The sequence below is a fragment of the Ascaphus truei genome, chromosome 2 (assembly GCF_040206685.1).
Source record: "Ascaphus truei isolate aAscTru1 chromosome 2, aAscTru1.hap1, whole genome shotgun sequence".
Taxonomy (NCBI): Eukaryota; Metazoa; Chordata; class Amphibia; order Anura; family Ascaphidae; genus Ascaphus; species Ascaphus truei.
In genome coordinates, this window is record NC_134484.1 from 123,526,339 (window position 1) to 123,659,346 (window position 133,008).

Here is a 133,008-nt window from a genome sequence, read left to right on the forward strand (position 1 = left end):
ACTATCGCAACTGGACTAACACGGCTATTTTCTGCTTTATTCATATAATATATATATATATATATATATATATATATATATATATATATATATATATATATATATATATATATATATATATATATATATATATGACACAAAAAGAACACCTGCCTAGACAGGTGAAAGAACCCCTTTTGAACAAGCACTCATACGGTGATAGGTACAGATAGATTAAAAAGTGAACCTTTATTAGTGGATATCCACTAATAAAGGTTCACTTTTTAATCTATCTGTACCTATCACCGTATGAGTGCTTGTTCAAAAGGGGTTCTTTCACCTGTCTAGGCAGGTGTTCTTTTTGTGTTCTATGACTCTCTCACCCCTGGCACCTAATCATTGACAGAAGCTAGAGCTCACAACCCTTCCCCCTCTCACTCCCTATTATTATATATATATATATGGTAATAAAGAACCATAGGCACTCCGTCTGAATAGAAAAATTGGGTGCAAATCCTGTACAAATAAATAGGCAATACGATACCGCACGTGAACGAATATCAGAGGCAGCACTCCAAATAAAAATCAAAAATCCTGTATTATTCAACAAAACATCATATCCAACGTTTCGGTCCTCAAACGGGACCTTTGTCAAGGTGATGATTAACAGAGTGAACTAAGAACACATATAAATACCCCCAGAAACCCCAAAATCAACAGGTGCAGCATATAAATTGATTAAAACAAAAATCACATCCATAATGTTAAACCCCTGTGTCCTGTCAGTGTATCAGCCTTCTCTGCAGCTCCTGTTTACTTCCTGATATATAAAACGCATGTGCTGCACATACACCAGTAAATGGTTAATTAGCAGTGCTGCTAGTCTAAGAAACAAGTCAAACAACACTACACATCTAAAGACTACATATATGAAATGACAATGGTCTCTAGCTATAAGGAGCAAGCAGGACACACCAACTAATGAAATAAATAACTATATCAAATTAATGAATATGCAGCACTTAAAATTAAAACACCCAATATCAAAGTGAGAAAACATACTAAGGGCCTCATGCAGAGAGCAGCGCTATTTAAAATTGGAGAGGGGAATAAAAAGTAGCTTTAATGGAGAGTTTTTTTCTCCATATGCAGAAAGGTCCGAAAACTGCATTTAGAATCCTGTCTGCATATGGAGAGTTTCAACCGGCGATATGCGCGCTGTTGAAACTTGTGGAAAAAAAATCGCGTTTTTTTTTTTTCCTCCCCCACCGGCCGCCGAGCTCCAGCTTCTTGCCAAATTTTTTTGGAGAAGCAAAATGTTGAAAATCACGCCATTTTTTTGCCGCGAACAGCCGCTAGATGGCGATCGCGCCTCTCTGAATACGGCAGTTTTCAACACTGGAGAGATTTAGGTTCTCTCCAGCCGCGCGGCGAAATTTGCAAATAAAAAAAAAAAAAGGCGCTTCTTTCAAAACTATCCATTACCTGCCTTTCTAAAGGCAGATTTCGGCAAAAAATGCCGCTTTTCCTCTTAGCGCTGCTCTCTGCAAAAACACCATGAAAAAGAAGAGATACTATGAAAAGACTACAAAAACATAGCAAACCCAAGGGAATCATTCATTCCCCTGGGTTGCATTGTATTGAGAAGAACAATCCAGCGACTTTCCCGTTTAAGGAGCTCTTTTTCTAAGTCCCAGAGATATCTTGTCAAAAGCAAAAGCTAGCATACAAGTACTATCTGAGGCGTGACACTGGAAAAAGTGTCGGGCCACAGATGTAATTTTCTTACAAGCATCCAAATCCCGCTGGGCTGTTCGAATATTCCTTGTCTGTTCTAGGATCCTGAACCGAAGTTCGCGGGTGGTCATGCCAATATATTTGAATTGGCAGGGACAGGTTAAACAATTAGTGTGTCTTGCTGCTTTAATAAAATCTTGTTCGTTTTCTGCCGCAATAGAGCATTCAGGTCTTTTTTCTACACTCTATTTTGTTTATTTTGGTAGTATATTTTAGAGTGCTATTTTAGGGGATTGTCTTTGTTTCTTTCTATTGTGTGTGTCATATATTTGTACCTTTCCCCCAGCACCATCAGGTTACCCTTATTATTTTACTACTAACTTTCTTGGTTTATATATTTTTTATACCCAATCTGTTAGTGTTATTTGGGGTCTGATTAAACTACTCATTTATAGTGTTGAGCAACATTTCTTTTTGTGTGTGTGATATATATATAAATGTCAAAAAGAGTGCTACTGAGCATTGTAAATGTATACAACAAAAGACAGGGGTGCCCAATGCTACATCCAATTGACAAAACATATATGGTAATAAGTATAAAGTTTAAATACTTCACTAATAATAATATTTTCTTGGTTATTTAGTTAAACCCTTTGGCCAAAGTGTCATATGCCTGCATACCAACGTCAACGTATAACCAAATTTTGCAGGTCCTAACACTAAAATGTGAACCTTTCCTTTTACCTCTGTATGAGGGGAAGCAATGCAAACACAAGTGGATTACTGTAACGAGTGCTCACCACAAACAGGACGGGACCGCGAGGCTGAGGTGGGGATGTTGGAATATACCGACCTCCAACCGCGAGACCGCGTCCGAAGTGCAGAGTAAGGTCGTGTAGCTGGGTCAGGATAGGAGAGATCAGTATGAAAGAAATAAAAAGAATAACCATATCACAAGTACCATTGGTGTCAGTGTTTTGCATACCAAGAAAATATGTTATCTATCAATCTCTTTATATATTATTTTTATTTTGTTCCTCCCTTTTATTTCACATTTTATATTTTTATTCTCCCTAGTTGCTTGTTTTTGTGTTTGTCTCTGTTTGTTTGTCTTTTCTCCTATATTTTGTGTGTGTTGGTTTTTTTTCTTTCTTTGTGTTTGTCTACTTTGGCTATATTTCTATTTATTGCGTCTACTCTGTCTTTCTCTAGTATTACATTAAGGGGTTAATTGTATTTTTGTCTACATGCTCTAGTACTAATGCCTCCCTTCTCTCCACCTTTACTTTGCTGGGATACACTCCTCTTGATGTTAGTGACGTCACCCGCCCACCTTACTTAATCAGCTGATTGGGGACCATCAGACACGCCCCTGACGATGCCGTTCCTGGCGAAACGCTGTGTTGGGTGTTTTTGCTCACCGTCTTCCACACTACCTCCTTCTCCAGACCTTAACATTGTGACAGCAGTGTGTGGCAGCAAGTATCCGCATCAGTGCCTTTATTACGGGACATTGTGTTTGTGCTATCTGGAGTCAGTACCGCTTCTTTTTCTGTTCAGGGTAACAGGACTCTCTGGGACTCTGCAGCTGTTACCTCCCTTCCCCGGCTGGGCTCAGCTTACACCTCTGTGTTTGCTGGTTTAGAGGAGTGATATTTATATCACGTTATACAGTATTTTTACAGTATCTTTACCATTGCGGTACCATACATTTGCTGTGTTTCATGGCCCTAAGGGATCATTTATATCCTGCTTAGAGTGCTTATTGCATTGGGTTCTCTTACCATACCTCCAGTCCTAGCACATTTAAATTCACACATACTCTATGCTACACTTGCTTTGGCATGATGGTTGTTTATTTCAATGAGATACATCTGTGATCTTTACTGATTCTTTGTTGCTCCTATCATTGTTTTTGCTTGCTATTGCATCTTTGTATATTTATACATCAGTTTATACAGGGATGTTGCCATACTAGCAAGGTTTATGGATACACTTTCCTAATTTTGGTTAAGTACACATTACTAATTATCCATTTTCCACGCATTATTAGTACTGTAAGACTGGTCTATTTTGGTAGCATTTTTAGTGTTTTAGGACTCCTTAGAGATATCCTTATATATATATATATATATATATATTATTGTTTCTCTACATATGAATTATCCATAGGAGTTTCTACTAGTAATTGTTTGCTATCTATGCACTTAGGTATCACTTTAGCATTCGGTAGACGGTTCACTATGTTTTTAGTGTTTTATTGTAGTCTGTTTGTCTTCATTTGGCTGTTTGTTTAATAAAATTACAATTTTGTACTCATACTTGTGTGCCCCATTTTTGGAGTCCTGTTCGGCCTTGATCTATGGGACCTACAACTTTTTCTCTCTTGTTTACAGACACCAAGTTGGCATGTTCTGTAAATACATGTATGTGTAGGGAGTTTCTTATTCCTGGTCTGCAAGGCCAAATATATTTTTCCTAAACTCAATCATGGGGAGTTCAAGTTTGGCAATTACTGCAACTTCTAAAAATGGTTATAATAAAGCACACTGAACCTAAACTGTAATACACAACTGAAGCACTTATCAGTGGAAAACGCTGAGGTTTGGAAGTGAAAATATAAAAAGGTTGATTTCCGGGATCGAGTGCAGCGCGCGGCGATCCTCCCCTCGGCAGCATTAGGAGCTGTACAGGCTGCGGACGGCATTGTGAGCTGTGCTTGAAACCTTATATTTATGTAAGTGTGATTTTAACGTTGTTCTTGTGTCATTAAAACCCCAAACGATATCACACTAGTATTATTCCATTATCTTCCCCATCTCTCCAAACCCATCCCCCCCCCCCGCACACGCATACATCTGTGGGAGCGTTGGAGTGTATCATCTCTACTGCCATCATCGCTGAGTGAGGGAGACTCCTGCAGACCAGACCACGTGGGATCCGTGAGACGATCTGAGGAGCAGGGACGTGTGGCACAGATTCTCTCAACTGTACTTTGCGAGCCCTTATCCTGTAAGTAGGATTTCAGGGTTCTAGATAGGGGGCAATTGATGAAACATACCACGCTATTGGCGTGCCCTGCTGTTTTTTTTCTGTGATTTCAGAGACAGCAGCACATCATTTAAAGACAACACCCCTGTCTGGCCAACAACTATCAAGACCATCAATCTGACCTAGGAAGCCTGTACTAAAGACTGCCTAGTTGGTTCACGGTATTTGGGTTCATTGGACTATTTTCACAGAGCCTGGAACGATTAATTTGTATGTTTATTTATAAAAAGGTTTGTATTTGATTACACAAAAAAGATATTTTGCTCAAAGTTTTGAGTGCACATTTCACATAACAATGTTTATCATTCGATGGCTTTTAAATGTACTGTACTCCGTTCACAAAACGTTGCCCATGAAATTTTATTTTTGTGTACTATAATATATAATATTAATATTACTGAAAAGTTATATGAGGGGGATAAGCTACATTCTTATGCTGGTAACTACAATATTGTTACGCCGATGCTCGCCACAAACCGGGACCGGACCGCGGGGCTGAGGTGGGGTTATATAATCACCGACCTTAGTCCGCGCAGACTGATCAGGAGTGCGCAGTTCGTAGTCGTACATCGCAGGGTCAGGATTGGAGAAGGCAGCATCGTCGTTATTGAAGCCAAAGTCGGGGTAGGAGAAGACAGGACAATCGATGGCCGAAGCAGGGTCAGGATAGAAGACATCCGGGTGATCGTAGTCGTAGCAAGGAATCGGCAACAAGCAGACAGGAGTTCCCCGCTTCAGCTTAGGAGCGTGAGCGGCCTCTGCGCGAGGAGCGGGCTCTGCCCATGACGCCGGTCTCAGCAGGGGGAGACAGCAGGCTGGCTGAAGTACACCGCAGGGCAGCGTCGGGGAAACCAACGCTTCAGCGCAGAAGTCCAAGACAGGCCACTGCATGGAGATAGCAGCAGGCCGCAGGAAATTAAGGGTAACCACTGCTAGGAGAAAATGCAGCAGGTACCAGTGCTGGCTAACCACACTTCAGCACAGGAGACAGGAACAGACCTCTGGATACTCAGGAACTAGGAAGGTAGAACACTAGGAGAGAGGCCTGGATGGTTTGTGGCAGAGATGGTAACGTCCAAGGTAGGAGTTATGCTCGGCACTGGTTCAGTGCCAACGCCCAGGATATAAAGGGCGAAGATCCAATCACAGGAGGAGGGTGTGTGAGTATTCCTCCAATGATGGAGCACAGGGCAGAAGCTGCAATGAGAGGCAGCACATGTGCCATAGATTGCCAGAGGAAGCTTGCAACTGCATAGGTCTGCAAGGCTATAGTCAAAGCCAGTAGTGGATTCCTTACAGTACCCCCCCCCCCCCTTCAGGTGAGACCTCCGGACGAACAGAGTCATTCACAGATTTGGGGGACATGGAGTTGTTCCTAAACCTCCTTAGGCGAGAGGTGGCGTTGAAAGCCCACAGTTTGTTGGGATTCTTTACAGTACCCCCACCACTGGGTGAGAAGCATGGGTGGACAGGACCATTCATAGGTCTGGGAGACATTGAGTTGTTCCTGAAGTGTCTCCGGCGAGAATTAGGTCCACAATCCAGGTGTAAATTGGCGAGTGCCATAAAAGACAGCGGTGGCACTGCAGTTCTTGGTACATGGGCAATGGGCCTGAGGGCTCCGGAATGGGGACATCAGAAGGGCAGTAGCCAGGTGTCCGGTGCATAGTAATAGTCCAAGAGTACGGGACACAGGACACAGATTGTCAGACAAAAATGGCAGAGGGATCTTCAGAGAAGGCAATGTATTTGGTGAAATCAGCACGGAGGAAGTTGCGAGAGTCTTTAGCTTCCAAGGAATTCCGGGTGGTGGTTAGCGAGGGAATGGGGCGGGAGGGTTCACTGCACACTATTGAAGCGGTACTTTTTATACAACGCAGGGTTGCTATCCCAAGCAATTTGAGAGAGTCTGTTGCAGTGTGTATGCAATTCTTGGTCGTGGTACTGGCAGTTGAAGGGTCCGCCTCCCTTGGTCTGTGATCTTTAGAAAGAATCAAATACAAAGTTATGGCCTTGGCGAAGGGCATAGTAAGCATTAAGGAGACGGTAGGGGACAGCATGTCCATACCCATAGTGGACCCATAGAGAACAGGGACAGACGCTTCAGGTAAAGCGACGAGAACCAGTAAGGGTGTCTTCGTTTTAGAGAAATGCCAAATGCCATCCAGAAAGGGCACTTTAGGCACCGCATAGAGACCTGCGAGTAAGGAGTCTGTTTGAAAGGTGAGAAAACAGATTTTATCCAAAAAAACAAGCAGGCGGTTAAGCGGTGCATCAGCCTTAGGAAAAAAAATCTTGGGGTTAAAGCTGGGTACCTCCAACACAGAGAAAGAAGACAGAGAACTAGAGCTTGGCTTAGGAGTGGGGGTCCCAGGTACCCAGGTCTCGCATGATACTGTGGGAGAAGCAATGCAAAATCTTACTGTTTTAAACATAGGGTTCTTAACATCGGTAGCTCCAGGCACCTTCTTCAGAGGTAACCCTAGTTTCGCGACAGGACAGTCAATAGCAAGTATCCCAAGTATTGTGGAAGACACAGGGAAATATAAGTCCATCTTAAAGACGGGATTTTTTGAGAAAAGGGACACAGCGGGTATTACTGAAAGTTCCAAATGCGATACCCCTGAGTTCGTGGTAGTAGACATACAGTCAGTAGTGGATACCCCGAATACTGTGACCGAATCAGCGTGAAACAGTATTAAAGGAGTGGGCATCCCAGACTTAAAGTCATTTTTAATCATCCCGGAGGCTGTGGCATGATCCGTGAAAGAAACTGGGGTAGACTCTCCAATAGAAACAAGGGACATCTTGCTTGTCACTGAAGTGGGTGATTGAGAACCAGCAGGAACTGAACTAGCTACTGTAATGAAATCAGATAACATTGCGCTTGTTTCAGAATTGGATCCCTGAGAATCCCTAGTGAGGGCATCAGACTCCATGGGAAACTCAGTGACAGGGGTCTTGGAACCAATTAAAGGAATTGCAGGTATCACAGACTTAATAGGAGAAATACCTTGCAAAACAGAAATTTTAGTAAAGGTGATAGGCATCTCACAGACTACCGCAGAGGTGGAGAGCAGACCGCCAGGCTCTACCTCAGGAGCCAGAGAGAAGCCAAGGGATGACTCAAAGCATAGTAAGGGATCAGGGACAGATAAGCTGATCTCTGAAGTGATAGCCTGAGGGACCGTAGAAGGGGAGCTAATAGCTGTCACCGATTCCGAGGAGACAGACTTAGAGTCAAGGACAGGAAAAAGCAACACACAGAGACAGAGGATGAAAAGCATAGGGAACAGGCATAACAGATAGGACAAACAGAAGTAAGCTAGGGAAGGTTGTTTTTACAACAGAAGATTTGGCAGCGGCAGAGCTTAACTCAGTGGCCGCTGGAGAACTTTTAACTACAGTGAGAAGGGACTGCAGGTTTACAAAATTAGGGATAAAGGGAGTTTCAAACTTGAAAACCTGATCCTTCAAAAAGGAGGGCCCTGACTGTAATTGTACTAAGGGAGCAACAGCAGATACGCTGATCTCAGAAGGGGTCACTTGGAAAGGGACATAATATGTACTGTTCGCTTTAAACCCTAGGATTTGAGAAGAGGAGAACACAGACAGTGCAAGGGGGGCAACCACAACTGTGCTGGTCTCTGAAGTGGGTATTTGGGAAAGAGTGTCTGGGACATCAGAAACGACAACAGATTCCACAAAAAGGGGTCTATGCTCAGAAGCAGGGATTTCAGCTCTCTGAGTGACAGACGGGGTCAGCAAAATACCTAGGAGTAGGGATTCTGCGAACAGGCTTAGGGAAAGAAACGGTTCCAGAATACTTTTAACTGGAGCCAGTATTATTGCCGAAAGTTCAGGGGGCATAGCCCCGAGAATTTTAGCCGAGTCAGGGGACATAAGGGGTTCATCCTCTGAAGCTAAGGAGGTGTCCTTGACTGACGGACTACAGGGATTTACCAAGGGAGGTTCATAGGGCTGACCTGCAGGGGTTAACATAGGAAAAACCTCAAGGGTTAAGTTACTCTGTACCTGAGAATCAGAGAAATAGAAACTAGTCTCCGAGAGTGGGGTCATAGGGGGTTCAGCTTCTTGCCCTAGGGACCTAACATTAGACTGCGGAATACTAGGGTTAGCAGTGGGGACCTCACGGAGAAGACTAGCAGGGGTTAAAATAGAAAAAACATCGGGAACAGAGCTTAGAAATTTTGGTTTAGAAAGAAAGGGCAAACAGGATTCATTCTCTGGTGCTAGGGAAGACACACTGACCTGGGGGATGCAGGGATTTACAGTGGGGGACTCATAGGCCTGACTAGCAAGGGTTAAGACCGGAATAACCTCAGGGACAGAACCCAGGATTAGGGAGCGTGGCAGCTTCTTCCTTAGCGGGCAGCGACAGGGAGATGGTTTGACCATTCTTAGGAGAGGGAGGTACCCCCACAGGTTTAGCAACAGGACTGGCAGCATAGGGGATCTGCCAAGCAGCAGCGTAGCTGGTAAGGAGGGGATCCTGTTCTTTTATGCAAATGTCAAGTGTTAAGGAAAGTATATGGAGTGTATCTTGAGACTGAGCCAACATGAGGAGGGCGCCCTGTTGTACTAGATGAATATCCAGTGATAAGGCCAGGGCATAGAGTGCCTCTTGGGCGTCGGCCAGTTCCATAGGGTACACGTTATCCCAGGTTAAAGGGGAATCAGGGGAACGAACACAAGCGGCTAGAGACTGTTTTAAGTTCTGGATGCAGTAAGCCTTAATAAAGAGATCACAACGGCATTGTCTTTGAAAAGGGGTTAAACCTTCATACGTAAACAGTTCTTCAATCAATCAGGGGTAGTATTTCACACAGATACTGGCCTTCAGAGTGGGACTGGTACGCAGGCCGGGACATAACTCTAGTTGGAAAATTGCCAACCACGGCGCGGTCCGATTTTGATGGCCCGAGCATACTGTTACGCCGATGCTCGCCACAAACCGGAACCGGACCGCGGGGCTGAGGTGGGGTTATATAATCACCGACCTTAGTCCGCGCAGACTGATCCGGAGTACGCAATTCGTAGTCGTACATCGCAGGGTCAGGATTGGAGAAGGCAGCATCGTCGTTATTGAAGCCAAAGTCGGGGTAGGAGAAGACAGGACAATCGATGGCCGAAGCAGGGTCAGGATAGAAGACATCCGGGTGGTCGTAGTCGTAGCAAGGAATCGGCAACAGGCAGACAGGAGTTCCCCGCTTCAGCTTAGGAGCGTGAGCGCGGGAGTGGCCTCTGCGCGAGGAGCGGGCTCGGCCCATGACGCTGGTCTCAGCAGGGGGAGACAGCAGGCTGGCCGAAGTACACCACAGGGCAGTGTCGGGGAAACCAACGCTTCAGCGCAGAAGTCCAAGGCAGGCCACTGCATGGAGATAGCAGCAGGCCGCAGGAAATTAAGGGTACCCACTGCTAGGAGAAAATGCAGCAGGTACCAGTGCTGGCTAACCACGCTTCAGCACAGGAGACAGGAACAGACCTCTGGATACTCAGGAACTAGGAAGGTTAGAACACTAGGAGAGAGGCCTGGATGGTTTGTGGCAGAGACGGTAACGTCCAAGGTAGGAGTTATGCTCGGCACTGGTTCAGTGCCAACGCCCAGGATATAAAGGGCGGAGATCCAATCACAGGAGGAGGGTGTGTGAGCATTCCTCCAATGATGGAGCACAGGGCAGAAGCTGCAATGAGAGGCAGCACCTGTGCCATAGATTGCCAGAGGAAGCTTGCAACTGCATAGGTCTGCAAGGCTATTGTCAAAGCCAGTAGTGGATTCCTTACAAATATATATTAAAAATATGATGTAAGATTTGATAAACTGAAATGCTTACTTATGAAGTACAGGTGGTCCTCGCTGTCCGACATTTCACTTTACGACGGATGGCATATCCGACGCTTTACAATGCAACCCGTTTCCGACGCCTGAATGCATTATCTGACGCTCACCGCCACTGATTAACATGGGACTTACTTTACAACGGTTTCACTATCCAACGCTACTTCCAGAACGGATTCCTTTGGATAACCGAGGAGCGCCTGTATTCTGTGTTTTTACTGATGTAAGGGCAATGACACGTAGGGGAAATCAAAGATTGTTTATGCAACTCTTGCTATTTTCTCCATCAATTCTATTTCTCGGTTGTTCAAGCAGCAATACTACTTTCCAACTTTTTTTCTTATTATTTTTATATGTAATGCATGTGGCCATGTATAATTTTACATTCTTACCTAAACTGGCAATTATGTTGGTGCTCGTGATATAAATCTGGAAAAATCCTGATTGTGTGCCTAACATAATCCCTGCTTCAGCAGCTACAATGTATCATTTTAGTACAAAGGTAACATTATCTATTGTTACAGTTTGCAGCTCAAACTGCCTAGAACATTTGCAACAAATGATCAAAAACAGAAAAGTGTTGCAAATATCTTGCACTGCTTGGGAGGTGGGCTAAAACCTGCTATAGTAATCAAAGGATGCTTTAAAACTCATTAAAAATGGCATTGAGTTGAATAATAATTTTGAAAAAAAAACAGTCACTATTATCTAATACTACAGAACTGATTTAGAAAAAAAACATATAAGAGTTCACATGTTTTACTGCTTTAGCCTCTAAACATAAACCAGCAGCATCTGATACAAGAAGTTTAGATAACAAGTTTAATAGATTTGGTGACGGCAAACTAATGCAGAAGCAGATACTAAGCATAGGGTCGCCGAGATCTGGTAAAATTGCCCTGGGCCCAGTGGCTGTGGGGGGCCCAGCTGGCCAGTGCTGCCAACATCTGCATCTAGCTGCTGGATCCCTGCTCTCCCCCCAGCAGCGGGCCCCTCTCCCCCCTGCAGCGGCCATCTCCTGCACAGCCCCGCCCCAAGATCAGGACCTCCCTCCAGGTGTGTGTGTGTTTTTTGGAGCCCTGGAGTGGGGGGTTTGGGGGTTGGGGGAGAGGGGGTGTTATTGTGTGTGTATTTCGAGGTTCTGAGAGGGGGGTTATTATGGGTGGGGGGAGGGTTTATTATGTGTGTATTATGGGTGGGGGGAGGGATTATTATGGGTGTATTGTGTGTATTATGGGTCGGGGGGAGGGGTTATTATGTGTATGGGGGGAGAGGGAGGTGGGTGGAGAGGGAAGTGGGGGCGTGAAGGAGGGAAAGAGAGATAGGTGGGGGGGTTAAGGAGAGATGGGGGTGTGAGGGAGGGAGGGAGATGGGGGAGGGAGGGAGATGGGGGTGGGAGGGAGGGAGATGGGGGTGGGAGGGAGGGAGATGGGGGTGGGAGGGAGGGAGATGGGGGTGGGAGGGAGGGAGATGGGGGTGGGAGGGAGGGAGGGAGATGGGGGTGGGAGGGAGGGAGATGGGGGAGGGAGGGAGGGAGATGGGGGTGGGAGGGAGGGAGATGGGGGTGGGAGGGAGGGAGATGTGGGAGGGAGGGAGATGGGGGAGGGAGGGATGGGGGTGGGAGGGAGGGAGATGGGGGAGGGAGGGATGGGGGTGGGGGGGAGATGGGGGTGGGGGGGAGATGGGGGTGGGAGGGTGGGAGATGGGGGTGTGAGGGAGGGAGGGAGATGGGGTGGGAGGGTGTGAGGGAGGGAGGGAGATGGGGTGGGAGGGTGTGAGGGAGGGAGGGAGATGGGGGTGTGAGGGAGGGAGATGGGGGTGTGAGGGAGGGAGATGGGGGTGTGAGGGAGGGAGATGGGGGTGTGAGGGAGGGAGATGGGGGTGTGAGGGAGGGAGATGGGGGTGGGGGGAGAGGGAAGTGGGGGCGTGAAGGAGGGAAAGAGAGATAGGTGGGGGGGTTAAGGAGAGATGGGGGTGTGAGGGAGGGAGGGAGATGGGGGAGGGAGGGAGATGGGGGTGGGAGGGAGGGAGATGGGGGTGGGAGGGAGGGAGATGTGGGAGGGAGGGAGGGAGATGGGGGAGGGAGGGAGGGATGGGGGTGGGAGGGAGGGAGGGATGGGGGTGGGGGGGAGATGGGGGTGGGAGGGAGGGAGATGGGGGTGTGAGGGAGGGAGGGAGATGGGGTGGGAGGGTGTGAGGGAGGGAGGGAGATGGGGTGGGAGGGTGTGAGGGAGGGAGGGAGATGGGGGTGTGAGGGAGGGAGATGGGGGTGTGAGGGAGGGAGATGGGGGTGTGAGGGAGATGGGGGTGTGAGGGAGGGAGGCAGATGAGGGTGTGAGGGAGGGAGATGGGGGTGTGAGGGAGGGAGATGGGGGTGTGAGGGAGGGAGATGGGGGTGTGAAGGAGATGGGGGTGTGAGGGAGGGAGGGAGATGGGGATGTGAGGGAGGGAGGGAGATGGGGGTGTGAGGGAGGGAGGGAGATGGGGTGTGAGGGAGATGGGGGTGTGAGGGAGGGAGATGGGGGTGTGAGGGAGGGAGATGGGGGTGTGAGGGAGGGAGGGATATGGGGGTGTGAGGGAGGGAGCGATATGGGGGTGTGAGGGAGGGAGGGAGATGGGGGTGTGAGGGAGGGAGATGGGGGTGTGAGGGAGGGAGGGAGATGGGGGTGTGAGGGAGGGAGATGGGGGTGTGAGGGAGGGAGATGGGGGTGTGAGGGAGGGAGGGAGATGGGGGTGTGAGGGAGGGAGGGATTGAGATGGGGGTGTGAGGGAGGGGGGGGTGTGAGGGAGGGAGGGGTGTGAGGGAGGGGTGTGAGGGAGGGAGGGGTGTGAGGGAGGGGTGTGAGGGAGGGAGGGGTGTGAGGGAGGGGTGGGGGATGTGTGCAGCCCTGACTATGCAAGACAATATTTGGGGCGGGATTCCTTTTTGTCTTTTAAACAAGGGGAGTTCTTTTTTGGAACTGGTCCAGCGGTAACTCCCATAGGGGAAAGAGCACATACAGTATTGTGAGCTTTTTTCTATTGTTTTTTTGGTCGTCTGTCCCTTTCAGTAATGCAGAGCAAAATGAAAACATCCGACCATCTTTATGCATTGGACTCTAGACATTTCAGGCTCCCAATCATATAAGTATAGTTATAATATATTGTTGGCAATTGTATGGTACACTATTGTTCTATTTTCAGTCCTAGGCAACCAGCAAGCAATGGTAGGTAGGTATTCTCTGTAAACGACATCGCTTCATCTTCTACAAGGTAGGGAGCGATGCGTTGTAGAGGCCAGCGGCAGGATGTTCAATACGTCCTCTAGTCTAGTGTTTCCACGCTTCGGAATTGTGGTCCTGCCATTGGGTTCTTGGCTAATTTTCCAGTTCCGTCCCCACTAGAACCAACACTCCCCATTTTTCATCCGGGCTTGTGATCGGCATTGGCTGGGTTAAGCAAAGCAATGCATCCCTGGCAGCAAAGGAGTCACTTCTCAAATTATTCTGGGTACACAATGCACACAGCACACTTACCACTTTTAGCATCTTTTCCTAAAAAATAATAATACAATACATGCTATTGTAGTCCTATTTTATACTCCGTAATGTCTTCGCACTTTAAACAGTAGCTGCGTTATTCTCATGGTTTCTATTGGTGGAGGTATAACTCCCACACATACAAGGCTCTCCCTCACTGAACCCACAGCCTCTCTTCCCCCAGGCTAGTGGGCGGAGCGCTCGCTGCAGGTGCAGGGAAGTCACGTGGTGTCCGCCTTGTGGATACACACAGAGCCTGGGAGCGGGGCACACAGAGCCTGGGAGAGGGGCGCACAGAGCCTGGGAGAGGGGCACACCGGCTCCTGTTACCGCCGGCTGGTTAGTTTTAAGATGATGGATATGGCGGGCGGGCCTGAAGATCCGGAGCTGCGGGAGGCTCAGAGAGAGTACCTCGACTTCTTGGATGATGATGTGAGCGCCTCTCCTATCTTGTAGTACAGAGCCTGGTTGTGCCCGGGGAAGTGTTGTCCTGTTGCTGATACATACGTCCCATTACCCATGTGTAGTATGTGGCTTCTGTAGAGACAGCCGGCACTGCAGCCCGGCGCTGTGTGAGCCGGGATATTTCCTGGGTATCATAGTGCTTTCCATTTTATTTCCACCATCCCAATGGGGTTGGTAAATGGCTGCAGAGTATGAGTATATTTTGTATATGCATCTATCGTTAATTTAGAGTTTATTAATGTAATGCAAACTCACCTAATAGATATTGATGGATATCCTCTGCCGTGCGAGCGGGCAACTTAACGCCAAGCAACACGGAGACCTGGGTGGGTTTGAGGAGTATAGTCTCTGTCTGTCTCGCTCAACCCAGCATTTTCCTTTCAGCAAGATCAAGGCGTCTACCATGGCAAAGTGAGGGACATGATTGCTGCTAATCAGCACCGGCTGATTGTCAACCTGAATGAACTGCGGAGGAAGACAGACAGGAGATCCAACGTGTGAGTGTGTGTGTGCAGGGTGTGTGTGTGCAGGGGGTGAGTGTGTGTGTGCGCAGGGGGTGAGTGTGTGTGCATGGGGTGAGTGCGTGTGCGCGTGCAGCAGTGGCAAACCCCAGGGCAGTCTCTGTCCTTTCTAAAAGTAACCCGAAGAGGTTTGCTGCAATAATAAAAAATGGTTTATTCACCAGGTTCAGTATGGCTTGCTTTTTTTTTTTAATTCCTTCAAGCGCTGTTGACTCCCTTTCCCTTAATTTGCATTCAGCTATAATCACTAGCAGGGAGATGGCTCAGTCCATGACACTCATTTTTTTTTTTTTTTTAAATGTATGTGGATTGTAAGTCAATCAGTCCCTGTTGTAGGTCTCTAAGCAAGAAATATGCGGAATCCCTTGTGGTGTCAGAGTATGTATTGCTGTAAAATGACCATCTATATTTTTCTAATCGGATATCCCTAACTAAAATAAATAAATTAGCAAGTGGTCTTATAGTTTGCAACAAAAAAAAATACCCTTCCACTTATCTCAACAAATAATGTACAATTTAGCACTGTGATTGGCTTCTAAAAATGATCTGGAAAGCAAATTAGTAACCAACTTTCATCCCAAGTAAGGGGAGATTTTTCTTTGTAGTGTGGGGTGGAAAAGCAAAATGATGCTTTTCATAGGGTTTCTCCACCATTTTGCATGTCAACTTTGGGCTAACTCACAACCTGATGACAGTGTTAGATTTCAACTTGAAAGGTTTAAGAACAGCTATTGAAAAATACTTGCAGGTATTTATTTTATTTAAACCAGTCCTACAGCTTTAATACCATTTGGAGTGAGGTCCTTAGGGGAGACGTCACTTTTAGAATTGGACTTGGGTTATTTCTTTATGATGCCTTATTTTTTTTTTACTGAACCAAGAGTTCTAACGAAACACCTTGTTGCTCTATAAACTGGTATTGGCACTTGCTTTGAGCTATAAACCTGAGGATTATTTCAATGTTGTTTTTCAATTTTGGCAGGTGTAATAGTAGCAGTGTTGTAGTAACGAGTTAATAATTTGGTTTTATTCATTTCAGATTGCTAAATGATGCCTTTGGAGAAGTTATTGCTTTTCAAAGAGCTTTGAAAGAGTTGGTCGCTTCTATTGATTCAACATACGCTAAACAGTTTGACGAGTTCAGCGTTGGATTTGAAGGCAGTTTTGGAACAAAGCATGTCTCGCCCCGCACTCTCACGTCTCAATTCCTGGGCAGTTTGGTTTGTGTGGAAGGAATAGTAACAAAGTGTAAATATTGCTAATTTACTTCTGGTATTTGGGTATATAAAGTGCATTGAACATCTGTTGCATAATGGATGTTTCAAGAAACTAAACACATTCCTTCTTTCCTAATGCATACTTATTTATACCCATTTCATAGTAATTAACTGGTTTTGCTGACCAACTCTTGATGTGATATTACAATAAGTTTGAATGAATAATACAAATATGCTCTACATGCAGTTAGACACCACTACTTTATTTCTCTCTTTTCAAATTGGGGGAATGGGGCTCACTGCTTCAGCCACACATAAAATTCCCCTGTGACTGATGCAAGTCCTTATGTACAACAGAAACCTAGAATTTGACTACAGAGGTCACTTGGTCCACCCTGTCTGCCAATGTTCCTGTTTCAAAACCTCAGCTCCTGTTTGATCTTTTGCTTGCTTTTGTATGTACAGTAGGATAGCCTTGTCTATACGAAGCCTTTTTTAATTCCCATTTCCCCATTGCATTGTTGCATTGCTTTCCTACATTTAAGTCGGCTGAAATAACTTCTGGGCCCCTTTCATTTATAGTACTGTAGCTGACATTCAAATGCATTCTTTCTCTCTACATCCCTAAGCCTGTAAAAAACAAAAACAAATGGTAAATGAAGCCTCTCCCCAACGAATTGGGCTGCATCAGCTCCTACAAGGCTCCCTGCTCTCCTCACAGCACTTGTATTAACCTACCCCCTTGACTGGTAGGACATCTCATCACACTGTTTTGTTGTTTTTCTGGTAAATCTTGGTACATGATGCCCCAGGCTTCCTTATGCCTGGGAAAAGGAGCAGTGAGAATCTTCAGGTAGGCAGGAGGGCCTCATTTCTGCTGAATACCACCATGCAGGGGCATCATTTTAGCACAATGGCTAGTACCATGGTTAAGCCCACAGCTGATTGTTTCTCACTGGCCAACATCTATTGTAGTGGCATTTGGGGACTTAATAAAAAATCATCTCCTTTGCCTAAGGTTCCCTGTGCCAAAATTTACCAGAGAAGCTTCAAAATCCCTGAGAGCTGTTGACTGGTAGGACAAAACTAACAGGAGGAGAGCAGAGAGACTTGTAGGGGCTGATGGAGCCCAATTAGTTCACGCTTTATTGTCCTACCTCCAACGGGGTGAGGCTTAATTCCCCATTCATTTTACTGGCAAGGAGGGGCTAGAAGACATGGAATAATCATAAATTGGTAAGTATAATTCCACTTTCCCCTTCTAGACCACCAATAATGCCACTAATAAAGATATGAAAGCACTGGTCCTGGTATAGATCCCTGAGGTAAACCACTGGCCACCTTCCCCTCTGAATATATTTTATTTACTGTACCAGAACTGTTGACTATCCCTCAACCAATGTCTTATCTATTCAACCACTTTACAATCCATACAATCCACTTTACAATCCAATCCAAACTTCACACAGCTTATATACTTTAATATTCAGTATTATTCTTTAGTGGAATCCATACTGACTGCAAACATGCCTAGTAAATATAGAAAACTTCACATCATTGTAAAATAAACGGAGTCAATGCGGTGCATCTAAAAAATGACTTATGATATAATATCATGAGTTCATAAATATGACCTCCTTAAATGTTGATTGTAGTATCAGTTCTATAAACACAGGGGAATCTAGTGCCTAGTGTAGCCAATGGCAATCACACAAATAGCCTGAAAGGCACAAAAAGCATCTCCCCAGAGTGATAGATAACCATCCAATAGGTAATATATAAAGGATATGAACAAAACTTGAGAAACTCACTTTGTGGATCTCAGTTGCCGCTTGTCTGTCCTTGGTCTTCTTCTGGTGAGGTTGAGTAGTATGCAAAATCTGCCTGGTAGAGTAGCAGCAGGAACAAATAGACGGAATTGGCAGAGCACTGCAAGATAATAAATGAGATCCAGAGGGTGCTCACATGTAAAAAATCTTTATTGGATCATGTTAGACCCCAACATGGTAAAAGAACGCACCTACGTGTTTCGTGCAAAAAAGCCATTTATCAAGGTGTGATAAAGGGCCTTTTTTTGCCCGAAACGCGTAAGTGCATTCTTTTACTATGTTGGGGTCTATCATGATCCAATAAAGATGTATTTTTTACATGTGAGCACCCTATGGATCTCATTTATTATTCTGCAGTGCTCTGCCAAATTTGTATATTTATTTTACAATTAAACCTATGCACCACAGTGTAAACCACAATACAAAGGCATATCTTTGCAGCAGTAGCTTTAATTCTTGTTCCTAAATGATTTGTAAATTGTTGTGGTTGATCATTGGCTTTCATGTTTCTTTATTGAAAAGAGACGTGTTGTAGTCACAGATTTTGACTAAAACTAGTTTTCCCACTAGGCCAAGGTAAACACAACACAGTTCCTAAACAATTACTCGAAATATGTTATTTTCAACCACCTACAGTATACAATAATGAATGTTTATATTGGGCAAATGAGTGTCTTATGGTTAAAATGGAGGATGGCTATGGTTTTCAGATGGTGTATCTGCTGGTTCTTGTTACCAGGTTCCTTGGTGAGACCAAAAGTTTTACGCAGTGTCCATTATTGCCCAGCAACTAAGAAAACCATTGAAAGAAAATATACTGACCTTACAACACTGGAAGCATTTCCATCAAGTGCTGTATATCCCACAAAGGTAAATAATTTTGTATTTTTCAGGGTCAGTTTCTATTAAGCTTTCTCGCTCATCCCCATGACTGTGCACAGCAATGGTAATTTGGCCTCTCCTACTTAAGAGTAGGGCCATCCTTCCAACATTTTAAAATGATTTTGTGACCCTAGAACTTCAGTTATTTTTGGTCCTACCTGCTCCTCCCTCTGATACCTCTCAGGTGGGCTCTTTCAGGGCCACTTACTTGGCTGCCTCACCAGGGTCTGCCCTGGAGACATAATGCTTGAAGCTGCTAGCTGGGGTAGCGCTGCTGCATTTAAGGTCTGCAGCCATCTGCGGACTGTGGTAATCCCATATGGGCACAGTGTCTATCATGCAAGCTACCAATGGAGATTAAGGTCTTGCTATGCCAGATTCGCATTGCGGGTCCATCCCCTTTGGGGGTTGGGTGGATGTACCCTGATGAAGGTTGATGGCACCGAAATGTTGGATCTCTGTGACTGTCATTAAATGACCATTTTGCATTAAGTCTTTTGCACAGCTCTCTCCTTTTTGCAGCTTGTGCCCTGACCTAGGTCTCCTACCTGTTGCGCTCTTGTTTATTTCTATCTGTGTCCCCTAACATTAAGTGCATCCCATGTTGCATCTGTCCACTGTTCCTCCCTCTGTATTTGGTTGGGTGGACATGACATCAGTCTATTACAGCTCTAGAATCAAGACACCTCTGATCAATTATATTTTAAAGCAGAGCACCTCAGTTCATTTTCAGATGGTAGGAACATTAGTCCTTGTGTCCGCCTGCTGCTGTAGTATAATAATAATATGTTCTTGTATAGCGCTGCTAGTTATACGTAGCGCTTTACAGAGACATTTTGCAGGCACAGGTCCCTGCCCCGTGGAGCTTACAATCTATGTTTTTTTTGTTTTTTTTTTGTGTGCCTGAGGCACAGGGAGATAAAGTGACTTGCCCAAGGTCACAAGGAGCCGACACTGGGAATTGAACCAGGCTCTGCTTCCAACTCTGTGCCAGTCAGTGTCTTTTACTCACTGAGCCACTCCCTCTCCCTTAAGCTGTATTACTGTATGTTAACTCCAGGGGTTCCCCTGATTATAAAGACAGCTGGTGTCTGACGCTATAACTTCTAAGTTGGTATTCAAAGATTGGGGAGCTCAGATTTCGCAACATATGTGGAGAAAAAAATAAAAACACAATATAGTGTAATACGTTCCCAATTTATAATGGGCTGTTAGAAAACCTCTGAAGTGAACCTCTGAAGTGAGGACTCACATTCTTCCAGATATAAACAGGCACTTCCAAAAACTGTGGCAGTAATTCCAGGGGTTGACTAGGATCCTAATAAGTCCTGGTATAGGACTTAGGTGAGTGGAGGGGTCTTGCTTCTCATGCAGTAATAAATGTGGTGATCTCAATGTAAAGAGAAAATGGACATTGTGTGATCCAAATAGGTAGTGAAGTTTATGTAAAAGCGCTTTAAAAATGCACACTTACAGTTAGATAAAAGTTGACATATAATCATAACATGTATGTGAAGCTAAAGCAAAGACATCAGAGGGAGTAGAAATGGACCTTCACTGGTGCTGATCCGTCCCTGACTCCAGTGGGAACTCGCGCTGCAGCGTGACATTTCGACCACCGCCGCCTCCCCCCAGCCCTACCAATTTGTGTGCTCAGCATGCCTCTCTGCGGCGAGTGCTCACTAGGACATAACAGGCACCAGAGAAAATTAAAGGGGGCTTTGTTCCCCGCTGTCCTGCTTGAGAGGACATGCAGGACAGTTCAGACAGCACACCAGTGCCTGCTGTAAAGGAACTGCACTAAGCATTTGATCGCAGAATTAAGGAAGCAGTCGATCCAGTTTCCATTTATATCAATATCTGGCCAGTAATGAGTCAGGCCATGCCTTCAAATATATAAAAAATGAGCAGTGATGCAAGTGATATTTAGTTATATTTTTTACTCCCCTCAAGAAATCCAAGGGAAAGCTTAGAGGTCAGATCAGACCATCTCGCCACAGTAACATATCCAAGAAATAACGTGAGATCAGGAAGTCCTGTCATTGGTTTTCCCCTCTATTCAAGTGGGCAGAAAAATATCTGAAAGACCTCAGAGTGGTGCATACTGTATGCCGGGAAACCTAAATTCACAGGCAGACTTTCTAAATTGGCAAACTGTGTCCCCAAGGGAATAGTCCCTGTCGGACATCTTTCTCAAGTTAGTTAAGAAATGTGTTGATCCCAGATCGACTTACTGGCTTCAGCCATAATCTGGAAGTGGACAGCATTCTGTGTCCCCCAGAAGCCTCTTTATATAGATGTCCTCTCATACAGATGGGAGTTCTGCCTAGCCAAATCATTTTCTCTAATACCTATGCTACTCGGAAAGATAAGACCGGACAAGGCAGAAGTAGTGACTGTCATTCTACATGTAGATTTATTTATTTTTGCCCACGCAGAACATGGTTTCCCCCTACTTGTCAATATGCTTCAGGATCAACTGTGGAAGTTACCAGTGGCCTATGACAAGGGCCAATATTTATTCCCAAACCAGAGTTTGGCTTGGAGGTTTAGTGGGGCCTACAACACGAGGCTTATCCAAGAAAATTATATACATGTTAATGCAAACAAGAAGGGCCTCTACTTCTAAAGTACAGTATATCCAAGGATATGGCAATGTTTTCATCATTTTTGCAATCTCTTTAATATTGATTACTTAAATCTATAGCATACATATTTTTGGAACTCTTACAAAGAGGTTTTTACCTGGGACTCTGTACCAGTTCATGAAAAGTGCAAGTCTCGGCACTATCTGCCTTACTGAGCAAACTGTTGGCTACCCTAGATCTGATGGCACGCTTTTTTTCAGGCCATGTATCAAAGACAAGTCTGGGTACCACTTTCCCATGGGATCTACCTCTGGTTTTAAATGCACTTATTAATGCTCCATTCAAACCACTCCAGCAGGCTTTGCTTACAAAATCCGTCCTGAAAGACAGTGCTATTGGTGCCAGTCACGGCAGCTAGAAGAATTTGCTAGCTACAAGAACTGTCAATTAAAGTAGTCCTTTAGGTATATCCTTTAGTGGTATATCGGGCGATTCTGCATTTTGCCAATTTCCTAGGAGTTGTTGCGCAGAAGGCCTTTTCAGACAACTCTACCACTGTGGCAGGGTGGTACAAGAAGCTTACAAGCTATGAAGTTAAAAACTCTGTTAAGGACAGAGAAGTGTATACCTAGTTTAAAAGCAATTCATATTGCTGAAAAATTAAATCTCTGCAAACTTAAATTGCCATCAAGTCCATCCTGGTGAATGTTTTCTAAAGAAGGAAATCTTTGATCAGTTGGTGAACAAATGGGGTTTGTCTTATGACAATAAGCAGCTAAACAAAACTACTGGACCAGTGTTTTACTCCAAACTCAGACAAGGGGACCTACTTTGATGCCATGTCAATCCCATAAAATTTTCATCATGTTTTTTATTTCCTCTGCCGCTGATTCATTATCCTGAGCAGAATCACCATGGGGAAAGTGGAGGCTATCATAACTCTTTTTTTTTTTTGGCTGAGAAGATCCTTTTTTGCAGGCCTAGTCAAAATGTCGATACTCTTTGGCAGCTTCCCATTCTTCCAGATCTCATTTTTCAAGACCCAATTGGACATCCCAATGTGACTGCTGACTTTTTGGCCTGGAGAGAGGGGCAGCAGCTAGATTTTTCACAAAGTTATTGAAATCTTCTTACGCACCAGAGAACAATAAACATCAAGAATCTACTACAGAGTAAGGTAAGCCTTTCTTAAATGGTGCTAGTCACCCAAAGGCGGCTGGGACATTTAGGCCCAGACTATGTTCTTTGGTTCTGGCTTGGAATTGAAATGTAGTGCTGGCAGCATTAATGTTCTTTTTGTCTGTTTTTATTTATCAGTTAAATGGATAGCTTTAGAAGTTAATTTTTTCTGATGGCCATTTCTTCAGCTAGAAGAATTAGTGAGCGTTACCCTGTAGAGCTCCATGTTTTAAGGATACAGGAGGACAAAATTGTCATGCCACATTCTGTCCCAATCCAACGTGAGAAAAATAGCTTCACTGTCTGGATGTTGTTGGAACATTTTGTCTCATTCTGTTATCCACTCTGAGCTATTGAGTATCAGAAAGCTTGTTTACTCCTTCATGGGAAGTAGAGATAATGCTGCCTAGGTATTTTTGATGGTGAGATGGATTACATTTTGTATCAAAGAAGCTTAAAAGGTAAAACTATTGGAGTGTACATTAAAGATAAAAGCACATTCCACAAGAGCCATGGCCACTCTGTAGGCAAACAGAGCACATGCCTTGTCTAAAGATGTATGCAAGGCAGCAACATGGACCTCACAAAATACATTTGTTAGACAACATAAAATGGATATTCTTTTCCTCCATTTTGAAGCTTAATTCGGGAGAAAAGTACTACATGCCGGATGGCTAACAGCCTAGTTAGAGGGACTGCTTGTGGGCACTGCTACATAGTTACATAGTAGATGAGGTTGAAAAAAGACGTACGTCCATCAAGTTCAACCTATGCTAAATTTAAACAACAGATACTTTATCCTATATCTATACTTACTTATTGACCCAGAGGAAGGCAAACAAAAAACCCCATTAAGGGGAAAAATTAATTCCTTCCTGACTCCAAGAATTGGCAATCGGATTAATCCCTGGATCAACATGCTTCCCATGTATACTTATTTTGTATATCCCTGTATACCTTTCCCATCTAAAAAGATGTCCAATCTTTTTTTGAACAAATCTATTGTATCTGCCATCACAGTCTCCAAGGGTAATGAATTCCACATTTTAACTGCCCTTACTGTAAAGAACCCTTTCCTTTGTTGCTGGTGAAATTTCCTTTCCTCCAACCTTAAGGGATGGCCCCGAGTCCTTTGTACTGCTCGTGGGATGAATAGTTCTTTTGAAAGTTCCTTGTAATGTCCCTGAATATATTTGCATATAGTTATCATATCCTCTCTTAGACGCCTCTTTTCTAATGTAAATAAATCTAATTTAGCTAGCCTCTCCTCATAAGTTAGAATGTCCATCCCCTTTATTAATTTGGTGGCTCTTCTCTGCACTCTAGTTCCATAATGTCTTTTCTTAGGATTGGTGCCCAAAATTGTACTCCATATTCAAGGTGTGGTCTCACTAATGCTTTGTAAAGGGGCATAATTATGTTTACTTCCCTTCCATCCATTGCCCGTTTGATGCAAGATAAGATCTTGTTTGCCTTTGCAGCTACTGCATGACATTGGGCACTATTGCTAAGCCTGCTGTCTACAAGCACTCCTAAATTCTTCTCCATCAAGGATTCCCCCAATATATCTCCATTTAATTTGTAAGTCGCCTTTTTATTCTTGCATCCCAAATGCATAACCTTACATTTATCTGTATTAAACCTCATTTGCCATTTACCTGCCCACGTTTCCAGTCTCTCCAAGTCCTTCTGAAGAGAAATTACATCCTGCTCTGATTCTATTACCTTACACAATTTAGTATCATCAGCAAAGATGGAGACTTTGCTCTCGATCCCAACCTCAAGGTCATTAATAAACAAGTTAAAAAGCAGGGGTCCCAGTACCGATTCTTGAGGTACTCCACTCACGACTTTAGCCCAACCTCAAAAAGTTCCATTTATGACAACCCTCTGTCTGTCCTTTAACCAGTTTTCAATCCAGATGCATATATTATTACTGAGTCCAATTTTCTTTATTTTGTACACCAACCTCTTGTGTGAAACCGTATCATGGGCAAAGATGGAGCAAAGCAAATGTCCTTGCTGTTGTCTGGCTGAGAACCTCCATGACTGGTGATTATCCCGTCCTAAAGAAAATAAGGGAAACCAGAGACTGTTTGTTTTTGCTCTGTGGTTCTGTTGTGGGCTTGTATGTAGCTTGGCTAGACTTATAACTGATGTGCTATGGTCACAATATTGTTTAAAGGATACAGGTAATGGGTTTGTTACCAGGGGGGAGGATAGGCTTCAGCCACAGATAAATTCCAAGATGCATTGTTTTTAAGCAAAAACCTATCTTGCTTTATCCATTGTATCTCAAAAGCTTACACAAATAAAAGCATTTAGTTAACCACAGAATAGTACCGTCTATTCGTTTTTGATTATTAAGGTTTGCTAACACTGCTATGTATTTATTAGTATTTCCCCACTTTTGGTAAATAAATATATGTATTTTTATTTATTTTGTTAAATGTAATTTTTTCAGGATGAGGAAAACAACCCACTAGAAACAGAATTTGGACTATGCACTTACAAGGATCATCAAACTGTGAGCATCCAAGAAATGCCTGAAAAGGCCCCTGCTGGACAACTTCCTCGCTCTGTTGATATCATTGCAGATGACGACTTGGTGGACAACTGTAAACCTGGAGATAGGGTACAGATTATAGGAATATACCGCTGTCTTCCGTCCAAACATGGAGGATTCACTTCTGGCACGTTCAGGTATTAGATGAGAATTGTTGACTTTCACCAAATAAATTTTAATGTCTCATGCTTTAATTAGCATTCTTTTAATTGCACCTCATGCTTGTTTTGTGCAAAGTTGTAATGGTGCTACTTTCTATTTAAATCATACCTGAATAGTGTGTATGTACAGTAGCAAGTCTGTGAGAAAGCAATGCAAAGGTTGTGCATATACATGGAAGTAAAAGAAATTCGTGTTGCTGAATGTTGTACCCAAGAGGCCTTCAAAGAAGAAGCCGCAGCATTGGCTGCTTTTGATCATGGCGCATAAGGTCAAGGTTTGTCATCACATCTTTGCTTTGATTTCCTATACAAATAGGAAACAGAACGTGTGTGTGTGTGTGTCCCATTACTGTCCCCATTTACACTGTTACAAGTATATGTATTGGAGTACATCCACGTGGGAGATTATCTGAAGGAGCGGGTGGAAAGGAACATCACCTGAGAACAGTGGGAGGGAAGATCTGGAAGAGGGTGTGTGGCTTCTTGGTAATTTTTATATTTTAATATAAAATATTTTATTTTGCCTATAATAAACCACTTGGAACATGACATTAGCTGGCCACAAATGCCCATATGGGTTAAAAGGCCCTCTGCTTCACCTCAGGCCTTCAACTCTTCCACCTTGGGCAGTAATGGCTAGATAATGCCCTGCCCTAGTGTTGCCTACTATTAAATATTGCCTCCCTTCCAACCTCACATACTAATCCAAGGTTATATAACCTGCAGCAAATGTGTAATTCTCATTTCCATTTACTACAAATGGAGAATTTTTTTCTTTTCCATCTATTTGGATAACTAAAAAGTAAGGATTAGTCAGAATCCTAAATCTTTCGTTGCATTTCATTTGGAAAGAATTGAGCATCCTAGCAATATTTCAGTTCTAAACTATCCTAATTGGTGACATAGCAAAGCTTGCATATCTGATTTTGTTTTTTATCGCCTGCAATTAAACGCGTTCTCTCTGCACATATTTTCTGACCTCATTGCATACAAGATCATATACTGTAGGCTATTTACCACTCTTTGTTTGCAAGTTCTTAACTAAAACAAGTAATGCTAGAAATTAATAATCGGATGGGTAGCTAATCCTGTATCTGAAATATCAGATGTTTGAGTACATTGTGCAGTACTCCCTTTGCTTTAAGATAATTTTGTTAAGGTTACTGATTTATTTGTAGAATTTGACATTAATGTGCTTCGATACAACACTGTATATGTATGTGTGTGTATCGAAGCACATTAATGCCAAATTTTGCAAATATATCAGTAACCTTAACAAAATTATCTTAATGCAAAGGGAGTACTGCACAATGTACTCAAACATATATATATATATATATATATATATATATATATATATATATATATATATATATATATATATAATTTTTTTTTTTTTAAAACAAGCGTTTAAAAGCTTTACTACTGTTAGATAGGGATTCCGGCTTTCAGTTTTTTTTTTATTTTTTTGGCAACATCTGTTTTATTTAAAAATATATATATTTTCCTATTCCCATGTCAGTGGGCACCATAGGGTTCGATCCATCCTTAGCTTGGGTAGGACAGGAAATGAATTCTGCAGGTAGTACCATAAAAGGCCCCTGCTCCTACCTGCTGGTAGTCTTTTTCCTGTCCTACAGCTAGGAGTAGTTTATTTTGCAAAGGACTCGCTAGACTGCAGCTAGTGCAGTTAATCCAGGTTATTGTCGTCCTCTCTCCTCCAGCAGCTCCAACATATAAGAACTGTGGGGGGGAGGGGGGATGCTGTTCAAGCATGCTGCGACTGGGCAGACCGTGGCTGTATCGGAGCTGATGCGGGGGGACATGGCCTTTTTTTGTTTTGCATGGTGTCCCACATGGTTGAATAGCGCATGCCCGTCTTGCTCACGCTCCCCACACACAGGCACGGCGGTGCAGAAATGCCTTCAACGCTCTGATCAAACTGACGATATGTCAGAGAGGAGACAGAACGATGGCCTCAGAAAAATTAAAACACTGCAGCACGCAACGCTGTGTAGAAAGGAAGACAAATCGGCTGGAAGGATTGCAGAAATCAGCATGGAGGTTGCTGCAAGCAAAAGGTCACTTAGTCCTTAGTTTAGAGGAGAAATCGAAAGAGGGTTAATTATGAAGGACTAAATGCATGTTTTTGTCACGATAGTTTCAATGTGATAGTCAGAAGAGGGAACTTCGACAATGGCAATGGAGGTTCTCTATCAGAAAATAAATTTGCTAAATTGTGTGCAGCATGTGCTAAACCTGCATTAGAAGTTAAAACTCTGTGGAAATTGTCTAAAAGCAGCAGCAGCAGGGGATCCAAATGAAATAGTTTTTGTCATGGATGAAAGATACTGTAACTCAGTGAGTCAGAAGTACAACAAATACTGTAACTAAACTAACACAAGATCAACATCTCGTTTGGATAAACTGAAGGCGTTCTCGCCAGACTAATCAGAGGTACAATATCTGTATTTCTCAGTAGCAGAATACGGAAAATCCTCAGAGCAAGAGATTCAGACAGAAGAATCTGAATTCAATCTATAATCTCTAAAGCAATGAGGGAAATATTGGAATTGGAGGCTGTAGAAGATGTCAGAGCATCTGTCAGGAATCTAAAGCAAGACTAGGTTTTTTTCCGATCCATGAAGTAATTAAGAATATGGTTAATCCTTCCCATAACCTTCCTGGTAGGCCTAACCACCCACCCTAGGACAACTACCCCCTTCACCCACCACCGATACTCCCAATAAACCAGGTACTCTGGCTTATCCCCTTCATTAGTGGCTGACCACTAAGGTAATAAAGCTGCTTTTATTTTGATAAAACAGTATTGAAGCAGGCGGTCTCCGGAGCTGAACCGCATTAATTTCAGCCTCTGGGAACACCAGCTTCCTGAGTTACAGGCCAGTTATGAGGTGCCAGTATCTCCATACATTGACGCAGGAAATTGTAAACATGGAGATACCGGCGCCCCATAACAGGGCCTTTAGTAGCTTAACTGCATTCATTAGCAGGAGATCTCTGCAGCTTAACTGCATTAATTTCAGACCAGGGGACCCCCTGCTTCCCGGGTTACAGGCCCTGTTATGATTTCAATACTGATAAAATAAAAGCCCTGCGATCGCCTGTTAGTGGAGCGCAGATAGTGACTGACTGATTCAGTCTGTCTTGCTGCACATCTTGCAGATGTGCAACCCGGTAGCATTCAGACGCAGGGATCCTCGCTGTGTTAATCCCGATGGGCCATTAAGTCTCCTTACTGGGACTCCGCGAGCACAGATGAAGAAAACAGTGTCACAGCAGATTTAGGGGTGAGTAGCACGACCAACCACAATACTGCATTTGTACAAGCAGAATGGGCTCAGCCTGAAAGAAAACTAGTGATTCCCAAGAAATTCAACAAAATGTGTCCTTTTGGACAAAAGGAGGTGAAATTCTGGTTGTTTAACCAAAAATTAAAGCAAGAATATCTAGTTACAAGGAATACCTCCCAACCAGTTGATGACGCAGCATCATTCATGGATGTGATGGATAGCGTTCTGAAGAAATCTTATCTGGCAGCAGGTGCAGCGTGCAAACCTGCGATTTCAACCACGTCGGTATCGAGCTATGTGCATATGAATCTCTACTATTGAAGAAGTAGAGAAAGGAGTCAAGCAAGTGTCCATTCTAAAAGCTTTATCAGATATAAAGTGAGCAGTTGACTACATTGCTGACGCTTAACAAGATGCAGTGAAATTAGCAGCCAGATCAATGCCATGTTCTGTAACTGCAACACAAGCTTTGGGGCTCACAGTTGATGGCAGCTTCAGCATCTAAGAACAGTTTATGTAATTTACCTCAAAGGATAATTCCTTTTTGGGGAGAAGCTGGATTCCATTATATCCAAAGCATCAGAAGGGAAAGGTAGATTTTTTCCCCCCCCCCTAATATGGATCAAACAGCACAGATTGTTTCATCTCCTCCTCAGAGAACACAATATAGAGAAGCAAGGTCATACCATCCAGAAAAGACAATTTTTGAAACCACTTCTTGGAAAGGTGGCCACAACTGTGTTTCCAACACACCCCATCCCCCGTGGCTCCAGACCTGCATTCACTAGAGGGAAGTTTGCATGAAGGTCAACGAGTCCAGTGGTCTCCAGTTAGAGGAAGATTAATGCAATTTAGGGCTGCTTGCACTTGATCAATAGACGACGGGTTGGGTACTTCAGATTCTTTCCTATGGATACCACCTGGAGTTTGAGATTTTCAAGAAAAGACGTGTTGACATCAAGATGTCCTCTGACAAAAGAGACTAGGGGAATCAGTCATTCTGAAAGACTTGTTGTAAGAAAAGGTAATAAGAAGGGTGCTTCAAGATTAGCGAAAAAATACATTTATTCCAGAATTTTGTGGTTAAAAAAAAAAACATCGGGAGGATTCAAAGCCGTTCTAGATCTAAGAACTGGATACCGACTTGCAAATAAAGTTCAAAATGATTTTCCGAAACACCATTATTCAGGAAGTAAAACCTTACATTTGGATGATATCAATAGACCTCAAAGACACGTACTTGCATACTCCAGTAGTGAAGGGACAACAAAAGTTCCTCAGATTCTCGGTAAATCAGGAACATTACCAATATACATCTCTTCCATTTGGCCTCGCAACATCGCCGAGAAACATTCACAAAGGTGTTTGCACCATTGATAGCGGAATTAAGGAACATGGGAATAGAAATATACCTTGGACAACCTACTTGTAAAATCGCAAAAGGAAAGCGTTATTTTATTACAAGACAGATGGGTAGTAATTTCCTTCCTACGTCGTCATGGCTGGATTGTAAACAAAAACAAGACCCAACTAATTACAACATAATCATTCAAATTCCTGGGAATAGAATTTCATATGGCACAAGGAGAAGTTGGTTTGCCTCAGACCCCAAGACATCCAGACAAGCACTCAGGACGGCAAGCTTCACTTCCGCAGCAGATTGGATGAAACTCTTGGAAAAATTCACATCAACACTAAATGTGTTAAATTGGGCAGGGCCTCATTTGAGGCCTCTACAATGAAATTTCTTCCAACAATGAACGGAAATCCAAAAGGTGTGTGTGTGTGTGTGTGTGTGTGTGTGTGTACCCACACAAAGGACTAACGAAGATGGTGGGAGAATGCCCAACATCTGTTTATAAGGACATACGCTACATAAAGTGCATTGGTTACTGAACACCACAGACGCCAGCGGCGCAGATGAGATCTGGTGGTGAATGGTACTTGGTCAGCAAAAGATCAGCATTTACCAGCAAATCTTCTAGAGCTCAAGGCAGTTGAGAAAGCACTAGAAGCATTCCTAAGAGAGACTGTGGAAATATACAAATAATATCCGAAAACCACACAGTGGTAAAGTATATAGCTAAACAAGGAGGAACAGTGCAGGAGACTGATGAAATTAACATCAGATATCCGGTCATGGGCAGAAGGTTATGTCACATATATGACAGCCATACATATATCTGGGCCACAACACATGACAGGTTGTCAGTCGCAACAATATTCACCCTGGAGAATGGGCCTTAGACAGCCAAATATTTCATGAAATGGTGAAGCGTTGGGTAGACCTGATGGCCACATCACAATTGGACTGTTGATTTAATTCCTGTACGTTGCAGGCAGATGACCTCAAATTCAAATGGCGGTTCAAACTGGCATCTCTTTCCTCCAATCCCTCTTATTGCCGTAACTCCTATGTACGCAGACTCACCAGGAAGTGGTTGAAGATTAAAAAAACTTTATTCGGCTACATAAAACAGATACCTTGACAGACAAACTAGGGACCTCCTCCTACCACGCGTTTCGAGCAAGACTGCTCTTAAGGAGATATGCGTTTGATCTGGTTATATCCCCACATATGTAGAACAGGGAAGAAAAAACGAAGCACCAAGTCCAGCTGTAGAATAGCAATAACACCAACAGGGATACGTACCAAAAATAAGCTATTTAATAGGATCCAGGCAAAGTAACAAACACACCTACGCGTTTCGGACCTCTACAGTCCTTTATCAAGGTGAATTTCACCTTGATAAAGGACTGTAGAGGTCCGAAACGCGTAGGTGTGTTTGTTACTTTGCCTGGATCCTATTAAATAGCTTATTTTTGGTACGTATCCCTGTTGGTGTTATTGCTATTCTACAGCTGGACTTGGTGCTTCGTTTTTTCTTCCCTGTTCTACATTCTGAGTACTGTCTACGGATGCACATTCAACCCTGGACATTGGAACCCAACTGGACTTGCTGCTGATGGTGGATGAAGATTCCCAAGTGAGTTCGTTCCATATTGCCCTTATCACAATATATTATAGTCTTAGGATGTTTCTACTACCGGTCACCTGCTGGTGTCATTGACATTTCCTTACTACATGGTCTGTGGGTTTGTCATTACCGGGCTACATTCCTAGAGACAATATATATATATATATATATTCATTCAAGGGTTGTTTTCCTGTTATATACTTATCTGGCTTAAGTATTGTCTTGAGAGCACCACACACATTTTTTTCAATTATATCCCCACATACTCCGTTTTTGTTATGTTCAGAGCAGATACAGCTCACCGTGTATGAATTTCCTTGAGCTACAGATGGCTCATACTCAGTAGACTCGTGGCATTTACTGAATGTATGAGTGTTGAACTTCGAGGTCTTGTGAAACATTCAAACCCTTGACAACTGGCGGGAGAATTTCAAAGGGGAGCGCGGGCGGTTAGTGGCCCCGCTCTCTTCCCCACGGCATTTAAATTAAATGCCGGGGGAGGCCTGAGGCCTCTAACTTACTTACATGCTGCCAGCTGGCTCTTCAGTGACTTGTCGCCATGGCAATGCGTGTCAAATGATGTCACATGACCCGCGACGTCATTTGACAGTGACTGGAGGGGGGGGGGGCACGAACGCTGCGGCTACAGGGCAGGGTGGCGCAGCTCGAAGTTTGCGCACCCCTGGTCTCCTACATAATTTGGCTTTGTTTCAGGGACTAGTGTGAAAACTAACACCATTTCTTCTCACCAGCCTCTGTGACATTGGTAGAATTTCTGTAAGAAGGATTTAATAGAGGACACGTCTGAGTTCATAAAGCGCAATTATCTGCAAAGAAAGAAATCTAGCAGCTGAAAGGCTCCACATTCGTTTCTTGCAAGCAGTCAAAAGATTAAGACCGCAAATCGGCATTAGAGTTCCATCATGGGATTTCTAGTTCTTGATACCCTGACGTGCATTCTTTTGAGCCTGTACATAAAATATCTCTGAAACTATGGGCATGGAAGATGGCGTTCCTCATAGCCATCATGTCAGCAAGGAGAGGGGGAGAGTTACGAACACTATCTTCCAAGGAACAGTTCCTTATAATTCACCAGGATATGGCAAACATGCGCAAAGTTTACTAATTTTTTTTTTGCCTAAAGTGATTATCCCTATTTCACATTAACCAAAAAATTGAAATTCCCTCATTCTGCACAAAACTGGGAATTAAGCAGTATTACACAATTTCTATGTGGTGAGGCGTTTCAAAATCTATTTCGAGGTATCAAAGTTGGATAGCCTTTTTATCTTCACAGAAGGACGGAGGACTGAGCAAGCGGCGTCAAAGGCAACAATTTCCCAATGGAACATGTCATGCATAGGAGAAAATCCACCTTTACGTCTAAATGCTCATTCAACAAGGGCCATGGCCACATTGTGAGCATTTTAAGACACTAACTGAAACGCTTGCGCTCACCACGAACAAGGCGGGACCCCAGTACTGAGGTGGGAAAGTATAGAACTGCACAACCACAGCAGCGGAGGCACGTCTGGAGAGTGGATAGTCAAGATTGCCGGGTCTGGGTTGGAGTGGGTTAGTCGCTATACTTGCGAAGGTCGTGGGTAGGTGCCAGGAATAGTCAGTCCCTAGTGCCATGGTCAAGGGTTGGAGCCAGGAGAGCAGTAGATAGTCCGTTTGCCGTGGTCAGGAATGGAGAAGGTCGGATGGTCTGAGGCAAGCCGGAGTCGATAATCCAGAGCGGGGTCCAAAGTCTAGCCGGGTCGGTACACAGGGAGGCAAGCGACAACAGGTTATGTAAAGCACAAGGCAGAGACAAAGGCGTGGGAACACAAGGCTACCAATAATTATGCTCAGCCAAAGAGGAAATGACAGAGCTGAGCATATATGGAAACAGCTGAGCATACATTTAATGAGAGAAGGGGGTGGAGCGGAGGAGCGGCCTCTGTGGAGGCAGGGATAGGCTGTGAGAAGCAGGAGATAGGTGAGGGCGATATTAGCGTTGACGTGCAACGGGGGCGGAGCCAAGCTCCATAGGAACTGGAAGCGCTGCGTGGGCGCGCTTGCTCGGTAAGGTGCGTGGGAGGCTGTACAGCAGGAGGCGTGGAGGACGCGCTCTTGGGTCACTTGCAGCGGGATGCTGTGCAGCAGGAGGTAAGGAGGGAACATGCTGCAAGGGACATGTTCCCCGATTCCTTACACTGGCATCACCTGCACAAATCTGCAAGGCAGCCGTATGGTAATCATTTAACACATTTATGAAATTATAGACTAGACATTTAGGCCTCGGCTAACACAAGCTTTGGTCGCAAAGTACTTCAGTTTGTAGTAACAAAATAAATGAGGTGAAACTGATATTGGTGTTTTGTTTATTATTGCCCTACCTTATTGTATTGCTTGTCCCAACAGTACTCACTGCCATGGAACAGGAAAAAGAGAAAATGTATCCAATTTACTGTAATTTTCTTTTCCTGGAACCATATGGCAGTGGGCACATTGTTACCCACTCTATGTTTTTAATATATCGATAGGAGGGGCCTTTTTATGTTGTATGCAGAGTTCAATTTCCTGTCCTACTCCAGCTAAGGATGGACTTAACCCTACGGTGCCCATTGCCATGGTTTCAGAAAAGAAAATGACGGTAAGTTGGATACATTTTCTCTTTGCATATGCAAAAGAATCGATGTTTAAATATATAAAATAGCAAAACGGTGTAAAATAGCAAAAATTGTTTTGGCATTTTTTGCCACACCACAAATCGAAATGTGGGGTGTGGGTGTTGGTATGCTGGAGACAGGGGTTGTTGATGCAGTTGTTGCCTCAACTTCCCCTCCCCCCCCCCCTCTGTGGGCTTCCTGGGGCATTACATAGTACTGCTGCCTCTTATGTGGTCACTGGCATGCTGCCAGCCATATTAATGTCGCGGGAAGAGCACCGTGTGAGGACACTCCACCAATAAAAATCATTGTCTGCTAAATTCAATGTCTTCCTTTTCCGGTCTTTATCGGCTTAAAACCAAAGATCCCAATGATTCGTCTGTGACCAGGTTTTTTGGTTAAACCTTAACCCTGAATTATAGGTTGCCCTTTCGTGATTTAAATTTAGCTAAATGTACCCATAGGTAACAAATCCCATCTCCATATCAAGTACTGTATGTCCTATTAATATATGTACTGCAGATCTGTTGAACACCAAATCGAGCAATTTGTCAATTTTTACATTTTGTTTTTTTTATCACATTAGCTAACATAGTCAATTCGATAACGGTTTTCTGCAATCTTTTGACTTTACATTTTTAAATTCTTGTTCAGGACCATTTTGCTGGCTAATAACATCAAACAGATGAGCAAAGAAATTTCACCAACATTTTCAGCTGCTGATGTGGCAAAGATCAAGAAATTCTGCAAAGTTCATTCCAATGTAAGGTTTAAATTGCATTTAAATATTGTCTGACCAGATTTCTAATGTTCCAGGTGGGCTTTGAGTGTTTTCTGTATCTTCTGCAGGACATATTTGATCAATTAAGCAAATCACTGGCACCCAGCATTCATGGCCACGAGTACATCAAAAAGGCGATTTTGTGCATGCTTCTTGGCGGTAATGAAAAGGTCCTTGATAATGGGACACGCATAAGAGGAGACATCAATGTTCTCTTGATAGGTAAAAGAATAATCCAAATGTGTGATCAATACAGTCCCACCATTTTGCCCTTTTCTCGCATGGTATTATTTATTTATTTTTTTAATACTGTAGTGTGCAATTTTTCTCTTAGGAGACCCGTCTGTTGCGAAGTCTCAGTTGCTGCGGTATGTATTGCACACAGCTCCTCGAGCTATTCCTACGACTGGTAGGGGATCCACTGGAGTAGGGTTAACAGCAGCAGTAACAACTGATCAAGAAACTGGTGCGTAGAATCTCTACTGTTATGTAAATTCATGAAGGTGGCACCCCCTCTGCAATATGTCACATTGCACCTTCTTGGTTTTTTTTCTTCTCTTTACGATTAGCCATGTAATTAATGTTCTACTTAGTTAGCTATGAGTACTTTAAACTACTGCAGTTGTCTTTAATGTTCACCTCAACTTAAATAGGGTGGTCCCTGTAGCTTGGAAAAACTGCCTTGTCAGAGCCTGAAATATCGCATGAATAGTCACTGATTTTGCTCCCTTCAATGCGCTTGTTACCTGTAGAAAAGTCTGAACACAGACTAATGTCAACCTAAGTTACTGTATACAAAAAGTAGATTTGTCTAAATACAGTGGAGCAATTTAGTGCAGTGATTTTGTTTCTTGAGTAGTAAATAGTCACTTCATAGTCACACAGGGATGGTGTTTTTAACCTTTTATTACAACTTCAATGACTGGAATGTATACAGTGCATGATTGCATATTTTGTATAAAAATGTTTTACCAGGAATTATAGGCTAAAGCAGTAAAATTCAGGGCATTGTTGAAAACCCTGCTCTCTGATTGGTTAAAATTCTGGGCATTATCCAATCAGTAATGTCGGAATTTAAGCAGCAGAATGTGTAGTTTTCAATGAGTTTATTTCCAGTCAATCAGCTTTCAGAACAGCTGAGACAGGGCAGGGGATTCGTCTGATTGAAGTAACAGCTATGAGACGGGGGAGGGGTAGTAGAAGTCTGAAAAAGAAGTGAGTGTCTGTCTGCAGTTTGTTTGTGGCTGCAGTTTGTGCGTGTCAGTAGCAGTGTGTGTGCTGTTGTGTTGTATATCTGTGTAGAGGGGCTGTGTGTGTGTGTGTGTCAGCAGCAGTGTAGTGTGTGTAGCAGCAGTTTGTGTGTGTGTAGAGGTGCTGTGTATAGAGGTGTGTGTGGTATGTGTAGAGGTGCTGTGTTGTGTGTAGCGGTGGGGGGAAGAGTGCAAAGTTTAGTAAGTGGCTGCATTTTTTATTGTGGCTGCAGTGTGTGTGTGTTGTGCTGTGTGTGTGTGTGTGTGTGTGTGTGTGTGCGCGCCGGTGGGGGGGGCAGAGTGCAAAGTTTAGTAAGTGGCTGCAGTGTGTGTGTGTTGTGCTGTTGTATGTGTAGCAGCAGTTTGTGTGTGTAGAGGTGCTGTGTTTGTGTGTGTGTGTGTGTGTGTAGAGGTGCTGTGGTGTAGAGGTGCTGTGGTGTGTGTGTGTAGAGGTGCTGTGGTGTGTGTGTGTGTGTGTGTAGAGGTGCTGCGGTGTGTGTGTGTGTGTTGTGCTGTTGTATGTGTAGCAGCAGTTTGTGTGTGTAGAGCTGCTGGTGTGGGTAGAGCTGCTGGGGTGTGTGTGTAGAGGTGTGTGTGTGTGTGTGTGTGTGTGTGTGTGTGTGTGTGTGTGTAGAAGTGCTGTGGTGTGTGTGTGTGTGTGTGTGTGTGTGTGTGTGTGTGTGTGTTGTGCTGTGGTATGTGTAGCAGCAGTTTGTGTGTAGAGGTGCTGTGTGTGTGTGTGTGTTGTGCTGTGGTATGTGTAGCAGCAGTTTGTGTGTAGAGGTGCTGTGTGTGTGTGTGTGTAGAGGTGGTGTGTGTGTGTGTGTGTGTGTGTGTAGTGGTGGGGGGGCAGAGTGCAAAGTTTAGTAAGTGGCTGCATTATTGATTGTGGCTGCAGTGTGTGTGTGTGTTGTGCTGTTGTATGTGTAGCAGCAGTTTGTGTGTGTAGAGGTGCTGTGTTTGTGTGTGTGTGTGTGTGTGTGTAGAGGTGCTGTGTTTGTTTGTGTGTGTGTGTGTGTAGAGGTGCTGTGTTTGTGTGTGTGTGTGTGTGTGTGTGTGTGTAGAGGTGCTGTGTTTGTGTGTGTGTGTGTGTGTGTTGTGCTGTTGTATGTGTAGCAGCAGTTTGTGTGTGTAGAGGTGCTGTGTTTGTGTGTGTGTGTAGAGGTGCTGTGTTTGTGTGTGTGTGTGTGTAGAGGTGCTGTGTTTGTGTGTGTGTGTGTGTTGTGCTGTTGTATGTGTAGCAGCAGTTTGTGTGTAGAGTTGCTGTTTGTGTGGTGTGTGTGTGTAGGTATGTGTTGAGTGTAGAGGAGGTGCTGTTTGTTTGTGTGTGTGTGTGTGTGTACACACAGAGGGGGCGGCAGTGTGTGGATATAGATATCTGCAGTGTAAGCGTATATAGAGGGGTTTTTATGTATTTACCATTTTATTTTAATAAAAAAATCTATTTAACTATACAAAAGTGTCTATTTATGAAATAAGTCTACATTTAGCCTATAATTGTAATAATCCCCGAAGAACAGGGCATTACTGGCCAATAATGCCCTGGCTGGGTTAAAGTCCCTCGGCTTCGCCTTGGGCCTTCAACTCTTCCAGCCAGGGCAATATTGGCCAGTAATGCCCTGTTCTGAGGGGATTATTACTTAAGTAATACATTGAGTTACCTCTCGTTTTCTAGTTATGATGACAAAAATAAATAATCATGTTTACAAATACATTGTTACATTAAGTGAGCAAGGTTATACATTATATACAAGATATTCCATGCACAGTAGATATTGTTATAGGCAGTGGTCGACAAATCACCCAAAAATCTACTCGCCGAACAAAAAAATCTACTCGCCACCTAGTACCAAACGTGTGCTGCTTGGGCCAATAGGAGCTCGCCACGATGTTAAATCCACTCGCCCGGGGCGTGCAAATGTATAGGTTTGTCGAACACTGGTTATAGGTGTATGTAACAGTTACAGACCAGATTAAAATGTGATGTGGTTTTAGTTTTGAAAGAACTTAGACTGGTGGCGGCTGAGAGTCTCCGGTAGATTGTTCCAATTGTGAGGTGCACGTTAAGAGTAGGAGCGGCCGGATACTTTGTTGACCCTTGGGACCATGAACAGTCTTTTGGAGTCAGATCTCCGATAAGTGCTGCATGTGGTAGGGGTGAGGAGCTTGTTTACATAGGTGGGAAGCTTGCCCAGAAAGTATTTGAATTGCAAGCCAGGAGATGACCAATCTAGTTCTTTGAGTATTTCACAGTGATGTGTTGCATTGGAGGACAAAACGGCATATTGAATTGTATAGGGTATCAAGTTTGCTAAGGTGGGTTTGAGGAGCCGAGCCATATACTGCTTTGGAAGCTTTAAAAATGTAGCCTTGGTCCCAAATACCATTGTTACAATCTTGTCATTGTTTTAAAACAGTTTTTTTTGTTTTCGTAAATCCAATTTTCAAGTCTCCATGTCAGATTGAAGTACGTGTTCAAGGTCGGAGATGCTAGAGCTATGTACATAGAAGACTGTCATCTGCAGATATGTTTTGAAGCTCCCTTACCAGCTGTAGTAAGATCATTGATGAACACAGAGAGTAGGGGCCCCAGAACAGAGCCTTGCGGGACACTGCAGGTGATATCCAAGGGGTTGGAGTTGGAGCCTGAGATGGACACTTGTTGGGATCTACCTGATAGGTAGGAAGGAAACCAGTTCAAAGCATGCTTTCCTATTCCAGAGCACTGGAGTTAGTTTAGCAAGATAACATGATCAACAGTATCAAAAGCCTTTGCAAAATCTAGGAATATTGTACCAGTGTTGTACCTGTTCCATTCCACACTGGATTTCATTGCAAACTTTTAGGAGGGTAGTTACAGTGGAGTGTTTGGGGGCAAAAGCCAAATTGGAATTGGCTAGGGAAATTTTGTCTTTGTATAGCAATTGCTTAATTGGGAGTGAACACATTTTTCCATGACTTTGGATAGTATTGGGAGGAGAGATATTGGCTTGTAGTTGGAGTGTTTTTGTGTGGAATGCCACTGACCCTGATGGTAATCAATATATCGGTCTACAGAGATGCACAAACAAAATGCAATTCTATCAGTGCTCATTGCTACTTTTACAAACATGCATCAGTAACATAAACACAAATGATGCTAAAACAAAAACACTGCACACCCAATGTACTCCAGCAACAAACCTCTAGTTGATATTTTGGTTACTGAATTAGTTATCCATCCTATACGCTTTCAGCATTACTTGTTCTAGCTAAGAACTTTGCAAATATATTCTGACCTCTTGGATACATAATTTATATAGGCAGTTTACTTCCTTTTAGTTTATTGCAAAGACAATGTTTTAATTCATTGTCCTAAGCAAGTGAAGAAAACCAATCCTATAGAGAAGCCGACATACAATAAAATGTGTGTGTATTGGCATCATTCATTTTACACCCCTATTTGCATGGAATGTAGTTTTATTGTAGATTGTCTTATCGGATAAGTCATGATTCTTCTAGGGGACCAAATTTGCACTGTAGTTTAATCGATGAAAAAACACTAAATATCTTTCAAAACCTCATACACTGTAGGTTTTTGCAAGTCTGCTGTGGATGATCAAAAATGCAAAAAAGTCTAATCTTTTGACCCCTAGTTACATGTGTTCAAATTCCTCTGGTAACGCCATTGTAATAAGCTAATTATATTCAAGAAATAGCAGGTAGTAGTGTTTCTATAGACCACTGCTTTAGCTACACCATGTAACTGCTTTATTCAAGTAAATACTGGTAAATTTGATTTGCCACTTTTGATCTTTCTAGGTGAAAGGCGTTTGGAAGCAGGTGCCATGGTGCTTGCTGACAGAGGTGTTGTCTGTATTGATGAATTTGACAAAATGTCTGATATGGACAGGACCGCGATCCATGAAGTAATGGAGCAGGGCCGTGTGACCATAGCGAAAGCAGGAATCCAAGCAAGGCTCAATGCTCGATGTAGCGTGCTGGCAGCTGCAAATCCTGTTTATGGAAGGGTATGTCTCAGAGCAGGGGTGCACAATCTCTTTCCCCCTGCCGGCTCTCCCCCCCCCCCCCTCCTTACCTTGGCTCCAGCGTTCACGGGTCACGTTGCCATGGCAGCTGCAAATCCAGTTGATGGATGGGTATGTCTCAGAGGATGACAAGTCTGTGTGTACAGTATGTAACTAGTTGGGAGTTTAGAGAAGTGTTTCGATTTGGACTGATCAACGTCGCAAGAACTCTCTTGGTCATAAAGTACTAATCCTGTTCCAGATGTATTTATTTTTTGGTCAGGATACTAATTTGTTATACTTGATAAAGTGTGGAATGAAGGGTGTGACAATGTAATTTCTTTACTCCAACAGTATGATCAATATAAAACACCAATGGAAAACATTGGTTTGCAAGACTCTCTGCTCTCAAGATTTGATTTGCTCTTTATCGTTCTGGACCAAATGGATGCAGACAATGATCGTGAAATTGCTGACCATGTTCTGAGAATGCACAGATATAGGACTCCTGGGGAACAAGATGGCTATGGTATTCAAAGCCTAGATGTTTTATCCATAAAGGAGCTATATTTATTTTCTCCTTTCTCCCCCTCCTTTTTATTTTTTTTTAAATATATGTAAAGCATGCTACGATGTATATACATTCATGCCTAAACTGGCAATCATTTGGTGCTCTTGTTATAAATCTGTAAAAATCCTGATTGTGTGCCTAACATAATGGCCTCCTTTCAGTTTCAATCAATCCTTCAGTCCGTGTAACTCGTCAGCTACAAGGTAACACTAGCGATTTGTTACATTTTGCGGCTCAAACTGCTGGGAACAGGAAAAAAGTGTTGCAAAGATCTTGCAATGCTAGAAAGGGGGGTTAAAGCCTGCTATAGAAATGAAAGGATGCTTTAACATTAATTAAAAAAAATAAATTGACTTGAACAATAGACACTATCTAATACTGCAAAACTGACTTATAAAAAAAAAAAAAAAAAAGCTTTCACATGCTTTTTTGCTGCTCTTAATCAATTTACAGGAGTTAAATATGTACAGTGCAGTAGGCATTGTGTCTTTTCTGGGCACCACACAAGTTTGAAGCAAATCTTTCAACTCCTCCATTATTCCAGTTGTTTTATTTAACGTAATTTTTGTTTTCCAGAAATCCACTGCTTATAAATTGTAATTGTGAAATTTGTATGTCTTTATAGTGATGAAAAAAGGTACTAAAGTATTGTTTTAGAAGTATAATTTCTATTTTTTCACATAACCTACAGTATTTATTGATTCTGAGATGGAAAGAAATGATGCAACAACCTTCTGTTCACAGCAATGCCGCTTGGATGCAGTGTTGAGGTTTTTGCCACAGATGATCCGAGTGCTATGGATGTGACTGATCAAGAGTTGCAGATTTACGAGAAACATGATAACCTACTCCATGGGCCACGTAAAAAGTTTGTGTGATTTGAGTATTTGTGCAGTATATATTTTTTCTGTACTAAAAAAATTCAAACCTTTTTTGAAGCATTAATGTTTCATTGTTATAGGTCCACTAGATCAATTTCTAGAAGAATGGCTCGAGTATTTTCTTACAGTACTTTCATATTCCAGCTAAAACAAATAACGTTTCCCTCAACAGTTTCAACCTTCTTCTTAGCCCAGTAAATTGCTCCATGAAAAACTGAGCAAAGTAATCTCAATTTAGTTGCATTATGGTCTCAGTGAGTACTTGAAAAAATTTTTAATGAAAAAATAAATCAAACCCAAAATGTAGGAATTGGTATCCTAAGCCAGTGCCGGCCTTCAGACAAGACAGCCATTTTGATTCCCGCTCTCCCTCCTTTCGGCGCCGAGATCCAACTTACAACCGACGGGGGGGGAGGGAAGGGATCTGTAAGAGGAGTGTGCGGCCTCCCTGCAGCTCCCCCTCTTAGTCGGGCAGAAGTTGGATCCTGGTGCTGACAGGAGGAAGAAGTGCGGGGCCCGAACTGGCAGAGAGGTGTGTATTCCTTTGTGAGGGGTGTTACCTTTTACGGAGCGAGCGGTCTCCTGTAGCGTTGCCTCGGTGACAGATTTCAAATGATGCCCATGATGTCACATGACGCCGGAGGTCTGCTCGTCAAGGTAAGGCCCCTTAACTTTTTGACAGGGGTTGGCCCTGCTTCCAGCGTGCTGCCTTGGGCCTCGCAAAGCCCAAGACTAGCCCAGTGGTAATATCTATACAAGAAACATTTGCTGCAGTAGTCAAAAATGTACCATTCATTCGACAGTTACTTTTTGATATCTTGAACCATGGCAAAAGGACATTTGGCTTGATTACCTGAAAGGAATATTTGAATAGTACTGGAATTTCCACAATGGTGGAAATGGACACCTTGTTAGCACAGTACAAAGTTGGCCAACTCCAGTCCTCAAGGGCCACCGACAGGTCAGGTTTCAAGTATATCTCTGCTTCAACACAGGTGGCTCAGTTGACTGATTCAGCCACCTGTGCTGAAGCAGGGATATCCTTAACCTGACTAGTTGATGACCCTTGATGACTGGAGTTGGTCACTCCTGCTGCAGTCCATTAGTTTTCTTGCAGATGTTTGGATACACATTGATTATGAGCAGAGAGGTTGTGTATCCATTACTCCTAAATAATTAGGACAACAGCATCCAGTACAGTCAAAATCAATTGCACTGATCTGTGAAGAGTTAAATGTGACCTGATGGTTTTTGGTTTGTGAATCGATCACTGTCCTTAGTCCACTTTGGTCTTGGTGTATGTCTAGAAAATCTCCTATGTTAACTTTTCTCTTTGTTAAAGCAAAACAAACATTGTCAGCATGCAGTTTATTCGGAAGTATATTCATGTTGCTAAATTAATCAAGCCCGTTCTGACTCATGCGGCTGCTGACTTCATAGCTGAGGAATACTCAAAGATCCGGAGCCATGAGCAAATGACTAATGATTCTGCTAGGGTAAGTAAATAAACAATGTCAATTAATACTTGTTATGTATTGTATTTTAATATTGACTGAATACAGGACACGTAGATGGCAACTTATATTAAAAACAAAGGCAACCCAATTCATTTTATAGGTAATGTTTTGGCAAAAGATTTGAAATGTATCTTTAAACATGCTAGATAAGTCCAAGGTTTTCTGTTGTCCTGGAACAAGCTCTACTAGCATACTGTATAGTTAGTATAGATTGTCACCTGTGTAACATACTGCAGGTTGATAAGAGAGCCTGCTGCTGTACTGTTCTGTCCCTGCTGTCAAATACTATATTCTATACAGTACTTCAACACCAATTTTTGTTGGCAGTAGCAATGCAAGACGGACTAATAAGACTTTAAATGTAGAAAGCAGATCTCAATCACCATCACATCAGGCTCATTAGAGCAGGGCCCCTTCCCAAAATGTAGCAGTGAAGTAAAGCTTCCACAAGAAGATAATTTCATATGCCTCCCTGGATCAATAAGTCTATGCTATTTATAATCAAATACTTTGCATATCAGTCTGCATATGAGGTTTTTTGTATAACTGCATGCTGGGGTTCGATTTTGGGGCCCCTATTAATCGAACAAATGTGTTGGCATAGGGACATGGTCTCAAATTATACCTTTGCTGATAATTCCGAAATTCATTTAAAATATATTAATGACATTACCTGTACTTAAAGTATTTGAATGTAACCTTCCTTTGGTGTTTCTAACAAGTGGCTATCTTGGGTATTTATGGATTTGACTAGAACTCCTCAGTAACTGTTTAATGCTCTTACTAAATTTTAGCATTTGTTTTTTGTTTTTTTAATTACCCTTGTCTAATGTCAGAGGGCTTTGACTAATAAATATGATCTTTACTTAGACTATGCCAGTGACTGCTAGAGCATTAGAAACCATGATCCGATTGTCTACTGCTCATGCCAAGGTCAGAATGAGCAGAACAATTGATCGCCAGGATGCTGAAATGGCGCTGGAGCTGGTTCAGTTTGCGTATTTTAAAAAGGTATTTCTGCATAATTTTGAATTTTTTTGTAAATATCAGTGTATGGAAAACCAATCTATATTACCGGTGCTCCTCCCTTTGAAGTATGCAGCGGGTGAATAGATTAGCCTGTTCCCAAGGTGTGATGGAATGCAGTAAACTCCCACGGGTGCTTGGCCACAGTGAACGATACCTACACAGACACTGCCAAAGTACAAGGATGAAAGAAAAGTGCCACTGCAATGGTCTTTCTCAATTAAAGTGGGTTTATTTAGCAGTGATCAACTTTTTGGACTGCTTGCGAACCTTTATCAAGATAACAAGCATACAAAACGGTGAGAATTATATACCCTCTCGGGTCACAAACAAAAAAGGCACCAAATCTCCTAAAAAGACAATAAAAATAGTGCGTGCGGTCCCAAAAATCTTGTAATGTCCCAAAAGTGTGAATAAGATTCTCTCTGCAGCTCCTCTCTCTCCCGTGATCAGCGGGGCAAACAACCGAAGCAATAGAACCATATAGCAGGGCGCAAAAGAAGAAAAAAACACACTATTAGTATAAACTTTAAAATGATTAATAATTATAATAAGGATAGGATAAAAATAATACACTTAATATTAATGATTAATAATGATGTAAGTTATTGATGCGAGCCTACAGGTTATGATGCGAGCCTATAATGATGCGAGCCTACAGGTTATACAGCATATGGTAGCGGACTGTGTTCACTAGGAAACAGGGCTACATCTGCAATAAATAACATAAATGTGACAGGGAACCTAAACTCTATCCTAATCTATGGGCAATACAAATAATAAACAATAACTAAAGGTAAAAAAATCTACAAAAAAAACAGAAAAAATAAAAGGTGGTACGTTTCAGAGGTGATAAAGAATATCGGGGCATAGAGCGATGACTGCTACCCAGCCAGCCAACAAAACCTAAAATTGGTAAACAGCTACAGTAGGGCAATAGGCCAAAGGGAATGCATTGAGTAAAGTATAGTATGCAATCATTACGGACGTTATCACCCCTCTGCAATAGAAACACAAAGCAAAACGGAATGAGAAACATAAAGATATCTGCTGTATAAAGTACTAAGAGGATTCTATAATAATAGTGTAGCCATGTTTAAAAATGGTATACAGTTCTCTCTCCTGCTGGCAGTAAACCTGGTAAATATACAGGATTGCCGGCATCAATCATGGAGGTTTGCCCACACACCCTGGTGAGGTGTCATATGTTTTCAAGGGGAGTGGTAACATGCTCTGAGTCCACTCTTAGTGACAGAGGTGTGGCTATTCCCTAAGTTATATAAGACACAGCACTGCCCAAAGCTAGTGTTCAACTAGTGTTCAAGAGTGTGGTTATAGAAGTTCCAGTTCTGCTATAGAGAATATCTACACTGTGTTCAGGGACCTGACGCAGTGGGGAATCTCCCTGAGGGGAGAGGTGGACCAACATCATTGGGAGGGGAGACCTTCTAAAGGGATGTGCGGTGCAAGAATGAGCGGCTAAGCTGACCGCTGCGAGGGGTAGTCTGTCCACCCATGTAAATAAAGATGCCCAAGTTCACCAAAACCCTCATGTGTGAGTTACTCAGCAGAGGAAGGCACCAAGAAGGAGTTCCTCATCAGATCCATCTTCCTGCGGACGCAGAGATCCTGATGAGGTGGAGGCGCTGCACTGGATATAGGTAGGACTCAAGCACACTACCTCAGCTGCCTGTCTTGCTGATATCCCCATATCAACATCATGCGAGAGACTCAGGAGTCCTGTAGCCAACAGGTGCACCACCAGACACAACCATGTAATGGGCACTGGTTAGACCACAGGGGCCAATCTGAGATTGGGTGGGTCAGAAGGGTCTAGAAACACCGTTACATTTGGAGGCGAGCTGCTGAGATCTGTGTCAACAGGACAGGCTTTTGCTAGGCACACTAGGAAACGGGCAGTGTGTATGCTGCCAGTCAGTGCTGTGTTTGGGACGGAGCCTAGGGGTAGTCAGGGGGCTGATGGATTTGTCAGCTCGCAGGGATGACCTAGGATCCTGAAAGGAGATAGTGGGTCTGGAGACAGGGCTATAGCGGATCTAGTCACCTTGAGGCAGCTAGTTGGTAGGATGCCTGAAGGGATAGCCTGTTAACAAGGGTCAGGAATCCTGGAGAGGGTCTGCACTAGGCTGACCAACAGTAGGTAGAAGCCCTAGTACTGCATGGAGAAGCCAGAGTACTCTAGCCCATTCCAGACCACTTACCACAGAGCACAGACTGGAGGGAGGAGGACACAACATACACAGACAGAGTGAGCCTAGCCTGAGGTAGTGCAACAAGAGTCAGACATACATCGGGTACACAGGTGGTGCATCGGGCATTCTTTATTGCATCGGTATGGCAGCTGCCCCGCAGAGAGGAGCTCCATGTGCGATAACAGAAATGACTACAGTGAAAAGATGGCGACCGCAAGAATGGAGGATCCGCGATGTGCAGAAAGCCCAAGATGGCGGACGGAGGCAGATGGAGGGAGCGCACTTGGTGTGCGTTCCACTGAAGAGCAAGCGGCAGAAGGGACTTTGGCAAGCATGCTGTGGAGTGGCGCCAAGGCTGTGGCTGCACCGTTTTGATCCTGCCTAGGACCGCGGGGTGTTACCCTGGAGGACAGTGTTGAGGACATTGTGCTTATGGGCAGTGGAAATGGAGAACCTGATTGCCAGATGGCATTTCCTATGCAAAGATCTACCTCAATTGCAATTGTGAACGGCCGTGCAAACCAAGATGGCGGCTCCAGCTTCCCTAGGAGACCGCGTGGGCCGAGTGCAGAAAATTCTGCAAGTGCAAAAGTTGCAGACAGTTGGCCGGGATTGGCGCCAAAAAGAGAACCCCACCCTGCTCGGGGGGGGGAGGGGGTATGGCGCGAAAGCTGTGGCCGTGCCCTCATGGACAGTGACGGGCTCAGCGCCAGTGCTGGGTCACCCCGAGAACTTGTGGGACCCTCCCCTAATATCAACCAGGGGGAGTGGTTTCCAGCTGTGCCAAATGAGATTGGAGCTAGAGGAGGGAGGAGTTACTAAACCGACCCGTGCCCTTCAGTTGCGAGGAGCTGGCAAACAGGAAAGACCACTGCAAAAAGTGTATCCTGTCATCAGCATGGCCAGCAAAGCAGAGGAAGAATTGGACATCTCCGCTCACCCCTACTCAGCTCCAGGAGGCTTCCTGGTGCTCAAGGCGGGTGGAAAAGAAACAATAAAATGCTTATGCATGCAGTGCCGGCTGCCGGGTGGTGTGGTCAGCACAACGGCCAGGTGCCCCCAATGTGGCATCCACAACCTATGGGCCATGCAGTCTTTTGTGCCCGGACAGACCGTGGAGGCGGGAGCGGACACAGCCGTGCTGACGGCTGAAGCCCCGTGCGCGGTCCGGAAAGAACCTGTGGCTCTCGGAGTATGGGGATCGCTCCTAATGATCAAGACGGAGTCTGAAGAGAAAGGGGCCTACAAACGCGGTGAGAACCCGGAACCTCACCGTCGCATTATTTACCTTAATTTTATCAAGCTGCTTATGCACATCTTCCTCGTTAACCAATTGTTTATTAATATAGAGAGTAGTCGCATCTGTGTTTCACCTGAGTCACTTTCCAGCTATTCTCTGTGTGCTGTTGGGGGGGGGGGCACTACCCCCAGGCGAAGTCCTACCCATGTAATCTCCCTCAAGAGCCCCTCAGTCTGAGCCCAGTCTTTTTTTTTTTTTGTTTTGTTTTTTTTTCCCTTCATTCACTGGTTGGCCTTCAAACACAAAGGATGGATGTCAATTTCTGGCCATAATCATTTCCACTATTGATCTGGCACCATTTTGCTAGTTGTCCAAAAATATTGCATTCCTACCAATTATAGCTCCAGTCTTTTCCTTGCTGCAGACTTCATGGCATATGAGTGCCACCACAGTCAATTGTCTTACTCCAGTTACTTTCTTGAGAAACTCAATCTTCTCCACTACATACCATATATAAGGGTAGCTGGTGTCACTGATGCCCCAAATGACCAAACTCTCTGATGGTTGAAATGGCAGATGTTCTAGATACCAACTGTGCCACGGTTTGAAAATGATGGATACTTGTGATCCACTATCCAAGAGGACGTTGTATACTTCTCCCTCATGATTTGCTTTTACTCACGTGGAGTCCCGCCCTTCAATCCTGCACCATCTGCGTGGCCTGCTCTATTCAACTTTCAAAATCATCCTCACTATGTGGAGTTTGGTTTACTACTGAGAGAATTCGTAGCCTCCTATTGTAATTGTTCCTCCCCTGTGGAGTGCATGGATTTCTCCACTAACTGTCCCATGGCTGTGATAAGGGGGGTATCGGTGGCCTGTCCCATAGAGGAAGTGGGAACCTAAGGGTACATCTTGTTACGGAACTCTTAAAATGTGGTTCGCTCTTTAGCTAGAAACCCTTGGACCTAATCTACTATGGTCTGTGCAGTAACATTGCTAGGGCCAGCGGCAGGTTTACATCCGACAGTAACACCCCACCTCCGTGCTGATCACGAAAGATGTGAACTTTATTTCCTCTTTAAACAGTTTTACAAGAATAATGTAAAGCGTCTGTGTATGCCAATGATGGTTATATAAAAGAAAAGCTTACTGTACATTTTATTTGCCAGTTTTGGCTGCTAGACTCCCCGCAATACTGGTTGGTACTTTAGCAGAATCATGATCGTTATCACACCTACCAATACTAAGACTGCATATGTATTGTAACACCATTTTTCCCTGTATTTGAGTGCATTCCCATATCACTCGTTAATACTCACATCCATTGTATCTGGGACTGTTGGACGTCATGACTTTTATTATAGTCGAGGCCTTCCCACGTGCACAGCCCACTTTAAATGGCTGCTGCATTGGTGAGAATATGGAAATTACATCTAGCAATCTCTGTAACTGTACCAGTGTCTGGTCGTATAAACGGGGAAACTTATTGTATATTGCACCAATTAAACCTAGATCTCAGCAGCGCCTCCAATGTAACCACTCCTTTATTTCTGTACCTCAGACTTCACTACAGAGTGCTGAGGTGGGGGCCTGGGTCCTTAGTCTTGTAATATGTAGTTGTGTGTGGTGCTAAACCGTGACACAACTACAACAGCATCCAGTATGTAACTGAAGTTTTTTTTATTAATAACGAATAGCAAATATTATGTGACCCCTTGAACCAGGATCAGATAAGGTGTGTGTGTGTGTGTGTGTCAACATAAGAGGCCTTCCAGTACTGGGTGTTCAGGCCTGTAATTGAGGTGCCTGTTCGTCACAAAGTTTACTTCAGTACCACTGTCCCCTATGACCATCGGGTGATCCCCTCCGTCAGTTGTCACTCCTTGGAATGGTTCCTGGTCATTCTCTTGGGCTTTCTCTCTCGCTTTTGCCACTTGACACGCTCGTTGCGTGACACGTGTCAATCCTGTCTCGCAGGTTGCTCTGGATTGAGTCTGAAGTCCTTCAGGCCCGCTTGGATCTGACAGCAACTGTCATGGCTGCCCCCTTTTAACAACTCTAATCCTTACTTCACCAGCCTCTCTACTGGCTCATCATCACATGTCCATTGGAGAGGAACCTGCTAAGGGGAAGTGTGCATATGTTGCTTGCCATACACAGGGAGTTAAACAAACATACTTCACTAAGTTTAGTCCATAGAACAAGAAGAATAAGTATTTTAGTGTAGGTACATGCTATATACCGTGATGGGGTTAGCAGGCTAGAATCATGTTTTAATCAAAAGATGCAACCAAATGAATTCTTTGTTAGACTAATGTCGAAATGTCACTAGTATATTTTAAGCTAATTTGGTAGGAGCACACAAGAATAGTTTTTTTTTTTTTCCAGAAATATCAATGTATGCAATAAATGTTTGTATAGGGTGTTGGTATGAATACACCGGTTACAAAATGGGAGATGTAGCACATTAGTCCATTGCTGGCAAATACCAATGGACTCCAACCTTCACTCTTACGATGTCACTCCAACCAATCTTAAGCGGCTTACCAAAGCAATGGCAGCAAATTAAGAAACAAAACTCTGCACATTGGCAGTTTATTTTATTTTTTTATAATTGCAAAGAACATATGAAAGTCTCATGCAAAATGATGTAAGTGTTATGATAAAGCCATGTACGGTATGTGTTTGTGCGCAGTATGGAAACCAAGAGGTTACGTTGCCTTCCAGGTAAGGGGAGCAAATAGATAACCACGTGGTAGATATGTGGAATAAAAAATACAAATAATGGTGTGGCCTGTAATCAAAAAGTGAATTCCTAACTATAAAAATATGTTAATCCCACTCATAGATTTCTAGTGGCTATAAGAGCATATCAAAGATCCACCTCTCTCTCTGATGGGAGCAATGGTGATCCTCAGGGTTTTGAATACTGATATGCTGTTTTTCCTCAGAAAATGAAGAGACTCAATGGTGTAGTGTAGCACTGTTTACCCCACCCTCTGTGAGATGTACTGCTGGCTACAGGGGTGTGGTGCGCATACCTGTGAGGGTCAGGAGAGCTGAGCTGATCTGCGGTGGTTTGGAGATCTGGACAGGCTTTTCGTGTCATCTGGGTTCTTCATCTGTGGTCCAGCGCCTCCAGCTTCGGTGGGCTCCATGTAGAATGGAGGCAGTCCTACGGAAGCACATCCATCATACACCCTACTACTGACTCAGATTCAGGCAGGTGTAAAACTAGAACGGGCTTTATTAGGGCATACACTGCATAGATGGCATTACAGCGATGCAGGTCTTTGACTCCAGACATCTAGATGGTGCATAACCCCAGATAGTACAGGGTCTCTTCTTTTAGATCAGATGTTCCCCCAGCCCCTAAGGACTGGAGGTGGGCCCGCTCATCCCTGATGGAAGAGACTCATAGCCCTACTGCTCTCTTCCTCCTCCAGAGCAGGAGTGATTTAAATTGGGCACTCCTCATGAGGAACCAGAAGGGGTGGGCTCATAGTCCGTACTTATACCAGATAGGCTGCACACAGGCCATGAGTCACCACCACAGTTCTGTCACTCATGAGGGGGGGGTGTGTCAAAAGCCCACAGATTAACCTGCCACTGCCCAGACTGCTTAGGACTGACGTGACAGGTAGGAGAGACAGGTAGAATGGACTTGCCATGTTACAGTAGTATAGCTACAAAGGTATATTGGACAGATGTACAAAGTATTTCACTCACATTTTGTACAAAAATTGTGAGTCATAGGAGAGGGCTTGGTCAGAGATGTCTGGTGTTCTGCCAGTCTCTGCCCGCTCAGTACTGCATAAGTCACTTCCTGTAGTGTTGTCACTTCTGGGCGGATGTGGGTATGGTCCGGTCACTCGGCTGCCAGGGCTCTGATCTCCTGGTCTCCAGTGATGGTTCAACGCATTTCGCTGGAGCTTCATCAGGAACACTCATTCGAGGGCACTTGCAATTGTGTTTATCTTTGATTTGCATAAATTCACTCTTAAGAGCGCCCGAGTACACCCATCTTTTTCTGTAACCAAGAGGTTAACCACCTTTTTAGTCTTACTCCGGTAATGTCTTTCATAAAAAGCTATGATTCCATGGCTTTAGTGGTAATCAAACAATTGAGGAAATACTTTTTATTTATTTATTTTTCTTCAGGAACCGACTTTCTCTCACTGTTTTATACTAAAATAAAATGCACAGTTTCATGGTTTGTATATGCCCATGAGGTGTCAGTAGGGGTGATGCCTATGTGGATTTGATGGCTTTAAAGACAAGTTCTAAAACCTCATGCATACTAGGTAAGGCATCTGTGTGGGTCTGTCAGCAACAGATGCTACAAATAGTGCAGCCTTGTAAATAAAAGGTTTTTCTTTTATTCCGGGGAGTTGCATTGAAATATTGGCCATAAAATAAGGTATCATTTGAATATGAACCATGCAGTGTAGAGCGAAAACCAAAATACAAATTGGACGCTATTCAATTTAGTGTTAAAGATTTAAGTGCACAATTGTCCACTAAGTAATGGCATGTTTGTTTTTTGTTGTTGCTATACCAAGCAAGCATTGAGGAAATAAAATGTGATTAGAACCATATAAATTATGGATTTTTTTTTTTTTAACCACCGTTTTTCATTTACCCTTGTACACTTCACCTATTAGGTCTTGGAAAAGGAGAAGAAAAAAATTGACAAGGATTTGAATGATGAGGATTCAAGTCAAGGAGCACCAAGCCAAGAGGGCGTAAGGTATTTAAATGACCACTGAAGTTATTTGAGAAGGTTATACTTTACTTAAGCATTGTAACGTGTGATTGTGTTGTAGGAAGAGTTCTAGGCATGCAGCAAAAGTTGACCGCTCGCAAGGGGACTCCATGGATCCCTACGATTTTAGTGCGAAAGAAAACAGTCAAAATGAATGTAAGTGTTAATCCAGCTGTTGGATACCAAACTGCAGGTATTGTGTAGACCTTACATTTGTTTGAATCAAGAGAGAGTTTTCTTTTTATAGGACTAGAATATGCATGCAGTTATGGGACTTCAAAATATACGTTCTAGAAATGGCTAATTTGTCTTGGACACCATGTGTCCTAGTCCTGTGGCACATCCCACAGACATGTATAGCTATGGGGTGGCAAAATATACTTGATTACATTTCTTCCAGTCAAGGTGCAGGACTCGACATTCCCCTTAAATCAGGGCAGGCTTATTTCAATAAACCAATGTTAGTTTTTCCTTTCCCTCCCCTCCCCCCTCCCTCCCTTCCCCCCTTCCCCCATTTCTCTATAAAAATTTCTGTTGATCTCTGTTTTTGTTATACTTTTTATAGTACGGTAGGAGCAATATTGCATGTGCACTACTCTTTTAGGCTAGAGTACTTAGAATTATTTCTCAATCATTAATTGTTTTTGCATTCAGTAGTATGTAATCAGACTCCCACTCAGTGGTAACTACCACACGTGCAGCAGGTTCAGCTGCACAATGGCCCTGACACTTGGGGTGGTCATCAGCCTGCCTAAGCAGCATTGTGGCATTTCTACAGCACCCCTCCCTCGGATTCCTAGCTGGTTGTGGAGGGAGCCCATCCAGGCAGTACTAACATGAACGTTGTGACCCACCTTTTTTTGCAATTGCCGCCTGGGTGGGTGCCTTCCATCGACATTGGTAAAGCTCTTCACGCAGTGCTGCACAGATGGGGCCCTGGGGTATGGGGAAGAAGAGTGAGTGGGGGTGATTTCTGTACCAGGCCCATTGGTGAATAGATATGCCCCTTCTCCAACCATCACTCACTTGAAGCTAAAAGTGGATTGCTGCTGCAGTGAGAGCATAATGCAGGCAACAGAAGTGTGGACTCCTTTTCCTCACATGGTCATCATGGTGGATTGCTAAGAACATATGGAACAAAGCAATTATGGTTTTAAATTGGTGACAGTGGAGCACCATTTGATAAACTATTTCATATTGTCACATTGCTACTGACCTTTGGCACACGGTTGCTTGAGCCTCTTGGCATCCACTTTTAATGTGGTTTTTATTTATTTTTATTTTTTTACATTTTTAATAAAATAAATAAAAAAATTAGTATGCAACGTACTGTAGACAAGGAGACTTTGCTTTTTTTTTTTTTTTTTTTTTTTGTGTAAGATTGTTCATGAATTTAGTTGAAAAGCTTGAGTTTCCTAAAAAACAAAAAAAAAACAAATATCTGTTTGTTCACTAATGCAGCAAGCAGTCCTTCACAACATGTCTAAGTATGATGTGGTTCTTTCTTTCTTCAGCATTTTCTCAGAAATTGAGAACTCCCCGGAAAAAGCCTGAAAGCCATCGACCGACTCCAATCAAGAGTTCTATTAGTCAGAACCGGTACGTGATGGCTCACTTTTTAAAATCCTCTGTTGCTGCATGATTCTTTTTCAGGACCACGCTTGTGAGAACTGCATTTGCGTTTAAGATTAGTGTATACATACTGATTTATTTTCCTATATAAGTATTAATGCAGCCAAGGCGTCATCCAGTCTGTTGCCAGCTTTACATAATCCTGCTACGATGAGGTTAATGAGCATTGTGAGTCTTCAAGTCGGCTTGTACCAGTGTGACACAGAGGAAGGCTACTTGCACAGTGTTTTATGCAGTACTTGGAGGCCAAACACCTCACTGCTAAACTGACTCTGCACTTGCGTAATATAGGTCATGTTTCAGTGACATTTTTCTGCATCTGTTAAAAAAAAAAAAAATCTAAGTATGCACTTTTTTTTTTAAACACCAGCTATTCGATCTTACTGCAAAATGTTTATACTGTTTAAAATAAACTTTATTCAAAAAGTCCCTTTTTTTTTTTTTTTAATGAATGTAAAGCTTTGTTTTAAACATTTGTTTTCTAGAACCAAAGAATTTAAATCTGCCTTGCTGAAAACATTCAAGATCACTCGTTCACAATCTGTTGCTGTTGATCAGCTTCTGGAACTTATAAATAAAGGAAACCCTCAGCCTTTTGAACTTGATGAAGTGAAGCGAGCACTGGACAACATGCAAAATGACAATCAAGTGATGGTGTCAGAAGATGTTGTGTTCCTCATTTAAAATGAATTGTCAAATGTACTGTACATTTTCTAAATAATTTCTCTGTTTGATACATTTTTATAAATAAGGTTAATTTTCAAACATTAGCTGTTTACATTTTTGTAAGTGTGTTCCCAATAAAATAAAGCCTGAGCAGATATTTTGTTACTTTTCTTTATAAACTGTAGTTGAACAAGACTTTTAATGTAGCTATTTCATGACCATTTAGATTAAGGAATGTTTTATGTAAACGGGGTGATCAAGATGTGACTTATTTCCATCTCATCTTGAAACTTCAACTTCAGTACTGCCATATCTGCTAGATGTGTGTGGGGGCGGCGGGGGGAACCCAAATGGCTACAAGTTCTGATTTTGTACACTTTATTTATAACGGCTGCTTCCTGGACAAATGAATAGTTATTTTGACTCTTACCATTACACCAGCATCACAACGTACAGGACTCTAGATGCTTTTTGAAAGGCATTATTAGTGAACTATTATTTTGCAATGTGCTTAAACGTTGCACAGAGGTTGCGGCTTACTCTGTAGTGCTTTTACACCATTACAATTTGAGACAGCATGTTAACTTCTGGAAAGTAAAATGTTGGTTGACACAGGGAGAGCATACAGTGGACAGAGCAATTGATGGCAGAAGTGCATACTGGGGAGCTTACAAGCATTTCGATAAAATTTCAAAGCACATTAATAAAATAAGCTTAGTTGCATAAGATTTGAGGGGAATTTTTTTTTTAATGTCTGAGGATTACATTTGATCTTTTTCATATTTGAGTCAGACTCCTTCACAATGTAGAAAAAAAAATCCCTATATTTGTAATTATAATTCACCTTTTACAGGTTTATTAAATGTGGATTCCTAAAGAGCATTTAAAACAATGAGTACCAAATATGTTCTGAGATCTATATTATAATTACAAATATAAGGATGATTTTTTTTTCTTCTATATTATGAATGAGTCTGACTCGGATATGAGGGTAAATGCCTTTAATACAAACATCCCATGCTTGGTGGAGCACTATATTATTGAAGGTGTCATGCACTGTTTAAGGACGTCTTTGGTGGCACAGTGTTATGGAAGGTGCACACGCTGTTGGGAAAGTTGGGTATTGGGATGAGGCTGTGAGAAATGATTAGGAGATCATTTCTTGAATATGATGATGGCAGGGGCATCTTTGAATATGTTGGCAACTGCAGGAAGGAACTGGGAGTCTGCAAATGTTGATACATAGATGAGGTTAAAATGGGCTAATAACTACACCATATACCCCTGTACCATGCGGCAAAGGTAAAGAAAAGCATCTGCTTAACTGATTTGATTTTAAATGGTTGAAAACGCATTAGAACTGCCCCTTGATGAGCCATGTATTAAATATATGTGATGAATGTGTTACTGTGAAAATTAAGTACTCCAACTTGCATTCAATACTTATTTTACTATTGAATTGTCGGCTTACGTTTTCTTCTGAAAAAGTACAGAGATAAAAATAACGAAAATTGCCAGCAACCTGAAGTCATGACTTTATTAAATAAACCGTAACCTAAAGTTGCCCAGTTCTTTTATTTTCTTCTCTCTCCTTTCCCAGTGCCTTTCAAACTGCAGCAGATTTTCGACTGCAGTGATTTCAAATGTCAAATGGGGGTGGTTGTAATTTTCTTCCTTTGGTATTGTTCAAAAAGGTCTCCGTTTTTAGAATGCACTTTTCTGAAAGAAACAAAAATGCATACAGTATGTATTACATTCAGTAATTCCTAACAGGAAATGAAAGGAATGCACACATTAACTGCACTCAAACTTCATGAAACGTATTGCATATTTGCACTTTAGTTTGACTCCCACAAGCTTTTGTCTCTGAAACCTCTAAATCCTAAAATTGAGACGTGCAAGCTGTAAAGGCTTTACCAGTCTATTTCTTCTACTGTATGATTTCCGTATATTTGTTTTATTATGATGTGATCAGCCTGGTTGTTGTGTTGCACATAAATTGGGTGTACAGTATGTGGTCCTTCTTACAACAAAAAGGCTACAAAGCAACCACTCCCAAATCTCATTGTGAGCATTCATCACATTTTACCAATCCTGTTCTGAACAAACTATCCATTCTCTATAAGATGACCTTACCTAAAATTAGGGGCCTTAGTGCCGGGGTACTCAATGCCAGTCCTCAACCCCCCCCACCCCCAAACCAGGCTAATATGGTGTAATATTGTGGGGTTCTCCCCCCACCCACCTCTTCAAATACTGAATTATATCACCTATAAGAGGCAGACAATACTTCTGGAGGGCACTCGCGTACATCTATCTTAAATTTTCTTGAAAGGTATCAATTATAACTTGTCATAAAGAAACATTGCATTGTAGTCCCGCTGTAGGGTTGAAGTTTGCAGCACATGTAGCTCAAATAAATATTTCTATTATCTACTTAGCATGTATACATTGGGACAGTTTATCACACATTGATCACCCTTTAATTGTGCAGAATCATGTACAAAAATGCAGAATGCAGTGTGATAACCTGTATTGGAGTTTAGTACATTTCCCCTATGGTATTTAGGATATTTAATGATCTACAGATATAGTAAGACTTACTGTCCCCAGCACTGTGTCTGAAAAAGCAAACGATGGTGGCGGGTGTATGTTTCCAGATCAGATGCCATGCAGGGTTAATTTAGCTGGCCCAGGTGGCCTCAGCAACACAAACAGTAAGTCTTCCTACATCTGTACAACACTGTATTTCTGCCATACTCACATTTTCCAGATTAAGAGCATCATCAACCTTCCCAATTTGTTTTTTGTGCTTCTTCTTCAGGCAATACACAGTGACCAGTGTAATTATTAACATGGCAGCGAATACAGCAACCGATGAAGAAACTGCTATCACAACGGTGTCTTGGCTTGAGACTTTTTTCTCACACTTTTCTCCAACGTACCACCAATCTTTAGTAACTTTGCATCTAAAGAGAGAGAGCAATACAGTAAGGGCAAGCTGCAAAGAGAAGGTTTGACTAAAATCACATTCAAAGTTCTGACACATCGAGCAAGGATCAAATTACTACATGTGACATACCCTATACATTGGGCAGACAAGAGTGTTGTGTAATCCCATTCATGCCAGAGGAACCAGCAGGACATTATTCAGAGCCTGCGATGTTGCTCCCACAACCCCCCACAACATCCCACAAATAAAGCACACACATAGGTCTGGAGGTACAATGGCCTAAATGGTATAAAGGGCTTTTATTTATATACAGCAAAATGGGAGGTGCAGACCCTGCCAGAGTGCTCCACCCACAGGTAAGGCCAGTGGCATTTAAATCATGGCCCGCCAGGTAAGGCCAGTGGCATTTAAACCATGGCCCGCCAGGTAAGGCCAGTGGCATTTAAACCATGGCCGGCTAGCTGGGACCGTCCCAAGTCACAGCAGTTCACCTGGAGAAACTTTTAAGTCAGAAGATCAAATTGTGGTCGGAAATCACCTCCTTGGAGAATTATGTACAAAATAAAAGAATTCCAAGGGGGCTAAGAATTAAAAAAACACCATCATTTGGTTTTATAAACAGAGGGTTTGAAGAGAAGATATTGGACTCATGTTCAATGAGGTTGATGGAATTGATTATACAAACCAAAATAGCTGAGAAAACAATGTTATTAGACAGTATAAAAAAAACCCAGGATCAACTTGACAAGTTTGAAAATATGCCTAATTTTGTCAGTAATGATAAACTTTAATATCAAAATATAAGCAAACTTGACAAAGAAATCATGGAGAAGAAACAAATAAAGTTTTGATAGGGACCGTTTGGATTACGGGCGTGGCCAGGTATATATATGGCAGAAACCACCTCGTCCCACTAGAAGTGCAAATACACCACACAAAAGAGCTAAACAAAAGAACCAACAACATAATCCACAAGGACCCAAAGGATAAGTCCATTCCACGCCCTTCTATATTAAAAAAGAAATCAGGTGATCAAGCCAGTTTCTCAGACGCCTCAGACAGCGATTATCGTTCACATGGAGTCTCCTTTTCTACAAACAAAGTCTCCAATCAATATGAGTATTCCCTCTGAGACAACACAGAATTTAAATTTACCTCTCTCAGAACCCAATTCTAATGCAGATGATTTAACCTCATTTCGTGAATTATGTACCCTACAAGACATGAATAGCCTATTGCATGAGCAAACCATGGAGGAGGAGGCTGATTATGCATCCCCTTTTCTGGTAGGTTCCAGAGATTCAGGATTGAAGAATAGATCTAATTTTTATCCATCATATATGAAGGATCCACATATAGCAACCTTTGAAAAGTTAGTTGAAAGGGATTTATTATTGTTGGCAAAGGGTTACAATTTCACCCCCAATTTCGGTAACAATCTGACCAAGGAAGAACGACTTAGTATTCCAAGTCTGATGAATAATAAACATTTGGTCATAAAAAATGCCGACAAGGGGGGTGCTATTGTCATCCAGAACAATGTAAAATACAAAAAAGAGGCCCTTAGACAACTACAGGACAGGAGTTCATATATAACCCTGAAGTCTGATCCTACAGATGTGTTTCTGGCACAGATTAAAAACATCTTAGATTTTGGTATTATTCTACAAGTATTAAATGAGAAAGAAAGAAGCTTCCTGTACGTCAATAATCCGATGATCCCCATTTTTCACTATCTCCCAAAGATCCATAAATCTCTGGTTGACCCCCCTGGTCGACCAATAATATCGAGTATTGGATCTTTGGGAGATGGACTGTCCAGATACATTGATATCTTTTTACAGCAATTGGTCCACAAACTTCCGTCATACCTCCGGGACTCCACTGATCTACTTAACTCACTTTCTGAATTCACTTGGTCCCCTAATTTTCTTTGGGTTACCTTAGACGTCACATCCCTTCACACAATTATTGATCACACACATGGAATCACAGCAGTTCAACATTTCCTTAATTATTCACTTTTATCACCTGCACAAATCACATTTATTATTGAATCAATTTAATTTTTATTAACTCACAACTACTTCCTATTTGACTCACTTTATTATTTACAGACACGAGGCACAGCAATGGGTACTTCATTTGCACCATCATACGCAAATTTATTTATGGGATATTGGGAGTTTATGCACATTTTCAGTCACATTAACCCTTTCCGTAACAATATTATTTTCTATAGATGATCTGTTTTTGATTTGGGAAGGTGACACGAGGTCCCTGACGGAGTTTGTGGACCATTTAAATAACAACGATTACAATTTACATTTTCATATCATGCTCAAAAAATTGTATATTTGGATTTATTATTGTATATTGATTCAAATCAATTTATCCAATCGGATATATTTAGAAAACTAAATTCGAGAAATACATTTTTGAAAGCGGACAGTGGTCACCCTAAGCCTTTACTTTGAGGTATTCCAAAAGCACAATTTTTAAGGCTTAGACGTATATGTTCAGACACAGACCACTTTATACATCAATCAAAACAATTGGCTTCTAGATTCCGCTACAGGGGATACAGCGAACGTGACCTGCAGAAAGCTTTTGAACACGCCTATCTCACCCCACGTGTTGATCTGTTGAAAAAACTGAATAGATCTAGAGGTGGAAATGGTAAAACACCACTATACTTTATCACTCAACATAGTCGACAAGCCAACTCAATCCGCACCATTGTTGCTAGATACTGGAACATTTTGAGTCTAGATACCAAACTAAAACCATATATTGAAGATTTACCTAAATTTGTTTTTAAGAAAGCAAAAACATTGTCAAGTTATGTTTCACCTAGCATGTTTGTTAACCCCTTAGTAAGAACAAGGGGCTTTATTCCACCTACAGGTTTCTTTAAATGCGTTTTTTGCAAGGTATGTACCTATGCAAAACCCATCAAAGTGATGCATTCAAAAATTAATAAGGATAAAATAAAACTGAAGAGTTTTATTACATGTAATACCAACTATGTAATCTATATTTTGACATGAGGTTGCGGTAAGAGCTACATAGGAAAAACAATATGCCCATTAAAAAAAACGTGTAATGGAACATATTAGAAGCATAAAAAATAAAGACCAGAGATTTCCAGTGGCGAGACACTTCTTAGAATGCCCTATGGGCAAATTAGACTTATTTACTTTCAGTGGGATAGAACATATTTCACTCCCAGTCAGACGTGGTGACCGTCAGAACATCCTTAATCAAAAGGAAATGTTCTGGATTTTTACAATGGACACAATGACACCAAGAAGAATCAACATTGACTGGGAGATAAAACACTTTCTTTGATGTGTCCCCCCACTGGAAATCTCTGCTTCTGTAATTGTTCGCCTGTCTAGCTCTGTGAACAACATCTATGGTGTAAGACTACCATCTTTATTAAAATGTTTATTGCCAGGGTTTCAATCTATTATAATATATGTCTAGTATATTCTAAATCAAGAGCTTTTCCTCCCCATACTCTGGCCTCTCTTAAAATAATGTTTATGTCAATGTTTATATGAATGTTTATGCATATCACCCAGACATGTTCTTCTTCTTGTTGCTTCTTTTCTTTGAGACTTTCTTAATCAACGATTGAGGAATATTTACATAAAAATTAGTCCTGATATATGACTTAAACCTCCCACTTATCGTGGATTGAAATAAGAAACAAACTCATGATGTTGCATATCATTTATTTATTATTTATTACTTCTTTTCTCCTTCTTTTCCTTTTTCCAAATGTCCTTTGAATATTTTGAAACCTGTAACAAAATTTCGCTTGGGTTGTGAAATACTTAAAGTGTGTTATAAAACTTTTTAAAGTTTACATACAAAGTAACCAATTGACTTAAAATTGTTGCAATTATATCTACCATCATCTTACATGTTGTTTAGTTACATCAGTCACACTTGTATAAAATATGAGCTATCCAAATTTTGAACACATTTTATGGTTATTGCACACAATTGCATTATGTGTGACATTTAGTCATTTAAATAATTCTTACCAATTTAATAGATTTATATACCCCATCCCCCCGACTTTACTTGATTTTAATTTAAACTTGCATCTTCAATTATGCAATGATTTTATTTTTACTCATTTTCACAACCTCATAGGGTTGAGGTTTACTATGCCTTTCTTAGCATACACTAGCGTGACTTAACCTCCCTTATGGGGGTATGCGAATATAGACTACTAATTAAGATAGAGAAGGTAAAGGATTCGTGGTCCTTCCGCTCCAGAGAAAATAAGGTAAGAACTCACCAGCAAAAAGGGGTTAAAAACTAATTTATTGGGCTACATAAAAACAAAAAATAGACAGTGACAAACTCTCCCACGCGTTTCACGCCCACTATGGCGCTTTCTCAAGGACTGGAGCTGGAAGGAGGAAAGCAGAGCGGTGATCTTGTGAGTCGCGTGGACTCCACACCGGGCGGCCAGCCAGGGTCAGGGATTGAGTGAGTACCTTTCCATTCTCCCGTTAACAGCCCTCTCTTGCGTTATTAGTCACTTACCTTGCTCCTTATCACAGTCCTACCCGACTTTATATACCCGGTGTCAACTCCATTTAAATGCTTTCATATTGACTTTGCCCTGCCTGGCACCTTTGTCTACACTCTTTTGAGCTCCTACACGGTTAATTTTTTCTATACTAATTAAGATATATGTTTAATTATATAATGGTTTAAATTTAAATTGTCTTTTTTATTGGAAAACTACTTGCCATCACTGCCCATGCTCCCAGTACTGATTCATCATGAGCGCGTACACACTTACCAGGTGTGCAGGCTCCCTTCATACAATCTTGGGAGACTTTGCATATTACTGGTTGAGTGACATCACGTCCGGTTGCATCCGGTACTTTAGGAAGCTGGGCACCAAGTAACGTTACTCTTTGACAAAGCCCTGAGTGGGTGAAACGCGTAAGAGCTGTGGGGGGTGTTATCCCGTCTCTCCTTTTTAAAAATCCATGTTTAAATAAAGCCTTTTTTTGTAGCACAGTCCAGCCTTTGCTATTTTTGTTGTTCGGCCGTGCCTGGTGTCTCTCTCCACTCCGGTGAGGGCTATTTCTCCTGACCCCACGTCAGCTGCGAGATGGGCTCCAGGTACTCAAAGCACAATGAGCCCTGCCCACTTGCCAACCCTGCCACCACCAGGCAATACCATAACTGAGTCCCGTCCGGCAAGGGTACCCTGAACTTACCTTAAAAAAATCCAACACCAACAGGGCTATTTAGCCCCTTAAACAATCCCCGGACTGCTAGACCCGCCGAAAACCTCCAAACATGAACTGAAGGAACATTAACCAAGTCAAAACGTCCAATAAACCGTCCAAACGGATCTACATAACGGACTGGTGACACACAATATATATGCATCCTTAACCTAAAGCTAGGCCCATACTGGCCCGGCTGCTCCCTAACTCATTCTCAGCTGTGAGATGGGCCCTAGGTTTGGAATAGATAGAAAATGTCCCTAAGTGCCTCATTCAATATTCTGTGAAGCTGCTACCAGAGAAGGTTTTGCTTGTTCATTTGAATGAAGTTGATCTTTTCTCCATCACTGGGAAGCTGCTACACAGCACATTGAATAAGGGCCTGAATGTGATGGCAGAAGAGGTCGGTGTAGCTGGTGTCTTTCAAACGACCACATTCTGTGACATGTTTAAGAGATTAAGGCACATTTATCAAGCGGTAGTATTCCATTAGACCACTTCTGGGGCTGAAAGACACTTAACACGCATTTACTTAAATAGCACTGCTTAGCAAATATAGATGTTTCACACCTTTATATTTTTTAACCAAGGTCAGACACCTATAGGTTTATGAAATAGCTTTTTTTATTTTTATTTTGTGTGTAAACACCGTACATTAAGAGTTGTGATGTTTAAGGAAGACAATTGCATTGCTAAGTTTTTTTTTGTGCAAACTAACAGGGATTGCAATTTTGAAAATAGATTTTCCATTTGGATGTGATAGTCTGTCATAAGATGCTGGGATCTGCATATTCCTCTCTGGTAAAAACAGAGTAAAAATATGTGCAGAATTATGCAGAATGACTCAATCCAGAATTACAGCCATCCCCCATGTAAAGATGGAAGCTTCAGCCTGTTCAGGTGTTTGGTTTAAAGCATGTGTAAGGGGAGCTCTAAGCACTATGAAAGCACCTCTCATAGATTAACGTAATATATGCTTGAACACGTGGTAAAGTGTTGAAGCTTAAGGATGGACGTACATGTGAGAAGTATATAATATTCACAGACAGGGTAGAGGAATTTATGCTGCTGTGTTACACAAGTGATGTATAAAACAAACAATGATATAAGGATTGTTTGTATTAACTCTCAATATTATAATAAACTCTTCCAAGCAGGATCTCTACATTTTATATAAATTTATTATAATTTACTTGTTTTTTTTCTTTCTGTGGATTTGTATTTATGTTTATTATAATATGTTTATTTTAGGTCACTGGCTTTTATATAACATTATACAATGGAATATATGCCACCTTACAAGTTTCAACAACAATAATAATAATAATAATAGAGCAATTAATTAAAGAGTTCTAATAATAGATTAGATTTACCTGCACACTGGTTTCTGATTTTCAATTACACAGACACCGTCATTCTCACAGGTATATCCCACACAGAGTATTGGAGGTTTGTTTTGTTCTGTTGTCATGGTCATTTCTGGTACAATCGTGGATACAGTTGTCGTGCCAGTGGGGGGAATAGGTGTTGGTTGAGATGCATTTAGAAAGGAAATATCTGGATGCAAAAAATTAATTGTTAATGAACTATATCAATTTGTATTTAACACTTGCAAGAAATATAATGTTTGTACTTGTGAACCATCAAATTATGAAAGTGCATTGTAATATTTAAGATTAATAAATAACAATGAAAATGTTTATATGACCCTGACTAATTATATGAACTTTCCATGCGTATCTCTGCCTGCCTTTCTGCCATTTCCACCTGGATGTCCTCCCACTTCTTACAAATTAACCCAGCTAAGACTGAATTCGCTCTACTTTCCTGCTTCCTCCTCCCTCCCAACCTCCCCAATCGCCACTATCTCCTTTCACCCCTTCACCACCTCCCCCTCTCATTCGCAACCTTGGAGTCACCTTTGACTCTTCCCTCCTCTTTGCCCAACACATCACCTCCATCACTATCACCTGTTGCTACCACCTATACAACATAAGAAAAATGTGTCCACATAATTTCTCTCTCTTGGACCAAACTTCTCATCCACTCCCTCATCTTCACTTGTCTTGACTACTGTAACTCCCTTCTCCTCGGTCTCCCTCTCTACTCCTCTACCCATCCAACAAATCCAAGCCACCAGTACATTTCTCAATCTCCCCCGCTCTGCCCACACCACCCCTCTCCTAACTCCACTACTATCCAACAGTGTTCCCTCTTCAAATTTCTAACCCTGGTCTACAAATCTCTTCATGGTCTTACCCCTTCTTACCTTTCAGCACTCATCTCTCGCTACACACCTTCCCGTCCTCGTCTCTCCCTGACTGCCACAACCCTCACTCCCCCCGAGCTTCCTGTGCCTCCTCTCGATTCCGACCATTTGCCTTACTTGCCCCCTCCACTGGAAGAGGCTCACCACCACATTAATCTGCCTCCTCTCTATCTTCAGAAGACAACTCAAAACTCATCTCTTCTCCATCACATTCCATGATCCCCGATTAACCTCCTATCCCATCCCCTCCCTCAACCCACCCATGATCTCCACTACACTCACCCCTTCCTAAACCTTCCTAAAGTCTCCCCAGAACCCTCCAAAGTCATCCACCACACCAATTGCCTCCATTGTCCCAACTGTCAAACCCATCACCATGCCACCAGCAAAACTAAGGGAGGAACTGATTTAGCATAATTTTTATGGATACGTTTCTTTGCCCACATTTTGCTACTAAGGGAAACTTTCCTTTATTTTTTACATTTTTTATGAGCTTTCACTAAAAAAAATATAACAACATTATATTTGCATTCTCACTTTAAAAACTCAAAGAGCTTCACCATGGAAGGTGGCACCCCCATATAAAAACCTGATATGGTGCCTTTGACTCGCCACAAGAGGCAAAGAGGTTGAATCACAAGTAATATGCTGCTCGGAATCCTTTTTATGGACTATGTTTTAAAATTAGAAGTGTTTGGGGGTTATTCACTAAAGTTATCCGGCTGCAAAAAACTGGGGCAAAAGAATTGCACCAGAAAAAACATTTAAATTGCCTTTAATAGAATTTAGTTGATTTGATAAATATGGTGCTGCTGTTTTTTACACTGGGTTTGCTGCAGGATATGAGGAACATAAAGTGTCATACAGTATGAAATAGCCCTCCCTGTTTAGTAAATATAACACTTTGGCAAAGATTCTTCACAGGAGAAATATTTCACATGCATTTCTCCCCTTATTTCCAGAACAGGCTTTACATCTGCTTGAATAAAAATGATCTAAAACACTCAGAACAAAGATTTGGTAAGTATTATCCCATTCTCAAAATATGCTACATTATTATATTGATAAAACCTGATAAAACCCGGGAAGTGAGTATTAAATAACTTTAACTTATTAAAAACTAGTTGAAAGTACCCGATGTTGCTCAGGAATTCAAAGACATCAACCTCATCCCTCCCATCCTCCTCTCACCCCACTACTTCCTTCTCTTTCTCCCCTCTTCTCTGCCACCCCTCATCTCTCTCCTTCCCCTCATCTCTCTCCCTCCCATCACTTTCCTTTAATACCTTATGATGCCCCCAATTCTTTCCGCCTCTCTCCTACTCCGGCATTCTTACTGTATCCTCACCTGTCATCTGACTTCCTCTCTTTTTTTCTTCTTCATCTGCTTTCTGTGTAAATCTTGTAGCTATCTGACTCCTTATCTGACACCAGGCTACATGCATTATGATGTACCTGGTAGGCTATGTATCTGCCAGGTCACAACACCCAGTGGCTGACTTACTTGTCAGAGAAATGTTAATAACTCATAGAATTAAAAATAGAATATATCCAAACATAGACAAAAACTTGATCTCATCATGCAAAATTTGGTTACGATATCTTAAGAGGTGTCCAAATGCATAATGAATAGACAGACAAGTTTCAAAAATATATAGGAGATTTGTGCAATTTTAAGAAAAAAACAAAAACTGTTACAGTCATTTCAAACATAAGCATTGGTCTTTAGAAAATATAACTTGCACCTCAGCACTTTTATTTAACACTATATATTTAAGTATACATGTACTGTGTACAGTATGTATGTATATCTTTATATAGCGCAACTAATGTACATAGCACGTGACAACAATAATACACGTGACATAAATAACAAATAATACAAATAACACATAATGGGAATAAGCGCTTCAGACATAAAAGTAACATTAGGAATAGGAGTTCCTGCCATAAAGAGCTTACAATCTAATATATAAGTAGGAGGAATGTACAGAGACTATAAGAAGGTGTTCTGGTAAGTGCGTCTGCAAGGGGCCAAGGTCAATGTGTGAAGCGTATAGTATCAGCCACAGTGCTACTCATATGATTCGGTAATGAGGTGTGTTTTAAGAAAGGTCCTAAAGGTAGCTAGAGAGGGTGCTAGTTGGATATTGAGGGGTAAGTGCAGTCCAAAGGTGTGGGGCAGTCAGTGAAAATGTTTTAAGGCGGGAGAGGACTTTAGATACAAAGGGGGTAGAGAGAAAGCATCCTTGAGTAGAACGCAAGAGTCGGGCAGGTGTAAAGTGAGAAATTAGGGCTGAGATGTAAGGAGCAGCAGAAGAGTGTAAGGGAGAGTGTAAGAGAAAGTGTAAGAGAGCCGTTAAAGTGAGGAGGAGAATTGAGTGTGCAATACAAGATTTGATAGGAAGCCAAGAGAGGGATTACAGTAGGAGAGACGGTGAGACAGATTTAGGAGAGAATGAGGGCCTGCATCAGCGTTTTAGCAGTAGAGTAATACAGGAAAGGTCATATCTTTGCAATATTGAGCAGAAAAAAACGACAGGTTTTAGCTACCTTTGAATGTGAGAGGAGAATGTGAGGGAGGAGTCAAATGTAACTTACTGGTGCAGCGTCTCCATCTTGTGCACCCCCAGTTGTGTGGGATGGAGTATCTGCAAAAGAGTTGTATACCCCTCCTCCCAATATCCTCCGTCAGGGTGACTCGCTCCTGGTACACACCACACGCCATTTCAGCTCCGATCAGCAATAAAATTGTAGCATACCCCAGGCTAGGCAAAACTCTTTCTCTGCATACTGTACACGATGACAGTCCAGTCAAGTGCTCTGTGGTGACAGACTGGCTACCGGCTAGATGTGCTTTTGGAGGGCTTCTCCTCCGCAGCACGGGCGTCCCTCCTCTTGGCTGCCAGTACCACAGACCCTTTCCAGAAGTTCCTGCTCCAAGTTACCCAGTTTACTTCTATGATCACTCGCCTCAGGGAACTAGAACCGCAATAGCACAGCTGCCAACTCTTTTTCACCTCTGTAGGTCACTCTAGGTCGTGCTTTGCGAGGTTCAGGGACCCCCTGACTACACCTAGCATCCCTCTTTCTGCAATACTTGCGCTGGAAGTACACATCCTAATCTTCCAGTTTTGCTTCGCTGAAAGCCTGTCCTGATTTATCTCAGCAGCGCCTCAAAATGTAATGGTGTTTCCCCTCCCCCAATCTCACAAAGGGTCTCCTAAGTGAACTAGCTCTCTGGCTACATAGGTCTTGTTGGTGCATACCTGCTGGTAACAGGGGGCCCTGAGTCTCCCGCGATGACATGGGGGACAACAGGACAGGCCCCATCTTGTGCAGCCCCCAGTTGTGTGGGGTGGAGTACCTGCAAAAGAGTTGTATACCCCTCCTCCCAATATACTCCACTCTCAGGCAGGAGGTATAGATAAAAGCAGATGTTCTTTATTGGTCCTTCCTGATTCAGCACAGTCTCTGTCACAGCATATAGCAATCAAAGGTTGTCGCCTTCAGGATGTCCCTGAACACCACTCCTAGTCAGGGCTCTAGGAGCTGTCCTTGTTCTTTTCTTACTCCGTTGTGGGGTAAGAGGAATATCTCTCCCCTCTCCCATAGGGAGGGACTTAAGCATACCAGAGCCCTTGCAGCTTCCTGGAACCGACTATCCTCTCTCTAAGGTGGAGAGGAACTCACTCAAACAGGAAGTGGTAATTCCTTTAGTACAGATCCAGTAGACCCACCCCTGTGCCTTTGAATGACACAAGGCCTGAGCACTACCTTCTCTGACCAACTGAATTACAGTGGGTGGGGCAAACCCATATTTACTCCTGGCAACCTGCCCTTACCAGGGATTATTGCACAGGAGGAGGACAGAATAATAGCCCAAATTTACCAGGGCTATACTCTCCCTCTGGTGGAATCCAATGGTCCCCACTTGGACCAAATTTGCTGGGCCATCCTGCAGGCGAACAACCTGTACAAATACAAAAATGACAGTTGATAAGTCATTACAGTGTACACATGGCTGAACAACCACACATCCAGAGTGGTGAAATAACACAGGGAACTCCCAACATGGAGGACCGATAACTAATAGTAGTGCCGGGGATCTGGCTTACGCACCTCCCTCCCATTGTGATCCACTACCTTAATGGAAAAGGATTGCAGAGGGCCATTCTCAGGGCGATACACCACTTTGTTCATATTAATCCCTCTTCCCACACTCCAAACCCTCATCAGATAACAAATCTTCTCCTCAGAATGGTATACGGAGTTAATACATTTGGACATTAAGTACTCCTGTTCGGCTTCTCGGAGCCAAGATTCACGTTGCTCCTCTATCTTGAGCATTATAGGCTCAGGCACATATGGATAGTTGAACCCATGTGACTGTCTATAGCGGGCCACTATAGCTCTTTCAGCTCTGCTTAGTTTAATCAACTTACGGTCTCCAGCTGTATCTGGCAAGACCCAGGACAATGGTTCTTCAGGGGCAATCTCATCATAGAGAATGGACGGACCTTTGGGAATTATTCTGCCCTGTTTAATTCCTCTCAACCTCCTTGACAACTCGTCAGCAGCCTCCTTCTCAGAGTAGGTGCCCTTACCCCACCAATGGTCTACCAAATCATCTTCTAATATGATGAACCTAGTACAGTCCATAAAATCTGAATTGCCCTTAAACATAGGAGACCACCATTTGGTGCTATGATCCGCTACCCCAGATGAGGATACAGATTCCTCTGTATCTCCTCGTGATGATACACCTGAGGTACCACTAGACAGGGAACCTTTACCCTTCCCTCGATTAGCATATTTACACACAGTGGAATTCATGACAGGTGACTTTGTTCTTATGGAACCCTCCCTTACAGAAGACACGGTTCCCTTTGTTTTACCTCTGGATGTAGGCTTAAACACAGCAGGATTATCCACAGGAATCCTACTACTCCAATGTTTCTCTCAATCAGACCCTTCATCACTGGTCACCCAATCCCTCCAGTCCACGGACAAATGGTGAACCTTCTCTTTCTTAACCCCACTAGGACCTGTTGAACTGTAACTTGACGGGGCAGTGGCCGGGGCAATGGCGCTAGGGGCAAGGGTCGGGGGAACAACACAGTCCTTGACATAGTCTCTTAATCTGGCTACGCCACGACCTGCTGATATTGAAGTAGATATCACCTCCTCATACTTCCTCTTCCCTCTGCCTAGTAGAGCGTCCATAATCTTATCTTTCCCTTCCTCCTCTGGGTCAGGGCGGACGACATCCGGAGCTGCACTCTTCCGGTCCACCCCGTGGGGGAAACCGGATGTGACGTCCTCATCTGTCGACGTCGCGGAGTCCCGGTACAGGTACAAGTCCCGCATCGGAAGGTCGTCGTCAGTCGCTTGTAACACCGGAAGTGGCGGCGGTGACGTTTCAGGATCGCGGACATGCCAAGGATAAACTACAGGCTGTCTACTCACGCCGACTTCCTCTCTCATCACCTGGTGGGAATAAGGGAGTGGTGCTTCCTTACCGCTCCGCAGGCTCTCGGTAGGTTTCACCTCATCGGCAGTCGTCTCGGGTCCCATCTCCGCCACGCTGGGAGTCGCCACGACCGTGAGACTCTTCCGCGGTTCCGGCTGCACTCGCGCCTGTTGTCTGGGGATCTCCAGACTCAGCTGCTCGGCATCACAGGTAAGTTGCTCACAGGACGGCATCACTCCAGTGGTCCACCGGTAGGCGCATCAACCCTGATGACACACTCACGCTCTCATCGTCCGACGAGGCAGGCAGGGACATCTCCACAGGGCTGCAACGGCGGGTTTCCTCACTTGGGATGGGCACACTGGGTACGTAATGGTCCGGTTACGGCACCACCATCAGCAACGATTCCCCTCTCTCTTGGGTAGTCACCATCTCTTCTTCAGCGGGTTCCGGTAGCACATTCTCAGCTACTGGACTCAGCTCTGGCACGCCAGACTTCTCGGTACCTTGATCGGGGCTGATATTTACAGATAGGCACTCCACTTCAGTCAGCGTTGCTTTCGGGACCTCTGTAGGAGCCTGGATAGTGGAAAAGGGATCTACCGGCCATAGGTAGAAGATCCCACACTGTGGACACCTCGCATGGGTACTTGGCTCAGGTCTAGGTAATCTGCACTGCAGACACAGACACTTCAGGTATTCTTTGCCTCCCACCTCCACCACTAGGAAGCCTCCTGGGAGTTGATAGGCGTTCACGCGGCAAAGAGGCATACCACTAGCTGCTGACACTGTAGATAACATTGAATCTCGACAAGAGGTTCTTTCTTGCTCGCCAGTCACACCAGAATGAAGGTGAGGAAGCTCACATCTGGCTCCTCAATTCTTCCGCTTGGGACTCTGCCATTAGCTCTTTATGTGCGCCCTCCCTCTGGTGGAGATTAGAGGAGGAGCACTCAGCTTCTCTTTGTGACGTGAACTGGGGTTTGATCCAGTCACAGCACAGGGGGGCACAACCTCAGCTTTTGCGCCACATCCCTCTTGCAGGCAGGGCGTTGGCTTTCACGCCAAACACGACCAAATCTTTGCACACAACTTCTTCACAGCATGCTTGCACACAGCACGTGCGTTCCGCAGTCCCGGCGGGAACCGCCATTTTGTTTTCTCAATGCCTCGTGTGGCACTATTACACACAGCCACCTTCTTTGACAATCCCACAGTACTCACAGTAGTGCAATCCTCACTGCCGTCAGGGTGATTCGCTCCTGGTACACACCACACGCCATTTCAGCTCCGATCAGCAATAAAATTGTAGCATACCCCAGGCTAGGCAAAACTCTTTCTCTGCATACTGTACATGATGACAGTCCAGTCAAGTGCTCTGTGGTGACAGACTGGCTACCGGCTAGATGTGCTTTTGGAGGGCTTCTCCTCCGCAGCACGGGCATCCCTCCTCTTGGCTGCCAGTACCACAGACCCTTTCCAGAAGTTCCTGCTCCAAGTTACCCAGTTTACTTCTATGATCACTCGCCTCAGGGAACTAGAACAGCAATAGCACAGCTGCCAACTCTTTTTCACCTCTGTAGGTCACTCTAGGTCGTGCTTTGCGAGGTTCAGGGACCCCCTGACTACACCTAGCATCCCTCTTTCTGCAATACTTGCACTGGAAGTACACATCCTAATCTTCCAGTTTTGCTTCGCTGAAAGCCTGTCCTGATTTATCTCAGCAGCGCCTCCAAATGTAACGGTGTTTCCCCTCCCCTAATCTCACATAGGGTCTCCTAAGGGAACTAGCTCTCTGGCTACATAGGTCTTGTTGGTGCATACCTGCTGGTAACAGGGGGCCCTGAGTCTCCTGCGATGACATGGGGGACACCAGGACAGGCCCATCTTGTGCAGCCCCCAGTTGTGTGGGGTGGAGTACCTGCAAAAGAGTTGTATACCCCTCCTCCCAATATACTCCACTCTCAGGCAGGAGGTATAGATAAAAGCAGATGTTCTTTATTGGTCCTTCCTGATTCAGCACAGTCTCTGTCACAGCATATAGCAATGAAAGGTTGTCACCTTCTGGATGTCCCTGGACACCACTCCTAGTCAGGGCTCTAGGAGCTATCCTTGCTCTTCTCTTACTCCCTTGTGGAGTAAGAAAAATATCTCTCCCCTCTCCCAGAGTGAGGGCCTTAAGCATACCAGAGCCCTGGCAGCTTGATGGAACTGACTATCCTCTCTCTAGGTGGAGAGGAACTCACTCAAACAGGAAGTGGTATTTCCTTTAGTACAGATCCAGTAGACCCACCCCTGTGCCTTTGAATGACACAAAGCCTGAGCACTACCTTCTCTGACCAACTGAATTTCAGTGGGTGGGGCAAACCATATTTACTCCTGGCAACCTGCCCTTACCAGGGATTATTGCACAGGAGGAGGACAGAATAATAGCCCAAACCTACCAGTGCTATATAGTGAACAAAGTCCTGAGGTGTAATGGAGGAAGAAAAACAGCTAGCAGACGATGGTCTGATTAGAGAGTCAAAGACAGAGAAGAGTCGGTGTGGGTTAGACTTGTGAGTGCTGATTATTGAAAAAAAGTAGATTGATTAGCCTGGAAAAGAGCAAAGTTGAAACAGGATAGGATACATTTGTAGTGAAGGAAGTCTTCAAATGTATGAGATTTTCTCCAGAGGCATTTAGAGGACCGAGTGCATCAATGCAACATGCATGTGTGGCAGTTTAGCCAGGGTTAGAAGGGTGAGATCGGCAGAGAGAAAGAGGGGAATGTAGATCAAGAGAGGAGGATAGGGCAGTGCTGCAGTTCCTGACCAGGTCTGGAGCAGAGCAGAGAAAGGAGAGGGAGGAGCACAAAGTGAAATCAAAAGCTGGTAGATTAATAGAGCGCAGGTCTCTGCAGAAATGAGGGGTAGATGGAGGTGGAGAAGGGGAGAAGTGAGAGAATAGCATCAGGGCCATGCAGTGCATGACAACTAGTCTATGAGCTAGACATGAGAATTGGTGTATAAATAGTTTTTCTGAAATTGCTTGTAAAATCAGGAAAATTACAAAAAGTAAGTAATGGTAGAACAGTCCAGAGAGAAAATATTTACTTGTCACTTTCTCACTATATAATCTACAATACAAAATACATAAGACGTAGCATCAACAAGCAAAATAAAAAAAGTTTGTAGTTTATTTCATTATGACTTCTGTTTCTCTCTTTTTGCATCAATCATAATGTTATGTTTATATGTCAATATCAAATGATAAAAAAAAACATTTAAAATAAATGTTATATTACATTATAATACCACATAACCTACCATCTACAGACAAAAGAATGTAAGCATCGCCCCCTTTGAGAAAGTCTCTGCTGTGAAGCCTGTCATGGGTGATAAAAGCAGAGGTTCCTAGTCCTGGTCCTCGGATAAATTGGGTTCCATTAGGGAATGTAGCATTTGATCCCACTCTTTCAGGTTTATCCCAGAACAATAAACCGCTACCTGAAAGCAGAAACATATCTTGTTAGGTCGATGAGCTGGAAACCATCTACAAATTATATCAAAATCTTGCATGTTGCAGTTAGTATTTACCATTCAAGACACAGTGAACAAGCAGCTTCCATAAGAAATTAAAGCACTCCACAGTGCTTGCAAAAAATATATAACACAATGTATTCGGTGGTTCGACGTTTCGGTCTCAAACTCAGATCTTTGTTAAGATCTGAGTTTGAGACCGAAATGTCGAATCACCAAATACATTTTGTTATATATTTTTTGCAAGACCTTAGGAGTGCCAAACTTTCTAACTGAAGCTGCTTGTTTTACTTTGTCTTATTGTCTCCCTGCAAAGGGTGGACCTTTGTGTACCCAAAGCATTTCCTTATTGATCTGATCATGTGAGCGCACCTAACTCCCTCAGATTACCATTTAAGACAGACAGATCGAAAAAAATCTAAATATACACTTAATATACATTTTTATTTTCTAGCAAACAGGGGGATCTGCAAGCAAATGAAGATTGCAGAGGTGACTCTGCTCAAGCACAAGGAGGGAAAGGAATACCAAACAGTGGATTGAGGGGTGGTGCTCACAGGGAATGTAATAATGACAAGTGGAAAGAAAGAATCCCTATTGTGTGGCACTAAGGAGAGTACACCCTAATTAAAACTTATACTTTTATTATAAACTGATTAAAAATAAACTGTTTGGGGAAACCACATACATAGAACAAACCAAAAAATATTAAAAAGACGGAGAGGTGTGGTAGGGTGTTTAATGAGGGTTTTTTTTTTATATATATATGTTCCTCTTAAACCTTAATAAACCCTAGAATCTGGGTGGTCTCTGTGTCAAAAAATATAATGACAATATATCTCCAAACCCCTTGTGGCAGTGGAATATAGGCAACTAGATGCAAACTGTTAAGTGTAACACAAGGCTGCACATGATAATAGCTGGAATGAAGCAGCCATAAGCACCTTAAGCATTTACAAAAAGCTGCATATAATTAGTCTGTAGCGTATAGCAATTGTAGAGAAACCCCTTGTAACAATGGGGTATAGGCAGTTTAGACGCAGGCTTGTGTTTAGTGATGGCTGAAATGAAACAGCTATAAACGTTTTAGGCATCACAAAGCTGCATCTAATCAGTCCTTAGCAGATATAGAGATATAGGAGACTACCCTAGGGTCTGAGTGCTGTTGCTGCCCACGAACGCAGTCTCCGAAGCACTCAGACAACTTGTAACACACACCTCACCGATGAGCCGACGTCACGTGATGGTGACGTCAGACGTACCCTACGTACGTTTCACCGTAACTGGCTTCATCGGGGGCGGGTTCCAAGTGACATTGGTAGGTTTTTATTGGTTTGTGTTGCCGTAGCAACGGATTGTTGGTCTCCTCTGATTGGTCACTACTAGGAGCCAATCATGATGCTCGTGTTGATGACGCGCCCACCCCGAGAGGAGGGAGTTGAAGGAACGTAAGTCACTAGTATTTCAAGGTATTTCAAGGTATTTCAAGGTATCGACAGGGTTACATCCACAAACAGAGGGGGAGACTGGAATAATAAACTCCTACAAAAAGAATCAAGGTGGATTTTTACACTGTCCACCTTGACTCCAGAAGGCCTTAATGAGGGGTTTCTCTATACCCCATTCTTGTAATACTATCTTACATCTGCCGTTCTAGATTAGGCCAGCCTTTACCATTATGATATGGTACCTAATAAAAACATCTATGCACTATACTTACCTCCCTGTATAACTGGGTCAATATCAGAATCACACTACAAAGCATGTAAACATTTCTTAAACTGATAAATCTTCCTAGTAGGGACATGTACTAAGTAACATGCAGTGCAGACAATAAATTACACATGAAATATGCGTCCACTTTGTTTATTTATTTATCTTCTGCACACACAAATGAGTTCAGAATCTCTTGTTTGGTAATCCATCGCTCCCAACTTCACTTCAGAGGGAGCGTCACTAACTTGTGAGCCTATTATAGGCTGACATCTTTAGCCAATCGGAAGGAATACTTACGTTCCTTCAACTCCCTCCTCTCGGGGTGGGCGCGTCATCAACACGAGCATCATGATTGGCTCCTAGTAGTGACCAATCAGTGGAGACCAACAATCCGTTGCTACGGCAACACAAACCAATAAAAACCTACCAAAGTCACTTGGAACCCGCCCCCGATGAAGCCAGTTACGGTGAAACGTACGTAGGGTACGTCTGACGTCACCATCACGTGACGTCGGCTTATCGGTGAGGTGTGTGTTACAAGTTGTCTGAGTGCTTCGGAGACTGCGTTCATGGGCAGCAACAGCACTCAGACCCTAGGGTAGTCTCCTATATCTCTATATCTGCTAAGGACTGATTAGATGCAGCTTTGTGATGCCTAAAACGTTTATAGCTGTTTCATTTCAGCCATCACTAAACACAAGCCTGCGTCTAAACTGCCTATACCCCATTGTTACAAGGGGTTTCTCTACAATTGCTATACGCTACAGACTAATTATATGCAGCTTTTTGTAAATGCTTAAGGTGCTTATGGCTGCTTCATGTTCTATGTATGTGGTTTCCCCAAACAGTTTATTTTTAATCAGTTTATAATAAAAGTATAAGTTTTAATTAGGGTGTACTCTCCTTAGTGCCACACAATAGGGATTCTTTCTATCCACTTGTCATTATTATTTTCTACATTTTAATATAAATGCAAATATAGGATGACTATTTCTTTCGGCTAAATTTAACATAGGTTGAGCAATATGGACATATGTTTGTTTAACCTCGTTTACTATGTAACCACGAACCCATGCAGAAGTGGCTGCAAAAACCTATAAACCAAGGCTTTGTCATGCTACACTAGAACTGTAGCAATAAAATATCTCTAATGTGCTATTAAGTATTTAAACTGCACCTTGATATAATTATTTTTCCAAAATGTTTTGTTCTAACTTTTAGGAAAAACAAACATCTTACTTGTTAGCTTATAAGGATCGGTCGTAATACTCCTCAGATTTGACATGCGGCTTCGAATATCTGGATTTTGGTCCATGAGTACCATTGTTGCTTGTCTCAAAGAACATGGCCATTGTAGGGTATCATCATTAGCCCCAGAGATAAGATAGAAATATATTCCAAGGTCATATAGCTTGTTTCCTTGGCTTGTTTTCACTTGTATTTGAAATGCGTAGCCATCTTTGGAATAAAATGGTGTACTATAAATGCTTCCATTATCTTTAATGGACTCATGCGTAAAGTTTCTGATGTGCCAAATGTGATGGGGGCATCGTGTTTCCGACAAGTTGATGTCATCAACTGAAAATCCTCCATTGGAATTGCCATTTCCTTTAACTCCTTCCAATACAACACGGAATTTGTTGGTTACATTTAAAGAAACATGGTGGAGCTGCCAGTAGTTCACTGGTTTGCCTGCAAAGAAATGACATAAACACAAACAAACATAGTTTATATCTATGTAAACAGTTTATAATCTGTTTAAGATCAATCATGAATCTGATTAAGTATATGCTCAAATACTATATTTTGTACCATTTAATTTAATAAGATATGTACTACAAGTGTAATTTATGGGGCTTATTCATGAGCCAAGCCAATACCAGCGTTTGTCAGAATATGAAAATAAATAACAGTTGTCTTGTTGGCTTATGGTCAGATTGAATATACACTTCTAACTCTATCTTCCACAGCCATTATATTGGAGAGGGCTGTTATATACAAAAATATCTAATTAGGTACTGTATTATGAAAAAAACACTCAAAGTGGTAATTATTAGTACACTGAGGAAACATTAATTGGTTTAACACATTCTCTTAGGTATAGTCAATAGAGTGTACAATATCTGAAGTGCCAACTCATTTAGTTTTATATAATCACACTTTATATAGTAATGTATCTAGATTGCATTTTCATTATACTGGCCCATATGTACTAAAGGGTGCTACATTTTGGCACGCCCTAACTCCCATTGAAATGAATGGGAGTGAAGACATGTTAAAGCTTACCACCCTTTAGTGCATATGGGCCAGAGTCTTACACACCAGTTCTAGATTCCAGCTCTTGGAGTAGTCTGTACATATTGGATGATGACAATGCAATATCTGGATAGACTGCTTAATAAAGGTGCATTAATGCAACTGGTGATTGATATTTTATAGAGAGAAGTCTTCCAAGGGGAAAACCCATGTATCGGTTCAATAAAATACTTTTTATTCAATCGCCCTTAAAGTAACTGTTTTACCTATTTGTGTCTTGTAATTATAAAGAGAGACTTTGAGGACTGACAAGCAGTCTTAGCGCCCAAAAAACATTAAATACATATTGTACAAAATAAATGTACCATTTATTTACCATGCAAATGCTAAAAATAATAATAAAAACCACCTTTTCATGTGTGTATATTTCAAAAAGGTGTCAATCGGCTACATTTAAGCTATTATACATGCCACTGTCCTTGGTTCCCTTTCATGCTTGGATGGGCTGTCCCTTTTTATTGCTGGGACATTTCGTTTTTCGGTAAAGTTCTGTGTAAAGATCTGTCTTCTAAACCAGATCTTGGCTAGTGCAGCCTTCCCACGTCCCACTTCCCACTTGCATTTTCTGTGGATTCTCTTCCAGAATAAACATTAAAATTAAAACCACAGCTGTGTTTTTTTTTTTTTTTAGCTTTGTAGGCACTTTAGGAGTAAACGAGTTATAGTCCTTACCATTTACATTGCTGATAAATTTCAGAGTACCATTAGGGGCGGCTTCTGTGTATTCTCTGATCCAGATGTTCAGCTGGTCACTTTCATGGCCGTTGTTGTAGTAAAAGAATTCCAAGCACTGAAACCCTCTCTTGGGATAAAATAGTCTGCTTTCAAGTAAAGCTTTGTGCCCCACATTGCCAATGATAGTGCTGAAGTGCATAAAATAGCCACTATCTGTTCAAAAAGAGGAAAAACAAAAGGCTTCTTTAAAGCAAAAACATTAGGACATGTTCTTACCTGCTTTTTGGGGACATTTTAGATCTCAGTCCTACACTGGGAGAACCCCAACTTCTACCAACACTTTCCAACACTTTTATATAAGATACTGCAATGATGGCCCTAGGGGGCAGCTTACTGCTGACAATTCAACTAGTGCCACCACCATCACTGATCTTGTACTACTCATTCTCTTGCCTTGACACCTTACAATATTTGTAAGTCACAGAGGAACCACAGGGTAGGAAAAGTTTGGAGAAAGCCAATAGCTTACAAAGTGGGGAATGAGGAGGAAGTCTCTGAAGGGACTACAAACCTGATAGTTTATCCCTAAACACAGTGTGGTGAAAACGCTATGCACAGACTTAAGTTTACCTTCATAACTGAAAAGGACATCTTTAGAGCCAGCTCCTGAGTTCTGCATCCTGGTCCTGAAATAAACAAGCGGGAAATCCAATGCAGGTAAAGCGGTGAACAGCAACAATAGCAGAGGCTGGACGTGAAATCCGAGAAAATCTATTTATTGTGCTCGATGAGCAAACATGTGTGTACAGATGAGTACACAGGAGTGAAACGCATCAGAGGACTCATCTGTACACACATGTTTGCTCATCAAGCACAATAAATAGATTTTCTCGGATTTCACGTCCAGTCTCTGCTATTTTTGCTGTGCACCACTTTTCCTGCATTGGATTTTCCGCTGATCATCATTTACTGCCAAGGAGCACACTACTCAGGAATAACTCTATTGTTAAATAAATTATTTGGCCTAGTCCAGGGTATTGACGTTGGCTTCTTATATTGCTTAGGCAATATACAGTATGGGAAACCAAAGTGGGCCACTTCAGAACCCTGGACGAGGTCAAATAAATTTAATGATACAGTAGCTGGCATTAGGTGCTTCCAGCTTCCTGCACCTAACCCCAGGTATATCCACGACCTAAAAAAAAGTTTTAAAAAATGTGTTCATTCCCATGTTAACTTGAATGAACTGCTGAGGATAGGTGTTGAGGTGGTCCCCAACTCTTTTGTATACCATTAGCATAAAAGTGAAAAGAGTGGAGATGAACGCATGTAAGGAGAAGGAACATAAAACAATAAATTGTGGTGAAAATTGAAGGGTGTATATAAACGGTAGGGTGAGGGGTGATGATACTATAGATACTCACACGGGCACATGTGAGCAGGATCCCGCAGCATTGTCTTTGATGTTCTTGGTCTGGTCACGAAGTGGGATCATCTACTGGAGCGGATACTGGCTTGCGTGGGTCGCTTGCGTGGGTCGCTTGCTGATATTTTCTAATAGCCATATGTTCTGGCTCATAAGAGCCGTGGTGAACACACAAGAGACACACACATAGGGAGGTCCAAAGTGAGTAAACAGACAAAGCTAAAACACACTAGGGTGTTACTAGCCAAAGTGAATAAATAAAAGAATACACTCACACGGGCTTGTGAGAGTGATGACAATTAGGGCAACTGTTTGCAGCGTGTGGTCCACTGTGGGTGGTAACTTTATCTGCGGTTTTGGTATACGGGCTTGTGTGAGTATAGGTGATGAGGGCAAAGAAGGATATTGGTAGAGGAAAATTGGGCACTGCAAACACTGGATAGCGAGGCTGGTCTTGGATAATAAAAAAATTACTTTATTAAGGCATGAGAGCCAATGTTAAAAAAGCACAAAGTATCCCCTGACGCATTTCTCGCCCTGCACCAGACACGGAGAGGCGTATCAGGCTATACATCACCTGGGTGGACACATTGGATTTTGGTCATATCGTAGATGAACATTATATTCACCGTGGTCTTTTCCACCCATTACAATTCAATTTGCTATCCCATTACTACCAATCACATGTGGTCCTATTACTTTCACCACATCCACTGTGGTTGATTTGAGCATACTTAGGGGAGCCTCTCTCCCCACCTTTCTAATGATGAGGGCAAAGGTTTGCAGCGTGGGATCCACAGTAATTGCTGTATCTGCAGTCACGCAGTTTGAACTTGGGGTAGTTGATAATCAGGTAGTTGGAAAGATAAAAAATGATTTTATTTATTCACTTTGGCTAGTAACACCCTAGTGTGTTTTAGCTTTGTCTGTTTACTCACTTTGGACCTCCCTATGTGTGTGTCTCTTGTGTGTTCACCACGGCTCTTATGAGCCAGAACATACGGCTATTAGAAAATATCAGCAAGCGACCCATGCAAGCCAGTATCCGCTCCAGTAGATGATCCCACTTTGTGACCAGACCAAGAACATCAAAGACAATGCTGCGGGATCCTGCTCACATGTGCCTGTGTGAGTATCTATTGTATCATCACCCCTCACCCTACCGTTTATATACACCCTTCAATTCTCTCCACAATTTATTGTTTTATGTTCCTTCTCCTTACATGCGCTCATCTGCACTCTTTTCACCACTATACCAAGGATCAGGGGTTGATCCTATTGATTGAGCCGCAGTACCATCAGGGCCAGTATTAACCCTTTGACATTTAATCCTTGTCACTCTGAGCCTCGCCTTTTCTTTTGATTTACGCCCCCTTAAAGGCTCTACATAGATTCACCCATGTAAGGGAGCGCCACTGCCTTCTCTTTTTGCCATTAGCATAAAAGCCCATTACAGTTAATGGCAGGCCTTCTTTACTTAAACACAGCACTTAACACAGTTACTGAGCTTTAAAGATCCCCGTTAGCACTTAACTATATGTTAACATCATTTAACGTATTGTTAAGTATTTAATGGAGTTCTGAGGCTATACCCCTACGTGTACCTGCTGCAGTTCATTTCTAAAACTCAGTTTCATGTATCAGCCCCTTCAGGTTGAGGCACTGAGAATAATTGTTGTATTTATCCTAGGATTCGCAAAGCATAGAATAGTAAACAGAGTTGTGCAAGCAGAACTTTCTCATCTAGGTCACCGTCCATAGGAAGACCAACTTAGAATCTCCTGTGTAAATAAAGCACCATTAGAAGCTGGAGTTCCTAGCCTGCCATATCACAAGGGACTTTCCAATCGGTTGGCAACATATATAATACAAAAAAAGAAAATGGAGTATCGCGGTTGTATTATCCAGTAGTTTTCTAATTTGGAGAAATATTGAGTAGAGAGTGCGTGGGGAGAGTACTTAGGGATTTGGTTCAAAATGTAAGGAGGGACCGTGTCATGAAGAGGTTGTAGGGGCGAACCAGACTCTTGGAATTTATTCTGCTGGGTATGGGAAGCGAGTGTTGGGATAAGCACAGTGAAGCTGTAGTCGTAGAACGGTTGGTGAGGTAGATGACCCTTGCAGCACCTCTATTTAGGGTGGGCTAGAGGGAGGACAGACTGAAGAGGGTGAGACCAATTTAGAGCAGGTTACAGTAGACAATTCAGATATAAAAGGAGCATGAATTCGAATTTTGGAGTGCGTATTTCGGAGGTGCAGGTGGCAGGAATTGGTAATGTACTGGATGTGTGGTATAAAGGAGAGGGAAGAGTCAAGTAGGACATCTAGACATCTGTCTTGTGGTATCTGAGCATAGTGGAGTTATCTATTGTCAGGAGTCAGACAGGTGGTTAGAATTAGAGGATAAAAAGGATTAGTTCTGTTTTGCACATGCTTGGATAGTACTAATGCAAGAGGTTACATAGCAAAATAGGACAGTTTATGAAATAAAAAGGAATACATCCGAAAACTGGAAACCCAGAAACATTGCAATATGTTCTCCATAGGATGGTGAGGAGAAAATGTGATATTCACACACATGCAAATGTTTCCCCAATGCATAAATCCCGAACTAGTCCCTGATACAGTGATATGTATTGCACATTTTTGACTTTTTGCTGTTTTAGGTTAAATTTAGAACGATTTTAATAACAGCTTAGATTTAAAAGTAAACATTAAAACGAGAGAACAAATGCTTTCACTTTATGACGCCTACAGTACATAATGCTAAAACTGGGTCTGTACTATTAAAACCATATTTTACTGCTGCTTTGCAGAGGTTAAAGGAAATCTGCAAAGAGCAGCAAACATTGTACTGGAGTCTTTCATGTGGACTTTGCTAACATTGTCTCACATGCTTAGCCCTACACGTTGTATCACGTAGTTACTGAATTTTCAGTGTGTTATAAACATCTCACAGGAACGCTGAACAGTCTAAAGATATGTTTTTTATTAATGAATAAATTACAGTGTTGCTGATAAATAACCTCAATCAAACCATAATCTTGTACAGTGTTGCAATAAATGGGGCTAGAAGATAAGAAATGTCTTACCTTTGCATTTCCCTAAGTTAGTGTGATCACTGCTGGGTCCACCAGGAAGTTCAAGAACATGCTGCCAGTCAGCATTATCTTCTGAGCTTTGCACCATGCCACAGATGTTATCATACTCAAAAGCACATGTGTCCAAAAAGCTGAGAGAAGATGCTAGGCAGTAAAAAGAAAATCAATTACATATCTTGACACAGTAATTTATGGATGGGGTAAATAAGCTTCAAATGCATTGCTATTAACAGTTGTTTCATTGGAACATCTTGTAATAACATATCTCTTTAAATGGCTAAAACGTTTGCTTTGTATATGTAGAGCAGGGGTGCACTTGCAGAGGCCCCGCGCTCTTCCCCGAGGCATTTAAATTAAATGCCGCAGGATCGCGTGAGGTCTCTGTCTAACTTACTGGGATTCAGAAGAGTTGCTGTGATGGATTGCCATGGCAACACGGTTTCAAATGACGCCTCGGTGTCATGTGACATGATGTCACATGCCTCTCGCCATGGCAACGTGGCATCAAATGACACCGCGGGTTTACATGATGTCACATCATGTCACGTGACCCATGGCGTCATTTGACGCCGGCAAACAAGGTAAGGGGGCGCGAGGGGGAGCAGGCAGGGGGGAGCAGCTCCAAAACTTTGCGCTCCCTTGATGTAGAGATTACAACTGAAAAGACAATTGGCTTGGTTGAAAATTAATGGATTCCGTAACAATACAGTTTAGAGCTGCAAAATATAGCTAAATAAATACAGCCGTGCCTTTACAATGTAATGTGAAAGCAGAAGTTTACTGATACATGGCTTTTAAGTTATGAAAACCCAAATATGGGTGGGTTACTCCTATAATGCTACTAAAAATGAGGCATTATACTTCATAAGCTTTCAATAGTTACAATCCCTCCAATTCAAATTTATGCCTAATATACAGAAAGCAAAATACTCAATGTTTTCATTCAAATTTTTCTATTTCTACTGTAGCCCCCCCCCCCTCTAGGGACTACTAATTAATGTAAACGGTTAACGGCCTTAATAGGTTAGCTGGATGAGATCACTCTTTTATTGCCCCTGCCCATCATGTGATGTAGACTGACTGTGCAGAAAGGATTGTCACTTCCTTGTGTGTTTTGTGACCAGTGATATCACCATAGGGAGATAGAAGTGTATATATTTCACTCCACCCAATGTTCTGGAAGCAGGTTCATTGGAGTTCCTTCAGAGGGCCTCACTGTGAATACTGTAAATGTTTAAGTGTATATTTATGTATAGTAAGGTTATCCTGACCCTGTTTATTATTTTCCGCTACGAAACGTGCCCTATATAGTTAGTGCCTATAGAAATTGCCCAAGACTGTTCTCATGATGTAAGCAGTTCTTAGCAGGAGTTCTCAGAGTAGTAGCTCCGGAGCAAATTTGGATCGGCCCCACTGGAAAGTCCCTCGTAAACTCCCTATCTAATATGCATGAACGAGGTATGCAGTACACAGTAATAGGATACTGAAACCCGAGATGGGGCATTATTGACGTTATGCAGGAGATTGCAAATCTTACCAATACTAAGGAAAATAAGCATAAGTACTTGCCCGGCGTAGGAGTGAGAGCTGCCAGGGGAAGAAGCACAGAGCAACTTTATGATTTGCCATCAGTTAATATGTCTACTGTGAAGCCTGTCCTTGTATGGTGAGCCTTATAAACAGATGTTGAATAAAGCTCTTTTTATACTATAACATTTCCTGGTGCACATCCTTATTCTATCTGCATATCCACATCCAGCCTGCACCAACCCAGCACCCTGAACAGGTATGAGAGACTGAGCACTACCATGTACATAGTCAATATTCGATATAAACTCCTTAAGAGACGGGCAATGAGGGTTACCCTACTTATAGGTCATTTTATATGCCCACGCCTAGGCTGTTTAATGTAATTATTTGATGCTCTGAAGTTGGCCAAATAAAATACTTGATTTTGTTATCTGCATCTTTGCATCTTATCTTATTCTTTAAATATATAAATCGTTGTCTTATAATGAGTACGTTGGATAGGGAAGTCCTGTGGATGATATAAGAAGTGTTTTCAAATGTTTGGCGCATAGAACGAAAAATATAAACCATTGCTCCAACTGACTTTTGTCGTAAAACAGACACATACACCAGGAATTGTAAGTGCACTAAAATTAATAGGGTGCCAGTAACTTCTCTTTAACAATAACCAGTATTTTTTAAAACAGTCCAACATAAATAAAAAGTAACTGGATAGTGTCTTTTGTTCTTTTCATGGCTTTAGTTGTTATAATAATATTTCACGCCACTCACAAAATGCATTCGCTTTAATAAAGTACAGAAGATAGCCCTTGTTCTTAGAAAATATCTTACATGTGTGTTTTTTTAATAAATCAGTTCTGTACTATGGAAAAAAAAACAGACACATACGAATAACAAGTTAGTGCATTCAGAGAGCCAGTGTTTAAACCAATTGTGGTGTACGGTGTGTACATCATCACCTTTTTCTCAAGGAACAAAATGACGCTTTGGTGGGGAGGTGGAGGCGGTATGGATGTTGTCTGTGGCAAACACATGTAAATTATATGTAATATTACATTACAAGCATGTGCCACTTTTGAGCATTATAAATGCATCAACATTGTCTGTCATGTTTTTCATGCCGTACAGGACAAATGCAAGTTAATACAAATAATTATTAGTGCATTCATATTTATGAACATGAAACACACCATACAAACAATAATACATTTAGCAACAAATGTAAGAACATGATGAATGACATACCAATATATGCCGCAAATAAGTTTAAGTAATTGCTCTTTTAACGCAAAGCACTCTTTCAATTCGTTAAAAAATAAATAACATTTATACAGCCCCCTATGTTTGTATCTTAGGACTAAGGAGCCGTTAAAAACATTGTTATCATTGAAAGTCATGTTCTGCAGATGCATACCCATGCGTGACTTAATTAATCTGGTATATAATATGTTTTGAACTTTATAAAATGATTAATATTGTCATACATTCATCCGGGGCACATTAAACATGTTGGAAACTTACTGCAGTTGTACAGACGATTCAGCTTTCGGAGATCATAATCACTGAAATCCATTCGCTGTCCAATCACATCACTGAATGCAGCAATCCTAGTTACGATGGTTGGTTCGGAGCCATTCTGGAAGGCTGTCTTGCTGTAGTGCATAACAGATGTATAGTCGTATGGGACATTTAAGGCACTTGACCGAGTATCCTCATATTTATTAAAGTTGTGCTCTCTCCCTTTGGAATGAAAAATGTTGTAGTCTATTTAGTTACAATTTACATATATTGCCTATTTATTCATGCTTTTATCTCGTTTTTATGTAATAATGTACATATTATCCGTCCCATTCATTTAATAAACTAGTCCAAGCACCTTTTATGAATTCTTTGTAGTATGTTCATTGTTTGTAGCTTCTGATAAAATGTGTAATATTTACATACAATATATACATTATACATTACATACAATATATACATTATAGCCCAGTCTGACAGCTGAAGCCATTACATTTTGTTGTTACATACATGATGTTGATGTATAAAAGTTTTCCAGACCACATGGTATACGTTTGTCAATCATGATCCATCCATATAATCCCAATAAAATATGTACAAATATGTATATAGGAACGTTCTATGCTGGTTTCATAACATTAAGTTACTGGTTATTTTAGTACTCTAGTAAAAACCTTTTTATAAGGGCACTACTTTCCATGCAGTATTTAGACAAGGATAATAAAATGGGGAGTGAGATTTTAATAAGAAGGCATATGAAGTCACATTGTGAATCCCAAATACAGTACATGAACAACAAAGATTAAAAGACAGGATTTGATAAATAAGGGGGTGGATAGTCCTGCTCAACTAATTGATGGAAATATAGTTACAGGGCGGTGCTAGCTAAGATCTAAGATAATTTAAACTTACAGAGGTAAAGAGAACCAGATAGATCTTTTGTGATGCACACTTAAATGTCCATTAATATCAGTGACGTTGGTGTATAAATTAAAATTACTTTATTACAAACAAATATAAAATAAATGTGATGTTATCAACTAGATAAACACATTTAAAAGTGAGGGGTGTGCGCAGAGAGATAATTTCAATTACTACTCTGGTGCATGAAGTTTCCACCAAGAGAAATATACATAATATAGTATGAGATTATTCGGGCTATATAATATATAGTATATATAATAATAATAATATATATATATATATATATATATATATATATACTGTATATATATTATATAATAATAATAATATATATATATATATATATATATATACTGTATATATATATAAAAGACTCTATAAGGAAAAGTATTCCCTTGGCTCATAGTCAGAATCTTGATGGTGTTCTCTGATTATATCAGTTGGCCTAATTCCACCACCCTTTCACAGCTATCCTGTTTTGAGGTTACTGGTTGCTCTTCTCATAACCCACATCTGGGAAGACAGTAAAATGTATCAAAATGATTTTATTGGAGGTAGTAAGTCTGTAGCCAGAAAGTGACTATTTGAGGTAACGATCACATATATAGAGGTTATTAAAGAAGCAACCATTGTCATAGTGCAGCATTAGGATTTAGCATCAACATTAGCACTAACATTTGACTCTACAGATCTGTAGCTAAAAGTCACGTATTTGAGTTCACAGGTGAAGGTTATTAAATAGATCACACAAGTTGTTTTCCTTTATTAAATGGTATATTTTTAATTATTTGGTATCTCGTTGGTTATAGAAGGTTTTGCTAGATTTTACATATTGGCATGCCTTGCAACTACCACATTTGTAAGTACCCTGGGTTTGTAGAGAGAGACAATCTTTTTTAGTTGTTATATTGTCATTTTTAAAGTGACTGTGCACTAAAAGATCTTATAGATTGTAACTGCTATGGTAATTAATGGGTTAACCCCTCCCGCTAGCCACTTGAAAGGCCTAACCACCCACTCCAGGGTAACTATCCCCTTCACCCACTCCCTTTACCCCAACAAACCCCCTGCCCCCACAAAGGAATGAGCAAATACCCTAGTAGCAGAATAAGGTTACAGTACTAGGGCTTTTGTCCATTCAAATACAGTATACTGTAAAATACAGTACAAATGAATAAATGTTACCCCTGTCAGGATGAAGCCCATCCTCTTCTTCTTCCCCAAGATGGAAGGGCAAATGCCAAACCATTAAAACACCAGTAAACCCTTAATTACCTTAGTGGTTACTACCCCTGAGGCAAGTAATTGGTCACTGGTTTTTTAAGGGGTGGGTGAAGGGTGTACTGTTATTACCCTGGGAAGGGTGGTTAGGTTTCCCAGGAGGGTTGCGGGATGGGTTATGGTGTAACTCCTTAATTATCTTAGTGGTTGTAACTGCTATGGTAATTAAGGGGTTAACCCCTCCAGCTATCCACCCGGGAGGCCAGACCACCCACCCTGGGGCAACTACCCCCACTCCCTGCCCCTTCTACCTCCATCACCACACACACAAATGGGCAAAAGCCCTAGTAGCCAAATGGATAATAGCGCTTTTGCCTATTTGTGCAGCAAAATAAAAATATACAATACAATTCAATTGACATTAGAATACTGTATATTCAAATAAATAGTAGACAATAAACCCATTAATTGCCACTGTAGTTACATATGCCCTCAACAGGGGAAAAGATAACCACATTGGTAATCAATGGGCACCCTACTACCCACCCCCTCTAACAGTAACAACCCCCGCTCCTCTCCCACAGTAATGGGCAAAAGCCCTATTATCCAGATCTGGATAATAGCGCATTTGCCCATTAAAAAGAAAACATTAGCCATTAGCATATAGTAAATAAAAGTTGTATTTACCCCTGCCAGGATGAAGTCCATCGTCGTTCATCGTCGTCCTTCTGGTCCTCCTCGTCTTCCTTCTCTGTGGGCAGCAACATTAAAATTAAAAAACTAGCTACTGGCCTGTAACCCTTTAATCACTTTAATGGTTATTAACCACTATAGTACTTAAGGGGTTAACCCCCTCCCCCGCTATCCACCCGGGAGGCATAGCCACTCCCCCCGGAGCAACTACCCCCATCCCCCACCCCCTCTGCCTCCATCACCACGCGCACAAATGGGCAAAGCACTAAGCCAAATATGGTAATAGCACTTTTGCACATTTGTGTTGAAATAAATACACAATAAAATACAATTGACATTACAGTACTGTACATTACAATACACAGTAGGCATAGATAAACACATTGGCAACAAATGGGCAACCTCAAAAAATAACAGTTAAAAAATAAAATACATTTCACTTAAATAAAAACAAACATTAGCCAAAAAATGCATTGATTGTCAATGTGGTTATCTATACCCTCAAATGGGGCATTGACAAACACATTCCAATCAATAGGCATCCTAAAAAAAATACACAATTAAATAAAATGCAATACAAGTGTTTCTTATCTTTGCCGGGATGAAGATTCATCCTCCTCATCCAACTGTGGCACCAACAACTTTTGACCCACGAAGCAATGATCCTCATCCTGAAGATCACCATGATAAACAGAAGTCTACGATCCTCAGTTGCTTGCAGAAGAGGCCCTGGTGAGTAGATCTTCCTATCGTCTTTCTTTTCTTCTTATCTTCATCCTTGTCTTCTTTCTTCTCTTCAACTTGTGCAAGAGGAAATGTTGCCACGTCGTCTTATTTCGGTCAAATGAGATGTGACAGGCCTTATATATGGCCTGGGATGTCACATTTGACTGACAAATGGTACATCACAAATCAGATTGGATGTAAAAAATGTCCAGGCATCAAGTTTGGCAGAGAATGACTTCTCTACCAAACTTGATGGAATCACATGGTATATCCACTAATTCGATTGGTTGATGTCCCATGTGATGTCTTTCCTTTTTTGGAGTAATGTGACATCAATAACCACTAAGGTTATTAATGGGTTAACCCATCCTGCAACCCTCCTGGGAGGACTAAACACCCTCCCCGGGGCAATTACAGTACACCTTTCACCCACCCATTAAAACACCAGTAACCCGTTAATTACCATAGCGATAGCAACCGCTAGGTTAATTAAGGGGTTACTAGTGTTTTAATGGTTTGGCATCGGACCTTCAATATTGGTTAATAGGAGGAGGAGGAGGAGAACGGGCTTCATCCTGGTAGGGGTAAGTAAAACATTTATTAATTTAATTTGTACTGTATTTTACTATATACTGTATTTGAATAGGCAAAAGCGCATCAGTAGCTATATTTGGCTACTAGGGCATTTGTCCATTCCTTCGTGTGGGGGGGGGTGGTTTGTTGGGGTAGAGGAGGTGGGTGAAGGGGGTAGTGGCCCTGAGGTGGGTGGTTAGGCCTCTCAGCTGGGTAGTGGGAGAGTTAAGCCCTTTATTACCTTAGCGGTAGTAACCGCTAAGGTAATGAAGGGGTTAATCCTTCCCGAAACCATCTCTGTAGCCTAAACACCCACCCTGGGGCAACCATCCCCTTCACCCAACCCCTCTACCTCCAAAAAAACAGGTACTTTAGTTTAAACCCTTCATTACCTTAGCGGCTAGTCGTAATGACATGAGTTTTATAGAGCATTCGTCGCTATCCTATCACAGTTGGCTCCTAGCAAAAGTTGCTATTTTCCTTGGTGTAAATTCCCAATATAAGAGAAACAGCTAATAATACAAAATGTATTTATCTTTTCAAATATTTCTAAAATGTATGTTTGAAGGAAAGTATATGACCAGACTTTTGTTTGTTTAAATGGTTCTACTGTTCTAGTTATTTGGAGATTTAGGCAAACTGGAAATTCAGACAATGTGCAAAATGCAGTAAAGTACATGTTTGAATAATAATTCCAATAATTGTAATTCCGAGACCATTCCAAATATGAAAAGTTTATTTTAGGGACTTGACAAAACCTATAGACAACAATCATGACTATGGTGGGATATTAGTAGTCTTTAAACCGACATAAAAAATGACTTAATACCAAGAGGCATACAAATTAATTTACCCCCTCCCCTATTGTGGAGGATAGTTTTCTGAAGGCATGGGAAGCAATCCTTTCCAATGCTCTATAAATGCTCCAGTAAAATAATTTTGATACATTTTACTGTCTTCCCAGATATGGGTTATGAGAAGAGCAACGACTAACCTCAAAACACGATAACTGTGAAAGGGTGGTGGAATTAGGCTAACTGATATAATCAAAGAACACCATCAAGACTGATTATGAGCCAAGGAAATACTTATCCTAGTAGAATCTTTTATATATACATTAGATGCTGTAGCCCGAATAATCTCTATACTATATGTATATTTCTTCAGTATCTGGTGGAAACTTCATGCACCAGAGAAGTAATTGAAATTATCTATCTGAGTACACCCCCCCGCCCGTCACTTTAAATGTTTTTATCTATTTGATAACATCACATTTATTTTATATTTGTTTGTAATAAAGTTATTTTAATTTACACACCAACTTCACTGATACTAATGGGCGTTTAAGTGTGCATCACAAAAGATCTATCTGTTTCACTTTACCTCTGTAGGATTTGAGAAATGCAAGCAGAATTATGTAATTATGTAGCATTTTATAATGAGCCCATTCCAATAATAAAGAACTAGAAATGAAGAAATCATGCGTGTTGTCATTGTCAGTAGCAACAGACTATCGTCTTTTGAATATTGATGTCAAAGATACTTTATAAAAACAACAACAATAGTTGCTGATTATTATGCTATTTTAATAGTTTGCAGTTATATTAAAATTACATTTTTATAAACAGTTTGTTGTAAATTAATTTGATCTCAATAAATAACTGGACAAAAGACTGATTACTACAATCTTGTATGTAGAATGTAAAGAAGGAAAGAAGATCTTACAAAAAAACGCCACAAAGTAATTGATAGATATTAGCAAAAATATATAAATATACCATGTGTGTGTGTGTGTGTGTGTGTGTATGTATGTATATATACAGTGTTCGACAAACCTATACATTTGCACGCCCTGGGCGAGTGGATTTAACATCGTGGCGATCTCCTATTGGCTCAAGCAGCACACGTGTGGTACTAGGTGGCGAGTAGATTTTTTTGTTCGGCGAGTAGATTTTTTGGTGATTTGTCGACCAATGTATATATATATATATATACATACATATATATATATATATATATATATATACATACATATATACATATATATATACATATATATATATAGCAAATGGAAATAGAACTGTATGCTCATTTGCATGTCTTAGGCAGGTCTGCAACCCCACCTTTCACCATTATCACCCAGCATACAGCACTTCCACTGCAGCAAGGGATTCTGGGAAATGACATGCAAATATATATATATATATATATATATATATATATATATATATATATAAATATATATATATATATTTTTTTTTATTTTTTTTAAATACAAACATACCCAATCCAGTTTTTAATTCTGTCTGCATATGATCAAAGATTAGTAATCACTGAAGCAAACTATAGAAAAAAAGATGAAACAGTACCAGATTGAATCCTGTCCCAGATAATATTCACATAGTCATCGCGGTCCGAGCGGGACTGTTCATGCCAGAATCCCAGTGCATGGAGAAATTCATGCTGAATCGTCGCTATCCTATCACAGTTGGCTCCTAGCGAAAGTTGCTGTTTTCCTCGGCGTAAATTCCCAATATAAGAGTAACAGCTAATAAAACAAAATGTGTTTAATCTTTTCATTATTTCTAAAACTTATGTAACTCTTTGCATACAATTAGATTAAGTAAGTAGGATGGTAACTCGGTGGATATTCAGTATATTCCACCATTGTGCCATTTTACTTGAATTACAACCGTTTTAAAAAACTGCCACAAAGAGAGACATTTAGGTCCAGATTTACTAAGTGGGGCTAAGATAAAGAAGCTGTTATGTGACTTTGGATTAGTATAATTTAGAGGAAACGGATAAAGGAAGGTTGCTTTTATTTTACCTGCCAATGTCAGTGCAGTAAGTGATGGGTAGAATTGTGTAGCAATGAGCTGAGGAGTTATGGTGCATTTATTATTATTGGCCATATCAAGTTCTAGGAGGTGGCAAAGTCAGAAGGACCGGTAATGAATTCTAAATCCTGTCACCCTTTTGGACTCTTGTAGAATCATAAAAGACATTATAAATCAAATATAATCTCTAATAATGACACCAGTAGTACCATAGCACAAACAAATCACATACCCACTGTCCTTGAAGACTGATATATAATTAGCTTCACCCTCCCAAGGCTTGAAATCAATGCATGTTTTAAGTCGGTAACGTTCAAAAGCTTCCAGGACAAGTCCTTTTGCATTAATTTCTGTAAAGAAAAGAAAACGGAAGTTTTTCAATTGCCACAACACCGGTAATATGACATATGTGCTGAATAGCAGAGTACTGCGGAGCATCACCATGCTCTAAATATCGCATGTGTCTGCTGTCTGTCCCTTGCTGATCTCTCACTCACAGTAACAACAAACTTTAGTCTACTTGTGCATAGAAAGTGTTTGTCTATTGGTTTTTGAGGGGGGTGGAGAGGTTGAATCATGTGATCATGGTTTTGTTTTATCTGAAAGATGTTTCCTGCAAGGGGTTTGAGAAAGAGACACCCACACGTTCAACCCTATTTAATAAGTGGTGGAAAAGTGGTGTCTAATTGTATAGTACAGGGGCTCTGAAACTTATCTTTGGGAACCGTGCATCAGTTTATTATCATACCACCAACATAAAAGGTATCCTATTAATTCTAGTGTTGACTTTTGGAAGTATTCCCCCTTTCTTCTATTATTGGTAGTCTGCTACTTCAGTGATCTGTACTCAAAAGTTTTACTCTATTATCAAGAATACTACCATGAAAGTCACAGCAGTCTCCTTTATCAAAACACCTGCCAAGTGAAAACATAAAAACAATATATATATATATATATATATATATATATATATATATATATATAGATAGGCATTCCTTTGAATAAATTAGCACATAAAGGCAAATACAACAACTCAGTTAATAAAGAAAAGTAAGTCCACCGCAATATAACAAAGATACGCCCTTTCCTCTGTTGCTCGACTGCTAAAACTCTGACTCAGGCCCTCATTCTCTCCTGTCTTGATTACTGTAACCTCCTGCTGTCCGGCCTTCCTGCCTCTCACCTGTCTCCCCTACAATCTATCCTAAATGCTGCTGCCAAAATCACTCTACTCTTTCCTAGATCTGTCTCAGCATCTCCCCTCATGAAATCCCTCTCCTGGCTTCCGATCAAATCCTGCATCTCACACTCCATTCTTCTCCTCACTTTTAAAGGTTTTCATTCTTCTGCCCCTCCTTACATCTCATCCCAAATTTTTCGTTATGCACCATCCAGGCTCTTGCGTTCTTCTCAAGGATGTCTTCTTTCTACCCCCTTTGTATCTAAAGCCTTCTCCCGCCTTAAAACTTTTTCACTGACTGCCCCACACCTCTGGAATGCCCATCCCCTCAGTACCCGACTAGCAACCTCTCTATCCACCTTTAAGACCCACCTTAAGACACACTTGCTTAAAGAAGCATATGAATAGCACTGTGGATATTCTGAACACATGATACATAAAGCTTGGCCCCCTGCAGACGCACTTACCAGAACTCCCTCCTACTGTCTCTGTACGTTCTCCCTACCTACCAATTAGACTGTAAGCTCCTCGGGGCAGGGACTCCTCTTCCGAAATGTTACTTTTATGTCTAAAGCACTTATTCCCATGATCTGTTATTTATATTATCTGTTATTTATTTGATTACCACATGTATTACTACTGTGAAGCGCTATGTACATTAATGGCGCTATATAAATAAAGACATACAATACAATACTAGTACATTATGTCCAGTTAAAAAAACTTACATTTATTCCATAATGTGTTGAACAAAGACAGCAAAAATAAGCAACATTTCAGATCACAGTGACTCTTTCCCAAGCCTCAGAACAAGTCACTGTGACCTGAAACGTTGCTTATTTTTGCGGTCTTCTTTCTTCCTGAACACATTATGGAATAAATTGAAGTTTTTTCATTTGGACATACAAATGCAGTATATTTTATGTTCATTTTGGGTGCAAGAAACAGCTAAACAGAGCCTGACCGAGGCCAGATCACAGCTTCCCCACGCCCAAAACTCAGAACAATAATTCCCCATAAGGATTAATACAGCGGGGATCCCTGCTTCTGAATGAGACTCCCGCTGCGTTAATCTTACCGTCCGCAGCAGTCTAGAAGAGCTGCGCAGAGAGAGCAGAGAGAAGCGGTCGCTCTCCCTGTCTCTCCCCGCACAGTTCTTTAAAATGTAAATGCAATTTTTTATTGTAGTACATACAATAGGATTGAAGCAGGGGGTCTCTAGAGCTGAACCGCATTAGTTTCAGGCCAGGTTACCTTCAGGTTACCCGAGGTACAGGCTTCCTTATCGGGTGCCAGTATCTCCTGCAAGTTTAAATGTCCCGGTCACGTGACCCATTCAGAAGCAGGGACCCCAGCTGTGTTAATCATTTTGGGGAATTCCTCCTGCACTGGGCCGTTATGCGCTTGGCCGCGATCACAGCCGCACATGGGCCGCAGTTTACCTGCTCCAAGTGACACGCAGGGAAGATAAATCGTGCTACATCTGAACTAGTGATGTGGACTTTTTGTCTTCATTTCCCGTTATCTGATGGCGCTTCCTGGTCACACCTGCACCTAGAGACTTTGTCCTAGTGTATTTTTTCTTCCTTTTTCTGTCGCGTTTCATAAAAAGCAAAATAGCAAGTTTTCTATCTTCTTGTAAGAATTCACTGAACCTGCTTCTACTACTTTTCAACTATTTTTTGCATTCAACTACTTACTCAGTGATACAACTGCAAAGTGAGCATTTGTGGCAATGATGATGCACATTCCTTATATTTCCAATGATGATGCTTTATACAAATTGCAACTAGAGATGTAGTAAGCATTTTACCCCAGTTAACACTGTTTAATGGAAGAAAGAAAAGCCGAAAATAAAACGTGTGTTAAAGAGAACACACTCCATTGTTTTCAGTAGAGTTGTATTATGTCTTGTATTAAATATTGGGGTAACATTAATGCAACACATTGTGTTAACGAGAACAGTTACGTCTGCTAAATCTGCAAATTAGACATGATTTTAAGTTCTCTAAATTTGTTGAGTGGAGACTGATAGTAAGATTGTTAGAAGACAACTAACTCTTATCAGTTCATTAAGAATGAATTCCATTGCCTGACAAATCGGACTGTTTCCTTTTCGCAGTGAGGTGTATTTTTCTAGTCTGATTTGCGGTTTAACTTTGCGACAGGCATAAGCTTACAGGGCTCCATGTTAAAATGGATTTGAAGTAAAAGGTGACACTGTGTGCTCATTTGCATGTCATTTCCCAGAATCCCTTGCTGTAGTGGAAGCACTGTATTCCAAGAGATAATGCGGAAAAGCAGGGTTGCAGACCTGTCGGAGACATGTGAACGTGCCCACAAGTAATATTTTTATTTTCTATTTAACTTTCTAATTATTGGTTTTCTGAGTAGATTGGCCTCACAGTATCTGGCCTTTACCAATGCCCCTATGACAAGCAGGTCCTGTCAACAGGTTCAGCTTTAATAAACAGTATACATTATGAGACAATAAATTGAGAAACCACCTACCCAGACTATCCTCTAACAGATATGGAACAGGTAATGGCCATCTATATTCATCTCCAATGATTGAGTTCCTTTCATTTTTCTGTGTGAATGAAAGAAAATACAAAGAGTACACATAAAATATATAGTCAAACACTATTTTATTCAGATACTGCATCGTGCATTTTGATTTCTGTAAAGGACATGACACTATTACATTTTTGTAGAATACAAAGTGGGAAGGCCTTACTCATTTGAAAAAAATACTTAACAAGACTCCATATGAAGTTAAATAAATTAATTGTGCATTAACTCATGGTATGCACAAAAACACAGCTACAGATAAACACAAACAGACAGAAACATTAAAAAAGACTGGAGGAAAAATACACGCATGTATAAGCAAAACGATTCCTATCCTGTGAGCTCCACTGTACAAAAAGAAAAAAAGCAAAGAAAAAAAGCTACAAAACAAGTTGGTAAAGGAGCATGGTACACAGAGGAGGGCAAAGAAATAGGGCAAAAGCCAAAAAGCCAAACCACAACAGATATGGGAGGGGAAAAGGCAGCTCGCATTGGGAGGGTACTTTTCGTGGCATAAACCCAAAGGTAACACAATTCTTTCTAGACATCTCCCCTTCAATTATGAGAGCTCAGAGCAGAAATACAAAAAGCAAACAATGTAACACCAGGGGTGTTTCTGTACCGATTGTGCCCTTCTGTCTATCATTACTAAGAAAGAATGAGGGACTCCATCCACCATATACTGGAAGTTATATTTACCAAAGTACCCTGCTATAAAACTAATACAAGTATAGTGCTTTCAATTAGACTTTTGTTCTTTCATAAATCAGTGTCTGCTTTTTTCAACAATATTGTAAAATGCTTGCATTTGGGCAAAACTGATACATCAAACCAAGAATATGAGATTCACTAAGGTCTGTTTCACCTGAATGGCAGGTAAGGCTGGAAAATGTGTTTTCTGTATAACAGTAGCTCAAGCTAAATTATATCTGATTACTACGTATTATAATGGAAGTAAAAACAGAAATAAGAATGAGTAAAAAGCAAAGGGAGAGAGAAAGGTAGCTCGCTTACTTTTACATACTTACTTTGCAATGCTTTCCATGTGTCTTTAGTATTAAAAAAATGTAGATGTTCAAATAAATTTGTTTATTATACATGTATTATTCAGTGATTGCTCTAATGAGTTTGACGATATCCGTAGCTTACTCAGAGTCAAAACTCTTACGCTATATTATTAGTGTTAATGCACATGGAACTGCAAATCCGGACAAAATTATTTGCGCTAACAATGAGTTTTTAATGGTTAGGTGGATAAACTGGGCAACTTTGTTTAATTATTTACAAAAATAATGTTAAATTGTCTATAATTTAATGTGTTCCATTAACAAAATGTTTATGCATTACAATTGTAGCCCATGTTCCTCCCCCCCCCCCCCCCCCCCCAGACACAGATGGCTCTGCTAGGGTGTAATGAGGGCTGGCTAGTGTGTATTGGTGGTGCGTACCTGCTTGTAACAGGAGGGCCTGAGTCTCCCGCGGTGGTATTTGGGGACAACAGGTCCAGGCTTCTGGGGTAATGGCCTTCATCTTTAGTGGTGGTGCAGCGCCTCCATTCTCTGGCGAAACCTAGTGGGTTGGTTGGAATCTTCCCAGAGAAAACCCTGGTCCCAGGGCGAGAGATTCCAGTCTCACACACACAAGTCCTTTGATAAAACAGCAATACACACTAGCCAGCCCTCTCCACATCTTAGAGGCACGATCTGTGTCTGGGGGGGGGAGGGGGGGGGGACATGAGCTACACAATCATAACTGACATTGGTTAAATGTTACATTGTATTGTGTATACAAAAACATTAACATGTGCATATTTTTGACCGGAACTCACCTCATCGAGTTTTATATCTCCTTCAAAAAGATCCAATCCTAACTCTAAAACAGAAAAAAAAAATCCTTTTAAAAGCCTATTTTTTTCTGAAATTAGTTTTTAAAAGAAATAAACAAACACAATAATATAAGTAGTTTGTATACATAAACCTTGATTGATGTCAAAAATATCCAAATCCTTTCCGGCATCCACATCAATTTCTGTAAAAAGAAATACATAAAGTAGAATATTAGATGTGAAAATACCTTCTTTTTTTTATGCTGGGAAGAAGAGCACAAAAATATATTATAGTAAACATTTTATAGATCCCAGGGAGATATTAGCCTCAATTCTGCACTTGAAGTGTCAAAAATGAATCAAAGACAAAGCTAAAATTACAGTGAAATATACACAAATAATATGAGAATAGGGACTCAATAGTCAGAAACCTCAAGCTAATGGCAAGTTCCTATGTAATGTACGGGAAGGCACAGGAAAAATGCAATGTGAAACCATAAAACTTGATTACTATTGTTTTTCCCCCTAGCACATAACCGAGGACACAATCATATGAAATATGGACATCTTTGCATTAATTTCTCCCCCCCCCCCCTCCAGAAATTAAACCATGCTCGGTGAAAGGGTTTTCATTTTTTTGGGGCCTGCTGGATGGAGAATGAAGTGCAGGCCTGAGCCGGCGCTACTGCACAGAAAGCCCCACTGAAGTTAATGGGGCTTTCCATGCGATACCCCTGGATCGGTGGAATTACAGCTTATGGAATAAGGGCCGGGTCTTATTAGCTATAGCAGTAGTAGCTTAGAACATGATAGTTGCATTTGTAAACCTTTATTCCGGTTGGCTGGCGAAGCCAATCAGTAGATACAATATCTAGCCAGAAAAGGTTTAAAAGTGAGTTAAAAGAAAAAACAAATCAGTGCACCTGTAACTGAAAATGAAAGATGAGGTGAAGCTCAAAAGAAAAACCCAGGGGGGGGGGGGGGGGGGGGGGAACCGAGCAGAGCATCCCACTTAAGGTTCTCCGTGCTACTGTGATGAATGAAGCTCCCCATTTAGCAGGGCAAGAGAATGGAGCTGTCCACAGATAAAAGGAAACAAAAGGGGTATGGATTAACAAAACCACTGCCCTTTCTCTCTAATCTGTCTTTCTCTCTGGTATATGTCCCTTTCCTCTCTCTATCCGCCACTTTGCTGGCTGAAGAGCTCTTCTCACAGCACGCCCTCCCCATGGGGAATCTTAGCTGGAGGAGCAAGACTGAGACCCATAGAGAATGGAACTGTATTTCGGTTATATGCTACACATACTTTACTTTTGATGTCGAGTAAGTGATATGAGCTTAATGTTTGTGATAGTAACTACTAGAATACAATATATTTATTACTGGCAAGAAGGAAAATGTGACAGTATATTGTTAACAAACCAAAGAAATGCAGATTTGTAAACATATTGCAAACAAGAGACAGCCCTAATAATGCATCTAAAACCCCGGTCGGATGTAACAATTTACATCTAAATCCAGTAACATAATGTACTTCCGCAACAATTTTAAAAGACAAATGAGAGGAAGTCGCACTCGTGGTGTTCAGAAGATCCTCAGACCATTTTAATGGCATTCAAAAAAGACAAATAGTGGTACACTGTCTTTTACTTTTGAAACTTGTGACACTGGGGGGATCTCGCAACGGAGACGCCACGCACAGCGGAAAACCCAAACGAATCTCTTTGGATAAACAGCTGTGCGGAGAAAGTGCACACTTTGGTATATTCAGCCTACCTTTAGAAATAACATAATACAAATGTGTGTCTGTTTACAGAGATATCAAACACTCTTACTGTTTTTAAGATCACCCAAACTTCTTTAGTGCATTATGAATTACATGTTATCTTAAGCAATTAGTTGTAATTGCTTTGTAATACAAAATTAATACAGTAGACGAGAATCACTGTATCTGCCACCAGGCCAGAGGCCAGAGGAAACTGAAATATTGCCAATGCAAATTGCCTGAAAATGGAATGCAATTTGGTTGGCAACAAATCTGTTTTTTTTGTTTAGCACATTCATTAAAAATGATCTACAGTATGCATCAGTGTAACAATGCCTTTGAATCCACTATTTGCCCGATTTGATGCAAAAATCTAAATCATTAATCTCCCATTGCGCAGACAGGCAAAATAGGGCTTTCACTGAAGAGAAGGAAGGTTGGAGAAGAGGGAGAGATCAAGACTAATGTTGGTACATTAGGTGACATTTGTTGCCAGGACTTTTTGGGTGATATGCTATCTCAATGCTTAATGAATACCCCGAAAATGTGTAAATACAGTATATAATTTTGTGAGGTTGCCTAATTTGCATACGCAATGTGTATATGTAACGGAATTACACAGTCAAAACCAAATTGCCCCCCCAAAAAAAAGAATGCTGTTTTCCCATGGCTTGGACATGCAATAAGTTCTTAATGAGTATAGTGGGCTGAAAATCCATACAGTTTTGTGTCTGATCCCCAGTCACTCATACTGCAGGTTTCACTCCAGTCCATGTAGAACTTAGTCAGTGTGCTAAGCTTACCAAACAGAGAGAGGATTTGTAATTTAAATATTTGCTATAAATGTACAATCAAAAACTAGTAACTTCACCAAGGAGTCATCAATTGGATGTTGGCAAATAAATAAATATACAGGCAGTCCTCGTTTTACAACGCTTCGCTTTACAACGAATGGCTTATCCAACGCTATGCAATGCATACCTATGTTAATTTTTACAACGCCAAAACGGCTTATCCAACGCTCTAACGACGCTTTGCAAAGTTCTTTATGTGTATATAATATATATATATTATACTATATAATATATTATATTTTTATATTATATATTATGTTATATTATATATATAATACAGTATATGCACTATATAATTTATGTGTGTGCTGCATATCTTATTGTCTGCGTAAAATATTTTATGTATTTTAGCATTAAAAATGCCTTCAGGGGGAGGCGCATGCGCGACAGGATCGGAGATGGAGGCTTGATCTGAGTGCTCCGTGTCTCGCCGGCGATATTTAGCAAAATATAGTGACAAAAACCCATAAAAACCCAAAATAAAACCTCACCATTGATTCAGCTAACAGCGCTGGACACAAAAGAATGGCAGCGACCCGCAAAAAGCCCAAACAGAGGGTAGATGTGCGCACCTATTTCACCGGCGCAAAAAAGCCCAGAGAAACGGCTAATATGGCGGCATCTGACTCTGACTCCGCACCAGAGATAGAGTTGACTACGGAGGAGCCCACGGGTTCCCTCAAATAGGAGATTGCACAGTTACTCTCCGATTTAAAGACTTTCTTCCGAGGGGAGGTGGACCAGCTGAGAAAGGACATACTGGGCATTGGTAACCGCACGAACGCACTGGAGGAGAGGGTGGAGGAGACTTCCAAGTGCCAAGGAGAGATGGGAGCCCAAATTGCTAAGCTGGAACGGAGGGTGACCGAGCTGGAGGAACGCCACGAAGATAGTGAAAACCGGGACAGGCGGAACAACCTACGGGTCAGGGGCATACCGGAGGAAATCCTGGACCCTGAGCGGCTGATTAACAGGTGGATGACATCTATAATGCCAGGGAAATCTGAGGCCGAATTAATTATGGACCGGTGTCACCGCGCACTGCGAGGCCGCCCATTGCCCAATAATCCTCCCAGAGATATCATACTCCGCCTGCATCATTTCACCACCAAGGAGGAAATCTGCGGTCTGACCAGGGCTACCCCACTGGTGCCATTCGAGGGGATAGAAATGGCCATCTTTCAGGACATTTCCCCAGTCACACTAGCGCGAAGGAGGGCCCTCCAACCCATCACTAAACTCCTCCGAGACAAGGAGATCAGATACAGGTGGGCCTTCCCTTTTGCGCTGGTCGTAGTGCAGAACGGCCGGACCCAGGCTCTGAAACATCTAGCTGAGGGGCCAGAGTTCCTGAAGAGGCTGGGGCTCCCGGACACGCTGCAGCTGCCAGAGGCACCTGAGACATACCCTCCCTGTCCCGCTGAGTGGAGGAGAGTGGGAGCAACGAACGGTCAGCGGAGAGACAAAGCAGGTCCATCGAGACCAGTCTGAGGTTCAAGACAATACTCACAGTTGCGGGATGTTGCCTGCCCCGAGCCCTGGCCTGCCCCCCCCCCCCGTTGGCCATTGAAGGTGGGGGTGAGGATGGGAAGGCCACGTTGAATGGCTTCCCTCTGCCTCCTCCGGTCCCCCCCCCTCCCCTTCAGCTCGGCCCCGCTCCCCTCCGTCCCCCCCTCGTCCCACCTGAGACTCACCCGATGACCCGGTCAGCTTAACAAAAGCTGGACCAGCCACAGCAGAGCGGACAGGACAAAAGAGGAAAAAATAAAAAAATAAAAATCCGAACAGATGTACGTTTCCACTCACCAAGATGGCGGCCCAGCAGCACACGAGGGTCAGGTTGGTGAAGAAGCGCAAAAAAGCAATGGAGGAGCAATGTTGGCGCGAAGTCTGGGAGCTCCGCTCGGCTCCACCAGCAGGACACGCCTTCCCTCTCTGCTGCTCGCGGGCGGATATGAGGACGTTGTCGCGATGACGTCAGGGGGCGGACCCACCCAGACCATGGACGACCCGGAAGTGACAGCCGCGGAAGCGGCTGAGTCTCACTGACAGCCATAGAAGGCGACGGAGGGGACTCTTAGGGGGTACGCGCACTCCCCCGCGAAGAAGCTGGAGAAAGGGACAAGATCCCGGAAGGGACACAACAATGCGACAGGTCCCGGGACTGGCTGAGCTCTAATGGCTGGGATTAAGCTTGGCAGCTCTTTAAATAAGGGGGGGGGGGCGGGGGGTGGGGTGCTGCCAGATTCTTACAGGGGCACGGGGTGCGATCCGGTTGGGGGGGGGGGCAACGATTTTACCTTCAGACGATTTTACCTCGCTTCAGCTAAAGAAAAGAAAAAAGGGGTCGCTATACTATTTCACAACCGAGTCCCGTTTGAGGTTGAACGAATAAAGCGTGACCCAGAGGGTCGATATCTCATCATAGTGGGTCTTCTGCAACATTGCAGGGTGACCCTAGCATGCGTTTACGCCCCATGTGAGCGTGACCCACAGTTCTTTGATGCATTTTTCCTTAAACTTCAAAGTTGGGCAGTCGGAAACGTTATAGTAGCGGGAGACTTTAATAAAGTTCTGGACCCCCGCATTGATAGATCCCCTAGACAAGAGCGAGATAGACAGGCAGGAGTCACAGCACTGCTGGAAGGACTACTGAGAGGTTGTCTGGTTGATATCTGGAGGGAGCAGCATCCCGGCGAACGTAGTTACTCGTTTTACTCACACCCCCACGACAGTTATAGTAGGATCGACCACTTCTTTGTCTCGGGCAGAATGGTCCCCCAAATATCCGACACTATAATCCATGACATTACATGGTCGGACCATGCATCAATAGAGCTACGATGCACACAAATTAGACCAATTAGTCCCGGAGCAAATTGGAAACTAAATGAATCCCTGATTAAGATCCCAGAAATTGAGCAGACAATTAAAGATGAGATTAGACAGTTTTTCTCACTAAACATGGGTACAGTGGATTCACAAATAACGTTATGGGAAGCCCACAAAGCCACGCTGAGGGGAACGTTGATCAGTCTTGCAGCAAGACGAAAGAAGCTAAGGGAGGCCAAATTGACCCAACTATATAAGAGGCTACATGAGCTCTCCATACTCCATAGCCAATCAGGTGGAGGGGATATCTTAAAGGAGTTGAAGGATGTAAGGATTGAACTTAACCTCCTCCTCACATCCCGGGCCGAGAGGGACATAAGCTGGACAAAGAGGAAATTCTTTGAAAAAGCCAACAAGCCGGACACCATGCTAGCTAATCGGATCCGCAATAAGCAACCAAACTATAATATTCAGGCAATCAAGACCAAAACAGGAGATATGTCCTCCAACCCTAAACGAATAGTGGAAGAGTTTAGACTTTTTTTATGAGCAGTTATATAACGGGGAGAAGGTTGCACATAGCACAAAAACTAGCGCCACACTCCAGACTTTCCTGAGAGAAGCGGATCTCCCTAGGCTGAGCAGATTGGAGCACGAGGCGATCCACAAGGATTTTTCATTAGAGGAGTTGATAGGGGTTATTAAGAACCTAAAACCCTCCAAGGCCCCAGGCCCGGATGGATTTTCCAATCTATATTATAAAAAATTTGTAGGGGTCTTAGCGCCGCACATGCTCAAAATGTTCAATGGGGTACTGTCGGGGGAACCCTTCACGGCACACATGCTCCAGGCGTCGATATCCTTAATACATAAGAAGGACAAAGATCCCACAAATTGCCAAAGTTACAGGCCGATATCATTAATCAATTCAGACATTAAAATTTATTCTAAACTACTGGCTAATAGATTGAGTGCGATCCTGCCAGGGCTTATTCACCCAGACCAGGTTGGTTTTATTAGGGACAGACAAGCGGCCGATAATACCAGAAGAATAATAGATATTATTGATTTCATCAATGCTAACGGGATCCGTGGCATAGCACTAAGCTTAGACGCGGAGAAAGCCTTCGACAGGATTGACTGGCCATACATGGAGTCTACGCTTGGAGCATTTGGGTTCAGAGGGAAAATATTAGGGGCAATTAAAACATTATACACAACCCCGGCAGCCAAGGTAGTACACCAAGGCTTCCCATCAGAGCTGTTTAATATCAAAAGCGGAACCAGACAGGGCTGCCCACTTTCGCCCCTGTTGTTCGCCTTATGCGTGGAACCGCTAGCAGCGCACATTCGTAGCAACCCGGACATCGCTGGAATCCAAATTATGTCACAAGAACACAAGGTGGCGCTATACGCTGATGACATTATACCAATCTGTTTGCCCTACTGGAAAAAATTAGTAGCATATCGGGTTTTAAGATCAATCAGGCTAAATCAGAGGCGCTCAGTCTGAATTTGCCGAGAGACATGGAGAAATTATTAGAAATTAATTTTAAATTTCAATGGCAGCCGAAAAAGATAAAGTATCAAGGGGTATATATTACTAAACAGAGCTCCACTCTCTATCAGGCAAATTATCCACAGCTCCTACGGGCTTTAACAAAAGAGCTCAAATTATGGTCCACTTACAGAATTTCCTGGATTGGTAGAATCTATTGTGTTAAGATGAACCATCTCCCACGCTTACTATACCTCTTTCAAACTCTTCCAATACCAGTGGTACGATCAGAGATTAAAGAACTACAAAATTCAGTCACAAAATTTATTTGGCAAAATAAAACACCACGGGTAAAAATGACAATTATGCAACGATCCAGGGAGACAGGAGGCTTGGCAGTGCCGAGTTTGTTGGCATACTATAAAGCGGCCCAATTATGCCAAATCACACAGTGGCATGGGAATCCAGAGCTGAGACGCTGGGTGGCATTAGAGAAGGAGGTCTGCGCCCCGCTTGCAATCGAAAACCTAATTTGGTACCCAAAAGCTAGACTGAAAGACCTAAAGGATCCTCTGTCCTCCGTGCTCAACTCACTGTCGGTCTGGGAAGCAGCCAAAACTAATCACTCATTAACCTCTAAACACACTTTAATGGCCCCATTATACGAGAATCCAGACTTTGCTCCGGGTTTAGTTGGCAAAAACTTCACACTTTGGCAAAACAGGGGGTTCCACAAACTAAAAGACCTGGAGGGACGCGACACCATTAAACCGTTTGATCTATTACAGTCAGAAACTGGCATTCCCAACACAGAATTTCTTAGATACCTCCAGGTCAGGGCATTTGACACCAAACACACTATTAGACCGCCGTTAACCAATTTTGAGAAGCTCTGTGGTCGAGGCACCGACACACGGGGACTTATATCTGCTCTGTCCGGGGTGGTGGTCGGTTCTGATAGCGACGATTCACACAAACCCAGGTTCATGACACAATGGGAAACAGATCTGACGGAACCACTGGAGGACGATGACTGGGCTGAGATTTTTAAGGCGGCAGCCAGCAGTTCGATCTGTACAACATTAAAGGAGAACTCATATAAAGTACTAATGCGGTGGTACCTCACCCCAGTTAGATTGGCAAAATTCGCGCCGGGCGCTTCCCCGCTCTGCCCCAGGCAGTGCGGGGAACAGGGGAACCTGTTACACATGCTGTGGTCTTGTCCACGAATTAGACCCGTATGGATCCAAATTAGAGATTGGCTACAGAGGCTCTTTCTGGGCCTCAAAATTCAACTAGATCCGTGGGTGTTCCTTCTAGGCAAACCCACGACAGACGTATCTAGATCAGGGAACAAATTGATCGCACACTTTGCTACGGCTATGAGATGCGAGACTGCAGCATTGTGGAAACAGAATGCAATTCCTTCATTAGACAAAATTCGGAATAGAATTTGGTTTGTTTGCCAGATGGAAAAGTTGACAAGTCTGGTCAACGACACTGGCCCAAAGTTTCAAAAAGTCTGGTTGCCTTGGTTGGCACAGACAGACATCCCAGGGGTGAGCAATGCCTCCATCTGGCTTTAATAGCGGCAGGTGAGTTCTCCTTGGATGGCGAGCAGAAGCTGCAATAAGCCACATACGAGGGAGACAGTATGCCCGCCACGGGAGGATGCTAACACAGATCCATTACCCCCTATATTAACTACCCGGTGCCTCGTCGAAACAGTTGGTCGTAACACCTGACCTAAGGACCAGGAACGGAGAACATCGCACATCAGAAAGGATTCCTCTGCCCCCCCCCCCCCATCCCCCCTTCCTACCCCCACACCCTCCTGTCTCCCTTCTCCCAGGTCGGTATGAATGGCGGTATGAATGTTGTTTGTCCCATGGAAAGCTTTTTATTTTTGACAATGTGACAACTGTATGTTATACTTTGAAAAACACAATAAACAAAATGTTGAAAAACAAAAAAAAAAAAATGCCTTCAGGAACGGAACCTTTCATTTAAACAGTGTTCCTCTGGGACAACGTGTTTCGCTTTACAACGTTTCGCTATCCAACGCCATTTTGAGTAACGCATTGTGTCGGATAACCGAGGACTGCCTGTATACACATACCAACCAAAATAAAAACAAATGGTAAAGGTCATTCTACAAGAAAAGGGTTAATTCAGATGTTAGATTTAAACAATACCATGTTCGCTGGTATTTTAGTTTGTTATTAATTAGAGGCTCTTTAACTTACAGCAGTTCTGCAATTATTACATTCAAACTATTGCATACAATAAATATGAACAAATATACACTTACCTATATGTTCTAGAAGAGGCTGAAAAAATAGGACACATTAAACAATTATTAAGCTGCAAAATGATGCTGATTTTCATTAACACTGTACAATACAATAGATATCGTCAAAAAAGGGTTGAAATATTCTCTCACAATCCAGGGGGAGCATAGAAAGAAAATCAACAGGAAAAAAGCTAAGTGCAGATGGTAGTGCAATGATAAATGTGTTTCAGCTTAATTCTTGGCTCCTGTGGGCAGTGTACTCACAGTGTGTAAGATGTAATAAAGCAACTTCAAAACGGTGGCAAATTCTGTTCTTATATACCAGGCAAGGATGTACCTCAGTGGGGATATCAGGAGAGATGTACCTCAGCAAGGGAGAAGAACGGTATCTATAGCACAGAACAATTTTGGCAAAATATGTTAATCGGTGAGTCGCAGCATCTAGCGACGTTCTAAATACATATACTTGTGTTATGTGCCTTTTTATATTCGCAATATTGTAAGTGCGATTTTTACTCTTTTAATTTAAAACATATTTTGCTAAATTGATCTGTGCTATGGATACCGTTCTTCTCCCTTGCTGAGGTACATCTCTCCTGATATCCCCCTCTGAGGTACATCCTTACCTGGTATATAAGAACAGAATTTGCAAAATAGATTAATTGCATTGTGCTAGTGCTTATCGGGGCACTAATATGACACGGGAACATTGAAACATTTACTTCAGCAGTCACCCTTGCAGCAGGAGAGGAGAAGTGCTTGTGATTATGCTAGATGTCTTATACCCTGTGGTCTGATTTCACACTAGTTATATTCTCTCTACTTTTCTTTGTCATACTCTTAGATTGAATTCTTAGAGGTGCTTCGTGTGCTTAATCTGCTAGGGTTGCTGTTTCATTGTGTTGGGGCTTTGGGGAAGCGAAGTACCTCTGTGTCCCCTTTTGGGGTCCTGAGGGAACGGGCCTGAGGAAGGGGTTTGTCCCTGAAACATTGCCCCCCTGCTTATCCCCATTTTTTGCCCCCCCCTTGTTTCTCCCTCCACCCCACCCCCACCTCCCATTGTGTGATATTCTGTTTTTTGCATACTATGTTTTTTTGCAGTATGTATTTTAGACGCTTTTGTGTTGGTCACATCGCTCCATGGATTTGACTTGTGTTGACATTAAATATCTTTTTTTGATTTGGCAATTACCTACTCTTGAGATTCATTCTACTAGTCAGTGAGTGCTGTAACTATTATTACTGTTTTATTGACTTCCATGGGAGTTTCCGTGTTATAGCGCCCAGATCGGCCCTATCGCTGTTTAACCCCCAATGACACTGGTTAGGCAAAGGTTTTCCAAGTCAGACCATGACTGCTCTGAGAATTAGTGGTCGGTTTAAAGGGGCATTCACATTAGTTGCACAGCAATCTGCCCAAGGTGCTAAAGACTTCCACAAACACTGGTGCTCAGCTAGATAAAGATAGACCTTTGTCACGGTCCAGGGAAGGACCGAAACGTTGATCCTGTATGAAATTTTCATCTTTATAAGAAAACTTCTGGGGTGTTGACTATTGCTTTATTAAATGAAAGTGATAAAATACCAACTCAAGAGCAATAAGTATGAACTACTTTTCTGACATATTAGCAGACACAGTACATCTGCAATCAATCATTGTTATACTTTTTCTCTATCCCTATATACACTACATTTACACCGCTGACCAATAACACATGCGTTTTTGGTAAGCGTACAGTAACCCAAGATCTTTATGACATTCAGAAGAAATATTGCATCCTATCTTCAGAAGTTGCCTGGTTTGTTTTCTCTGGTACCACAGGTCCATGTTGGACTGTTCCCCTGGTAAACTGTGAAACGGTACAAGCACAAATAGCAAACCTGGGGCAGGATACACTGCAACAAAAATATTTATTTGCCACTGAGAAAATAAGGCAGGCTACGCCTGTAGTTTCTCCACTCCATCAAATGTCCTCATTAAATGTTTTATTTACGAAACAGTAAAACTGTACCAAACACTGTAAGGCCATATAAATGAATACACTAAACAGGGATGGAACTGATACATGAAATATTTTGGGGGTTCTTCTCCCTAAAGTGTGATAGTAAAGTCAAGACAAAAGTGGAAGCAGTTAATTCACTAAACAGCGATCTCAACAAGATTGTGAGTTTTCTGATTGTGTACTTCTCTAGCCCATGCTTTGCTGCACAAGCTTTGTAAGGCAGCGGACGTAGTGAGCGCGACAGTCCTGGAGATAGAATAGCGTGACTGTCCCTGAGCGATTGCTGTCCTCCGCTGATGTGTGCGACGGGGAGTCGTGGCCATGATGTCACCAGGCTGTTTCTACCGCATTGGTTGAAACAGTATTGTGACGTGGACGTGACACGGAAAAACAAATTCATTTGTTTCCTCCACATCCTGCCGCGCCGTTGTGCTTTTCCATGGGCCGCATCGCGTGCAGTATGATCGGACTGGTTAAGGTAATTAATTTGTTTGTGCCGCGCGTGGAGTCGCATGCAATATGGCCGCAGCCTAATGCAGAGAAACATTCATGTCTCAAATGGATTGGAAGCAACAAAGTGACACATTCAGTGCTCCCATTTACCTCTTTAACTCAGGATCATTGACGGCAGTGTAAGGCTATGTCCCCGCTACCTGCTGCAGCGCGCGCTATGGCGTGGGCTGCAGGGACAAGAACCACCCCTCAATGGGGCCGGGCCCACTAACTACCTTGCCCGCGTGTTGTGAGACCAGATTTCTCTGAAGAGCGCTGGCCACGCCCCCGGCGGTTCAGCCAATGAGGACGAACCTGCCGCGTGACGTCATGACCGTACCCCCCCCGCAACACCCCCATTATCCCTCTCCCCATCTTTTTCCTGCAGCTCACCGCAGACCGGGGATCTCAGCTGCACGCACCGCTTGGCAGGCGCATGTGCAGTGCCAGCACCGGGACCTCGGCCTAATAACCCCTGTATTACAAGTAATGGGGCAAATACAGTTTTATTGACCTGTGGATAACATGCAAATAACTCATTAGTTTCTTATCTTTACGGCAACTGGGATATTAATGATGCTTATCTTAGCCATGTTCAACATAACTAAACAGCTCAAGCTCAAATGTTACATTCTTTCATCTTTACTGCCAGCATGAACTGCTTTAAATAGCTGGGTAGAGCTAATTATTATATAGTACTGCAAAGTCCTCTCTCACCCCCATTGATTAGATATATTTTTATGACTCCATATATTGTTTACATAGAGTGTATATTGCACAACAATATAGGAAAATGAGATAGAATTATTAGGAATATATAGAAACCAATTACTGGCCACTGACTTATATAACTCAACGTGTTTTGCATTGCCATTCATTACACCACCAATACATAAAGGACAACATTACAATAATGGTGTTAATATGTACACCACCATCATACAGTAAAAACTGTTAATCAACTACTGATCAGCTAATCCATAAATTATCCAGGATGGGCCCCCTCCATCCCCTTTCAAGGTCCTGATCCTCAGGTAGAACCCTGGGGGGAGGTGGGGAGAGGGATGGAGGGATGGAGAGAGCATAGGGGAGAGCATGGAAGGCGGGAGAATGGGGGGGGGGGAGAGTGGAAAGGGAACATATGGGTAGAAGATGGTGAAGAGGGAGCATGTGGGGAGAGGATGGTGAAGAGGGAGCATGGGGGAGAGGACAGTGAGGCGAGGGAGCATGTGGAGGAGAGGATGGTGAAGAGGAAGCATGCGGGGAGAGGACAGTGAAGAGGGACCATGTGGGGAGACCGTGGTGAAGAGGGAGCATGTGGGGAGACACTGGTGAAGAGGGAGCATGTGGGGAGACGGTGGTGAAGAGGAAGCATGTGCGGAAGAGGATAGTGAGGAGAGGGAGCATGTGGGGAGAGGACGGTGAGGAGGGAGCATGTGGGAAGAGGGTGGTGAAGAGGGTGCATGTGGGGAGAGGACAGTGAGGAGGGAACATGTGGGTAGAGGATGGTGAAGAGGAGGCATGTGGGGAGAGGATGGTGAAGAGGGAGCATGTGGGGAGAGGACAGTGAGGAGGGAGCATGTGGGGAGAGGATGGTAAGGAAGGAGCATGTGGGGAGAGGACGGTGAGGAGGGAGCATGTGGGGAGAGGACGGTGAGGAGGGAGCATGTGGGGAGAGGACGGTGAGGAGGGAGCATGTGGGGAGAGGACGGTGAGGAGGGAGCATGTGGGGAGAGGACGGTGAGAAGGGAGCATGTGGGGAGAGGACAGTGAGGAGGGAGCGTGTGGGGAGAGGACGTGAGGAGGGAGCATGTGGGGAGAGGACGGTGAGGAGGGAGGATGTGGGGAGAGGACGGTGAGGAGGGACATGTGGGGAGAGGACGGTGAGGAGGGAGCATGTGGGGAGAGGATGGTGAAGAGTGAGCATGTGGGGAGAGGATGGTGAGGAGGGAGCATGTGGGGAGAGGACGGTGAGGAGGAAGCATGTGGAGGAGAGGATGGTGAAGCGGGAGCATGTGGGGAGAGGATGGTAAGGAAGGAGCATGTGGGGAGAGGACGGTGAGGAGGGAGCATGTGGGGAGAGGATGGTGAGGAGGGAGCATGTGGGGAGAGGACAGTGAGGAGGGAGCATGTGGGGAGAGGACAGTGAGGAGGGAGCATGTGGGGAGAGGACGGTGAGGAGGGAGCGTGTGGGGAGAGGATGGTAAGGAAGGAGCATGTGGGGAGAGGACGGTGAGCATGTGGTAGAGAGGATGGGGAGGAGGGAGCATGTGGGAGACAGGATGGCAAGGAGGGGGCATGTGGGGGGAAAATGGTATGTTCCAAGATGAGTCCACAATTCACTAGTTCCACCCCTGTCAGTGACCCATAATTTCAGATTGCTAATCTGCACTTACATTTTTCAGAGTAGAACTGAATTAGGGGGGATATTCAATGTTTCCAATAGGTATTCAAGTGTTCATTTTCATTGCTTAATTAGCTACTAGGGGATCATATTGGTGATTTAAATACTCAGACCTTGATATTTTGCCATGGATAAAATATGGGTCGCAATAGCAGCTCTCTGTTTATCAGTAATTTGTTCTTCTTCTTTGTAGCACTCACATCTCATCTCCATGTCTTTCCATCACTAATTATATTTGTCAAATAATCTTACAATCTGTAGTAGAATACCAGTAGCAAGTTAGACTAGTACTATATAAAATAACAAACATATATAGTATCATACCTTACATGAATCAACAAATAATGATACTGTCCTCCAAGATGTACAGACGAAACCACAAGTATTCTAAAGCTTGCCTTAAACTAGCCCGGTTACATTCTGGGTATGTGCTGGGTGTAACCTGGTTAGTTTAAGGCATTTCTGCATTGACTAATGACCCATAGGATTAACACAGCAGATGTCCCTGGCAGGCCCATTCAGTTTGAATGGGACTGCCAGTGACCCCCGCTGTTAATCTGATGGGCCATTAATCAGTGCAGAAATGCTGGGTCTAGTTGAAGGCAAGTTTAAGGCATGTATTAAGGCATGACGTCACTTCCGGAACGTGACGTCACAGCTCGCTGGAACCGGACACAGCAAAGATTCTCCTGCTTCTTTCCTTCTCCAAGATGGCTGCGACTATTGGAGAAGGAAAGAAGCAGGAGAATCTTTGCTGTGTCCGGTTCCGGCGAGCTGTGACATCACGTTACGGAAGTGATGTTTGCGGTAGCTGTTCAGAGGAAGACCGATCAGAAAGAGACACGCATAAGCAAAGACCCTCGTGCATACATGCTATTATTCCTTCGATTGCCGTAAGCCTCCATTTGTCTTTTATATTAGATTAAATTGTTATCTTTTATCTACACTATGGTTGTTTTCTGCTTTCTCGGAGATTGCTTACATATATACCACATCACCAGACTGGGCTGCACTAAAGTTCTTACCTGGCACACATGCTTATTTTCCTGCTGCGTTTGTGAGTAGGAAATTGGAAGCTTTTTATATATCATTCACCACACTGGTTGTACAATATCACACTATCTACTGTTTTTTCTTTTTTGGGCACCTGGCGACGACGCTCCTCTGGAACTTCATCTACATTGCATCTTCAAGACTTTTGGAACAGTCTTTGGTTGGGGTCGAGTGATAAGTTGTTTTTTTGCCATATTACACTATTTTGTGTTTTTAATATATATTATTCACTGCACATTTTGTTTAGATTTATTATCACTATTTGAGGTGGAGTGGAGCGCCATCTAGCATTCTTTTTACAATGTATCCAGCATGTACCTGGGTGTACCTGGGTCTTTTTGGCGATTGCCACTGGTTTGTGTTAGAATACATTAGGATCAAATCCACAGAGCTCTGCTAATTTGGGGGCTTATAATGTCACATTTACAAAATCAGTAACAGATGTTATTTTCCTTGAAGTTGACACATATCCACAAAGCTAATTATATGTAAAAATAATAATAATAATTAGGCATAATATCAAATTAGAACAACATTGTATTAGCTTAACTTGTTTATTAATGACCTTGAGGCTGGCATGGAGAGCAAAAGCTCCATCTTTGTTGATGACACAAAATTCTTTAAGGTTCTAAAATCAGAGCAAGATGTAATTTCTCTCCAGAAGGACTAGGATAAACTGGAAACTTGGGCAGGTAAATGGCAGGTGAGGTGTAATACCGATAAATGTAAGGTTGTGCATTTGGGAAACAAGAATAAACAGGCTACAGTACTTACAAATTAAATGTGGGAAAAATTAGGTCAATCCTTAACGAAGAAGGATTGCTTAATGGAGAACTGCTTAGAGAGAGCAGACTTAGCAATAATGCCCAATGCCAGGCAGTAGCTGCAAAGGCAAATAACATGTTATCTTGCATTAAACGGGGTATGGAAAGAGAGGAAGAAAGCATAATAATGAAACTGTATGTAACAGTGTTTCCCCCACCCGGTGGGAGATTCTGCCATTACAGCATGTGTGGTGCATGCTACCTGTTGGTAAGAAGGAGGGCTGAGTTATCTGCCGATGGTTGTGGGGTCACAGGACAGGTTTCTGGGGTACATACTCAGCATAGATCTCTAGTGGTTCGGCGCCTACATCTGCCGCAGGCTCCAGATATACAGTTAGGTCCAGAAATAATTGGACACTGACATAATTTTCATAATTTTGGCTCTGTACGCCACCACAATGGATTTGAAATGAAACAACCGAGATGCAATAGAAGTGCAGAATATCAGCTTTAATTCAAGGGGTTGAACAAAAATATCGTATGAAACGTTTAGGAATTGCAACCATTTTCATACACAGTTCCCTTATTTCAGGGGCTCAAATGTAATTGGACAAATTAACACAATCATAAATAAATTTTTCATTTTTAATACTTTGTCGAGAATTCTTTGCAGGCATTGACTGCTTGAAGTGTGGAACGCATGGACATCACCAAACGCTGGGTTTCCTCCTTTGTGATGCTCTGCCAGGCCTTTACTGCAGCTGTCTTCAGTTGTTGTTTGTTCGTGGGTCTTTCTGCCTTAAGTTTTGTCTTCAGCACGTGAAATGCATGCTCGATCGGGTTGAGATCAGGTGATTGACTCGGCCATTGCAGAATATTCCACTTCTTTGCCTTAAAAAACTACTGGGTTGCTTTCGCAGTATGTTTTGGGTCATTGTCCATCTGTAAAGTGAAGCGCCGTCCAATCAACTTCGCTGAATTTGGCTGAATCTGAGCAGACAATATATCCCTATACACTTCAGAATTCATCCGGCTGCTTCTGTCTTGTCACATCATCAATAAACACTAGTGACCCAGTGCCATTGGAAGCCATGCATGCCCATGCCATCACACCGCCTCCACCGTGTTTTACAGATGATGTGGTAAGCTTCGGATCATGAGCCGTTCAAAACCTTCTCCATACTTTTTTCTTCCCATCATTCTGGTACAGGTTGATCTTATTGCACCGACACACTTTATTCGAGCAAATACCCAGTATGTACCTGGCAGATACCTGGAATGCGCCGCTCCTCACCTCTGACAAGCCCCGTTGCGTTTGCCTTCCCAGCCTGGGTTCATGCCTGGCTGACGGGCGGCTGATCTGTTAAATGATAATGATTAGGATTTAATAGGCTGCAATGCTTCGCGTGTCTATCAGATGGCATAAATTCATGAATTGTAATGCAGTATATATATATATATATACTGTGCAGTATTGCAGCCAGCGGGAATAAAATGCTTCAATACCTGCCTGGAAAATAACCCAATGCACTCGGGCAGAAAACAGTCACAAACCTCAATACACCCGGGTATACCCGAATTCGTGGGACTAGCCGAGCTCGAATAAAGTGTGTCGCCAGTGTAGTTTCATCTGTCCAAAGAATGCTGTTCCAAAACTGGGCTGGCTTTTTTAGATATTGTTTGTCAAAGTCTAATCTGGCCTTTCTATTCTTGAGGTTTATGAATGGTTTGCACCTTGTGGTGAACCCTCTGTATTTGCTCTCGTGAAGTCTTCTCTTTATGGTAAACTGGGATAATGATAAGCCTACCTCCTGGAGAGTGTTCTTCACTTGGCTGGATGTTGTGAAGGGGGTTTTCTTTAAAATGAAAAGGATCCTACAATCATCCACCACTGTTGTCTTCCATGGACGTCCAGGCCTTTTTGTGTTGCAGAGCTCACCAGTGCGTTCTTCTTTTCTCAGAATGTACCAAACTGTTGATTTGGCCACTCCTAATGTTCCTGCTATCTCTCTGATGGATTTTCTTTTTTTGCAGCCTAAGGATGCCCTGTTTCACTTGCATTGAGAGCTCCTTTGACCGCAAGTTGTGGGTTCACAGCAACAGCTTCCAAATGCGAATGCCACACCTGGAATCAACTCCAGACCTTTTACCTACTTAATTGATGCTGAAATAATAAAGAAATAGCCCACACCTGTCCATGAAACAGCTTTTGAGTAAATTGTCCAATTACTTTTGGTCCCTTGAAAAAGAGGGGGCTACATATTAAAGAGATGTAATACCTAAACCCTTCCTCCAATTTGGATGTGAATACCCTCAAATAAAAGCTGATAGACTACACTTTATGCCCATATTCATTATTTAACTGTAACTTGAATTTATTTTGGTACAAAGCCGAAATAACAAAACTTGTATCAGTGTCCAATTATTTCCGGACCTAACTGTATGGAGGTGATCTCCTACGACATAAATAAGCCCCTCTCCTTCCCCCAGTAAGATCACACACCAGGCAGGAGGTATAATAACTGGAATGGTTTATTCTGTCAGCACTCACAGCCCCGGCAATTGCCTGCCCAATACAGTCTCTGGATCGGCTTCCCAGCTGTAGGATGGTCCCTGGACCAGCACTACAGGTAAAGGGCCCCCGCAGCAGTCCTAGCTCTTCCTTGCCCCTCTAGCAGAGGCTGGGGAAAGGTACTCACACACTCTCCCCCGAGGGGAAGAGGAACAGAGATGGCCCAATGTCAGGCAACCTGTTGTGTGACCTGCCTCTCTTTCAAGTGGGGAGAGGCTCTAATGAATTTGTGTGGCATTCCCCTTGTACAGCCAGGAGGAGGGCACCAGGTCTGACCCAGGATTGGGTATACTCAGGCCTAGTTCCACCTCCTCCCCTGTCACTCAAGGGCACTGCAGGGAGTGGGGAAAACCCATGATTAGTACTGGCAGGCCTGCTCTTACCATGGCTTACTGCAAGGGAGGGCAGACTGGTAGCCAAGGACCAGTCCTGGCTACATGTATAAAACATTAGTAAGTCCACACCTTGAATATGGAGTACCATTTGACTCCATAAAAAAGGTATTATGGAACTAGAAAAAAAATGTGTGTGTGCCGAGCACGTGCATTTTAAGTCAAACTTCTTTGTCTTTCGTCACTGTTTTCTTACAGAAATTGTATTTGTGATGGTGATGTTTTTAATAATAAATTAAAACACAATTTCAGTGACAAAGCGCAAATAAGTTTGACTTAGAACGCGCGTGCTCGGCACACACCACCTGTTTTAGCATGTTGCACTTGTATATTTATACTAACTGTGAATTCCTTGTGTGTGTGTGGTTGTGTATCTCTGTGTGTGTGTCTATGTGTGTGTATGTCTCTCTGTGTCTGTGTGTGTGTCTGTGTGTGTGTTTGTCTGTCTGCGTGTGTGTGTTTCTGTGTGTGTTTCTGGGTGTGTCTCTGTGTGTGTGTGTGTTTGTCTGTGTGTGTGTATGTCTGTCTGCGTGTGTGTGTTTCTGTGTGTGTCTCCCTGTCTCTGTGTGTGGTTGTCTCCGTCTCTCAAGTGTGTGCTGTTTCTTCTGTGCATGTGCCGAGCGCTGTCTGCTGCGCATGCGCTGAGCACCCAGCTCTTCTTTTACCCACAATGACGTGCGCCGACGGCCTCTTTTGCCCACAATGACGTAACTTCCGTGACATTACTTCCGTGACATTACTTCCGTGACATTACTTCCGTGACATTACTTCCGTCTCCACAAAGCAAATTCACCTAGGTCCCAGCAAAGAAGTTTCACTTCAAAAGTGCAGAGAAGAGCCACCAAATTAATAAAGGGGATGGAAAACTCTAACTTATGAGGACAGGCTCGCTAAATTAATAATAATAATTAGATTGTTTTACATTAGAAAAGAGACATCTAAAAGGGAAATATGATAACTATATACAAATATATTCAGGGTCAATACAAGGAACTTTCAAAAGAACGACAGTATTCATCCCAAGTGCAGTACAAACTACACAGGGTCATCCCTTAAGGTTGGGTGTCTTTTATGAGACATCATTGTAAATATTTCACTGGGGTTTTTTGTTTGCCTTTCTCTGGATCAATATATGGTAAATACAAATATAGGATAAGTACCTGTCGCCTAAATTTAGCATAGGTTGATCTCGATGGAAATATGTATTTTTTCAACCTCATCTACTATGTCACTATTTAATATGTGTAAGCTAACTGTGAATGCACCTGAAACACCTAAAACATGTGCTATTTTTGATCAAAATACTTGGCATATACAAATTAGCATATTTTTCAAGTATCTCAGATGTGTTCCGTTTTGTTCATAGGCATCTCCCCATGTATTCCACATAGGAGTGTTTGGAGAGACTTATACAGTACACTGGGTACTTTGTAAAAAATCTCTCTATCTCAGTTAATGGTGCACTCTGAATCTGGGCCTTAGATGGAGTACGCTTCACCATGTCAATATGCATGAGAAGCAATATCACTTGCACCGCTGTGATATTCACAAAGGGTGGGTACTCTAATCAAAGGTAAGATACAGTGTTTTTAAAAGCAGTATCTTTACCACGTTGTTAGATAGAATTTTTTCATTATTTAAAAAAATATATTCAAACGTATGAAAAATGAGGGAATAGATATACACGGTGTATTTATTTAGAAATATTTATTGCATCTGAAACCTCAGCGTATATAAGTTCTTTAATGTCATTGTAAATAAAAAATATCAAACGCTATTTATTATACTTATAAATCTACTCACAATTTGTAGGAAAATAAAAAACAGAGGTAAAGCATTCACGGTTTTTAGATCTGTTGCTGTCATAATAGACATAGATACTTATAAAACTCACATTTTAACCCCAATTCTGCACAGCCTATAACGCTAGTGTTTCAAGCACACAATTAGCTTCTGGTGCTTCCAAATTCAAAAATGTCAGTACTTTCCATGAGTTCTCTCTTCTTTTGGGTCACAATAAAAGAGAGAGATATAGGCATTATGTCTCTCCTGTAGCATTTTTACATATATATTACTAGTAAACCAAGTGGAAACATATGACTGAATAAGCCTTGATGTCAGGAACAAGTCCACTAATAATATTTTACAAAGCAACTTTCCTTCAATGAATCTTCAGGACTCAATAAGCGCTATGTACATTTATGGCGCTATATAAATAAAGACATACAATACAATATTGTCAATAATAATAAGACATTTAGATTTTTGTTGCAGTGAGGTGGGTACAAAAGCAACAAATCTTCCTATTTGTGTGTTCACAACTAAGATACAATATTGCTTACTGAACTTAAACTATTGTGAGGATAACATTACAGTCTCCCTAAAATTCACTGAGTTAAGCCTTTTGGTGGTAGATGGTGCTAAAAGCTCTACGCATACTGCAATAAAAAAAGAATTGACATTTTTTTATTTTATATTTACAGAAGACTACAATGAAAATGATCTATGTAAGAAATTAACAGTAAACAATTAGAATGCTACTTTTTCCATCACATAGTTATTTCATATGACATGAACCCTTATTAAAAATAAGCTCTTTAATGTCATTGTAATTTTTTTTAAATATCAAACACTATTTATTATGCTTACCAGTCCACTGACAACTTGAAGGCAAAGAACAAATAGGGGTAAAGCCATCGAGCCCATGTTAGGTCCGTTCCTGTTGGCTGTAGTTTGGACTGTGCAATCCTGAGCAGTTTTATCTTAGACTAGTGAGGTTATATCATATTTTGTGAACTTTGCTCTGGTATACTGTATGGAATGCAAGCAGGATACCTCGGACTCCACCTTACAAGATTGTCCTGTACCATAAGCATTATTTAGACAATATTGCCCCCTATTTAATATACTTTTAGACTTACTCATTGGAATGGAGCCCCATCTTACCTTAATTGGGTAATGATTGTAACATTGGCTATTTTCCCTTCTCCTCTTTGACGACTTCGATGCAGACCCTGTGATGTTAAGTTTCTACCCCTTATGTGGCTGTATCATGCCTCCAAAGTTTTGATATTGATATAGTAACTGTGAGGCAATCCAGTTAGTCACTAAAATACAATGGTTTTTGGAACTCGTGTTCTTCCAGTAATTTGTCCAAATCACTAAGAAATCTGTCTTCTCATGTATCTGGGAAAAACCTGTGTTCCAGTGTGACGGTGAAGGGGTTAACTAGGCTCATGAATAAAGGTCAAGCCCACTTGGAAAACCCTGACCTGTGTGTTAGGGGCTTGAGAGTGTCAGCTCAGGGACCCAGGTGTCGAAAATGTATTACTGCAACTGTATACTAATTTTGCGACAAAGATTTGTGACTTTTGCCTTTACTGGGGTGCTGGGATTGGGAGATTTCTAGGCTGTAAGTTTCAGGGTGGATTTGTCAGAGAAAGTCTTTACAGAATGTGGCTATATAAATCGGGGTTGCACAGTTATGGGATACTCCAAAAGTTGTATCTGGGGATTGAGTGAGATTCTCAGATACAGCCAAGCACATTACTCTGCCAAACTCTGACTCTGGAAGCGTTATTATGACTCACCGCCAGGATCCCTGCTGCAGCATCATCCAGACAAGGTAAATGGGTATGAAGGTGTTAAACTAAATCTACAGCTACTCACGGAATCCCTAGTGTAGCAGGGGTTCCCCAATATAGCAGAGATACCCAGATATATACCCAGGAACACTGAACCTAGTGTAGGGGTTCAGGGGCTGCTCCAGCTAGGTTATAAAGCTGAGCAGGTCTTACAGTCTCTGAAAATTTTAAAAGTATTTTCTCATGTGTGCAAAGAATGAGGCTGGTGGTTGAAAGGAATATATACACTCACTCCATCCCTGACACCAGAATAGGAACTCAACTTTTAGCACACAGAAACAGGATACAATATATTTTATTAAATGGTTATAGTTTAATGTGTATATACAGTATATATTGGTAACCTCTACTGTATATGAACTGAGAGATTTTCTAAGTCATGATTCCCAGCCAGCCCAGATGGCAACCAAGCTTGTTTTTTTTTTTGTTTTTTTTAAATCAGTGCCTTTTTCAATTACTTTAATGTACTAATATTTTGGTTGCTACAGCAATCATTTAGAAAGTCATATCCACTTACAGTACTCACCTTTTTTAACTCTGCAACAAAGTATCACAAACAGATCTAATACTCTGAAAGCTGTAACAGTAACGTATTACTTTGTAATATGTTACATATCAGCTACAGCATTTCACTGACTGAAGCATAAAGTCATGAGGCAGCCATGTCATTAGGCACACGCAGGATTCTTACAGATATATAACAGGAGCACCAAATGATTGCCAGCTTAGGTAGGAATGTACACACACACACACACACACACGAGAGGAATGTATTATTGCTGCTTTACGATCATTTCTTGTAGCTTTAGTAAGGTCTAAGCATATGGATTATGGTGTGATAACTTAGAGGAAGGTCTCTAAGGACCAAAATGTTGGCATGTAAATATCCCATCCTTTGACACATCTGTGTGCTACACTTAGTTCAACTTGGACAAACCCACAGACATGCATTTCAGAATTCTAATGAGTCCACTACATTGATCCAAATGAATTAAAGACATGCATTTGTAAACAATTGGTCATACTTTATTACAAAATACTTTAACTTTAATTATATTAATATGCAAATGGTTAACATGCAAACTATCAAATGAAAGCAGCCATTACAAAAAGTAGAATATTCAGGTTTTTCAAAGGGGAGTTTGAGACGATTCCTCAATGGCAGCTTGGTATTGAGCTTCATCATCAAGGTAACAATTCTAAAAAATAAAAAAAACCCAGAATAAACCAGATTAGATCCAATACACAAAAAGGTACTGTAAAATGGGAAAGTGTGGATATAGATAGAGTGAAACCTACCCAGCCTTAAATTACAAGCCAGTACAACCAGCCTCTCACTGATGAGACACAAAAAAGGTTGAAACAGCTGTCTTAGGCTAGGTTTACTGGCTATGCATCTTAACCCAGGCTGTGCTGAATAGTTGTGTAATGCAGTGAGCATAAGCTTTTAAGGGTTCCATGTAAAATGGATTTTAGGCAAAAGGGGACATTGCTCATTTGCATATAATTTCCCAGAATCCCTTGCTGCAGTGGAAGCACTGTATTCTAGGTGATAACGGCGAAAAAGCAGGGTTGCAGACCTGTCCAAGAGATGTGAATGTGCTCAAGTGATTTTTATTTCATGAAGAAAAAAAAGAAAAAAAAAAAAAAAGAAAGGATTTACCATAAACTCTCCATAGTCAAACTGATGTCTTGCATTTAGATGGTCAACAACATTTCCAGTTATTGGATTATGATTCCCCAAGGGTAAGGTGGCACAAATAGGACAGACCTACAGTTAAAAAAAAAATGTAAAAAAAATCACAAGTGGAAAAATAAATGCTCAGAACATCTGCATTTCGGAGCAAAAACAAAAACAAGAAAACAAAAGTGTAAGGCTTGTCCTATAGTAGGTGCGGGAGCGCACCTGTGCGGGTGCACGTGATGCACGCTTTTTGTGTGTATGCTGTGAGTACGTGTGTGTTAATGGATTAAATAATATTTTTTAAATAAATTTAAAAAAAAGACACAGAAAGACACAGACACACAGAAAGACAGACACTACAGCGCCGGTAGCGGCGCAAAATCATTTCCCCCCCCCATCTTCTCCTGTCGGCTGACTCCATGCTCACTGCCTTGCGCGCGGCACTATTATAGAAAGGCTGACTAACCTCAGCCAATTATAAAAGTGCCACAAAATACTAGACCACCAATGCATAAATAAGAGCAATGTCCTAATAGCAAGTCAAAATATGACGATGAATCGTGTGCGCAAATAGACTTAGTCCTGTGTGCAGATGTTTTATGCATTTCTTTTCCTGCTTTTTGGGAGTTTTAATTTAGTGGATTTTGAGTGGTTTGTACTAGTCCGGGGGACAGGGAGGAAGGGGGGGGGGAGGGAGTCCAGCAGTGTAGTAACTTGTACCACTGATGGACTACAAAAAAGAACCCCAAAATGTCCCCAGCTGGCCCTCCCCCATTTACTGGTGTTCATGGCCACAGCAGCTTTTTCCTCTTCTACAAACAGCAGAAAGTTATTCTCTCTGACAAAGGCAGACACACATGAAAAGTTGCAGGCAAATTAGTTTCCACTTAACAGACCCCACCAAATCAGTGACTATGGGCCTCATGCAGAGAGCAGCGCAAAAAGTGAAAGCGGCATTAATTGGCGGATTCTGCCTTCAGAAAGGCAGAAACCGGCAAGTTTCAAAAAAAGCGCCATTTTTTTTTTTCCTTTCAAATTCGCCGCACGCCTGGAGAGTTTAAATTCTCTCCAGTTTTTTTCTCTGCCGTATGCAGAGAGCCGCGATCGCCATCTAGTGGCTGTTCGCGCCAAAAAAATGGCGCGATTTTCAACATTTTCCCTCTCCACCAAGCAGCTGGCGCTCCGCGGCCGGTGGAGAGGGGAAAAAAAAAACCCGATTTTTTCCCCAGTAGTTTCAACAGCGCTTATAGCGCTGGTTGAAACTCTCCATACTGTATGCAGAAAGGCAGTTTTCTGCCCTTTCTGCATATGGAGATAAAAACTCTCCAAAAAAGGTAAAAATTTTCCCCCTCTCCAATTCTGCATAGCGCTGCTCTCTGCATGAGGCCCTATAGCTCTGCTCCCAATGATAAGCCACCTGTCTGTAATATTAAAAACATTCACACAGATTTAGAGCATATAAATCAAAAACATAAAATAGTAGTTACCGTTTCCACAATTTGAAAATAATGATTTTTGTTACAATGATCCAGCAAGCCTTTTCTATTCAAATTCTCTTCTAGACACAAGGGGCACTTAAATGTTGGTTCCAACCTGCAGTACAGTTAACATTATTATGTATGAAACACCAAGTCCTAAATTAATGCAATACATTTAGACAAGATTATAAACTAAACAGATTGCAAACATCTACAGAATATCTTTTAAGAGCAGTAGCACATGCCAATTATTTGTTAAAAGACTCATGCTCAAGGGAGGTCTCCGCTCTACCCCTTTTGTATCTAAAGAACCTCTCCCACCTTAAACCCTTCTCACTGACTGCCCCACTCCTCTGGAATGCCCTTCCCTCAATATCCGACTAGTACCCTCTCTATCCACTTATAAGACCCACCTTAAAACACACCTGCTTAAGGAAGCATAGCTCTATGGCTGATAATTTACACCTGATACATAAAGCTTGGCCCCTTGCCGACGCAGTTACCAGAAGGCTCTCCTACCGTCTCTGTACTTTCTTCCTACCAACTCGATTGTTAGCTCTTGGGAGCAGGGACTCCTTTTCCCAAATGTTACTTTTATGTCTGAAGCACTTCTTCCCTTTGTGTGTTATTTATATGATTGTCACACGTATTACTGCAATGCACCACACACAATTGTGGGGGAAGGGGGGGAGCGGAAACAAAACAAGCAGAAGTAAAACCAGGCAAACTAAAACGATTTATAAAAATAATAATACATGTATTTAGACATCTGTCTGATGGGTCCCTTCACTGTTCAGTACACACGATAAAAACTTCTAGCTTACCATTTAATAAATGTTACAGGTCAAGGACCCATCAGATAAAAATAATGGGCTTACAATGGTACCTTTGGTTATTTTGATACAATAAATAAATAAACCCCTCACCGGTTGGCAGGATTTGGTCGTGTCTGCTCTGTTGGATCGTTAGGAAGAACTCCGTATTCATCCTGGTATTTCCTACAGAAATTGTAATGAAGCCGCATATGGCAGAATTTGACCTATGAAGGGATTATTGCAGTTAAACTTCAAGTTATCCAAAATATATTGGAGCATGGAAGAGATGATTACAAAGACTTGGAAAAATTAGGATGTTTGATAAAAATTATCAAATTTGCTTCCTGATATTTCAATGTTAGAGTCCTCTATGGCAGCTTTTTCACGGTTCATCTCCACACAGCAAATAAATACATTTGAACAGCTTATCAGCGAGTCATTAACTTCTGTAGAAAAATGCGATTAGAGCATAAAGTAACAATTGTATGTATTTGTACACTGTGAAATAGGAAGGTTTCTTTTCTGCTGGTCAACTTATTTCATATTTAACAGCTACTTATGTTTATTTGACCAATGACAGCATAATTACATTACAAATGTAACCCCCCTTTCAGTGATACCCCAGGTAATGAAGGACAGGCCCTCCGGCCAATGGCTAAACCCAGTAAGAGATTCATATGACTGAGAATCAGAATGTATGATGCACTTGAGGAGGAGCCAAGAGAGACAAGGCAGGATGCGAGTTGAGGAGTCCGCTGCAGTGGACAGAGAGCACGAGCAGTTACGAGTTCCTGTCCCAGGCTGAGCTGAGGCAAGACAGAACAGCAGAGCATCCCATCTCCAGGGAAACCAAGGAGTGCAGCAACACTAACATAGAGGGCCTGGGTGTACTCTGCAGGGACATAGGTCAGAGGATGCAGTATCCTTTTTGCAAATACACACAACCTCACCGTGTGTATTTACAAAAGGAACAGGCCTGCACCTTTAAAAAAAATCAGAACACAGTCAATGAGCAAAACACTGTGCAGTACAGGAACAGAGTAATAATAAGGGAGGGAGAAGAAAACTAGTGCAGCACTAGACCAGTGAATGTATATTTCCCTGTAAAAATAATGGTATGCCAAGGCTACGCTTATAGTGCCGGCGATGCGACGGTCGCTGGAAAATCAAATAGAGATGACTTGCAGCGATTGCGACCAGTTGCATCTTAAGCGCACGCGATGGCGGAAATGCATTTGTTTTCCGCGACGTCGCCACCACTATAAGCGCAGCCTAAGGGGGCAGCCCCAGCCCCTTCTACAGCGCATGCCTCGGCGTGCGCTGTGCATTCAAGCTCCACCTCCAGTCAGGTCAGGCCAGTCCCAGTTAGTACCCTGTCGCGCACCTTTCCCCACGACAGGTTCAGGCAGGGAAATTTAAACTCATAGTTTGCTACAGAGTCGTGGCGCCGCCCCCGCCAATGAGGGCAAACCAGCCGCGTGAGGTCATGGCCATGCCCCTGCAAACCCACTGCCATGCCCCCACCATCGCAAACGCTCCCTCTCTCCCCCAGATCGCAGTGCAGACTTGTGGACGTGCCGCCCCAACCCCCCCCCCCCCACCACCTCCCCCACCCACTGGGCACACGTGCCACAGTACTGACTGGGGACTCACCCTAAGAAGCCTTGTTATCCCAAAGCTTGCGTCTTCCTAGTGGTCTGACCTGAGCCAGGCTTAGTGCTGCCAGTTCACCATCTAAAAACACCTAAGGGGAGGCAGACTTAGGGCCTCATGCAGAGAGCAGCGCTATTTGAAATCTCGCCATTTTCCCGCGAAAATCACGCTAAAAACAGGTGAAAATGGCGAGCTAGGGAAAACGCTTTTTTTTTTTTTTAAACTCGCCTTTCTACCGGCGAGAACCTAAATCTCCCCTGTTGAAAAAATATCCCTATTCAGAAAGGCGCGATCGCCATCTAGTGGCTGATCGCACCAATAACATGGAGAGAAATTCTCTATTTACCTCCGCCAAAAAAATTTGGCAAGAAGCTGGAGGTCGGCGGCCGGTGGGGGAGAAAAAAAAAAAAAAAAAAAAAAAAAAAAAAAAAGCGTTTTTTTTTTTTTCAACACGTTTCAACAGCGCTCATATCGCTGGTTGAAACTCTCCATATGCAGAAAGGATTCTAAATGCAGTTTTCGGACCTTTCTGCATATGGAGAAAAAAACTCCATTAAAGCTTCTTTTTATTCCCCTCTCCAATTTTAAATAGCTCTGCTCTCTGCATGAGGCCCTTAGACTCCAATCCTGGTATCACCATACCAAGATACAGGAGAAGAAGTTACACAAGCAAAAGAGAAAAGATTGTGTGTTAAAAATTTTTTAAAAAATAAAATAAAAAAATTGCAGCAATCCCCTTTGTAAATGGAAACACTGGACCACAGAGCTGAACCAGGCTCATTTTTAGCTCCAGCACCCCCCCCCCTCCCTTAGGCTGAGGACCCGGTGTTGGCACTGCACATGCACCTGCCAGGCTGGCGGCACGTACAGCTGAGATCCCCGGTGTGCGGTGAGCAGCAGGGGAAAAGATGGGGGGGGACGCATGACCTTGATGTCCCCGCCAGGTTCACCCACATTGGATGAACCGCCGGGGGGCGTGGCCAGCGCGAGTTGTGAGCACAGATTTCAGTCTTCAGGGAAATCTGTTCGCAACAACGAAGCGGGCAAGGTAGTTAGCGGGCCCGGCCCCATTGAGGGTCGGCTCTTGCCCCTGAAGCGCCCGCTGCAGCAGGCAGCAGGCCTTACTTTTGGTCAGAGGAGAGGCTGCCCTTTTAACGGATATGCACGCTTAAGCAAAATATTGTACGTACCTGCAATTGAGAAAATAATTAACATTAAAGACAAAGTAGTGTTTGGGGTGAGGCAAATAAGACGTGTGAAACCATTAGAAAAGGATGCTCAAACCTATACATTAACATAGGAAAGGCAGCTCCATAGGAAGTGAAATCATGCATTTCCACGTTACCTGTTTCTCACAATACCTGCACCCCCCCGAAATCCTTCTCATCACACTTTCAATGTCCGACGCTCTCTCTGGTGCAGATCTCTCCCATCTACACACGTGTCCACGGCATAGAGGGCAATGAGCACCAGCTGATTTCATAGCCATCAGGAAACATTTCCTGCAAAAACTGGAAGAGGTGACCGTGTTGGAAATGAGGATATTTGTTGGGTAAACTGAATCGAATAAAAATGCGATTGGAAAAGGTATTAGCATTACCCCTATTAGTTTAAACAAAACTACAGAAGCAGCATTACACATTCACTAACCAAAAACAGCCACTAGATGGGATATGGTAAAAAGCAGACATGTTAGGAGAAAAAATATTTTTAAAATGTTCAGAGGTTCTGGTTAAGAACATAAAAACTAGCACAGTGATTCATAGGTTTCATCCTGCGATATTACCAGTTCAAGTTACAACCGTATTTTTACCACACTATGAAATCACCAGTCTTGAAAGCGGTGTACCCATTCAGCATACAGAGGATGCAAACAATATGACAGTCTCTACCGTCAGCCACTTGCCACTTAGATTGTAAGCTCTTTGGGGCAGGGAAATCGCCTTGCTACCCTGCAGTATCTTTCTTGCAAATCCACACGACCTAACTGTGTGTGTTTGCAAAGGAACAGGCCTGCAGCTTTAATCATCAGAATACAGTCAACGAGCGCCAACACTGTGCCGGCACAGGGTAATAGCAATTGGGGGGATTCTAGTGCAGCACTATATAAGTATGTACATTTCCCTGTAAGAATAACAGTACCAAGTGTGTCTCTACAAGCCGAGGGACCCCGATACTGATCATTGTGTTCACATATATGTTTGTCTATAGACACGGCAGTAAAAAGCCTTTGTTATGCCAAAGTTTGCATCTGTGTAGTAATCTGACATGAGCCAGGCCTAGTACTGCCAGTTCACCATCTAAAAACAACCAAGGGGACGCGGACTCAGACTCCTATCCTGGCATCACCATACTGTACCAAGTTATGCAGGATAATGAGAAGTTACACAAAAATTTCCAAAACATGATAAAGATTGTAAAAAAAAAATAAAAAATTAATCATTTTTTTTTTTAAGTGAAACTCTTGTTCAGAACTAAAACATTAAAGCAGAAATTCTCTCCCCCAAAGGTTTTTTTTTTTCTTTGTACACCAAAAAGGAACCTATGGACCCCAGAGCTGAACCAAGCTATTTTAATATTGTTTTAGGTCTGAAGCACCTATTCCCATGATGTGTTATAATATGTCACGTGTATTGTAAAGCAATGTGTACCTGGATGGCACAGTATAAATAAAGATATACATACCCAATGTTTTTGATGTACTAATTAGCTTTGCAAAATTAGGTCAAAGAAGTGACAAATGTATGTGTTTTATCACAGGATATTTAACACATTTCTGAACAAAGAATAGAGTATTAAAAATGGAGAGGTGCACTCCAAAACTGGAACAACCTACCGGAGACTCTCACAGCCTCCACCAGTTTAAAGGCTGTCTCACATTTTAATCTGGTCTGTAACGTTATGTAGCCAGGTCCCCTCTGGCTCCCCGGTCCTCTGTTTTCCCCCCCTTTACCTCCGCTGGTGTGGGGGGCTGTTACGGGTGGTGACGGGCTTTCCGGCAGCGCCCTATGCAGGGCGCTGCCATGTTTGTTATGCGTGCGTAGGGTTCGCACATGCGCAGAACGACTCGCGGCGGCCATGGTACGATTAGCTGCGCATGCACAGAAAGGATAGCATGAGCAGCGGCCATTAGGGAGCTTTGCCCCGGCACAAGAGGTGCGGTGCTGCCGGGGGGGGAAGCAATCAGGGGCGCGACAGTTGCGGCCCATAGATAGGGCGAGCGGTTGCCGGAGGCTCCCTTTGCCGGGTACCGCCATTTTGTAGTTGATTGCGCGTGCGCAGAACTCGCGCAAGCGCAGTAGGACCCCACGAGGGCGGCTAATAGGGAAAGGCTCAAGACAGGGACTACAAGTCCCATGAGCCTCGGGAATGTCACATGCTGTGGCTTAGTCAATAGGGCGGCTGCATTTGCAATTAAGGCCTTTTCAGTGCAAGGGAGCCTGCGCTGGCAGTTTTGAATAGGGACAGTTAAGAGAGGCTGCAGTTACATGTTGCTAGGCAACCAGTGAAGCTGTAAGAGATGACAGTTAAGACAGTTTTTGAAGAGTGGCAGTTGGAGCATGGAGCTGGGTGAGTGAGGGTGCAGGGGACAGTAGCCTCTTGTACTAGGCCAGTTAACCCCCTTCACCCCAGATAACTGTTACCATTGCCCCAGTTTGTGGTTGCTTCAGGGACAGGCCCTACGTTAGGAGTTCTTCCCCTTTAGCTGTTTGAGACAGTTAAGATGACGACAGTAAAAGGAGATGAGAGTTATAACTGTGGAGAGACACAGTTAGCACAGTTAAAAAGGAACAGTTCTCATTATACCTTAAAAAGGGATAATATTATTACTATTATTTATTAGCTCAGGCAGTTAAGGGAGAGACCCTTGAGGAGTTAGGAGTGAATTATTGAGCTAGTAGATAGGAAGCCAAAAGATGTGTGGTGGACTAGAGGCATATACTGACCCAGAAGTACTGATCTTGATCGGGAAGGGGCACAGAGGGAACTTGCCCTGAAGAGAGCATTATACAGAGAATCTGTCTAATGAAGTATTGTGCTCTATATGAAAACAATTGATCCTGTGCAACCCTGGAACTGTTGTGCCGGACAATAAAATACCTGCGAGTTGCAAAAGATCCTGGCGCCCTATTTCTTATCTTGTACTCCAACCCACATACTATCCCCATTACAGTCAAGGCCTGAACCCACAAGAGAGAACCCTGAGATCACAGGTAACTGACCAAGGAGCTGACACTCTAATCCCATCAGGAGCGGAGCAGAACCCTGTGCACACATGTACACCCTACCCCCTGCTGCCGGGGGGGGGAGGGGGGTAGGGGTGTTACAGTTACATACGCCCATAATATATATTAATCTCTAACTGTGCATGCAATGTCTTGTATATAATGTATACCCTATTCACTTATGTAACCATGTATTATTTGTCATTTAACTGTGCCCAGGACACACTTGAAAACGAGAGGTAACTCAATGTATTACTTCCTGGTAAAACATTTTATAAATAAATGAATAGATTAAGGATGTGATAAAGTTATTAGAAAATCACAATGGCTACAATTCTAGTATGTCATTTTGCAAAAAAATATTGATAAGCTGTATTGTCATCAGTAAGTGATACTGTGCAAACATACACCATGTGCCTGAAATCAAACAGCAGTTTTTGCTTTCCAGTTTCGAAAACAATATTATATTTGCTTGTCCATTCTAGAAACCAGATAAACCAAAGAGGGTGCAAGACCCCTGTAAATGTATTTTACTTATCCCATATACATATGTCCTCGCAGTGGGCTTGAAAGCTCATGTACTGTACATCTACAGTGCATGCAAATAGTGTTATCAGAGGGGGGGTGGGGGAACTCTCTCCCCCCCTATCTAAAATTAGCAGATAATCTACCAATACTTTAAATTTTAAACATTATTTCCAGGCCGCATTTTTTTTTAAGAATTGTATCCAAGGGATTTTAAAGGACAAGTCCAACTGTATAATAAATTAGCTATGTGATGTTACATTTTTATTTTTTTAAAGGGAAAAAAAAAAAAAAAAAAATACCCACCCCATAAACAATACTTCCCTCTCTGCCAACCCCCCCCCCCAGTATGTACAGTAAAAACAATTACTCACACATGCTCACAGTACTGTATTCTCACTGGAGTTTGAAGGACTTCCTGACACACCGGACAATAGAAGTCTTCCTCTTGATAGCTAACTGAGTGTGTGGAAGTAGAAGCTGCAACTTCAGCCATATTAAAGCTGCTTAAATTAGCTTGACTCAACAACTACACAAACTAAATCTTAACTATGTAATTTAAGTGTAGGTTTAAATAACATAGAATATACACATTAAAAACCCTATAAATTGTTTGTTCCAGTCCTGGGAAACAGCATTTAAAAAAACAGAGAACAACCTAATGGGCTGAGTGTGTCACAGTTAAGATT

The 133,008-nt window shown here is 42.3% G+C and overlaps 3 protein-coding genes across 3 annotated transcripts; 1 reads left to right on the forward strand and 2 right to left on the reverse strand.

The window, feature by feature from the left end:
* Positions 1 to 14,419: 14,419 nt before the first annotated feature.
* On the forward strand, positions 14,420 to 55,202 carry LOC142488569 (maternal DNA replication licensing factor mcm3). Its single transcript, XM_075589038.1, has 17 exons — positions 14,420 to 14,577; positions 14,995 to 15,107; positions 16,171 to 16,379; positions 18,917 to 19,047; positions 25,291 to 25,529; positions 35,157 to 35,265; positions 35,352 to 35,505; positions 35,618 to 35,749; positions 40,335 to 40,543; positions 40,895 to 41,069; positions 41,856 to 41,979; positions 43,335 to 43,488; positions 44,380 to 44,520; positions 52,656 to 52,741; positions 52,818 to 52,912; positions 54,271 to 54,355; positions 54,874 to 55,202. Exons 1-17 carry the CDS (start codon positions 14,497 to 14,499, stop codon positions 55,070 to 55,072), a joined length of 2,436 nt encoding a protein of 811 aa, XP_075445153.1. The 5' UTR covers positions 14,420 to 14,496; the 3' UTR covers positions 55,073 to 55,202.
* A 1,375-nt stretch (positions 55,203 to 56,577) lies between these two features.
* Positions 56,578 to 121,049, reverse strand: MEP1B (meprin A subunit beta). The gene is made up of 15 exons (XM_075584701.1): positions 120,944 to 121,049; positions 108,633 to 108,651; positions 99,525 to 99,575; positions 99,376 to 99,419; positions 97,488 to 97,566; positions 94,029 to 94,146; positions 93,326 to 93,504; positions 86,823 to 87,041; positions 83,763 to 83,915; positions 79,242 to 79,457; positions 77,493 to 77,945; positions 74,325 to 74,504; positions 64,648 to 64,831; positions 57,819 to 58,023; positions 56,578 to 56,773 (listed from the first exon to the last, which is right to left on the reverse strand). Exons 1-15 carry the CDS (start codon positions 120,998 to 121,000, stop codon positions 56,759 to 56,761), a joined length of 2,172 nt encoding a protein of 723 aa, XP_075440816.1. The 5' UTR covers positions 121,001 to 121,049; the 3' UTR covers positions 56,578 to 56,758.
* A 1,972-nt stretch (positions 121,050 to 123,021) lies between these two features.
* On the reverse strand, positions 123,022 to 132,815 carry LOC142488129 (E3 ubiquitin-protein ligase RNF138-like). Its single transcript, XM_075588501.1, has 6 exons — positions 132,694 to 132,815; positions 128,914 to 129,079; positions 126,027 to 126,139; positions 125,110 to 125,215; positions 123,602 to 123,709; positions 123,022 to 123,137 (listed from the first exon to the last, which is right to left on the reverse strand). Exons 1-6 carry the CDS (start codon positions 132,813 to 132,815, stop codon positions 123,069 to 123,071), a joined length of 684 nt encoding a protein of 227 aa, XP_075444616.1. The 3' UTR covers positions 123,022 to 123,068.
* Between the last annotated feature and the right edge of the window lie 193 nt (positions 132,816 to 133,008).

Coding starts and splice junctions, on each gene's coding strand:
- LOC142488129 (XM_075588501.1), bottom strand. CDS start 132,815: ATGGCTGAAGTTGCAGCTTCTACTTCCACACACTCAGTTAGCTATCAA. Junction 126,140..128,913: donor GCAGGTATTGTGAGAAACAG/GTAACGTGGAAA, acceptor ATCCCTTCATAG/GTCAAATTCTGCCATATGCG. Junction 123,710..125,109: donor ATTTTCAAATTGTGGAAACG/GTAACTACTATT, acceptor TTTTAACTGTAG/GTCTGTCCTATTTGTGCCAC.
- LOC142488569 (XM_075589038.1), top strand. CDS start 14,497: ATGATGGATATGGCGGGCGGGCCTGAAGATCCGGAGCTGCGGGAGGCT. Junction 16,380..18,916: donor GGAAGGAATAGTAACAAAGT/GTAAATATTGCT, acceptor TCTTGTTACCAG/GTTCCTTGGTGAGACCAAAA. Junction 25,530..35,156: donor TTCACTTCTGGCACGTTCAG/GTATTAGATGAG, acceptor ATTCTTGTTCAG/GACCATTTTGCTGGCTAATA.
- MEP1B (XM_075584701.1), bottom strand. CDS start 121,000: ATGGGCTCGATGGCTTTACCCCTATTTGTTCTTTGCCTTCAAGTTGTC. Junction 99,420..99,524: donor TATTTTTGACATCAATCAAG/GTTTATGTATAC, acceptor TTTCTGTTTTAG/AGTTAGGATTGGATCTTTTT. Junction 58,024..64,647: donor AATCAGAAACCAGTGTGCAG/GTAAATCTAATC, acceptor CTCTCTCTTTAG/ATGCAAAGTTACTAAAGATT.